Below are 102749 nucleotides of genomic sequence, written 5' to 3'. Positions count from 1 at the left end.
ACTTAAGAATTCAAAGCTCAGATATGCCTATCAGATCCAATGTCCTAACATGGGGGTGGTACTGAATTGTATTCACCCAGAACATTTCAGGTAGGGGCTGTTCCTCTATCTGTGTAGTGACATAGTGGACATATAACTTAAACCTTTCAATGAGTGCAGAGTGTCACTTTCTACACAGGAGGTTCTGGAAGGTGAACATTTCTTATAGGTGTAGGTGTAGTGGACCTCCCCACCCCCAGGCTGATATCCACAAACAGTAGCAATGTAACACCTGAGCACTAGTACCACGGTCAACTGGGTACCATTATAAGGGACACCAAGATATAACAGGAACATGACACAGGAAGACTGAAGCAACGCACCTACGTCACAGTAGTGTTCAACAGTTATATTCAGTACATCTTAGGTAAAACCTATAGGCCTTTCTCCGTATATCTGCAAATCTGCTTTCCACGTTTTCACAGCCTGCCTCATGATTCCACTTTGGGAGTGAGAATGAAGTGGAGGGTAAAATTCATCATATGGGGGATCATTTCCACCCAGATTCTTAGGCAGCATCTCACCTTCGATCCAGCAGATGTTACAGAAAACACAACAAGGTACTGTCATTGCAGGTCTTGAAGACATTCAATTGATAATTCAGAATCTATAATGTAAGAACTAAGAAACATATTCTGCTGACATCCTACAGGTGTAAAAATGAACTGAAATGTTATTGGGACAAATTTTTAAGGGCTGGGGTATGCCATCACAATAGGTACACTAAATGCCCCGTGATAACCATATGCTTCAGATATTTTTGAGGAATGGAGATTTAGTATGACCTTACTTTCTAAGTTTTGTTACACAAAACAATCAAGTGCCATATATAAATACACAGAGTTGGATCCAGATATAGTCATAGTAGATCTGTTAAAATCAATTAGTTTTCCTGAATTGCCAGCACCTTTACTGGGTTTTCCTCTATAAATATGGTAATCAGTCCACAGGGCATGTAAGGCCAGCTTATTGGTGTGCTGCATAATGGTATTTAAATAGCAAACATCTGGGTGTAGGTTTTCAAAAGTAAATGTTTAGACTCAGACATATACAATTTCAATTTTCTCTTGTATCTTGAAAACACACACACACACACACACACACACGAAAACCCAAAATCTTGAATCTACTGACACAATCATTTTCCCAATAAGCTCAGAATCATGAAATGCTGGATATTCAAGGCACTTTTGATATTAGTATACAGAAGCTGAGTTCCAATTATATTAATTATTTAAAAAGTACGAGCTCCTTTCTTGCCTAGTATCCTAAAGACAGATGTACTGTCTTGAACTTTGTACCCAGGTAGTTTAGTCCAAATAATTTCCAATGTAACATTTCAGTTTTACAAGAACAAAATAAATGCAGTTTCCGTTTAGAAAGACAAAGTTTAAACAATCTCTTTATTAACAAAGCAACAGTCAAGTGGAATACTGAAACCAATGCAAAAAACAAACAAAACTTTTCAGCTCCAAATAATGAAGATTTTAGGAAAACAATGGGTTGGATCCAGACTTTTGCTCAGCAGACTTACACTGGGTACGGAGGAAGGTGGTGGGGAAGTAACTTCCACCACTTTCTCCTTCCCACTGCACAGGGTCCCTGTGCACCCTGAAAAGCTAAGAGGGTTGGGAGACCCTCTGGAACAGTGATGCTGGGGGCTGCAGAGGGAAGGGAGTGTTGGCAAAAAAACAAAACACCTCTGCTGGATTCTAATTCCCTCTGTGGAGAGGCATGTCTAGATCCAATCCAATGTAAGTGCTGTACATAAGAAACGTGCTTTGTAAGGTATACATAAATGTTTTTCAGATTATTATCCACTGCACTAAGGAAACACAATGGCACACAACAGATGCAAGTTCTTGAATACATATAAATGAAAAATAATGAACTACAATGAAAATTTAAAGTGACAGAAAGGAAAACTCAAAACCATAGCTATCTAAGCAATTAAATGCGAAGTGCCCTTGATATCTATTTTAATACTTATACTTATTGTCAAATTATTTTGGCCATATGGATATAACATGTTCCACTATGCTTATTCTTCTACTGACCAAGTGTAATGGCATTCCTGATGATCACTAGCAAGGTAGATTAATTCACCATAATTGTATGGCTTGATATAATTTATAAGATCTTTTCTAACATTACAAGCAATAGGTGGTATGCAATCTCCCAGATTTTTTTTAAAGTTTATGCCAGATAGGAGCTGTATGGTAATTCTAAATGGAAGTCTTCATTTAAAATGCTTTACATTATCCTTATAGAATTTAAAATACACTTTACAGTGTACTTCTGATATATCACTTACTGGTTTGGATCCAACGAACCACACAAATAGTTCTGTATGCCCAAAAGAGGTGTGCACTTATGTGTTTTGAACAGCAAGCAATTATAAGATATACCAAATCTCTTCTGTAATTAAATGGAGTTTTATGCTATGCCACAGGAATCTGCCATTTAAACCAAGAAGAAGCAACAATTTCATTGGGCCTTGGGCACAGCTGAAGTAGATCTCTGGATTCTGGTCACTATTTTCATTGCAAAATAAAAGGTGTTTGGTGATCAACAACTCTCTATAGGTTTTTAGCAATGAATGCAGTGCATTTCCCTGGAAGGAAATTAAACCTTGTTTCAGAAAGCTCTGGAGGGTAAAGACAGGAACAAGAGACAATTCACGTTGATGCAGGTTTATTAAAAGCCAGTGTCCTTGTACTAGATTTACAGGGACTTCTTATCATGTTTTTCATTTGCACAGTCCTGTATAAGTAAGGAGACAGACACATGAGAAGAAAAGGAATAAAGTTACGTTGCACATGGTAACTTGCACCTCAGAATGACAATAGGTTTAGTATCTTTCACTCAGTCTACAAAAATACCCGGGTATAACACAGGGGTGGGCAACGTGGCCCTCCAGATGTTTTGGCCCACAACTCCCATCAGCTGTAGCCAGCATGGGTAAGGGATGATGAGAGCTGTAGGCCAAAACATCTGGAGGGCCACAAGTTGCCACCCCTGGTATAACAGAACAACAGTGGTACCACATCTTAGGGAAATCGTAAAGGTGTGAAAGAGGTCTTCCTCCAAAACTCCCTTTAGCCAAATCATGCAAGACCAGGGGCATTTGCACGGGAAACCCAAATCAAGCTCTACATTTGTTTTTTTACACTGGAGTACAGAATGGGACCTGCAACAACATGTAAAATGTATCTCCACCCCCTTAGGAGTGCCTCTGGTCAGGGCTCCAGGAAGCCTGGAAAAGGAGACTCGCAGTGCTCCTCAGGAGGAGGAGTAGAAAGGTTCAAGAAGGGGGAAGGGAAAGAGACATCTCTTCCCCCCATACCCCCAGCCTTCCCCTGCTGTGTTATATAGCACTAGTGGGCTCAACTACAGAGTTATCTAAATTGATAGATTTGCCAAATATCTCATTCCTTTAGACTTCCTTTTTTTATTCCCAGGACAGAAGTGAAAGCTGCCCATAGAAAACAATGGAAAATCTAGAATTTAAGCACTGCTATGATTGGACAGCAGTGTGTCTGCCAAAACAAAAGGGCACAAAAACAGGAGTTCCTGTTTTTGGCATTCAGCATGAACCCCCCAATGTTACTTCTGTAGACAGCACACTATTTAAAAAGGTAACACGCTGATCAGCCGACTGATGTTCTCAGGCTTTGAACTGAAAGGAAGGCTTGGCTATGAATTTGAACATCCTTTTGAACTCCCTTCTCACATGACACAGCACTCTACCAATAAAATAAAATAAAAATCCAGTCAGCTATTTTTTAAAATCTTCAGAAAGCAAAACCACAGAATCAAACTGTGGGGTTGGATAAATACAAAGGCCTAGAGGTAGCATTAGGTAGGATGAGGCACCGACCTGAGGGACCAATGTGGGGGTACCATTAAAGGACAGCAAGTTACCATTTATTTTTAGTACTGGGCAGAGCAAACCCAACCCTCACATTTGCTGGCTGGTGGGCATAGAGGCACCCGTCTGCTGGTGGGGCCATGTCTGCTCTGGTGGCCCTAGTTACATATGTAGAAAGCTCTGCAGGCATAAATCTACTGCTGGTGGCATTCCCACCAGTGATAGGCCCTGAAAAGGGCAAATCCAAGCGCCCCGCCCCCCCTATTCCAGCGAGGTTCCAGGATCGGGCCCCTCAACTACAGCAGCCTGGAGCTAGTGTAGGCAATTTGTCCCTATTGATTTCAATTCAGGGGAATTAAAAAAAAACTGGAAAACCCCAAGACAGAGTAGCCCCTCTCACCTCCTGCCCTGGTCAGTGTGAGTGTGAAGGGCTTTAGAAATGGCAGAGAATCCACCAAACACAATTACAATTACTCTCTTACTACATTTGTACTATTTTGATTTTGTGTCTCAGACACCAAAATGTCTTGAGCTGTGTCTGGTCATCAAGCTCAAGCAAGTGAGCCATACTCAGAGATGAAATTTCACTGTTGCTGCAATCTGACCTGCATATGATTCTTCCCAATTTCAGAGTGATTAGCTACCTACCAAGATTTACTTCCCCATGTCACAGTGCACCCAACTCAATCCTTTTATCTAAGTGTTTTAGAAGAAAGGAAACTCTAGAACTTTTTTAAGGAGGGGAAAGCCCTTTGAGTTTCCCCCTTCTCCTCCTTTGCAATATTATTCGAGGAACATCATGTTAATCAAATATTCTTGATGAAATTTTTCAGTTCTTTTTTAAAACAAAGTAGATTCCATTCCAGCAAAGGTTCTAGGAAAAATTAGGAGTTAAGTATTCTCATTATTCTGAAAGAATATGTCTAAACATACACAGAATTCAAGATTGTCTGAGAAATTATCTTTTGGAGTTAACACACACAAACACTGTTAGTCAAATTTCAGGGAATTCTGCCTGAGCAAATCAACTGCCCCTGCCACCTACCTGCAGCTTTTTGTGTTCTTTTGTAAGGTTATCATGTTCTTTCTTAAGATATTCATACTGCTTCTTAACTGCAGTAATTTCATCTGTTGTCTTGTTGAGAGCTGTAAGACACAGGAATAGTATTATTCTCTTTATTTTTTATTGCAAACAAGAAAAAAAAAGTTTTACAAGAGTAATAAGAAGAAATTAGTTTTTAACAGTATATAATCTAAGAGTTTTCAAAATTTGAAGAACATAATTTCTAACATTTTAAAAGAATAACAAAAAACAATATACCTAGATTGAAGCTATACTCCATTAAAAGATAAACCCAGAAAAAGTATTTTTTTTCTTAAACCATGTCCTCCCACCAGGTAATCATTAGATTCAGAACACAGAAAAAACACATTGTATTTTTGGAAGCGAGGAATTCTTTTTGCAATAACTAATAAATGGGGTCCAATTCATTATAAAATTGTCCTGTTGCGATCTCTTTTCTTTTCTTTTCATGTGTTAATTTAGCCATAAGAACAAAATTCCCACATTTTCCCATCCATTCACTCATTAATGAACTCCATTTTGAAGCATGTATAATTCTTGCTGCTGTGACCATATAAGAAACTGGATCTTTATGTTCTTGATAACCCAAACCATCCATATAATTTAAGAACAACAACAAAATTGGATTAAGTGGGATTTCATATCATAATTTCTGTCATTAAATTATTACTTTTTTCCCAGTACTTCTTTGTTAAATGACATTCCCATCGTATATGATAAAAATCTCCTCTCTTTTCCTGACAAGAAAAAAAAGGATAATTATTTAGGGTGCAATCCTATCTAGATAGGCGTCCGCCTCCGAACTTGGAGGCGACCACCTATCCAAAGCAAAGCAGGAGAAGCACAGGGGGATCGTTCCCTCTGCACCTCTCCTGCCCTGCTTTTTCTGCTAGACAGCCGAGCGGGAGAGGAGGCTGTTGTACAACACATAGGATGTGTTGTACTGGCAGATCCACTCTCCCCGCCCTGGAACGCCCCCAGCCACACCCCTTTCTGGCCACTGCGCTCCTCTTCTAAGCATGGAGGATGGGGTTCTCTGCGCGGCCTCGGAGGCAGTGTGGACGTGGGGGGAGCTCAGTTTTCCGGTAACTGACCTCGGAGTGCAGGCTCTGAGGTCAGTTCCTGGAAAACAGCATATCCCATTGTCGTCTAGCCACTGTCTAGTGGCCATTGGATTGCTCCTTTATTGTATTTATTACTGCTGGCATAATGTACCATCTTGCATTGTTTTATAACAATTCTATCTTACTGCCATGTTAAAAAAAGAAATCCTTGAGCCTTATCCCACAGATTTGCCCAGATTTTCATAGGGATATTTTTTCCTATCTTTTGTGCCCATTTGATCATTAAATCTTTAACTTGGTTCAGGCTCAGTATAATATTTTAGAAGTAAGCTATAATTTTTTGATAAAAAATGCTCCTTATTTTTTATAATTACTCTTTCAAAATCTGTTAGCTCTTAATTGTTGATTAAGATAGTTAGAGTGTGATCCTATGGCCCTATGGAGAGTGTTGCAGGGACCATAGGATATTTCGGATTCCCCTCCCCAAGGCCATAAACACTACTATGACCTTGGGAGGGGGAATCTGACATCATACCCCTCCCCATGCCCCCTCTCCCTTGCAACCGTTACAGAAATAACCATGGCAGGTGCTTTCCAAGGTCACAACAGTGGCCCCGAATGACCTTTTAGAGGTTGAAAATGGGGCATTCTTGTGGGTGGGAAAGACGAGAGACCAGACTCCACAAAATCCTATGGCCACTTCATTTCCTGTTCCCAGGGCCAGCATGTGAGCTAGAAGGGCCAGAGGCTCACTCCCTAGTTTGAGTTTTTTTTAGAGGAGGAACAAGAGGCAAAATCGCCTCCACTGCTCCTCCCTCCCTGCCAGCAGCAGTCTGCCAGAACATACGATTTTCAGAAGCCAAGACTGGAGGCTTCCTTATTTAATAGGGATCTAATACGGAAGTATTAAAAACATGGAGGGTTTATTCCCTATTCAGTACTTTTTTTGTCTCAAAATAGGTAATCATGTTATTCTGGTATATAAAACCTTTATAGCTAATGAAATTATTATCTTTCTAGATTTCATAACCATTGTTCATATTTATTTCTAAATCATCTACCACAGATTTTATTGAAGATAAATTTGGACTTAAGAATATGGGATCATTACAAAATGCTATTAATTAGATATTTCAAAATTGGTTTTACCCTGCTTAGTTCCATTACTACTATTTCCCCATAAAGTTGTGTGCAGCAGGGCTCATCACATCTTTCTCAAAACATATGGAAGAATTAGGACCTATTAACCAGGAATAGTATTATTCAACACATGAAAACCTGTATTTAGACAAAATTCCTGCACTAATCAAGTGATACAGTTTTTCAAAAATAAGATTGCAATTTTGGATAGCAGACTAAAAACTGACCAGTGCCTGTTACGTGCCTGAAAGTCCCTGCCAGCGGTTTGATGTAATTGTATGTTCAAAACATTCTGACTGCTCAGGAAGAAATAATAGAATGACAGCTTAGGTGAGGAAAGTGAAAGGTCAGTTTAGATTACCTTTCATAGGGCCTAGAAACAAGAAGACCTGTGTGTCGCTGGCAGGAAGAGAGCACACAGGCAAGATAGCTTCAGAGGCTGAGAGAAAGTGGCAGAGAGAGAAGATGGGCAGTGACACAAAAAACCCTCTCACTGTGAAGTTTTTAATTATTAAGTATTATATGTGCTAACTTCATATACATGAAACTGTATTATTTTAGAATACATTCTAAAATATGTAAAATATGTATGCCGATTTTTAGAGTAGTGTCACAAGGAGATACAAAGCTTGGAAACAATTCAGGATTTAAAAAAACAAGAAGATATTTATTCTATGGCATTTCTTTAGGCTAAAGAAGGTGCCATGATATTAGACTGCAGAGTCATCTTTTTGGTAACTTGATCCAACAGTAACTAACTACTGTCTGCTTTAAGGAGGACTGGCAAAGCATTTGGGTTGTAACTAAAAACAATCCTATCTCTAAACATAACCAAGATATCCAGAGATAGTTCTAGGTGAGCAAAGAAAAACATTCATTCTATTGTTACAATGTTTTGACCAAAATACACTTGTAACAGGATGGGTGAGGTCTTAGCTGCAGCAGAAGAATGTCAGGGTCCAGCATATGAAAAGCCTTGCTTAGTTTTGACTTGGAGCTGTAAGACGAGACTCTAAGGGAGTTAGTGGGAGTGGATGGGTAAGAAAGCACCCCAGCACTTACATATGCCACACAGATACAGTATTTCAAGGTGCTGGTGCCCAAAAAGACCAGCTTGTAGGCAATTACACACCTATTTCTACAGCACCCATCATGTTAGCCTCACTTCACCATTTGTCTTAACATTCCAATAAAACATAGCATGAAATGGTATTTAAAAATACAAAATGGTTGAATGTACAGACATCTAAATGTTAATTTTAAAATTGGCATTCCTTCCTCCCCAATTAAAACAAAATTACCATTGAGAACATGAAGGCACTATTTCAGATAGAATTTCCTATTTTCTTTTTTGTTGGAGAGAGGTAGCAAAAAGTTCCCATTACCTAAAATGTCTAGCTAGCTTTCAGGGGTTCATGTGAAGTTGCCAGAGGATTGAGGGTTTACTGTATTTTACTGCATTTGAGTGAGGTATCTGAACAGGTCTTTATATGCTGCTAAGAAGGCTGTGTGTCCCAAGCCCTTGGGACTGAACATGCTACAAATTTAGCCGAGTAAAACAAATCCACTTCAGTAGAATCTACATTTAGCAAAAGAGGAAAATCGGAAGTTTTCAGCACCAGTGCCTAAAGCATTGAATCAGCTGTGAGTTGTAAGCCCCTCTGGGACTTCAGCTTTGGAAGTGATACATTTTTGTTACCTCTGCCAGAATGTATACCACCAGATGCATGTCATGATAAAGATTTGCCAATGTAATTCAAAACACAAGCATGTATTACCAATAGATACAAGTTACACAAATAAATCAGTACTTAAGAATTTTGAAAGATTTTACTGAGGTGTAGAAATAGCCAACAAGTTTGCCACAGAAAAAGATATATCCTGAAGAGACAATATTAGCAAGTCAGTTGCAACGTATTGTAAGCATTATGATGGAGTCACTGGCAGACATACTAACACAGATCTTTAAATCCAGTGTGCCAGATTCTACAATATATGCTACAAGAGTCTGATTAGATATAAAGAATGAATGAATTTAGCATTTTACAGTTGCACACATTCTTCTACAATGAATCACATTTTAGAGCAACCTGGTGCCCTCCAGATATTTTGAACTCCAACTCCCATCAGCTCCAGCCAGCATGGCCAATGATCAGGGATTATGGGAGCTGAAGGCCAAAACATTCGGAAGGCACTTGTTACAGGGGAGCTCCAGGTGTGCTGGCTTTTTGATAAATCTCCACACAAAAAATGATCCAATCCTGGAACCTCTCCACCTCCCAGCCAGATCTAGCATGACCTGAACATCCTTACTGACACAGTCTGTTTTGAATATTGGCTATGCCACTCTATATAGGATGCTAGATGAAAAATTAATCAAGAGGCAAGGAACCTCCCTGCATCTTCTATGTAATGGCCTGAACCCAAGTACTATTTTCTTTGTTTTAACCCATCGTGGATCCAGCCTCTGAGCCATCAGGCTCTTTGTTCCTTATCCTATATCTGCCTTAGAGTTTGGGCAATCAGTGTTTACTCTTTCTGCTGGTGCATCCCTCGTGTTCTTCTGTCTCAGCTCTGAGAATAAACCCAGTTCCAATTGATTTTTGATATTGTTGCTTGTGACTCTTTCCTAGTATGATTCTCCACTCTATTCTGGTAGCTATCCCATGTTTCCAGGGTGAGTCCCACTCTCCTGCCTTGTATACCCAGAAAGCTTTACCTTCCACTAAGCACCCCATTGAGCCTAAAGCCAGGTTCCACATATAACCTAGCATACCAACTCTATACAACCATTATGATGCCTGGCAGGGGACTGAAACCTATACAAGAATTGTCAGTTCTGAGTCTCAAAGGGTGGAATAAGTCCAGCAGGAAGCACAGAGCACTGAGATACAGCTACCAAAAAGTCTTGAGCAGAGCGCTAAATTTCTCATTTTTAACTGAAAACTTTAAGAAGCCCCATTGGCAAGGATCTTCATCTAAATCTGTTCTTAACCAAAACGGTGGTCCCTAATAATGGCTTTGCCTCCACTTGGTCTCACCACTGTCGCTTTCCTTTGGATGTCTGGGGACAATGTGGTACAGCCTACTGTCAACAAGGCCAGAGCTGCTTAAGGCCATTGCCCCATGTTTGTAATTTGGAACTAATGCTGAGAAACCTGAGGCCCACAGCATTTTTCTGATTTTTGGCAACCAATCAGAAAGTGAAGTCCTTTGTAGTCCCCTTCCTCTGAAGTCAGGTAGTTATATCCACTCCTATTTCTTTTCCTTTTCTTTTAATCTACCAATTTTTGCCTGGCAGGCCACCATTTCCACCAGCACCTGAGGTTCCTTGGTCAAATAGCCTTCCAATCCCCTGTTCCAATATTTCCAAAGCACCACCTTCTCCTCATTTGGTAAACACCAATTTCCCTAGAGGTACTGGCTTAGAAGTTTGGAAGCAAAATAACTCAAGTTTTACGTGATACTCCATCATTGGCATAGTGAGACATCTCAGAAGACACTACAGCCCATATCTATCATATCCATGTCTCCATTCATAAAATAATAATGTTGGTCAATTTTTATAAAGAAGTTTAAAAGTCTTCACGTTTGCATGCCAGAGCCAAGTTGCAAACTTCAAATAACGCATCTGCCTAACTTCAGTCCTTTATTAAAATATTGGTTACAAAACTGAACACAATGAGGAACATTAATCTCCCCCCTCCTCATGTCTGTTTCCTTTTGAATTTTTCAAAACTGTTTCCAGGTTATAACCATAAAAATGATTTCACTGTTGCAATATTATAGGTTAAATTGTTGCATACTTATCTAAGGCAACAGAGAGAAACTGTATGGTAAAGAGTTCATCTAGAAGAACAATGTTCTTATTAGGTTTATTTTGTATACAAACCATGTCTGTTTATAAGAGCCGGCAAACATTGTGTAAACTTTACTTTTCCCTCCTCATTCCAAATGTCATCATCTTTTTGAGAACACCTTATGCACACCAAGGTATGTAATCAAAACTTGCATAAGTTTATCTAAAAATTGTATACTCTAGTATATGAAAATGAACAGAGGCATTAATAGTATTAACAAAAAACCTTTCAGTTTAATATGTTGTGTTAAGGGATTTCCATATTCACTCAAGCTGCAAAATGCCAGGAAATTACAGCTGTTAAGGGCCACTCCCTCAAAAGAAGGGTTATTTAGGCAATATGCATATGGTATGGTATCCTATGCCGTGGTTATTGTCTGTTCACTGGAATGGAGTCTATGCAACTGAAGCTACCATGCAACATTGCAAGTACCCAACTGGCAACCAGTACCATCCACATAAACAAGAGTTGGAAGGGACTCTGAAGGTCATTTAGTCCAACCTCCTGCTCAGTGCAGGATAAGCCACAGGTAAAGCATTCCTCCTTACTACTGCACATTTCTCGCACAGGCTTTTGGTTAGTTTTGTAATCCTGAAACAAAAATCCTGTATAGTAGGTTCCGAATCAGCCAAAAAGCTAAGAGTGTCTTACATTTAAATACTTTTTGAGTTTATGGCACAGGAAGGATTCAAACTTTGGATACCTGGATATCTTAGGTTACTGAGCTACGTCATATAACTATATGCAAACTTAGTCAAATGTAAGCCATATGTAAATACTGAGGTTAGGGCAGAGTAACTTGTCCATAACACTGAAGTGTTAGTTTGTGTCAAAGGCCACTTAGTAAAAAGGCTTGCCATTTATTTAAGTAATTAGGTAAGGCAATCTATATAAAGGACTGTAGACAAGTACACATACTTTATATAAGTAGTATTTCTCTTCCTAAACTCTAATTATAGTATCCATCTCTGTCATAACGTCACCCTCGGGAGCGGAGTGGGGGGGACACCACAAGGAAGAGGCCACATTGCTTGGAGAGCCACAAATTCCATGACAAGGTAGGAGAAATGAACCAGCTGTACATCCAAATTGGTTTTCTATTCTTAAATACAAGTCTGCTCTTAAAAAAAACCCAAAAACACATTAGGGGGCTCACAACCCTGCAAGGTTCTGATCTGAAAATTTACTCCACAAAGTATTCTGGTGACTAACTAACCTACCTCACAGGGTTGTTGTGAGGATAAAATGGAGAGGAGGAGGAAAGGGCTCCTTGGAGGAAAGGCAGGGTATAAATGTAAAAAATATATAATAAATTTAGGAGGGAATTCCATTCTGTTTATGTTCAAAGCTAAAATTAAATAAAATTATGGTTCACACGTTACAGAGCTGGGCCCTGGCACAAAAAATGATTGCTACAATGTTGTTCCAAATTTGGAGTGCAAAATGGTGCACAACATTGTGCTGCCTCCATGGATGACATTGTGCTGGCAACAGCACAACATTAGTTTTCATCACGTCCTATACGTATCTACTTAGAAGTAAGATCCATTAATTTAATGTGGTTTAATCCTGAGTAAGTGGGTACAGTATTGCAGCCTCAACAGCTAAAATGAAAGATGATTTAAAATGCTTTACCTGTGACAGGGAGTTGGACTAGATGACATTCAAGGTCCCTTCCAACTCTATCATTCTATGTGGATGGTACTGGTTGCCAGTTGGGTACTTCTAATGTGGAATGGTAGCTTCAGCTGCATAGACTCCAGGTGTCTATTCCAGAGAACAGATAAATCTGGGATTTAGATCCACCACTCTGCCACCGACAGTTATCCAGCTCCAAGGCAGTGGTGAAACTGGAACTAACCACAGCATAGAATACCACACCATCGTCATATTGCTTAAATAACACTTCTTTTAAGGGAGTGGCACTTAACAGCTGTAATTTACCGGCATTTTGGAGCTTGTGTGAACATGGAAATCCCTTAACACATGTTCAACTGAAAGGTTTTTTTTCTTAATTGAATTTGAAAACACTTTGAGAAGGCTATACCTACAATGCTAGATGCCTGGATTGTTTAGGATAATAGACATCAATCATATTTGCCTTCAAGAAGTCTATACTATTTGGAAGACAGCATTTTAAATTGATTCTGCCCAGTCACCAGACAGCAGTGGCTCTATTACCAACAGTCATACATACATATAAACTTTACTGTATATAGCCATAGGCCTTTACAATGTTTAAAAAATTCATAGAATCATAGAATAGTAGGGTTGGAAGGGGCCTGTAAGACCATCGAGTACAACCCCCTGCTCAATGCAGGAATCTAAGTCAAAGCATCCCTGACAGATGGCTGTCCAGCTTCATCCTGAATGCCTCGAGTGTGGGAGAGCCCATCACCTCCCTAGGTCATTGGTTCCATTGTCGCATTACTCTAACAGTCAGGAAATTTTTCCTGATGTTCAGTCAGAATCTGGCTTCCTGTAACTTGAGCCCATTATTCCGTGTCCTGCACTCTGCGATGGTTGAGAAGAGATCTTGGCCTTCCTCTCTGTGACAGCCTTTCAAGTACTTGAAGAGCGCTATCCTATCTCCCCTCAGTCTTCTCTTCTCAAGGCTAAACATGCCCAATTCTTTCAGTCTCTCCTCGTAGGGCTTTGTTTCCAGTCCCCTGATCATCTTTGTTGCCCTCCTCAGTCTGAAACCTCTCCAGTTTGTCTGCATCCTTCTTAAAGTGTGGTGCCCAAAACTGGACACAGTACACAAGATGAGGCCTAGCCAGTGCTGAGTAGAGGGGAACTAGTACTTCCCGGGATTTGGAAGCTATGCTTCTATTAATGCAGCCCAAAACAGCATTTGTCTTTTTTGCAGCAACATCACATTGTTGGCTCATATTCAGCTTGTGATCCACAACAATTCCAAGATCCTTCTCGCTTGTAGTATTTTTGAGGCAAGTATCCCCCATCTTGTAACTGGGCATTTGGTTTATTTATTTGAAAAAGAAACTTTCCCCAATACAAAACTTTGATTTAAATAAAAATTATTTAAAAACTCAGCAAAGCTATTAAGAACAAACCATGTTTACCATCCACTAAGACTGACCACTCACATCTAAAATGATAAGATTTATAGTATATCATAATTCTTAATGTGGCGAGACCGCAGCTTCTTGGCTGCCAAAGCAAACTGGGCTACCGAGTATTTGATAAATAACTAGTTATTGGCTAGGAATTCTATTACTATTTCCTGAGGTGTTCGATTCGAATACAGCTGGATAATAGATGACAAAATTTACCTCTAGGATCCATATGCAGTGGACAGAACAGCAAGTAATGAATTATATCTTCAGTCTGATTGCAACCAAATATACATTTCCATTCTGTGACTGGGATTCCTAGATATCTTCCATCGAGATAAGCAGAGGGCATCAACTGGAACCTAAATTCTGTAAAGGCCCTTCAAAGCTGTGCAAAGGTCAATACCTCAAAGTAATGACATCTTGCATGACTGATTTCAAGTAGAAAATTGTGCATTAACAATAACTGCCCTATCCTGATTGGCTTCATAGTAAAAAAAAATCCAGTTCCTAAGTGTGTGCGGACTGAGGCTTAAATATTTTTCCATAGAAAGTTTATAAAACTCTAGCTTGTTTTGGCACTCCTGGGCCCAGCCACCAGACCTTAATTGCTAAAACCAACAAAGCTTGGTAATGGAGTGATCTTCCATTCCATTTAGTCTGTGCCAATACCTAAGGTAAAATAAATCTATTCTTGCTGCTATGGATGGAAAACCTAACTCAGCTCTAAGGTGGAATGTTGGGGTCAATAACTAAGGCCTACAGTTACTTCTGAGTCCTGAACTGCACAGCTACTGATAAAAATAACCTACCTTTGTAGAACATATTACCTTTTTATTATTTCATTTAAATTGTTCATTCATTTGAATGTTTATTTTGCTTCCTCCCCCCTTTTCTCTTCCCTGTTAAATAAATCCTAGTTTTATAAGATGTTTATTGTTCTTTCCCCACCTGCTTTGAGGGAACAGGGTTCCTGGTGGGCTAGAGGAACTGTATGCTAGTTTATGGTCATCGTTCTCCCTCATCCACTACTATATGTATGAACCTAGCACTGAAGGGAAGCCCTTCACTTTACAGCACACCAGCCCCCCAAGTAAAAAAAAAAGTAAAACATAAAAAAAAACCTTTAAAAGAAAGAAAATAAAAATCAGGAGGGGCAGGGCGCCTGGCAAGTGCCAAGAGAGGTGTCCATGGGTACACTGGTGCCCATGGGCACCAGATTGGAGGTCCCAGCCTTGGGTGTCTTGCAGAACTCCGCCAAATTGTGCCTTCAATGTCCATGCAGAACTGAAGTTTAGAAATAGTTATTTTCCTCAGTTTCCTCCAAGCTGTAGACAACTAAATATAGTGTATTTTAACTATTTTACTCATTAAGGGCGCAATCCTATGGACTGTGCCCTTGCTGCTCAGAACACGGCAAACTTGGAGGCTTCCGAGATTCCTATACCCTGCTGGTCCAAAGCCAGCAGAGAAGGAGGAATGGTAGAGTCGATCTTCACCTCCCCATCCTTTGATCTCCTGCATTTTCAGCCCATCTAGCAAGGTAGCTTTGGAAGGGGAGGGAAGGAGGCTAGGAGACACTCGGAATAACTCATATCCTGGCAGCTCCAGTCTCTTCCCCTCCTCGCCAACTGGAACCCCCCTTTTCCCCCTCTCCAAGGTCGGGTTTCCAACCCTGGAGAGGCAAGCTGCTGAAGTTCTGTCTGCACCAGCTGTGAGGGGGCGACAGAGGGGGTCAGATCTTTGACTCCCAAGGTTGGAGCACTGTCTCCAACCTTGGGAGGGTTTTATGAGCAATTCTATGGCCCCTAGGACGCTCTCCCAGAGACCGTAGGATTGCTCTGTTAGACCATTATATTTAACACAAAATTGTAATTCTGACTATAACCTCCACAGAAGCTGCATGGTTTCATAACCCAGAAAAGTGAGATTTCTGGAGTAAGTCAGTCAAAATCACAACTTCTGATACTTGGGCTTTATGCAATTGCAGCTTTACATTTCATTTGGAAAAAATGTAGCTATATGATGGCAGCATATTTTGAAATACTCCAAAGCTTGGACAAAAGAACCCATGCTCAGTCAGAGGCTTACTACGGGACTAAGCAAGTTACTCTCTCTCTCACAGGGCTGCTTTATAGGATTGCTGGGAGGCTAAAATAGCACTTTAAACTTCTTGAATGAAGAACAGGATACAAACTTCCTTGAATTATTATTTCTAAGCTATCCCATGACTGTGAATGTTGGAGGTACTCATGCTAAGTGGCTGAAATACTGCATTGGCTTAAAGCTGTTCAGTGTAATGAGTCGTTATGACTAGGGAAGAAAGCTGTTTTATTTGGAGCTTTGAACCTTAAGATGAAGTAGTAAGTTTGCCTTCAAAATACACCATGGTTATGCAATGTTCTGTACATAACCAAAGAACTACATTTTAGTTTTCTGATCCTCACAAGGTCAGAAGTAACATTATCTAAGGCATTCATTTCAGCCTAGTAAATATTAAGAAATGCCACAAATCTTGCAAGATCCAGAACTAACACACACAATCAGGAAAAACTCTGCCTTTATCTCAGTGTTGTTTCATCAAGACAGCCTAAGTCAAACACAGAAGCTAACAAGGGGGATCTTGTTACATGGAAAAAGCCACCACCTTCAGTTAGGCTCTCTTTTGTTCCTATTAAAACTGATACTGTCAGTTCACAAAGAATTGCAAATATTTTCTTTTACCCCTGCATTGCACAACTGTGACCCATCATGCAGCACTTTACTGACAAGGAGCCCACGAACATCTAAACAGCTATGCACTTTTTGTTTTGAGGGAGAGTGTACAGTGCTAGTGAGGCAAAACTATATGGCTCTATCTACTTGATGAAAGCTTACAATCCTGCTTCAGCCCCAGCTACACATGCCACAGTTAAAGCAATAGAATGAGGATGTTAAGATACTTATTGTAATAAAGAGAGCAACATTGTTTTGCATCTGTGAGTCTATGCAAACTATATTTCCTTAAATAGTGTGAAATAGTAAAAACATACCATTTGAACTTTTCTTTAATTCTGCTTTCAGTTTTTCTACTTCTTGCTTTAGTTTTTTATTCATTATATCAGACACCTCTTCATTGTCACAACTTTTTTTCCTCTTGAGTGACTAAGGAAAAAAAATGCATCAATTCTTCATTTTGGTTCATATTTAGCACACCTAAGTACATATAAATGTACTTGCTCACATTAGTTATCCTTGCCTCTTCCATCCCTGTTTTCCTCCACTGTCAAACTTTAAATTATGAGCTCTTTTGAGCAAGGAATTTGTCTTTTTTTGCTTATGCTGTAAAATGTCACCATATGGAGAACCAAGTTCAAATCCCACTAGGTCATGAAGCTCACTGAGTGACGTCTGTGGCTTGATTCACACATAATGCTAAGCCATGGTATGGGTTGTTGAATTCCGGGTTGTCGTGGTGTGTGAACTTGGCCACGCTAATGAATCATGGTTTGTTAACCACAAATAATCCAGAAAGAGAGCCCATGGTTTGTTGTTGGGTTGTGAACTCCGAATTGTTAAAACCATGGGTTGTTACGTGCGAACCCAAAATTGTGGGTTGTTCATGGGTTGTTTCAGCAGGCTACAAAGGTGGTGGGCAAGAGCGGTTAAAAAACCCAGACTTCTACAGCACCACAAAGGCATTTAGGATACAGGGAGGGAGCGGGTGAAGGAGGTGGGAAACAAACAACCCAGGGATTGAGAAAACAAATCACAGCTTATTCAGTGTTCTGCCAGCAAACCCTGCTTTAAATTAAAAAAAAAATTAAAATTTTTTTATGGTAGAATTTTATTGTTTTAAATTGTTTTATGGTGTGTTATACATCGCCCAGAGTGGCTGGGTGACCAGCCAGATGGGCGATTAATAAATTTAATTAATAATAATAATAATAATAATAACAACAACAAACTATGGGTTACATAAACCATAGGTTAGCATTATGTGCAAACGAGGCCACTGTCTGTCTGCCAGCCTGCCAGCCTGCCTAACTATCTCACAGGGCTGTTGTGAGGATAGAATGGGGGAACCAGGCATCCTGCCTTGAACCTGAAGCAAAGGCAGAATATAAATGAAAAGAATATTAATAAATGCATTGATGTGCATGACATAAATAATAAACAACAACTTATCAGCATGGTGCATGCCTCCTCTATAAATGTTGCTTAATTCTTGTGAGCTCTTTCAAAAACTCTCCAAAGTTCCTTTTCAGATTATCTATGAATTAATCAAAGTTTATCAAGCTGCTATGCAAAAATATGCTAATAAAGTTCCAAACATGACTTGCAATATCTATACAGAAAGTTGATAAATGAATGTCAAAAGAGTAAAATCTCATTACTGTAATATTTGCTTTTTGGTTCTTGGACAAATTGATGCAGTCATCATACTTGTAAAAAAAAAAAGTGGACAGCAGAGAGAACTAATTCACACAACTATTTAAGATTAAAAGTTGGTATGAACATGCAAGCTTATTAGGACTGGGAGTCTGCTGTTCCAAGTCAGAAATCCCACTTGGAATGCCTGAGCCCTCAGATGCCCCTTGGATGCTCTTTGGATCCCAGCCATAGTGGTGAATGCACTTAAACAAACAACCCCATTTAGCTATGAAACATACTTGCTGCAGTTTTTCATTCTCTTCCAAGCATTTCCTGGCAACTTCACTGGTGTTTGATACCTCCATTTGCAGAGTTTCCTGGGTTCCCATCTCTTTTGCCAACAAAGTGATAAGGGAAACGGTACGTCTCAATACACTGTGGGAAGCAGAAAAGCCATAAATCCATTAGAACAATATAAGCCCAGTTATAATAGTTTTTCAAAGTCTTTACTATTTTTTTTTACTTTAAATACTAAAAAATCTGTCATTCTTTATCTGATTCTAAAGCTAAAAAGTACTTGACATGTAAAAGCTAACTGTTTTAGTTTTTTCTTTAGATGACCTTTCATTTTACAAGAGTGGGATCGTAGATTGTTCTGGTGTTTTTGAAGTTACTTTTATTGTTGCAGCTTAAACACCAAATATGAGCTCTGCTTGTATTGAAATGTATTTATCATTATTTAGAAAATAAAAATAGTTTCTGGCAAAGCTATCATTTACGGCCATGCTTTACCTCTGGTTTATTGCTTTACTACTGTAGAGTTCATACTTCACTAGTGGTAGTTCAGCATTAGATTAATAAAGCAATCCAACCAGAGATATGTTGATGCTACGCTGGTGGAAGAGCTTCTATATTTAATGTGTGCTCAACCTGGGAGGGGAAAAACACAGGAGTATACAAAAATGGCATGAAAATGACAAGATGTGGCAATGGGTTGAAGGGGTGAGGGACACAGCCTAGGGTGCGCATCCCCTGTATTGCCCACATCCACCCAAGACTCTACCCCAATTTCAGCCATTCCCAACAATGTGGGTTTTCAAAAAAAAATTGAATTTTTTTTCAGAAAACCTTCCAATGCAAATTAAGTTAATTTGCACAGCATCACTGGCATAGGAAAATTTTCAGTTTGCATCAGAACATTTTCCAATGAAAATTAAGTTCATTTGCACAGGGTCATTTGCAGTGGAAAATTTTCAGTTTGCATAGGAAAATGTCCCTAGAGAGATCTAATTTAGTATGTTTATTTTACTTATATTTAAAAAACAACAACGCTAAAAATAAGTACCCCATGTTAATTTTTGGCCCAATACACCACAAGTATTGACCTGAAATGTTTGACCTGAAATGTTTGAGGGGAAAAAATTAAAGCACACTTAATGTGATCTAAATGTAATATTATGTGGAAATTTTTTGTTTAAAAAAGGGTAAAAACAAAGATACTGAAAACTGTTGACACACTAATTTTAGCAATCCAAAGCACTCTGCAATATGCTGTAAACCACTCATCTGTTTCAACAGAGTTCAACTCTCTTCCATTAAGGTTTTTAGGGCACCTTCAAGTTTTGCTGTCATTACTTATTAGTTCCATTTCATTCTGAGACATATATATATTTTAATGATATATATGTATTCTCTCACATATGTGCTAGGGATAATCACCTGAAAAACATTAATTACAAATTTGAAACTGTCAGGTTTGCCTAATATTGTATTTGCAATTGGCATACATTCATTTTCACTAATGAATGTATGATATGGAAAATTTTCCAAGAAAATAATAAAGCACTAGAAAATTTTCCACCCCACATCAATGGCCATTCTGCCAGCATATCTTTGCTGACAGAATGGCTCTGCCGACAGAGTGCTGGTTCTATCACAGCAATGCATATTTGGTGCTCTGCAGGGCTTTCATGGAATTTTATAGCCCCTCAGCCAGCAAATGTTTTGTACAGAATTAGTCCCTAAAACCCTGCTCAAAAATTCCAGTCTCACAAGCCCCTTGTTGGACGGTACCATAGGAGGTACATATGAATTGTTTCCTTGTAAGCAGCCTGTCAGTCATCTTGCTTTAGGAAGCTTAATGGCAAGCCTTCCACGTGCAGAGAAATCCTGGTGTAGGAGAAATTGCTCTCAAACAAACAATTCCACCATGTGCCTTCTGCAGTTGTACAATCCTGTGAGAAGATTGTAATAATTCCAAAGACAGCTTTTTTGGATCTGGAGTTAAGAGTTACATTTCTCTTTCCCATTTTACCAATACACACAATTTCCATTAGCAACATCTATATTTCTCAAACATCTATAACCTTTCCCCTTCCATTTTAATCTCACTCTCCAATTTACATATTTAAGCTTCTATAAACTTTGAGCATGATCTATTCTTTTTTCATTCTGGACTGAATTTCTTACAAGGAGGCATAGAACAGATTTAAATAGCACATAACTATGCTTACAGCCAAAGAAAAAGGGAGAATCCTGAGATATAAAGATTTCGTTGTGATCTAAAAAGTTTCATTTGAATGTGATCAAATGCATTGGTGCTTGAATGTGTAGCTTTTTCACCTAACCGAACATGTGAATACTTCCTCACTTCTCTTACTGCATCTGCAAGTAAAAAACAATTAGTTGCACTTATTTTCTAATGCCGCCTTTTATTTACTAGTTCAGTATTATATGCAAAGTTTCCACCCCCAAAGCCATTTTGCGTGTTATTTTCCCAGCAAAAGTACTACCAACGTTTTATCAGAAAATATTGAAAATAATAACCAGTGAATGGTGTAGTAGTAGAAAGGGATAGAAGGATGGGATTTGGGGGCATTTGAAAATTAGGATTGTGGGAGAGCAGGTGCAAAAAAATAGGGAACTGGGTTACAAAATAGATTAAATTATATGCAAAATGATTAAAACCCCACCGTGGAACCATTTTTCAAAATTGATTTTAAAAAGCTGTTTACATTTTGATCATCAGACCTCAGAAACTATGTCTACATTTTGTGCACTATACATAATGGCCACTGAAATGACAAATAAACCTGCAAACACCTAATAATTTTATATTAGTTAAATTCCATTTATATTCAATTAAAAGGATGAATTTTCATAACAGATGTTAAGTAGACAGCACATAACCAATACAAGCTCTTACACCAGAAATGAAATGGATATGGCTAATATTATAATTATCAAGGAACAAATTCAACTCAGTATTTAGCAGTAAATTTAATATGCTATGGTATTTCCCCCTCCCAAAACAAAAACAAATCATACACAGCAGACAAGTCAGTGCAATTCCTCTAAAGTAGCCTTTCCTAAACTGGTGCCCTCCAGATGTTTTAGGCTGTAACTCCCATAATCCCTGACCATTGTCCATGCTGGCTGGGGCTAATGAGAGTTGTAGCCCAAAACATCTAGAGGGCACAAGATTGGGGAAAGTTGCTCTAAAGATACTCATGCTCAGAAACCGTGGTATACAGTTGATGGTACTAGACTAGTTCAAAAGTAACTAAAGAGAAATAGTGCCACCTGCTGATCCTTTTAAAATTGCCTCCTGTCAAAGGTGTTCATTGGGTCTCCCATGCCAAATCTTAATCTTGTTTTGTTACCTAATGAGAGAAAAACATAGCTTGCCTCCAGTTCAACTGATTACATAACAACATCTTTTTGGTTAGGAGAAGGCCAGGCTGGGAAGCTTGTGCCATCAGTTCCCGAAGGGACCATCAATGGCCTGAGAGGACTGTGAGGCAGCCCCTCCTGCACCTTCCCTGGAGCTACTTAATACCTGTGTGCCCTGAAGGAAGACAGAAGAGGAGAAGCCCAGGTTGAAGAGGTCATGCCATCAGTTCCTGACAGGACCATCAATTGGCCTGAAAGGACTATGGACAGTATCTAACACTGCCCACGTGCTAGCAGGACCTACTGCTAGTGCAATGGAAATCTAATGGCGGAAATGACCAGAAACACTTGTTTCCCGAATGGTGCAGGCCAGCGGAAGTCACAGAAAGGAGCTCCATCAACCTGACCAATTCTGGAAATGAGCATTTCTGCTTGTTTTTGAGGTCACTTTAGGAACTGCTAGTCCCTATTGCACTCACGGTGGGTCCCACGAGCACAAAAGAGCCAGCGGAGGCACAGCGGCAGTATCGGATACTGCCCTATATTCTGATGGGTGTGTTACCATTTGTTTGCTTGTTTCAGTATTTAAAAATTGCATGCCTTGCGAAAAAGACTTGAATAAAATAAATAAATTCTCTAGCTGTTTGCCGAGAACAGGTTTCCTACTCACCAAGAAATAAAACAATTAATAGAATTATAATAGCAAGGAATGCCTTGTTCCAACAGTTTGTTATTTTATTCCATATAGAGATCACAAAAATCTTCTGCCATCTGTAAAACAGAATTGCAGGATTTCAAAGAATTTTAATGTGTGAAAAGTCAACTTCGCATACATTTAATTTACATAACAAAATAAACTGCATTATTTTTCAGCAGCTCTTTAAACTGCATTAAAGCTTGATATCAAATGCAACTTCCTTGGCAGCTGTAAGGTGAATAAATGAAAACTCTGAAATACAGTACAAATAAGGTTACTAGGCTCAAACCCTGAGGGGTCTACTTTATCTTCAGGAGTTGCACAAAAGAGAGAATTTCATTACATGCAGCTTTGTCCATCACATTATTGCTACAGTGATAAGAAAAGGCACACCTTGTGGAATTCAGAGTTTGGACCTGCCAACCCTGCTTGTATCTAATAAGACTAGTCTTTAGCATCCAGGTTTAATGAGACTAATTTGCTGCTTTCAGATCATCTTAAAGCCTTATTCTGAAGTTGAAAATCCCTTGATGTGTGGATTTAAACCACACCAATTATCTTCTTGGTAAAACTATCTCATTAACATTGCATTTTTAAAGAATAATCCTTGTACGTGTGACATTAACTCAAGACTGTGTTCAAGTAGTTGTTTCACAAGTGCATCTAAGGATGCAATCCTATGCACATTTAATTTAGAGTAAGCCTGAATAAACTCATTAGGTTTTGCTTTTGAGTAAACATGCAGAGATGCACAGGTGCTATTGAGGACAGTCAATAAAAGTGAATGCTAACAAAGAAAGGGAAAGCAGTCATGGACTGCTTTTTCCTCTTGTCTTTTTTGGGGAAGAGATCCTCTGTAACTCTGTTTATTCAAACCTATCAGCAACTTTAAAACAGAAATTTCCCTTTTCATATACATAATAGGTTATATTGAACCAGTGATACCTAAAGAATTGCTGTACTAGGTCATGGATACTGCAAGTGACCTCACACGGAGGCTGGCTGGGGTGAGATTTGTTCCTCATTGGATGACCAGAATCAATAGATGGCAGGGTTGCTGTTCCTTTAAATAGCTGTGCAGAAAAATGGATTTTGGTAGGTGTTGCCTCTCACTGTGACATGACAAACTTTACCTGTTGAAGGCCCTTTTCTACACAAGTGTAATGGTACAGTAGCCCTAGCCTTTACTGCATGCAAGATACATCCTAGTTATCCTAGGTACAAGCAAGTCAGAGTATTTTACTTTTTCCTTAACTACTAGAGCATTTACTTTATCTTAAAATCTTTCAATCAATCGAGGAAGATGCTCAAATGTAATTAGATATCATTATGTAGATGTCTGATAGGCATTTTTTTAAAAGCAAGATGTTTTCCATCTAGCAGCTGCTTTAAGATATTTCCATCACTTAGTTTCTTCACAATTACTTATCTCAGTCAACTTTCGAGCCAGTTAATTTATAGTAAAACCAAATAATGTAAGATCTGACGAAAAATGTTTCTCATGCCTTTCTGTAGCAGAATATGCACTGTACTGTGTAGAATTGATTAGAATTTATCATATTTGGTAGACATGACTAGTTCCATGTTGTAAGATAACTACGAGTAATGACATGTATTCCTGGAATTGAAAGAAAGCTGCTACAAGTGAGTCAGTTAGGTACTGTCTGGAAGAAGCCAGCAGATTAGTTGAACATGAATACCTTTGTCTAGGTGTTACTAATATCAGTGGCAAGCCTGGTTACATTGGGAACCATGGGAATAGTGGTAAGAGTAAGACCAGGCCCGAAACGGAAAATGAGTTTATAGCAGATTGCCACAAAATCAAACCTATTTGCAACAGTAAAAAAGGCAGGTCTAAACTGGACTCCCAGCATAACAGCCAGAACTATGCTACATAGCATTATCTTCTTTTCCCATCAGAAGGCTGCCATTTCATATACCACATATTCTTACCTTAGAGGAGAAATAACTGGTACGCAGAGCAACAACAATATCGCGATTTCAGCGTACAGAAAGGCCGCAACGGCCGTCCACTGAAACGTCATCTTATCTTTGAGGGATCTGCAGAGAAGTGAAGCCCAATTAGCTCACCCTGGTTTCAAAACAGGCAGTTAGGAAGAAAAAGGCGGGGAAGCTTCTGCTTAAGCGACGGCAACAAACCCTTTCCAAAACAGGCTGGCAAGGGCTGGAAGTGTGACGGTTTAAACTGGGAAAACATCGGAAAGCGGATTAGCCGGGGGGGGGGGACCAACACTCCCCCCTGCAGCCCATTCTCAAGGCCGCTCTCCCCTTCCCTGGGTTGTCGGCTGGAGTGTGTGGGACACCTCGGGAGTAATCCGATTTTTTCTCATGCAATACCTGGTATTGCCACAGACCCAGTTCTAAGGGATTTCGCGAGCATCTCCCCCCCCCCATATCACCCCCCCCCCCATATCACCCAATTGGCTATTTTCGCACTTAAAACTTCTCCTCAGGGCTTCCTCCGCTCCGCACACGGAATTCTGGGGGAGCTTTTGCAGCAGTTTCAGTTTGGAGAAGGCGGAACCCGGAGGAACTTTCCCACCCCGCTGTCTCACACGCGCTCCTTCCGCCCTTGCCCTTCCCTCTTCATCCCCCGGGGAGCGAGACGCCCCCGCGGCTGGGCGCAGTTCGAAGCACAGCCGGGCCCGGCCCGGCCCGGCCTGGCCCGGCCCGGCCTGCGCAAGTTCTCCGGCTCCCCTCCAGCTACACGCTTCGGCTCGACGGCGGCGGAAGCGGCGCGGCGCAGCGCAGGGCGGCCGGGCCTTCCGAGGACGCAGAAGGGCGGGCGCCCAAGCGGCGCAGCCCCCAGCAAACGCGGGTGGGCGGGAGACGGCGCTAACGGCAACTGGCCGGGCTGGCTGCCCCAGGAGTTGCTCTTCCTTCCCTCACGAGAGCGACGATTAAGCCGCGAGCAGCGCAAGCCTCTGCTCAGAGGCAAGTCCGGTTGTGTTCAGTGGACCTTACTCGCAGGTAAGCACACAGGAGGGTTGTAGCCTAACAATACAAACCTATACGTGTCGACTCAGAACTCGCACTGAGTTCAGGGGTGTTTATTCCCAAATAAGATGGCATAAGATTGTAGGTAAACCCTCCCAGGAAGGAAGGGACAATTGGCTTGGAGATGCAAGGCGTTTGAGGTGGTCGGATGGACTGTCTCGCTTCAGGTGAACCAATCCATCCGTTTTTGATGCTGCCCTACATTAAAAACAACAGCAACCCAGCCATATAAGCGAACCAGCATAGGAAGGAGAAGGCTGGGATCAGCAGTGCGGTTAGGTCATTTTAGGGTGCTTCCATATGTGGCTTTTATTGCGCTATCATCCTACCTCATCCACAGACTCTTACCTGGGGTCCAGACCTAGTTGTTTTCAAATTGTGACCTGATTTGTAACAGTTTCCGGAGCAGTAGCCGTGTTCGTCTCTGCAGCAAAAACAACAACGTTGTGTGGCGCTGTAAAGATTTAACAAATTTATTCTGGCATAAGCTTTTCTGGACACTGACCAGTTCATCAGATGCAACTGATGAAAAAGACAGTGACCACAAAAGCTTATCCAGAATAAATGTATTAGGTGTCACAATAATACACTAAAGAGGAAAATATGGAAAAAAGCTGCATATTGCCTTTTGATTGGTAGCTCTACAATCCATCTGTCTGAAAGCACCCTTAGACTCAGGTCTTAAGAGATTCCCTCTCATTAGATGATAATTTACTTCAAAATGTGGCAAACCCTGCTAATAACTCATTCTTCTGAGTGGGACCCTAGACATCCCCCAAAGTCCTGCCTTGATGGGCTGGAACCATTTATTTATATACAATAGTTATTTTAAATAATACAGTACCCCTCTTTATCTAACAAGATTCCCAAGCAGTAAACAATAACATAAAGAAAAAAACACTCTAAAATACAGAATTAAAATATTTAAAGTCTGATTATATCAATAAAACTGTGGCTGGTTGATCAGGGAAGCCTTGTTTAAATAAAAATGTCTTCAACAGGTGCCAAAAACAACCAGCATCTGTTCCTGCCTGACATCAACTGGCAGGGAGTTCCACAGAGAGGGAGCCAATACACCGAAGGCTGTACTCGGAGTGGACCCTGAACAGACCACAGGTCCACATGGAACTACCTCATCTGATGACCTCAATGACAGGGCAGGCTGGTAAGGGAAGACACCATCTCTGGGAAAACCGTTCTCCCAGGCTTGCTAGGTTTTTACTTGCTGGTAATTTTACATAGTGAAAAGCATTCAGAAATGATGCCTTTACTTGCAGCCTGAATTAGCACATTCTATTCTACCATGACAGCATTCTGCCACTTCATATTGGAGGACATGTAGACAAGGCCTGAGTCTCTTTATGAAGCCTCCCTCTAAATTGGTGTCTTTGAACCTAGTTCACACATAACATCATTTAGGTATAGAGAGGTATTGTCAGATTTAGAGTCCACAGGCTGTTATTATATCACAGAGTTCTCCCATTTATAAAGAAAAACAAAACTCCTGCAGGTGTTTGGGTGCGTGCTCTCTCTCTCTCTCTCTTTGCCTAATCTGTACTGACAAGTCCTCAGAATTACTCAGTTTCCAAGGAGAGACTTACCTAGATTACCCTTTACACACTCAGGAGAAAAGCACATATACTTACCCAAAATGTCTTGGACAACTATTAGCTTGTCCTTACGTATGCCAATAATAAATGTGACAGGCAGAAATTCAACAGGTCAGCTTTCCCCATAGTGATGCAAGCATGCTGGAAAAGTTTTACCTGCTTAATTCCTTCCTTTCGTGCAGTTTGTTATGCTTTCATGCATAGGAACATTGTCAGAAAAAAGGTGGAACCCTATTAAAACATTTTAGAAAATCTAAGCACCAAATCACAGTCTATTCATTCTTTAACTCATGTCAAAAAACGGTGCATTGTACTACTTGACCATGTAGTAAAGTAAATGTATATGCTCTGCCATGCACCCAGATTGCATAGTAAGCAGATGTCATAAGAACAGCCATGTTGAATCAGACCAAAGGCATATCTAGTCCAGCATTCTGTTCACTGTCACCAACCAGTTGCCTGTTCAACATGTCATCACATGCTAAGTCTTTGCCATGCTTCCAGCTGGAATTCACACTGGTTTTGCCGTGCATTTAGAAATAATTTTTCCAATGAGCCCTTGAGGGCCGATCTCACACATATCAGATACTAGTCTATAATGGTTCTCAACCTATTAAGGTTGAGGCAAGTAACTTGAAATCAATATATAGCCAGTAACATTACTTTCTATGGACAGACACTAAAAGGTTAAGGAATTCAACATAACCAATTGAATCAGAATAACTGTAATTATACTTTTGTTGAAATTAAATATTACAACATTGTCAGAAGTATTATAGGTAGATAATAAGAAATATCTTTTGTTTATCCCACACTGTATGACGTAGTCCAAGGCACCTGGCAGTAGTTGTCCACCATTGTAGAAAGAAGCTCTGTTTTTAACTTTTACCCCAGCATGACCTGAATGTGTGGACACAGTAGTCATTATATAAATATCTGAACATTCTCATGTCATATTAACTATAAAAGGAAATACTATATGTATGGATTGTTGAGTTGTATCCTTTCCACTATAATGTTGCATATGCAGACAAGCTAGCATGCGGTAAAAATAGATATATCTCACAATAATACTTGATATTTACATAGATTTTTAATAATCCTTAGTTTTCAATAAACCTTACAATAACCATGTATAATAGGTCAGTATTATAATCTCCACATTTTTCAACAAAGTTAACAGAACTAGTAAGACCATTCAGTTGCTGTACTGTATCCTTTAGTTTGTCAATTTCAGCTATATCTAAAACCTTAAATTACTGTAATAGTTGGCATCTATACAACTTTCCAGTAGTGTACTAAAATAAGTTTTGCTGCAACCAACAAATTTTGCAATAATTTAATTACAGCTTGATAATCATAAATGTTTTTAAAGTTAACATTCCAAATTTAAACCCAAACTGTATTATTTAAAATACACATACATTTTAAAATATCAAAACTATTATTTTATACAATTTATTCTGCCTGGGTTGGGTTTTTAACTGCTAAAGCCAATAGAGATATATCTAGAGTCAGTTTTGTCCTATATTTATTCCAGGCTATCAACAACTGCTTTAATAATTCTTTCCCATTTCTTTTATCATTCTCTAGCAAAGAATCTAAATGACTTGGTACTAATAATTTTTCCAACCATAAACCAGGATCTGATTTATTTAAAGGCATCTATAATCCATGCCTTTGATTGGTGTTATCTCCTAATACTGCAATAGGCTAGGAACGGCATAATCTCCATGAGAAACAGGTCTCTGCATTGTGTGTACTTATTATCTGAGTCCATTTACCAGCCCAACCAAGCTGATTCAACATCTTATTCCAGTTTTTCACTTCTCAAATAGTCAACCAACAGCAGCTCTATTCCCAGTATATTTCTCTCCACACCATACCTTGACCACAGCTACTCCAGCTCTATCACCCTGAGCTACCCTTCTATTCTCTGCCCATTCTCCCTGGAACTCCCTCTCAGAACACTGAAATGGTAACATCTCTCTTACTGGATATTGAAATACAAGGGAGTGAGGCCCTCTTGTTCTCTACAGGATATTCAACTACAGTCCTGAGACCACTTACCCTGGAGTTGTCTGGCTGGCAAAGTTAATCATGGGTTGTTTGAAGACAGATCTTTAGAATGGGAATATGGACAGTAACAACTGTGTATGAGTAAACAAGTATGTCTAGATCGATGCAATTAAGACAGATGCTCTCCTACTCCTGTTTCTGGTGCACCCTTCTTAATTATATCTCTCCATGCAAAAGAGTACTCAGCCTTTAATCACCTGGAGTTTCACATTCACTGGTGGATTAGAATCTCATTGCACCCATAAACATTAGAAGGATGTGGGGAAAATCCACCATTTTACCTCTGGCCTTCAATTGTGAGTGCAATAGAATAGTTAAAGTGTTTGTAAGGGGTAAGGAATCTACATTAAGTGATCTTGGCCATGCACCCTTCATTGACTAGGAATACAGTTCTGTGCATGTTTACTTATTAGCAAGTCCCGTTGAGTTAAACTGGTCTTACAAGGGTGAATAGGATTGTAACCATATAGCATAAGCTATGTCTGCTTACTCAAGTTCCACGGTGTTCAATGGTTACTCAGTATTTATTTAGAAAAGTTTATTCAGAAGTCCTCCTAAATTCAGTGGGGCTTAATCCCAGGTAAGTGTTGCAGAATTGCAGCCTTTAGTTTCCTGCTTATCTATCCAAATCCATGAAAGTTCTTCCTTCCTAGTGCCTCTGGTTAGTCACCTCTGAGGCCATTCAAATGTTTTGTTTCCAGCTGCAGTATTTCTCATGAACATATGTAATTTTCATTAAAGTGTCAGAGGCACTGTCTCTAAGCTGGGGTGGTGGTGGCAGGAAGTGAACAGGAGCAATTCTTTAAAACACAGGTACTCAACCTATTTATGTGGATAATTTATTCCTTAGCTCATTTTAACTGCTTATCAAGCATTCTAATCTATTAGGCCCAGGCATAGCTGCATGATGGTACTTTAAGCCCACACATACTGCAGTGCCTAATTCCACACCCTTCTATTTGGTCAATGAGTGCAAGCATGGGACCATTACATAGGCATGTTACATACGTAACAGTGTGGGAATAACCAGGCTAATTTCCTACAATTTTGGTTGTGTTCTTTTCACCAAAGTGTGGGGCAGACATGGGGACAATGAACATTTCAGTACAAAATTAGGGGTAGCACTGGTCAATCCAAAATAAGATCTTGTGTATTCACCTTTATAAATCAAGAAACATTCTTTCCTCCAACACTTGAAGGTTTAGGACAGGCAGTGTAAGGAGCTCCCTCATTTGATTTTCCTTGCAGTCCTACAGTGCAGTGTTGCTGAGAGCATGTAGGATGCAGAAGAGACTGATAACAGCGGGAAAGCTGAAGTTCTAAACAATGCACTCTGGAAACAATAGCATTCCACATATATAGTGACACACAGATGAAAGCCCCTGTATCCAGTCCTACTGCTGATGCCCAAGGAACATAGGGCTATCTGGAACTAGATTCCTTCTTTAGCACTTTCTAAAATAGAACAAATCTAAATCTGTTAAACATGGGGGAGGAAAGAGAGGGAAGTGTTCACAAAGTAATACTGAATACTAAAGTAGTCAATACAAAAATTAGGTGGTGGAATTTGTAATCCATTGTACATGGATATTTAAAATAGTTTAAAAATAAATTTACCTACAATTTCATCTCCAGATTAAAATATTCCTTATTTTGATTCCATGATAATGGAATATTTAGAAAGTAGTTTAGTTACCATTAAGATTACTGCAGTTCCACTGAAATGGATGGAAGTGTTTCATTTTTCTGCCTTTCTTTTTCTAATTATAAACATGGATTATATATTTTTCCTAGAGTCTTCTTTTATATCTTACAGAATGGATTATAAATTCTGGTAATCTGAAAGTTAGTGACATTGCTTAAAGTTTGAAACAAGCCAACTTGAAACCATGATTCAAAGATCATTCATATCACACTAAATTGTTTAGTATGACAGCCATTGCCTTCCACAAGTTTTGTACAGCTTCACTATTAACATAGTGTTAACACTATAAATACACGTGTTCAAGATACTCTGAGTAGAAAAAAAAATCAGATTACATTTTTCATATATATATATATATATAAATAAAAATATTCTGAATTTATAAACCACCTTATAACAATAAACATGCAGCCATCACATGTTTAAAATATGCCAAAAGTTACTGCACACCATAGTTATCCCTAAGATAGTCTAAAACAGCAGACATACTTGATAAAACATTAAAAACTTTCTTTTCTTGCTTTGAAGTAATCCTTTCCAACATGTACATTAAATGGTGATGAAAGCATGTGAAAGGAGTCCCATGTTCAATAGCAATATCAATCCAGTGTTGGATGCAATGCAGGGGGGTTTCTTCATATCCTGCAAACATAGCTGGATTGGCTAAAAGTCCTCTAGCAACCATGACACCTATAAAACGGGAAAAGATAGAAATAAAAAATAAAACTAAACAGTTATTTTATTTATATTAAAGCATTAGGCAGAATCCAAAGGGGTGCTTATGCCCCACCAATTCCCATCCGCAAGCGGAGCCCACCACTTGTGGAATGAAGATTTAGCACTTCCATCTTCCAGGGCAACCAAAAATGAGCCAAAATATTCGTTTCTGGAACAGGGCTGGTTGGAGGAGCTCACATAATGGAGCTCCACCAACCTGTCCCAACTGAGAAACAAGTGCTTCTACTCATTTCTGGAAAGTGCTAAATCTGTGTTGTGCAAGCAGGAGTTTTCCACTCATTCAGCAGAACTGGCGGGACCCACCGCTTGCGCAACAGAATCTGCAGGGCACAAGAGAATCAGCAAGGGTGTAAAGCGCCCCATTGGATTCTGCCCTTTGTGCTGTACGTATAATTGTTGCCAAGTTAAAAGTTTCAGATAGCTGGAGACCCTACAAGCCTAACATGACAGTGGCACTTTTTTAGTGGGAGGGGGGCAAAGGAAGCAAGAATAAAGGAAATACAGAAAGGACTGCAAATTAGAAAAGAGAATGTACTTTGGCAGGAGGAGAAGCACTGAAATGGATGGTTAAAAGTGTGTGTATGGGGGTGGTATCTGCTGAAATGTAAAGACAATGGGTGGAATCCAACAAAGACACCTCAGCTGACAGTGAAAAATAAGGTGATAATCAGTACAGTAGGATCACTTTCCTCCCCTGCTGCCAGATGACCTTTCTATATGCTATAGTTGATATATACATATTTTTAATTTATCTACTGTAAGTAAAGATCACATTTGTTTTTTACCTCCTTGTATGTTATACTGTGTATTCACATATTTATTCTGCACTTAAATATTTGCCTTGCAGCCTGATCCTTATGTATGTTTACTCAGAAGTAAGTTCCATCGAGTGGAAAGGAGTTTACTCCCTAGTAAATATCTGTAGGATTGCACCCTTAGAGACTTTGGTTCATAGATGCTACGTGGGAAGTGTGGGAAGGTAAAGCAGAAAAGTCAGCTGATCAAGGTCATGTCTTGCAAACAATTCAGGTTTAATGCTAGAGATAAAATATGCATACACATTTCCTATTTATGTGAAAACATATTATGTGTTGGTGGAGGGGAGCCCAAATGAACCCAAGATGTGTTCTTACCATCTGTTCCTGTTATCTGATGCATGTCCTCCACATCTTTTAAAGATTTCATATCCCCATTGGCTATAACTGGTATAGACATACTTTGTTTAATTATTTTAATTGCATCATAGTGTACTGGCTGGTGTCTTTCCTCTACGTTTCTCCCATGGACAGTAATCCAGGATACTCCAGCTGCTTCTGCTTTTTGACAGAGATCTACAGTTCTCTTTAGGTCATCATGAATCCTAAAATTTCAAGTAACAGAAATATCATAATTCAAGCAAGAATATGAATTGCATGAAAATGTGGTGCAGAGTTAAGAACCAAGGTAGCAATAAAAAAATGGAGTATTTTAAAAGTGATCTTTCAGTGTATTCCTATCCCCCACAAAACGTTGTCTGTAATAATTACAAAATGTTGTACAGAATTGCATACTTTGACTGCAATGGGAAAGTTAGTTGCACTGGAGTTCTATCAATTTCATGGCACTTAAGTTAGTTGCATCTAACTTCATTAATTTCAGTACGACTTAAGTGCAACTAACGGCTCTGGGTCTAGGCCTTCATCACCCCATTCCTGCAATATCCAAGTAATTCATTTGCCAAAATTTGTGTCAAGTTGGAAAAAGATCTGATCCTAAAGGCTTTAGCACCAGCAAAACACACTTAGAATGAGGATACCAACTGCTATACTAGCACAATTTCAGAAACCAAGGCATAACACTGGCACATGTACCAGACAAAATATTTAGGAAAAGGATGTTAAACAGAGACAATTATATCGTACTATTATTCCTGAATAATCCCAAATTCCTGGTTTTTCAATGCATCTCATTGTGTGAAAGCAGGGAGACAAGGCTTAAATTAATCAATTACATTTTTTATTTTAAAATAATTTTATAAATAAAATACTTAATTTTAAATATTTAATTTTTTATGTCTACAATATCGGAACTTACCTTATCTTAACAGATACTGTAAACATGGGGTTTTCCACTTGATTTCTTACTAGTCTCACCATCTCTTGCACCAGTTCTGGTTTGTTTATTAAGCAAGCACCATAACCTTCTGCCATAGCCCATCTTGAATTAAAGAAAACAAAAATTCTGTATATTAGGGTGGTTCATTATTTTTTCCTATAAGAATTAGCTTGGCAAGGAAGCAAAAGACATAGTGATAAAAGTGAGTTTTTCAGGAAATCTAGATAAATTTTCTAACAAATTATCTTTGTTATTCCAGAGCATTCTATGGATTTGTCCATCCTGTGTTTGAACCTTACGTTAGCTTTCCCGAGCCTGTTGTAGTCCAAAACATCTAAAGGGCAACACCCATCAGCCCCAGCCAACATGGCCAATGGTCAGGAATGCTGGGAGTTACCATTCAAAACATCTGGATGGCACAAGTACCAATTCTTTTTGAATGTACATGTGGACGTACAGCATGCAACTCCTTTGCTGAGAGAACTGCACTGGCTGCCTATTCACTACTGGACCAAGTTTTAAGGTTTTGGTACTAGTGTACAAAGCCCTAAACAGCTTGGGACCAGGATAGCTGAGACAGCACCTTCTCCCTTACCAACCTGCCCAATCACTGAGGTCATCGGAGGACATGCTCCTGGTGGTTCCACATGGACTTATGGCCCGACTGGAGTCCACCTGGAGAAGGGCCTTCAGTGTGGTGGCCCCCTTCCTGTAGAACTCCCTGGCTCTGGAGGTCAGGCAGCGCCAATACTGGGTTGTTTTCAGCACCTCCTGAAAACAACTCTTTTCCAAGAAGCCTTCCTTGGTTAAGCAGCCTCAGTTGTATTGGCACTCTGTTCTTTAAACAATAATTTTAATACCATGTTCTATTCTTTTTATCTTTTGTTCATTTTATCTCTTGTTGTTCACCACTCTGGAATCTGTTTAGATGTGGAGTGATATACAAATGTTGTAAATAAATAAATATGCTGTATATTTCACTAAAAAAATAACGTATTTTATCAGACATTAATCCCTGATGTAAAGAAATCTCTGGTTCCTGTACAAATCACCTGTTTTCAAAATAGTAAGAAGTACAAGATAATGTAATCAGCATAATCAACATGATCCCACTTCAGAAATTAGTCTCCATGTGTTCAGCATTTGGAGGGGCTAGCTGAGTAGTGTGCACTGGCTCCACCACCAACATCCTCTTCCCCACAGGCTCCAGCCCCAGAACTTTGCATGTTGGGCTCCTGGTAGCATGGAGGAGCCTATGCACATTCAAGCTGAGCATTTGTAGGTTTCCTCTTCAGACCTTCTGCCCAATGTGTGAAGGTCTGGGGGCGGAGCCAGCAGTGTCAATGGATGTGGCTCCAGCACCTGAGGCCCCCTTCGCCTTCACACATACTTTGAAGGTGTGGAGGCTCATTGCTGGAGGGGGCGGGGGATGTCCACATATTCAATGAGTTTATAATCAGGCGCTCTTTTATTTATTTGTTAGCAATATTTATATACTGCTTCTCACCTGAATAACTCCTGAAATGGTTTACAAAAAGAAAACAAAAATACATGATGCTATGATAGCAGAAGTTGACTGGTTGAGGAAAATACAAAGTAAATAGATACATTTTCAACAATCGCCAAAAACGCACAAGTGTTGCAGCCTGGCATGCCTCAGAGTGGGGAAATCATTTTACAGGGTGGGTGCTACCACAGAGAAGGCTCATCTCCATGTCACGGCCAAACAGAAATCAGTAGGCTAGGCCACGGCACGGAAAACAAGGCCCCTCCTGAAGATCATAGTGGCCTGGAATATTGTATTATCAGTTGGAATTACTAGTTTCCCTCTAATATTTCATTTCATTTATTATATTTCTATTCTAACCCGTAGCCAAAGCTCTCTGGGTGGTTCAAAAAAATACTGAAGCAGAAATTCTCTTATTGAATAGCATTCTAATAAACAAATTATCTTAATTGTGGAAACATAACCTAGTGATATGAATGGGCTAGGATAAACTGTTTAGGGCCAGATTATTTGAAGGACTGCCTGTACCTATAGGAACCTGCCCACGCCTTAAGATTGACCTCGGGGGCTCAGCTTGCAGTCTTTTTAGACTGCTCTTTTAGTTTTTGTAATCGTAATGAGATGGTTTAAGTTGTATTTTATGTTTTTAATTGTTTGAGATCCTCCTTGAGATGGCTTTGCTCTGAAAGGCAGCATATACATTCTGGAAAAAGGTAAATAAATGTACACTCTGTTAATTATTTCTATATGCTTTCCCAAGCTCCTTAAAACTTTACCTCTGTGGACAGCCACAGTTTAGGTCTATGCCATCTGCAAAAGGACTGACGATATGAGCTGCATCTGCTAGAACCTGTGCTTCTTTAGCAGCAAACTGAACAATCAAAGGGTGATCACCTGACAAAATGAAGGGTTTTGTAAGAAATTGACAAATACACCATATATACACATAGAACAGATTGGCTTGGATCCTAAGATAAGGAAGTTCACAGAAGGAAGGTATTCTGTCCCTTCCCCCTGCAACCACTTGTGTCTCCCCACAAAGCCTATTCAGAGGGTCGATGGGGCGGTGAAGGGGCTTCTGAGCAATGTGGGATGGGGCTTGGGCATCTGCTGGAGAAGGGCCCTGCTCAACATTGGACAGCTCTCCCCTTCCCCCAGCAGCACCCCATCCCACATTGTTCAGGAGAGCCCTCCTGGGGAAGGGCTGTGGCTCAGTGGTAGAGCAGCTGCTTTCCATGCAGAAGGCCCCAGGTTCAATCCCCGGCATCTCCAGGTGTAGATGGAAAATTTCTGCCTGAAGACCTAGAGAGTCACTGCCAGTCAGTGTCGACAGTACTGAGCTAGATGGATCAGTGGTCCAACTCAGTATAAGGCAGCTTCCTACATTCCTGTGTGACTCTCTGGAGAGGATTTTGGCTGCGAGGAAGAGGAGGGGACAGGAAATTTCCTTCCGTGAACTGCCTTAAGTTAACTCATCTTAAGATACAAGCTGACAGATGTGAATAATTTCCTCAAGATAGTATGCTACATTTATAAATGCTTGCTCATAATGGAAACAATTTTTTACTTCAATAGCATTGACAAGTCTGTTGTCAAATGCTTTTCTGCAAAGCAGGATTATTTCCATTCCATAAAGAAACAAACTCCTTTATAATAAATAATAAACAATACCTAGCATTTATATAGCACTTCGTATACGTTATTTTGTCATCCTTGACACAACCTTAAAGGTTAGATCAGTATTATTATCCTCACATTGCAGATCGGTGGCTGAGACAGTGGCATGGTAACCTCCTGAACCTCCTGAGTTCATGGCAGATTTGAAACAGGGATGTCCTGAGCTCTAGCCCAGTCTCTTAGCCAGTATGCTACACCACTTCAAGATATGAAAGAACGGGGGTGGAGACTGTGCCAAAGCAACCCATTTATATCTTTGCTGAAGCAGTCAAGAGAAACCTGCAGGCATATATAGGGTACAGAGACTTCATGGCCAGCTGCCATAGAATACTGCTTCTGATTAAATTACTTGGCCTGGTGGGTCCTTTGTGACTATTGCATGGCAGCTAGGTAGTGTGGTATCTTGAATATAATTATGCCTGGAGTACGATGGCGCTGCAGCTGGGACATCAACTGTGCTGGTGATTCAGCAGAGATCAGTTTTAGGCCCTGACAATGCTATCCGATGTGTGTTTATACTCAGAAATAAGTTTCCTAGGTTAATGTGTGTATGACTGCAGCCTGTGTCTTCATGAAATAATAAAAAAAATATTTTAATAGGATCTTGGAATGTATTCAGTGCTCAGCTAAATGAGCATCAGAAAAGAGGGAGGAGGTCAGGCCCAAGCCTTGTATTTTATATCCTTCAATAATCTAGCAGAATGCAAAACACAATACCTTGGTTTGTTGTAAATTCACTGTGTCTAGCCTTCACAGATCTGACAAAATCAGCTGCAACTATCATTGGAGTATAGCATAAATCACAGTTGTATTTCCTGACTAAAGTTCTGAAAGACAATCTGAAAATACATGAACATTTGAGATAAACAAATAGCAATTTTTAAAACACTTTTTTTGATAAATAAAATGTTTTCTTCTAAACAACACTAAATGCAATAGGATCATTAACAGAAAAAGTGTAAAAATGGTTTCAAATTCTTTTTTCTCTTAAGTGGCCTAAAGGAAAAAAAGCTAACCGCTTTTAAAAAATAGTTTCATTGCATAATGTCATCTTCAAACTATCTATTGTGGATTAATCCACTGTGTTTATCTGTTCAATTCATTTAGCAGGCTAGAACACATTGAGTTTCATTGGGCTATTGAGCAAATGTTCTGAATATGTTCAGGCCAATCAAGTAGCTGTTACTGCATGAAGACAAGAACCAGGCACTCATTCATCATGCCTAGACTCAGCTCCAGCCAAGAACTATACTCCCTCCAGGCTGGCAACTGTCATCAACCAGCTCTATTTCTCTATAAGTTAACTTAAATCCCAATCATTTCAGTGGGTCTACTCTACATAGGACTAGCACTGGATCTGACCCACAGCCCCACCAAACTGTCAACACTGGTAATATCCTGCAGGCAACTACAAAATACTTAAAACATGTTTATTTGGCAGTCAAGTTCTATAGGAGCCTGCAAATCAGCCTCCATGTGTAAAGCCTCCAGGTGCCTATAGAAGCTGACGGTTTTGACTGTTGCTGCAGCCACTCTTAACAGGCCCATTCTAGCAATATCCATAATCCCCCTGCTGCTGCCACCATTGCTCACCTACTTGAAATAGAAGAGGAATAGGAAGCTGCAGAGAGGGCTGGCATAGGACTTTTCAGGGTCCAATAAAAAGTGACAGAACCAAGAGACTCGAGCTCTGGGTTGTTGGGGATAGACAGCCCAGAGTTTGAACCCATGCTTTGTTGTAAGGTTAGCATTCTGGGCTGTTTGTCCTTCGGCAGCCCAGGGTTCTGGGTTTGCATGTTGCATTGGGCAGCCCAGGGGCAGGGCATTCCTTGTTGATGAGGGCAGGTACAAAACAGAGGCAGTGAGCATGTGGGAGGCAGTACACTTGCTCACTCCAATGCAGCCGTGCCAATTCATGGATTAAACAATCCATGGATTGGCGTTACATATGAACCAGGTCAATATAACATAATGAGATGGGTGGGGAACTGTGGAGTTTAGAAGTGGGAGAAGTGTGAAGTACTGTGACTTGCTAATCCTACTAAACAGGCCTAACAGGCTGTATATGGAGGACTTCTGTTGCAAAGTTATTTTTTGTGAACCACCCAGAGAGCTTTAGCTATTGGGAGGTATAGAAATGTAATACATAAATAAAATAGCTGCTACAGCCAGCCACAGTGCTGGCCAGAGTACACACATGGGCTTGTTCAAAGGCTCTTGTGTAAACTACATCTCAGTCCAGTGGCTTTCATATCAAAGTAGATGTACAGAATTATGCTTGATAAAGTGCGACTCTCAAATGGAATGAAGTATTCACAACTAAGCTAATTTAATAATTACCTTGGCTGAAGTGGTTTATCAAAGGAGAATACATACATATCAATACGATGCAATCTGGAAATGGCACTTACTTTGAATATCTAACCATAGGAGCACATATTTTCACAATATTCCCAGAATGAAATAAATCAGTTGGATTTCTTAGTGGACGCTGCAGAATTTCTCTGGACTGATTAGCAATATATAAGTTGTCAGACCACATCTGCAAAATAAAAAACAAAACAGGAGGTAACTTAAAGAAAAACCCCACCCTCCTTATCTTTCTTTAGAACTTCTTTGAGAATGCACATACACCTTGGGACATTATCCAGTTCATTGCAAACATACATTTGTCTTTTTAAAGTATTCTGCTGTTCTATTAATAGCTTCTAATGCTGCTCCAAACGTCAAAGCTCAATAAAATATGCTAACCAGATGTAACAGCGGTGTCAAAATAATCAAAGCTAAATTGAGAAGCGATGCTGATCCTGTCAGGCCTGATCCTAGTCCTTAATTTTTTAAAGAATCAATTTATCCACAAATCTGAACTCTGCCCTCCTCTTAATTATACATAGGTACTAAAACTGACATCCCCAGTCAAAACAGAGCTGCATTTCTTTGTTTTAAGCTGTATTTCTTAGACTCGAGTCTAAGGGTACAATCTTATGCATGTTCAAAAAGAAAAAAGCCCTACAATTTGCAGCTGAGGCATGCTGGGAGTTATAGGTCCTTTTCCATCTAAACATGCATAGAATTGCACCCTAAATTGCGGAAGTTCTTTTGGATAGGCAGGAGCCTGAAATAGGATAAAATGTATGGGGGTACCCAGACATACAGTTGACAAGGGTAGGTGAAATTGGACAGAATGTCCAGCCCAGAATATAGCTAACGCCTTCTCAATAAAGGGTATTTATTTATATCCCACCCTTGCTTTAAAAGCTCAGGGTGTGAAGTAGGCCGAGAAACGGTGCCTGGCTCAAGGTCTCCGAAAAGCGCTTCAAGGCAGGGTGGGGATATGATCTCCCCAGCTCTACTCTAAGCCGCTGCCCCTCGCCGGGACGCTCCCTGGGAAGGGAATAAATGAATGGCGAAATGAGAGGAAGTCAGCGGTGGCAAGAAAACGTGAGAAGCCCCCATGGCAACTTACGTGATCCCCTAGCCTCATCATCCCACGCCCGGCTGGCTCTCCGTTCCTCGCCGCCGAGACGTAAGTAACATGCGTGAACGCTGTCTTGCTCCTCGTGAGCCTTCCGCGCTCCCATAGGTCCAGAGGGCGGCGCGGCTGAGCATGCCGCCGGCACGGGGAAAGAGAGTAGCGAGGCCCTTCGAGCAGAGCCGAGGACGGCCGTAGGGGCAGGAAACAGGGCAACGAGTAACCGAGCCTCAGTTTCTGGCAGAAATGAAAGCCTCATGGGCCATGAAGTGCTGTTCCTCCACCCCTTGGTATCTCTATAACGAAAATGTTACATATTTTGCACTAGAAACTATTGTGGAAGATCAAACGAATGTTAGGACGGAAGAACCGTGAAAGACGCGCTGTTTCTCTATTTTTTATATCTCTATGAGGGACTCCGATAGAAGCGCAACTTCCTCAACAGCTCAGCCGTAGACTTATAATTAGATTCACACGAACTTCTTGATTTCCGGGCTCCTTTTGACACCATGTTTGATCTTGCATGGCGCAGAAGTGAAAACTGCCCATGGAAAACAACGGGGGACTCCGAATTTGTTGCTTTATCTGTAATTTCACAGCAGCGAGTGCCACGCTGCAACAAAAGGTATCAAAAGACAGGAGGACAATGCTCTGTCAGAGTCAAATCTTCTATTGTGTGTGTGTGTGTTGTGGGGGATATACTAAAAATGTCACGAATATTTTTACTTTGGCTGTTTATAAGAAATGTTTCAATTTTTAAATATGCAACGCGGCTGCATGCGACTCCAATAGTCTGAGGTCTGAGGGTCGGAACTGAAATAGTTTTGGCTGGAAACCCAAAGCAGTCTCAGCCCCGCCTCTAACGCCCAACATTAACTGCGGACTACATTGCAGGGCTGCGCTACGCACTCAGCCCCCACCTCCTCAGCCTACAGTGTGGGGAAAGCAGACGGTATTAGACTCGCACGGCGCGACTTGCCCAGTTGCAGGGCGCGAGGGCAATTTCGTGTAAAGCTATACAACTTTTTTAAAAGTCACGTTTTCAGTATGAAAAGTTAGAAAGAGTACAAACTCCTATTTCTGATGCTACTTTTTTTTTTTAAAGGTGGCGGGGAGGAGGGGAGTCTGCGACCCAATCACAGCTACGCTAAAGCCTTGGATTCCTCCGTGGCTTTCCATTAGCGGCCTTCACTTCCTCCGAGAAAAACAGTCTCAAGGAGGCAGGAAGTGCCACCTCCAGAAATAGCCAGCACGAGTCTACCAGGAATGCGCTCTATGCTCTCCCCTTACCCGCTCCCTATCGCGCCCTTCCGCTCCCACCCATCCCGTAGCACGGGGCGACTTCCTGTCCCAGGGCTCCCTATGCCGAATCATGGACCACAATGGTGAGCGAGGGGTGCTGCGTTTCTGGGCCGCGGCGCTCCCCTTTCCCTCTTCCTGCGCCTCCGGCCGCCGCGAAACTTGAGCCGGAGGCCGGCGCGGGGACTCGAGCGCTGAGGCCTTGTGCGGCGGGCGGGCGGGCGAGTCACTGAGGCGCTTGCGGCCTAGCGCGGCCTGGGCCTGGGGAGTCCTAGGCGGCAAGCCCGTTCCCCTGTTACTTGGAGCGCGCCTCGCTGGACTCCGTGGAGCTTGTTTCTGAGGAGACTGGGGCAGGATGGGGCCGTGTACGGCAGTCAGTCAAGAGCGGGGGCGCAGGGAAGCCGACTCCCCCGGGCGCCGCGGCCGTCTTGCGCCTGCTCGCCTTTCTGCCTCGGGGGCTCGTCTCGGGTAGCAACAGCCCGGCCTTGTGCCCCTCGCCCTGGGGCTGCCCTGTGCGCGCCTGCCTTCGGCTTCTGTAGGGCCACGGGCGTCCCGAAGGGGAGCAGCCCTTCGCCGCGAGGCAGCAGGGTTACGGTTCTCCCGCCGCCCCCTCCCGCCCTCTCCCGCCCTCCGCTTCTCTTTCCTGCCAAGCCCCCGCTTCATCGAGCCCACCCAGATGTTTGGTCGGCCCTGTCCTTGCATCGCTTCAGCCTCCCCGCCTTCGGCGTCCGTATTGTCTTTAGGTGCTATAGTCAGTGGAGGGTTCCTGACAGCCGTTGCGGTTTCCGCCCCAACGAAGACTATCCCCTTTCGCTCTCTTTAACGAGGAAGTCACGCTCCGTGGAGCAATACCTCGTTTCAGCCCTGAGAGCTGTGAAAAGAGAAAAGAAAGGTGGCACTTCTGTGTGCTGCTTTGTGTTTTACTCGAGATCAGTGGTCCCATCGTTTTGGACCCATGTGCACATTTGGGAATTTGAGAAACTGCTGTGGGCACCACCACAAAATGCCTAATCAGTGGATCGCTGCTTTGGTGTCTACCTGTTGCATCTCTAGATCTTACGTTGCATCTAAATTCAGCAAACACTTTTGTGTCTATTGGGCACTGTATGTCTCTTTAATAAGGGATTGTCTACTTCAGCTAATTGTTGGCGGTGCAATACAGCTAATGCTTCTTTTAAACATATGTTCTGCTAGTGTCCAGTGGTTGCTTCTTTTGTGGGGGAGGTTATTACACAGATAAATTTTGTACTGGAACAGTCTTTAATATTCACTGATGTACATCCTCTTTTAAATTATCTCCTTGAGGACCGTGCAATGCTTTCAGTATTTTACCAGGTGGCATAAAGACGCCACCTTCAAATTGATTCTTATTTAGATATTGGTCTGCTTTTGTTGAAGCCTATGTATAATTGCTAGAAAGTTCTATGCACGTTATTCAACTCCATGTATGTATATTTTTAAAAATTGTGTGTGTGTGTTTTTAAAGATTTTTTTTTAAAAAAATCTGGTGCCTGCAGGCACCATGTTGGGGTTCTTCACAAGAACCATTGGAAGTGACCACTATAGATCATGATATTAGAGCTTACAAATGAATGCAGTGCCATTATTCTCCCCTCAGAGGGGCCAAATATGAACATTACAGATGAGCAGTTTTAGACCATTAGGCTAAGGGTTTTGTGGTATGGCTATTGTCTGAGGTTCCTCTCTGCATGCCCTGTCCTAGTGAGAGGTAGGCAAGTGACTAGCTGAGAAAAGCACCTAGTAGCACCCTACCCCACTCCGGGTGCCTGTTCTGATATATTTTTGGTGCCTGGCAAAGACCTTTTTATTTTCTACAAAGTTGTAGTTTTAGTAAATTGAACTTAATTCAGTTCAGCCCATTAATCATGAGTCTCTTAAGTCTCATTAATTTCAGTGGTTCTACTGTAATGATTAGGTCTGGATCCAACCCTTTGTTTTGTTTTTAATCTTATTTTTATGTTGTAAGCATCCAGAGAACTTTTGTTACAGGGTGGCATAAAAATAATGTAAGTAAATAAAATAAATTGACATTTTAGAATGCTACACTGGGACAAACACATTCAGTTCAGTTTCCCCACAGATGGTTAATAGAAGGAGGAATACTATAAATCTAGAGTTGATAGTACAAGAGGTTGAGTGACCATAGCTTGAGCAGTGCTTCTTATAGCATAAGTGTCCTGCCTCTTAATGGCTTGGTCTTTAAGATTTTTTATCTGATCGTTTTAGTCTTGATGTTGTAAGTTGCCTTGGATTTTTATTTTTTTTTAACAAAGGCAGGATATAAATGCTTTTAATAAAATGTTGATGGAAACTGATTTTGGCTGCTATGAGGTCAATCATGTAAACATGTATATCTCTTGGTAGGAGTGGGCAGCTTGTGGCCCTCCAGACAATTTGGCCCACAACTCCCGTCAGCCCTAGCCAATATAGCCAGTGGTGAGGAATGATGGGAGTTGTGACCCTCCAGTTGTTTTGGCTTACAAGTTGCCCACCCCGATCTACTGGGTTGTTCATGCCCTTTTGAAGTCTGTATCTTTCATAGTTCTATTTTTCTTGCTTGTCCTATTGGCATTTATTTAAAAGGATAAAGGCTTTTGCTAGTTACTTTTGACGCTCCAGCTAAAGTCTGTGTATACATCAGTGATTAAAGTTCTCCAGCGTTCCTAAGGTGTCTACAGCCTTCCTTTTCATCTTTATCAGTTGCATTTCTTATGATCTCCTCTATATTAATGTATCCGGTTGATCTAGCTTCTTTACCTATTAATTTCTTTATTACATTTCTATACTGCCCAATAGCCAAAGCTCTCTGGGTGGTATCTGCAATCCCTGTAGCTATCTGCAATCTCCGTAGCTATCTGCAATCCCTGTGATCACTAAATAGGTTTGCGGCATCTGGAAATTTCACAGACTCGGAGATCCTGTGACGCCAAGATCCTTCATAAATGGAGGCGCACACACGTGAAGTATTTACATTAAATTAAAGCCTGTAGTTGTGCTCATTGGCAGTTGATGTTTTGGCACACAAATATTTTTGCACACAAATAAAAACTCAATCCATAACAAAGTTATAGGATATATTTCTGAAATTGTCCATAGTATCTCAGCGTATTTGCTACCATTGTGTGTGAGACTGGGTGGTGTAATTTGTAGGCTGACATCAAAGGTGTAACAACGGGAAATGGAATGGGCACCATACATATTCTAAGCATGCTGACTAGGGAGCAAGCTCAGTTGCACTCAGTGGACTTACTTATGAGCAAGTATGTGTAGGTATGGGTTTTTGCAGAGCCTGCAAGATATTAGAATCACAACACGCCATTTTATTTTTTAGAAATAAAGAAACCTAAATACTCTTTCAAACATTTTGAAACCAAATCTTAGAAATCATATTTTTGTATATTTAGGATGGCAGATGCTAGAATAAGAAGATCACATAAGTTCACTATCCCCTACCAGTGTTTGTGCAGAAAAATTAGAAGTATGTTCATATTACAGAAATAGGAAAACTTAATTACAGATCTCAAATAGCCATCCCCAGGTGCCCCATGAATTGATCAGAATTGCAGCCTTACTTATGTTTATAGTGTGCCAGTTTCAGTTGTAGACTGGCCATGTAGAGTATTTGAGAGCCTGTATGGTGTAGTGGTAACAGTGTTGGACTAGGACTGGGGAGACCCAGATTAAAATCGCACACACTGGTGGATCTTGGCCAGTCATTCTTTTAGCTTTACCTACCACACAGGGCTGTTGTGTGGATATAATAAGGGAGGAAATAATCTTGTATGCTACCTGAGCTCCTTGGAGGAAGGATAGGATAAAGATGCAATAAACCAAATAATTTTTACTTGTCTATTCTGGAGTTAAACTGGGTCAATGCTCGTTTGAAGCATATGTACTTTGCACCTGACTTTGTCTGCATTGAAAAGTGGTGCTCTGGAAATAATGGTTGGTGAAGTTTACTACAGTGAAGTTGTGACAGATTTCTCCCTTTCAATTTAATTGCACTTCAGAAATAGTCTTGGGCTCAAATAGCTTGATTTAGGGAGCAATCCTGTCAGGATAGGTGGCTGTCTCTGAACTCGGAGGTGGACGCCTATCCAATGCTGGGCAGGCGGAATGTGGAGGGGATCTTCTCTGTGCTCTGGCCGCCCTGCATTCATGGCTAGACGGCTGATTTCAGCTGTCTAGCCCTGGGACTTCGGACCGGGGGAGGGGGAGGCCAGATGACACATAGGAAGCGTCATACCAGCACTTCCACACTCCCCACCCCCAGGAATGCCCCCTTTTGCTCCGCACTGCTCTTCCGAGACGATCTGCACTACCTACAAGGTGGTGGGGGAGGGGGGAGGGAGGTGGTTTTCCAGGAACCGACCTTGGAGCACAGGCTCCGAGGTTGGTTCCTGAAAATTGACCAATCCTACGGTCACCTAGCAGCCATAGGATTGTGCCCTTAAGAGTTCTTTGGGCAGGTGAAAGTTTATAAAATTGTAAAAACTCAAAGTTCAGCTTTTGTCAATCATGGTTCTTTACAGAGAAACATAAACCAAAAAAGACCAGTCCCTGCTCAAGGAGCTTCCAATCTAAATTTCTATAGTGTGAGATGCAACAAAAGGAGAGGACAGGTGGGAGAAGAGTCCAGAGTAACCAGGGATGAATGTGAGCAAATGCAGACGGTATACTTCAGCTTTGTCTCAGTGGGGATTAGGACTAAAGGATGAAGCCAGTGGGGATGTTCACACAACACGTTCACAGAACAGTGTGGCTTGTTGAACTGTGGGTTGGTGTGTTACATGAACCCAGTACATTTTCCACAGGGTGGCTTGTTAACCATGCAGTGTGGCTTGTTAAGCCATGGGTTCTCGAGGTGGCTTGTTTGAGAAAAATAAGCCACACTCCATGGTTAACAAGCCACCCTGCAGAAAATATCCTAGGTTCAGACAACATGGTAACCCACGGTTCAACAAATAGCCCATGGTTTAACAACAACCCACACTCAACCACGGAGCGTGGGTTAGCGTGTTGTGCAAACCGAGTCAAAGAAAAGGTGAGTTTTGAGGAGGTATTTCGTGGAGGAAGCCTAACCTAACAACTTTGTTCTGATAACATTTTTTGAAAGCAGTAGTATGCAAGTAACCTGAAAGAGGCAATGTTCTCCAGGAGACTACATACTATGGATACAGGACTTCTGTTTTTACTACTCTCCCTGCTATTGACATGTACTCTCCCACACCCTTCAAAATGTGTGTTCAGGATGTAAAATCTATGTGATATAAACTATAATTTTGTGAACTATGTATTGAGGTGATGGGTAGAGTCTTATAACAATTCTTGAAGTTTCTCATATTAGGTTTGGCATGACCAGTCAAATAATGTCAACTGACTGGTCAGCTGACCACCTATTATTTGACTATGGTCAAATATTATTTGGTGTTTCCCAAGGATATGATGTTGAGGATGCTTGAAGAATTGGCTGTTCACAGCATAACTACCTTTAAAACGTAGCTTTTCTTTTACTAGCTGCTGTTCCTTTACTTTATTTCTGTTTTAATTTTCTAACTGTAGGCTGGTCCTGGTATTTCAAGATTTTTTTAAAAAAACTTCCAAAGAGAACTGTTCATTGGATTGTTGACATACTATGGAAACTGTATCTAACATCATTAAAAGTTATACTTCATTACAGTTTTTAATAAAATTACTTCCATTGTTTCACAATGACTGTCAACTAATTTCTTTTTGTGACTAGCCTGATCATAGAATCATAGAATAGTAGGGTTGGAAGGGGCCTACAAGGCCATCGAGTCCAACCCCTTGCTCAGTGCAGGAATCCAAGTCAGAGCATCCCTGACAGATGGCTGTCCAGCCTCGTCTTGAATGCCTCCAGTGTGGGGGAGCCCACCACCTCCCAAGGTCATTGGTTCCATTGTCGTATTGCTCTAACAGTCAGGAAGTTTTTCCTGATGTTCAGTCGGAATCTGGCTTCCTGTAACTTGAGCCCATGATTCTGTGTCCTGCACTCTGGGATGATCAAGAAGAGATCCTGGCCTTCCTCTCTGCTCTCTGCCCAGTGCTCTTCAACATTTTTATTAATGACTTGGAGGAGGAGGTGCAGGGAATGCTGATCAAATTTGCAGATGACACAAAATTGGGTGGGATAGCTAATACTTTGGAAGACAGAAACAACATTCAAAGTGATCTGGATAGACTGGAGCACTGGGCAGAAAACAACAGAATGACATTTAATAGGGATAAATGCCAAGTTCTGCACCTAGGAAAAAGAAACCAAATGCACAGTTCCAAGATGGGGGATATGTGGCTCAACAACACTACAAGCGAGAAGGATCTTGGAATTGTTGTGGATCACAAGCTGAATATGAGCCAACAATGTGATGTGGCTGCAAAAAAGGCAAATGCTGTTTTGGGCTGCATGAATAGAAGCATAGCTTCCAAATCCCGGGAAGTACTAGTTCCCCTCTACTCAGCACTGGTTAGGCCTCATCTGGAGTACTGTGTCCAGTTCTGGGCACCACACTTGAAGAAGGATGCAGACAAACTGGAGAGGGTTCAGAGGAGGGCAACAAAAATGATCAGGGGACTGGCAACAAAGCCCTATGAAGAGAGACTGAAAGAACTGGGCATGTTTAGCCTTGAGAAGAGAAGTCTGAGGGGAGATATGATAGCACTCTTCAAGTCCTTGAAAGGTTGTCACAGAGAGGAAGGCCAGGATCTCTTCTTGATCATCCCAGAGTGCAGGACACGGAATAATGGGCTCAAGTTACAGGAAGCCAGATTCCGGCTGAACATCAGGAAAAACTTCCTGGCTGTTAGAGCAATACGACAGTGGAACCAATGACCTAGGGAGGTGGTGGGCTCTCCTACACTGGAGGCTTTCAGGATGAGGCTGGACAGCCATTTGTCAGGGATGCTCTGACTTGGATTCCTGCACTGAGCAGGGGGTTGGACTCGATGGCCTTGTAGGCCCCTTCCAACCCTACTATTCTATGATTCTATGATAAATGGAAACTAATATAGCTTTGTGTGTTTTTTACATAGACAATGATTTGCAAGGCACAAATAGTTCTGGATCATTGGGTGGCCTTGATGTTCGCCGACGTATCCCTATAAAGCTCATTTCCAAACAGACCAACAAAGCTAAACCTACACCACCTCGTCCTGCAAGAAGTATGAATAGGGTGCCATCAAAAGCTGGTGAAGAAGGTAAAGTGATCTGAGAAAGAGTATATTGTAATTCTCAAAGGTTTTAACAATTTCTGCCATTCATCTGACTTCTTCCAGAATTGGCAGTATGCAGAAAGCACAGACATGCAAAACAATGAGTCATTTTTTTTTAGTGTTTTAAGAAGCACTGCTTCCCCCCACCTGCAGCTTTTTTTTTTTAAACATACAGCTTTGGCATCGTGCTAGCTTGACTATACACATGCTCTCATGTAATGTCATCACATCAGGTCCTTTAGTTATTTAAGCTGCTTCTATACCACTTGACATCTGAGGATTTCCAAGCACTTTACATAAAAACACGTAAAATACAATATAAAAACCAATATAAAAATGGTATAAAACAATAAATGCCTTTAAAACATTACAACAAATGTAGTAAAACAGAGCACTGTCATGATCAGGGAAAACTTGAGTGACCAAATGTGTTTTCAAGAGGGGTTAGAGGGTTGCCACAGTTTCCATCTCTCGATCCACATGTAGGAGAGTGTTCCAGAAGGTGGGTGCCACTACCGAGAAGGCCTGCTTACATACAGTGTCTGACAACATGCTGGTGGCCATGGAATGACCGATAGGGCCTCCTCTGACGAACTCAGTGGTTGATTCAGGACTTTGAATGTTAACAACAAAACTTTGAACATGGCTCGGTAGCTAATAGGCAGCCAGTACAGTTCTTTTAACATAGGTGGACTTCCGGTCGCAGATGGCGGTGTTCTGGCAGCCTGATTAGTGAGCTCCTCTAGTTTTTAGTTTCTTCTTCCCTTTTTATTTAGAGGGCTCTTAAAACTACTTTGAAAGACTGTTTTAAGGTTTTATCTCCCAGACTGTTTGTGTAAACCAGCTGGGAGGAGTCTGGGGAAGCTCCAAGAAGTAACAAGGATCGTAAACTGTTTACTCATGGGCAGTAAAAAGCGATGCAGGACAAGCACTCTATCCTCGAAGGCTCTGAAACAACAAAGGATTGACCATCTCTCAGCCAGTGGCTCTACGGGTAATTTATTGCCCCCCCACATCTAAAAATAGGTATGCTGTCTTGAAGTCTGAGTTACTCTCTCCGCTGATCGATTTGACTCTCCCTCCCCACGAACCAGCTAAAACTTCATTTCTGGGCTCTGAAAATGTGCAAATTCCATCTCCTGGAAGTAGAACTCCAAATATTTTAAAGAACTTTTATTTCGAATATGTTGCTCAACGGTGTCTCTTAACTGCCCAAACTGCTATTGCAATATTTGATAGTCTCCAGGCAGTCTGCACTAAAGTTGATGCCCTTGGGGAGGCTGCTTCCAAGCTGGGAATATCTTACAGATCTCTAACACCAACTCCACAGACTCGGTTACTAAACCAGATCTGTTGGGACTGGGATTAAAAAAACCCTTGATGCAAAATGTAAATAAATCCATGTCTATAAATGTAAATAACAGTATCCCCAATGGATCTACCTCTGCCCAAGTTCTCCAAACTACACAGGAGCTCCTACAAATCACTCTAATCAGAGTTAATAGAGACAGATGGACCTTGCATAGAGCCATGATTTACTCCCTGAGCCAACTTTTACACTGCAACCTTCAGTATATCGACATTCTTTCTATAGATAGCTTCCAGCAAAACCAGGTCAGAAAAGACTGCTACTTACTTTTAGACAAGCTGTTATTCCTCTTATGCTTTTTAAAATGACAACTTTTTTGGCTAGATTCCACATTACTCCAATGAGAGCTTTTCACGATACAGCCATCCAGCCTCTTCTATTACGATACAGCCATCCAGCCTCTTCTATTACGTCATGTTCCACATCTAAAGCACTCTGCTGATAAGGAACCTACGGAAATGACCTTGGGCTATTCAACAGCTAATCTTGGGCTCTCTGCTAACCAACTTTCGGCAGTTTTGCCAAACTGCTGGAGTAATTTCCCTTGCTCTGATCCATTTGGGGTTCAGAACAGCCCTGACAAGGATTTATTATGTTTCACTGACCTTAACCCTAAATGGAAGGAATTAAAAGCCAGTTCAGCCTCCCTGTGTATTATTGCGGAACAGCTACGAGAGCACTTTCTACAACAGGACTTAGAAAATCTAAGCACTTATGTTGACGCACAAACTGTTTTTCAAACCAGGACTTCAGGTGGGGTAGCAACCTCACAGCCCCAGGCAGATTTTCAGCCAATAGATTTGGCCTCTTTCAACAATGTGACACCCTTGGATTACAAGTGTCCTGTAACACAGAAAGCACCAAGGGCCTCAGACTCATTGATACATCAAATGGAACAACTGTCACAATCACTATCATCCCCTGCAAGTGATGAAAACCTAATTCCATACAACTTTTTGGCTGCCTCTTTGTTGTCTACTCGCTTGGATGCCACCTTACTTAAACCAGCTAAACCATGCCTGCATAGTAGACCTCCTTCCAGAAGTGATTTATAAGGATCTAAGGATAGCCCTGGTCCTTCCTGTTCTCCAACCGATGATGACCGAAGACAACATACAGCTAAATCACGTGGAGGTGCTATCCCCTGTGATGCAGTCTCAGACTACAATTCCCTTGTATGTCCCGCAGAGCACTGGCTCAAAAGATTATCTCTTGGCTGAATATGACATTAAATAAATCATTACAGAATTCTCAGGGATGCTAATCCCCACTATGGAGTCTTCTCCAGAATGCTCAGATTGACTGCCAACCTCTCAACAAATTTTTTCTGTGCTTTCATGGAATATAGAAGGGTGGAAAAACAAGAGCAGAGATGATTCCTTTATAAATTACATCTCTAAATTTGACATTTTGATGTTACAAGAGGCCGGGGCTCTGGACGATATAGAACTAAATGGTTTCATTGGCTACCAACTTCACGCCTCCTCTAGTGATAAGAAGGGATGGCCTAGGGGTGGCCTAGGCATTTTTGTATCTACACGGCTTCGCATGTCAGTGACTAATCTTCCCTCTTTTAATCAGTTTGCAGTTGCAATAATAATTAAATTCAATCACTTCAATATGTTACTCCTGAACGTATATCTTCCTCCCCAACAACTCCGTTCACAGATCAACATGCTATGGCAAGATCTAGAATTATATTTTGGAAATCTGATATTAACCACCCAGATTACACAAGTACATATTGGGGGTGATTTCAATGCCAGGTTAGGACCAGAAGACACTGTCCTCTACACTCATCATCATTTCTTTCCTCCAGAAAGGCCAACTTTCTTTCCTACAAACTCCTGCCTTTCAAAAGATACTATCTGCAGTTATGCTGGACTATGCCTGGCCCAAATGGTATACCGTTTGGATTTATGTATTGTAAATTTAAGTGTTACCGGCGACATCCTGGGAGAATACACATTTTGGTCACATACTAGGATGAGTGCTATTGACTACCTGATTTCCTCATTGTTGTTGTTCAGTCGTTAAGTCGTGTCCGACTCTTCATGACCCCATGGACCATAGCACACCAGGCCTTCCTGTCCTCCGCTCTCTCCCGGAGCGTGCTCAAGTTCATATTCATTGCATCGGTGATGCTATCTAGCCATCTCATCCTCTGCCGTCCCCTTCTCCTTTTGTCGTCAATCTTTCCCAGCATCAGGGTCTTTTCCAGTGGGTTTTCTCTTCGCGTTAGGTGGCCAGATTTCCTCATGTAACCTTTTAAAACTTGTGGATCATTTGGTGAAAGACAATCAGCAGCAATCATCTTCCCTTGACCCTGGCCCTAAAGTCCTTGGAGTGCCATATGCACGTCGTTGCTGCTTTTCGGCCTGACATTGAGGCTGATATCATAACCACTAAGATCAAATGGATTGAGAAGTTGGTAAACGCTGTTCATTTCCACAAGATTCGTTCTTCCATTCTCACAACAGGCGCAAACTCTGGAATTTTAGATGTTTACGAGATTTTGATCAATGAATTAAAGGCTCATTTAACAGTTAAAAATCTGGGGAAGCATCAGACTACCCAGTTCAGATCTAAGAGCTGGTTTGACCAGGACTGCATTTGTGCTAAGAAAGGCCCGATTGCTAAATTCAGGGCCTACAAGGAAAATCCCTTAGCATTTTCATTGGCTGACTTAATATCACACAAAAAATGCTATAAAACCCTGCTTAAGGCCAAAAAGGAGTGTGCTCAAAAAGCAGGGTGGGAACAACTCATTCATGCTGTGAGGTCCAAAGATACAGCCTCCTTCTGGCACTTGACTACAGTGCTTCCTGCCTGTGGTCCAACACGTCTGGACTGTCATATTTCTTCTGAGATATGGGAGACACATTTTCGTGCACTATATGCAGAAGAGGAGGCACCTACTTTCCGGGTGGAGCATATCTCAGGACCCTTTATTGAATGGCCTCCTGTCTCAGTCTCTGAGATCATTGATCTGGTAAACCAACTAAAACCGGGCAAGGCCCCTGGCTGCAACTGTATACCTCCAGAAAAGAAATATTGATTGGTGGGCTCCTGTTCTAGCTACTCTCTTCATATATATAGATTGAACTGCCCATATTCCGCCAGACTGGGGCTAGCATCATCCCCATCTTTAAAAAGAGAAGGAAAGATGACCCAGTCAGTTACCACCCAATCAGCTTACTTACCATTATTAGCAAGCTATATGCCAGGCACCTCTATTGGAAATTTCAAACTTGGATGGAACGTGAAAACATTCTGGCTGATGAACAGGCTGGCTTTAGATCAGGCCGATCCACTATGGACCAAGCTTTAATCCTTCAACATCTTGTGGAGAAACACATCAATAAACTTCAAACTTCCCTGTTTGCGGCTTTTGTAGATCTTAAATCTGCCTTTGATTCCATCTCCAGAGATAAACTTTGGCATAAACTTGAGGCTAGTTCAGTGGATAGCCGCTTACTACTTCTTATGTATAAGTTACATGAAAGCACCACTTTAAAAATTAGATGCGACCCAGCAGGTCTGTTGTCTAGCCCTGTTTCAACATTCAGAGGTGTAAAGCAAAGTTGCATCTTGCTCCTCTATTGTTTAACTTTTACATAAACTCATTAGTTAAAGCTCTTGACCGTTTTGACATCCACCCTCCCAAGCTAGCTGATAGACACCTATTGGTGCTACTTTATGCTGATGATGCAGTAATCCTGTCTCAGTCACCTTTAGGCTTGAAGAGAGTCTTGCGGGCCCAATATTGTCATGATGAACATCTGCAAATGAATTATCAGAAGACAAAGGCCATGGTCTTTGCCAAAAGACCAAGGACATACAGTTGGAATGTTAATGGCCATAAGATTGAGCAGGCAAAGATCTTTAAATACCAGGGTGTTGTTTTCCAAGCCAATGGCATCTGGAAGGTGCATGCAGAATATGCCACCCAGACAGCTCTAAGAAGTGCCACTGCTATTTTAAATTTCTTCTGTACAAGAGGAGGTCACTATGTACCGGCAGCAGTAAAGCTGTTTGTGGCCACATCATTAGCCCAACTCTTGTACGGCGCACAACTTGGCCCCTATCCCAGTTTTGCCCCCGTGGAAGCAGTACAATCAAAATTTCTGAGGGCTGTCCTCCAGGTGCCCTGCTGTGTTGCCAGTGCTGCTTTGAGACTAGAAGTTGGTCTCCAGAAGGATGAAATTAAGGCTTGGCTTGCCATTTTTAACTTTTGGTTAAAGGTATGTTTTTTCGCAGCAGGCCTAGCTTCATTAATTTTTCAGGATGTATCTCAATCTTTCTGGACTAAAGTTTTATCTCAAAAGCTTTTGTTTTATGGACTCTCCCCTAGTTATTTGATTTCTCTGGGGTATGAGAAGGCCAGAGCAACACTCAGGCAACGCCTAGCAGATACTGAATATCAAGTTGACTTGAGTTTAACTTCAACTTCCATTTTAATTGATACTGCACTTCAACTTCACAAACCAGCAAATTACTTCTATTGACTTTCAGTCCAGAAGTACCGCAGAGCTTTTACACTGGCACATCTCAATTCCCTCCCCTCAGCTGTCTTAGAGGGCAGATTCTGTAAAACTCCCTATTACAAATGGAAGTGTCCTTGTAACTCAGGAGAGATTGAAACAGTTCTTCTGTACTGTCTTTTCTATTGTGAAATTTATAGAACTTTTATTGATCCCATTTCATCTAAACTGCCAGGACGTTTGGATGCATTTTATGTCCTTTTATTTCTCTCTGATAAAAAAGCATCCACTACTCTTATTACTGCCATTTTTTTTTGCAGCAGCAGCAAGCAAAATCCGTCAAGAATGTACTCAGTTCACTCAGAGTGTGAGTGTGTGTGTGTGTGTGTGTATATGTCTAGAACTTTTCTGAAATGTCTAGAACTTTTATAATTTTTTGGTTTTATACGTATATAGTCTTATTTCCTGTTATTGGTCAACGTGTTTTATGTTGGTTATTGTGCTACTTTGGTCATTCACCTGTAATAAAGAGTGATTGGCATAAGTGTAATATGTGTATATCTAGATGGTCCACTGAGCATCCTAGCTCCTGCCTTCTGTACTAGCTGCAGCTTCCAAAATACGTAGCTCCACAGAGTGCATTACAGCAGTCTAATGATGAGGTTACCATTGCATGAATCACCATAGCTAGGCTATCCTATAGATAGAGCTGTGCTTACTTGTCACTGTCCAATTTGTCTTGCACTTCCCAACATATGAAACAGTTACATCCTGTGTCATTGTGGGGGAAGTTGAACAGCTCACCCACAACCAAGGGTGACCTAAGCTATTCATGCAGGCATGATGGGAAATGTTTTGAAGAATTTAACGTATATCATGTTTGAAGATTCTGGATATTATTACTACTAGAGCTGAACCAGATCACATTGCTATACAGAATTAAGCAGCTATGAAAGATGGATGAAAATTTTTACCAGCCCAGAACACCCAGGTTAATGTTTTCTGACTGTAGTGAATGACATGCATTGCTGATTGTATATATTTTCCTATATCATGGATATCTTACTTTCAAGCACTTAAATTATAGAGTTGTGATGTTTTTGCAGACTAGAACTATACCTATTACAGTTTGAGAGCAGATACTAAGAATTTTGTTTGGGGTTTGTTCTTCCACAGAAGATTTTGACTACAATGAAGAAGAACGATATGAATGCAAGGGTGGTGACGTGTTTAGTAATCAAAGAAGGTTCCCTGGACATCTCTTCTGGGACTTTAAGGTGCACTAATTGACTCAGTAGTTCTGGTGATCACATTAAATACATGCTATTTAAAGACTATAAAAGAAAATCAAATTATTGTTATGAATAGGTTTTGGTATCTTGTTTTTGGAACAGAGACTATATAGTTATTTAGCATATTGTTGTAACTAAATATATGGAGAGTAGTAGTTTAGTATGGTTCACAAAAATTATGGTAAGATTAAGAAAAGAAGAAGGCAACCCCCCCCCCCCCCATGACTTCCAGAAAAATTCACCCAGGCTTTCTGTATATTTCCAGACATTAAGTATGCAAGTATGTGGTGATATATCAGCTGATGAAATATGATGATTATCATTTTGACAGATCAATTTACTTGGTGAAAAGGATGATACCCCAGTCCATTTCTGTGATAAGTGTGGGCTGCCTATCAAAATGTATGGACGCATGGTAAGTGGAACCATCTTGTTCAACCCAAAACAATCATACAGCTGTCTGATATGGATAGTTATGTCTTCTCATTATGATTCAGTGTAATATCTTGCTTCATGCAGAGACCTGTTAAATTAAATGGAATATTGTGTAGGTTGAAAAACAGCACACGTACAGTTTTTGGTGTTCTTTTTATGTACAGTGGGTTTAGTTATAGATAAAGCACTATTTCAGTTTGTTCTTGCTCTTTTACTTCCAATTTTGCAGATTTTGAATATTGTAGTTCCTTATTTATGATATGTACATAGTTCTCTCCTCAACCTTCCATTTTATCTTCACAACAACCCTGTAATTTGGTTTGGCTTAGCGTAGTAGAGTAGAGAATAATGACTTCATGGCTGAATTGGGATTTGAACCTGGGTGGTCTGAGGTTTTTGGACTGTAGTCTAGATGAGAACCATTATGTATGCCAAGTACATACCTAAATAAATGAAAGTTTGCCTTTGGTTTCAACAAAACTCAGATTTCTCTGAGAATTAGGTTGTTCAAATTAGTTGCACTGGATATCTGACTGTAGCATTCAGTGTGTATGCATTTTAAGTGAGAGACTTTAAGTGCAGAACCTTAGAGGCCAGTATCCAACAGGGTGCTTATGCCCCGCTTCCGTGTGATTCCGTTGCACAAGCAGCCCATACCACTTGCGCAATGGCAATGTGGTGTTTCCAGATGCAACCCGAAACAAGTGGAAACTCTCGTTTCTGGAAGGAAGCAAGTCATGGAGCTCACATAAGGAGGTTCCGCCAGCCAGCCTCCTTCCAGAAATGAATGTTTCTACTTGTTTCGGAGCGTCCTCTAGGAAGTGCTAAATCTCCCTTGCATAAGTGGTGGGTCCCGCTTGCACAACGGAAGCAGCAGGACACACTGCTTGTGGAAGGGAATCAGCAGGATGGAAAGGACTTGGTGGGGGCAGAAATGCTCCCCTTGGATACCCCCCAGAGTGTCCAGTAGAGAGAGAGGAAGGTCTGTATAACCAATCACAAAATACATATTTGGTGCTTTATTGTATGTATCCAATACAGCAGCTTCATGGACAACTTAAGTGTAACAGTTTTATTTTCAGAAAAATGATTTGGATTGTTATGGACATTATTACTATTTGTTTCTTTATTGCTTCTCAGTATACAGTGTGCCTTACTATCCTGGTAGATGCATAAGAATGTGCTCTAAACAATAATGTTCATAATATCCCATCCAGACTTAGTCTTAGAGTAGACCCACTGCAAATCATGGGACCAGTTAGTCATGACTATCTGAAGTCCCACTGATCTCAGTGGGTCAACCCTACAGAGGACTAAGTCTAGATCCAGCCCTAAAACTGCAGATTTTGCAAAGTGTTAGTTTGCATATGTTGTTTTCTTGAATGGAGTTCTTTGTGTGTTTTTTAGATACCCTGCAAGCATGTTTTCTGCTATGATTGTGCTATTTTACATGAGAAGAAAGGTGACAAAATGTGTCCAGGGTAAGCTTACTAATGTGTTGGGGGGGCAGATGGGGAAGAGGGAGGAGAGAGTCTGCTCCCTTTTTCTGGTTTTCAGTCAGCATGACTTGATTCTGTCTGTTTCCTCGTTGGGAGGGTAACATGTGAATCAGGCCCTTACTTTACTGGAGATGAGAAGAAGGAAGACACTTGTGAGTGGGTCAGGTTCTCTTTATGCTAGGATGACTCTCTGCTCATAAGAATTGGCTGGGGAGTTGGTTTTGGAAACAGCTGTCACTGATGAAAGTGTTGTACTATTCAGCAATTATATCAGATACATGACCAGAATACACAGTAGTCTATAATTGGGTCGGGCAGTATTAGACACCATGGGCATTATGAAATTGTGATCAAGTCTACACGATCCCCTTTGTTTATTCTCAGTATCTTCAACATTTATATTTGCACCCCAAACCCTTTAGGGACAGCTAGCAAAGCATAAATTAACTGCACAAAGAATTTATAGTTTATTTTGAATTGTTGATAATATATTGAGGGATTTGGATTAATTCTGCTTTATTAAAGTGTGAAAGGATTTTGGATAAGGGCTATATATTTTTTTCAATAAGTAGTCAAACTTGCTTGTATTCTGCTATTAAAATACTGGAACAAATGATATCTCTCTGTCACTTAGGATGAATTTCCACAGTCATTTTGGTTGGGGAAACCTATCCATAAGGTGATGTTTTGCCTGTCATTCTCCTATAGTAAAGGTTTCTACTGACTGCTTTTCCTATGGCCACATCCTGGACAATAAATCCATTTCAAAATCACATTCACCATGGTCAAATGACATGGGTGACACATCCTACAGTGTCATAGTGATTTGTGAAAATTTCACCTTTATATGATCTGTTATCAGGAAATACAATTATTTAAATGTGTTTACTGCTTGTGTGCTTTCTAATGTAAATGTAGAATATGAAGAAGGTTAAGGGATATTGGGCTAAACTTAAGTTCAGAAAATACAATGTGTGGGTCAGATTCTCATTGTGCTATGATGATTCTCTACATATAAGAGTGGGCGGCTTTCTTTATGTTTAAAGGGTGCTATCCTTATTGCAACATTTCCATTGATTTTAATGAAGAAAGAATGCAAAGCCAGAATGTTATCAAAGAGGAGAGACATAAAATATTACAATATGAAATAGTTTTTTACCTTTATAAAGCAGTAGCTTTTTATTAATTTGGAGGACTTGAAATAGAGTCTGTAAATAACGTTCTTATTTCTTTCCCTCCTAATGTAGCTGCAATGAGCCTGTGCAACGAATTGAGCAGTGTGTACGAGGGTCTCTCTTCATGTGTAGCATTGTGCAAGGGTGCAAAAGAACCTATTTATCCCAGAGAGACTTACAGGCTCACATCAACCACCGTCATATGAGAGCTGGCAAGCCAGTTGCACGCCCTCCACTGGAACCTGTTCATCCTCCTATTGCTCCTCCTCCTGCTGAAATCCCAGAGCGGTTCATAATGCCACCTGATAAGCATCATCTGAGTCACATTCCACCAAAGCAGCACATCATGATGCCACCTCCACCATTGCAGCACGTGCCACACGAGCATTATAACCAGCCACATGAAGATATTCGTGCGTCTCCGGCAGAGATGTCCATGGCTCCTCCTCCCCCTCGCTCAGTCAGTCAAGATACCTTTCGCATTTCCACAAGAAAACACAGCAATCTTATAACTGTCCCTATTCAGGATGATTCAAATTCTGGTACTCGAGAACCACCTCCACCTGCCCCAGCACCTGCTCACCATCATCCTGAATATCAGGGCCAACCAGTGGTATCCCACCCTCATCATATTATGCCACCACAGCAACATTATGCACCACCCCCTCCACCCCCTCCACCAATAAGTCATCCAATGCAACATCCTCCCCAGACAGCAGGTACTCCTCATCTGGTTTATAGTCAAGCTCCACCTCCTCCGATGACCTCTGCTCCTCCACCAATAACCCCTCCCCCCGGACATATTATTGCCCAACTGCCACCTTATATGAACCATCCTCCACCTGGACCACCACCTCCTCAACATGGTGGCCCACCTGTAAATGTAAATGCACCCCCTCCCCATCATTATAACCCTAATGCTTTGCCAAAGTTCAGTGAAGACCAAGGAACTCTCAGTCCTCCTTTCACTCAGCCGGGGGGAATGAGTCCAGGCATGTGGCCAGCTCCTAGGGGGCCACCGCCACCACCAAGAATGCAAGGTCCACCTTCACAAGCTCCACTTCCTGGACCACACCACCCTGACCAAGCAAGATACAGGCCATACTATCAATGATATTAATAGCAATTTGAACTGAAGTATGATATAGGAAGGATAAGATTCTAAACAGCAGCCTTTAAATGAATCTGACTGTTTGGGGGAGCTCTCTTGTTTTGCTTCGTTTATTTGAAAATTAAATATGTGACTGTAAAACTCTCTGGGGACTTAGATCTTAAGGTAAAATTTTAAAACCTTGATCATAGGACTCTTGACACCTGATATACTGTAGTGCTAAGTGGCTCTGTAGTTGACAGCTACATTTTAGCAGACGTTGTACCTGTAGTCTGGTTGAACTACCCCAGAGATGATCATTTGTAATATTTCCCAAACAACTGAACATTTCTTGTACCACTTTAAAGTATTTTTGTTAAATCTAATAGTTTCATTTGTGATACGTTTTCTTTTTTGTCAGCTCGTGTATAATTAAATTTAAAATACGGTCTAAAGATGTTTGCTTTTTTACATGAACTTACAATTTCTGTTTGGGGTGGACTGGGGAGTAAAGAGATAAACAATGGATTCAGTATTAGTATTTTTCAAACAGCCATGATGACATTTTTATTTGGGAGATTTTTGGTCTTTTCAGAGAATGTGAGAATCAGGAAAGTAACTCCTTTTATTGGATTAATGAGCAAATACCGGCTTTTGAATTCACACAGGTCTTTAAAAAATGCACTTAATCCTGCAATCCCATACACACTTAACTGGGAGTAAGTCCCATTAGATTCAATGGAACTTACTTCTAAGTAGACATGTATAGGATTCTACTGTTAAAAGTCTGAGACTTGTTAAAAGGGCTATGTCAAGCCTTCCCTGTATCTCCTTTAGTGTTTCAATTTTCAGGGGAAAACGGTAATACTTTCCTTACAGCAATACATTATAACAGCAGAAGGTTTTCTGTTTTATTCCAAACTAAAATATAATGCACTGTACCACTAATGGGCAATTCATGTTAATGTCAGAAGAACAACTGTTGTTCCCATATCCACATTGGTGGTAAAGAAATCATAAAGGTGGTTTTGCCTCATGAGTTTCTACAGAGAATATTCCTTACGAATGTAGTTAAAACTTTATTATGAGCCATGTCAGATACTGAGCTTTTAAAATGCACATACAAAACATTTGTGTGTGGTCATAAACATATTTGCTTCCATGTAATAGGTGAAGAAACAGCAGACTCACTTATGTGGGTAAGAGTTGGATGCAATTTTGCTGACATTAAGAATATCACATTGCAATAGACTGCAATCCTATATACACTAACTAGGGAGTAAGTCCCATTGGACACAGTTGGGGATACTTCTGAGTAAATATGCATAGGATTGTGCTGCATGGCTGCAATCGGATACACACCTGAAATTAAAAGCCCCATTGAACTCAATGGGATGGACTTCTGAATAGACATTGGGCCAGTTCACACAACATGACAGCCCATCATCAGTTAATTTACCTGCAAGGAGCTGCAGTGCATGGCAGCTGCCATAATGAATACGCAAGCCCCGGCCAGAGGTTGCTATGGCTTGTCAAGTCTGAATCTGTGCGGCGGGGGTTATTTGAGGGTTAAATAAACCTTGCATAAACCCCAAAACAGACCGTGGGTTATGCAAGGATTGGTTAACCCTCAAATAATCCTCCACTGCTCTGGTTCGGATGACACAAAAGCCATGGCAACCCCTGGCCAGGGCTTGCATATTCATAATGGCAGATGGCATGAGGATTAATTAACCCACAGTTGGCTGTTGTGTTGTCTGAACCAGCTGTCATTACATAGGATTGCACTGTAAAAAGTTTTATTTTCTGATCATTTCTTAAAGATTCTTGTTAACTTGATGTTTCACACTTCACACATGTTTACTTGGGGCATGTACATACATAAGTGGGGCAATCTCTTAATCACTTAAAAAATCAGGAACTCTCCCATCCCCCTCCAGCATGAATTTCCTCTGCCCACAACAATAGGCACCAACCTTAACTGATAAAGAGTAACCAGGATTTTAAACTGGGGTTTGAACTGGTTAGCAAGCCCTTGTCAGGAGAAAACTTTGTTAGCCTTTAACTGCAGTTGATGCCAATAGAACTCATAGCTATCAAAACAGGTGGGATTTGTGCTAGAGAGGGATGGGAAGAAGTGTATAGTCTACTCTTGATTTCTTAACTGTAATTAAGAGATTGTCCCTTTATGTTTGCACTGGCTTTTAATGACTTGTGAATTTGGTTGGCATATGCTTGGACTCTCGTTTCAATGATTTGCAGATTATGTTTTTGTTCAACTCTGTGAGGATCTGGAATTTGTGCTGCCATTCCAGTTTTGGTTCCGTTTTATAGCTTTAAATGTTCAGTACCTTGTATTTTTCATTAGCAATTCTAAGTGATTATTTGAAGGAACATACTTGATCAGGGTTGTTGTTTTTTTTGTAACCTTTGTTTTAATCGCTTTTCACAACCATTCATCCTGATCCAGCAATACTTGGGTGCAACATGGGATTGTGACAGTTTTCAGAGGGGTAGTTATGTTTTTTTCATCAAAAGCAAAGAAAGGCCTTCTGGCAGTCTTAACAAATGTATTGTGGTATAAGCTTTTGTGGACTATAAATTGACTGGTCAACAAAAGCTTGTGCTATAATAAATTGATTAGTCTTTACAGTGGATAAAAGTGATTTTTAAAAACCACAGATTTTTTATTTAAATAGGATGTTTAAATTTAAATTGATTTTTAAAAAAAATCACACATAAAATACTAAATTTCTTACTCAAAAACAAACATAGTCACAAATATCATAAACATGCAAAAACCCACACTTACAGTTTTATAAAAATGAAGTTACTTAATAATCAGGAATTCATTTTAGTTTTTCATCTTATCAAAATGGCTCTGTCTGGCCTGACTACCAGCTCTTGTTTCTTGAAAGTTCTGGGCTTTCAGTTTCTCTGGGCTTCATTACAGGGAACTTTCATCCTGCGATTGAGATTGCTCGATTGCTCGTTCATGGACGTTTGCGGGCTCTTTACATGATGCCATGACCCTCTTGCACTAAATGCCCTTTGTTCCGTTTTTAAATAGATCGCAGATAATGAGCTATCAAATTACCCCGTTGTGTTCTGCTTCAGATTCCTCCATGAAAAGAGTTAAAGCACAAGAAGAGAAGTGAGATCAAGGAAAGATAATGGAAGACTCAGATATGGGGAGAAGTGGGGGGGGGAGCGCATGTAAAGGGAGTCAGTGGTGATCCTGCATTTAAACGGAAGCAGAAAGCCCTGTTTTAAATGCAGGATTTTAGGCTGGCGTAGAAATGCCCTCTGACTAAAACATGTGCAAAGATACAGGCTAGATGGGATGATTGTTCTATGTTTATGTAGTGGTGGAGTTGGGCCAAGCAAGACAGACAAGTTAGTTAAGACCGAAGAAAGTCAGTGTAGCGAGGTGGATAAAAATGGATGCTTTTAAACATTTTAAAAATGGATGTTTTAACATTTAAATTAGATTTTTTCCTGCTCAGGAACTATCAAACCTTGCTTTGACCTATCAGTCATGGGCATTTTGTTCCCTTTTGCTACTTCGTTTATGTATGAGGGCAAGGCTGGGCCAAGATGGAATGAAGCAGAAAAGAGCAACACTGGAAAGAAAAAGCACACAAAATTGTCCATTGTGCATCTTCATGTATTTCCATACAAAGACTGCAGTCCTATGCCACTTACCTGGGAGCAAGCCTGTTGAACTCAATGGAACTTATTTCTAAGGTTGTGTGTGGCTTGTTACCCATGGCAACAAACCACCCTGGCCAGGTTCGCACAACACAAGCTGCGCCGTCGAGGGTAATTATACTAATTGCCCCGGTATGCAACCGGCATGCACATGGTGGTTAACAAATCACCATGGCTTATTAACCACCCTGCATTTGTGCGAACCAGGCCCTTATGATGCTGTGAGTGAGTCATGCCTATGGATGGGGATACATATCCTTATCAACAGATACACCTAGCACCTTCGGTGGTGCCCAGGTAATTAATACAATGCAAATCGATACCCAGATGCATATCTAACCGTGGGTGGAGTTCTTAACCCAGCTTCCATGTGGATCTCTGATGCGTAATCAAAGAGACTGAAACTTTTTTTTTTTTACATTTCTGCCTCTTATAGACTCAAAGTTGCTTTTCGATCAACAAGTGGGGTTCTATGACCCCTTATAAATGTTACTCAAGAGTGCTAAGATTCCCTCCCCCCCCCCACTCCCCACCATAGTATGGAGGTTGTATTAACTGCATGCAATACAAATGACTTGTGGCTTTCTGAGTTGTAAAACTTGCTCACAGCTGGAAGAGGAAGAAATAGGGCTGTTTATTGTGTGCTTAAGATCTTTATGGATGACTGTGATTCAGTAACTTAGGAAATGATTTTTCAAACTTCCAAGCAAATAATTTTCTATAGACGTTTGAACCTGAAGCAATAGATTGTTCATTTGGAAATCAGACATGTGAGCAGATTCACCATTTGTAGAATCAGTGTTTATGGGCATTAGAGGATTTCAAATAGTTTAAAGGTCTTCATATATGATCTATGATTAAATATGTAGGTCTATTTGGGCTTGGAACCAAAGAGCTATTCAATTAATTTCTCTGGGCTCAAGGGCTTGGGTTTGTGCTTCTTGAGCAGCTGCTCCCCATGTCAAACAGCAAACTGCCTTTTAAACTGAGGGGAATTTTAAATGCAGCTTGTAGTCTGGCACAGGAATATGTCATTTAAAGGGGGGAAATGCCAACATTTCCACTGGGTATGCCCAAGAGCTTGAGGAAGTAAGTATTTGGATCAGGCCATGATTCAAAAGCATGTACATATACAAAGTTGTATATTGAGCAATAGTTGGTTACTTTGAGGGTTGTATTTTTGAAGATTATATTCCGATTGGTTTCATCATCTATGTGGGCTTCTGTCCAAGGTGCCTTCAGTGTGATAAAGGCTCCCCAAAAGAGGAGGCAAGTATAATTAAGATGAAACACTATGCATGTTTACACAGGAAAAAAAGGCCTACAACTCCCAACATGCCCCAGCCAGCACAGTTGTTGGCCTTTTTTCTGTCTAAACATACATAGGATCGAGCGCCCTTAATTGTATTATAATTAAAGCTTGGGAAGCACATGTCTGCTTTCTAAACATACTCTGTGGGATTTACTGCCATGGCTGTTAGTTTAGATGGTTTTAAACGGTCACATTCGTGGAGGATAAGGCTATCAATGACTCCTTGGTAATATGACAATTTGGAGCCTGCAGGTTTAGAGGCAGAATACCTTTGAATCCCAGTTGCTGGAGAAGAACGGTGGGAGTGAGCTGTTGCCCTCGCGTCCTTCTTGTGAGCTGCAGAGAGGCATCTGGTTGACCACTGTGGGAAACAGGCTGCTGGACTAGATGAGCCTTGGGTCCAATTTGGCGGGGCTGCTCTTCCGATGTTTATTTTTAATCGTTAATTGGACAGATGCCCCCAGGGTGGTTCCTTTTAATTTTAAACGACCCTTTTAATTATTAGTGACAAATATCATTGTGTGTGTTCATGCATATCTAGGACAACATTATAGGTATACAACTATGTATTATTAGCGACTGATTATAAGAAAAAAAATCCATGTTGATCTTTATTTGAATTAAGATTACTTTGGTCACTGTGTGATAGGAGAGTATGTAGATCGTATAGCAGGGGTGGAAATGCCCAGGGGCCAAATCCAGCCCTCCTGGGGTCCCAATCTGGCCCTCAGGGGTCCTCCAGATGGCCACGTCCCTTTCCCCCAACCACTTATTGTTTGATGGTTTCCCAGCTTTGGTACAATTTTTTCCCTATTCCAAAAGGTGGAAATGTCTCTTAGTTTAGTTACTGGCAGTCAAAACTTTCAGCTAAAATATGCTGGTATTTTTGGCTCTGCCCACCACTGGAATGCAGCCCCCGAAAGCTTCTCCAAAATGGAATTTGGCCCTCCAGCTGAAAGAGGTCCTGCTCACCCGTTGTATAGTTTAGAGTTCTCTCACAGACTGAGAGAGAAAGGCATACCTCCTTTTTCCTTGAGGAATCTGGAGATGGCCACTCATTTACAGCACTTGTTTAAAAACCAAATCAGTTATACAAGTACAAACCTTGTATTGTCTTCTTCAGTTGCTAGAGGGCGGGGGAGAGATAATATTGAGGTCTTAGCCAAATATTTTCCTTACTTGGCTACCCATATATGGAACTACTCTGCACCTGTTTATTTGGGAGAAGCATGATTCCACACGGGGTTCCTAGTCACAGTGAGTATATGCGTGGGCAAAATGCTCCCCTTTACAGATGCCTCCCCCAATGTATGGACAGCATGGAGGGGCAGGGCCAGCACATATGGCCCCACCCTTGCCCTTCACACAGTTATAACCATGTGGGGGAGACTGCTTCAAAATAGGCTATGATCTGTCTCAATATTTTTTATGTGATTCCCTTTTAGATTCTCCTTTAACTTTTATACTGATGTATATGCCATTCTCTTTCATTGTTTTTATTGTTTATTACTCATATTGTAGACTACTTTGGAAAGAGTTAATACCTTGAAAGCTGGGGTCTAAATGACGTAAATAAATGATATCACATGGTGTGGCCCTTCCTGCACTATACTGCTTCAGACAACAGGTGGGTGGATCCTGAGAAGTTTTTAACCCTAGCCTTCTCTGTGATAATGGTTGTCTTCTATTAGCAGAATATTTTAAACACAAAGGAGCATTCAAATATAAGATCGCCACCTACAGCCTAAAGTAGAATAGTCTCAGAGCTTTTCTATACGAAGCATTTATTGTGTGCTCATCATTCCCTACTCACGGTTGTTTACGGGTTCTTTAGATGATGTCTTGATCTCTCAGTTGCGCTTCTGTTTTAAAGAGCACTTTCAACAAGTTTTTTTTAGAGCAGGGAAAATGCGGTGTTACTATTGAAAGCCAAAGAAAATGCTTTTTCAACTTGTGTATTTGTGCTACTCTGCTATATGACAGTATCACATAGAGGTTATGTAGTGGAAAATCAGAAAAGGAAATGCTCTTTGTGTAGTGCTCAGATCTCAGATCTACGATGAAACTGAAAGTAGATACAGCAGATTAACAGCATCGTGTAGAAAAGCTCTATATTATGTCCTTTCTCTGTATATTTGAATTGGCTCTGAATCCCATTGATTTAACTAAACTTGTTTCCCAGAATGAATTGTGTGCAGTTCTGGGCTGCAATTTCAGTGTTGTGTTATGTTTTCTTGTGTGAGTGACTGCATGCATTTCAGATGTGTCCTTGTTTGTACAGTCCCAGTGAAAAGCTGTGGCTCTGTATATGAAAAGTGTGTGCAGCAGCCTCTCCCAACTTGGTGGTGTCCAGACATTTTAGACTACAACTTGCAGAATTTCTGACCATTGGCCATGCTGGCTGAGTCTGATGGGAATTGAAGTCCAGAATAACTGGACAGCACCAGGTTGGAGAAGGCTGATCTAGAACGAAAGACAAAGAAAAACAAGCATTAAGAACAGCTGTCATGGTACAAATTATGGCCCTGCAAAATTATGGCAAAACAAATGCAAAGGCTTTTGTAAAATAAATATTTTTTAAAGGATCTTCTGCAGATGGCAAAAAGCACTTTCATATACCAAGCAGATGAAAATGCTAATTGCAACAAAATACTGGGCTAGGGATAGAAAGTGCTGAACAGTTTGAGACTAGAGTACCTGAAGGAACTTCTGCCTTCGCACCAGCCTGCACATTAATGGATCATCATTAGCAGCCCTTAACTAGGGGGGCATTTTCACCACAACAGAAGGAGAAGCACATCAGGGTATTCTCTGCATTTTCAGGAAATTGGCTTTGGTTCAGCAGGGACACATGAAGCCAGACAAGCAGAGTATACTATACCTAAACCCCGCTTTTCATGGGTCACACAGCGTTTGGAATCAACATACTTCCAGGTCAGGTGGGCAGAGTAAAACTAAATGTCATCAACACACAGCGGCTGCTCAACTAATGAGAGAGGCTTGTTTCCTGCCCCTGTCCAGGCTCCCCCCTGCTACTACATTATTATGAATGGAGAGTAACTAATTCACAATTCTGAAGGCTAGAAACAGCACTGTATGAATGACTAAAGGCAGGCTAGATACTCACTCCCCATGAGAGCACCCCACCAGTGCAAATAAGCCCCATTCCAGCAAACAGGGAGTTATAGCTCCAACCCCCTTTTCTCCTTCTCTGCCCACTTCTCCCTGCTCGCAATGACAGGCTTCTCTGCTCCTGTGATCCTGATACTGAGATAGATTGCCACTGTGAAAAGAGCCCTAATGCGCATTTATTTAATGCCAAAGGAAAGAGTATAAGCTCCCTGTTTGCTCACTTCTCCATGAAGAAGCCAAAATCCCAGGTTATCCAGTGCAGCATCTGAAGGCTGCCCATGAGAATGCCCCACCACCCCAATTTTGCCCCATTTCAGCAAACTGTCATGGAGTTATAGCTTCCAACCCATTTTTACTGCAAGAATCAGAGAAGCGCTGAAGTAAAGCAAATATCAGAGAAGTGAAGTAATGCAAATATCAAAGAAGCAAAGTAACTCAAACATCAGAGAAATGCATAATGATGGCTTTCTATGGGGAAATGGAAGCTAGTTACTCCCACTGGCAAAAAGAAAGTGCAGCATGATTCTGAAGGCTTGGAAGAGCACAATCGTGCTTTGATGAGTCAGAAAGGCAGGCTAGTTACTAGTTATTCTCCCTGGGGATAGTAGTGCCAATGGGGAAAATGAGTGCATGGGGAGAGGGCAGCCCCACCCCTTGACCATGTCACTGGCAGGTCACAAAGGCACACCCAGGAGTTAATGCGGAGGAATGCAGCACACTGCAGCGGAACTGTCTGGTAGCCACTTTAACTGAAAAAATGAAGTAAAACGACTTTCCAATAATGTGGCTTTTCAAGACAGAAGCTGCTGGTGGCAGTGCACTGGCCATGACCTCAAAATGCTCCCAGCCCACAGGAAATCCCCCATGAAGACAATCCCCAGGTGCCCACACCATCAAAAGTGAGCAGGTTGTGATTGGGGGGAGAGAGCCTTCTTAGTGATGGCATCCCATTTGTGGATGGAGCACATGAAGGGGTGGAGCTGGGGTGTGTGAAAATGGCCCCTGGACCTCCTGAAGTTGGCCACCCTAATTTACTTGAATAAAGCCTAAGTATGTGTAGTTAGAGTCTTACTAGGACCAGGAAGAGTTGGATTCAAGTGCCCGCTGAATCATTAAGTTCACTAGGTGACCTTGGGTCAATCCCAACTAAGGATGATATACTCTGTCTGTAAAAGGGAACAAAGGGGCCAGACTGACATTTTTGAGTGAGACACAGGGAAAGAGGAAGAACAAAGATTTAGGAACTGTTGCAACACTAACTGTGAGAATGATGTGTTATCACTTTCCCCTCTTTTGGAAACCTTAACTTAAGTAGCTGGATTTGTATCTGATAATCTACATTAGACTGCAGAATTTATGAAAATAAGTCCTTTCCAGTTAACTGCTCAAAACAACACTAGCATGGTCTGTAAAGTTCCGGCTATTTTCATGGCACTGTACAGATATGCACCATTGAAAACTTACTTGAAAAAGCAATAGGATATAGAAATAGGAGATCTGAAGGCCTTTAAAAAACTTTATGAAAGTAGCATATGCAAGATAAAATATAAGGCATTGTATAAAATGGAAAATATTTTGAAATATATAAACAATTTACACACTCATGACTGTTCCATTTACCTATAAACTGAATTATTTACAAATATACATATACATGAGTACAAATTAAATTCCTATTTTTGATGTTGCAGATTGATAATTTAGCATTGTATAAAATCAACTTGTATAATATTTATTATATAATTTTAATATCATGTATTAAATAATTTTAATATTATACATATATACATACACACACAAACACACCTATATTAGAAAGTGGTTTCCAAAACACTTCTATAATCTTCCAGCTGTTTTAGACACCACTGTTTTATTCTCCAATTTTCAATATGTGTAACAATTAGAATTTTGTTTCTGATGGTGCCTGTGGGACAGACAGAAGCAAATAAGCAAGTTACATATCTATCATTAGAGCATTTAAAGCATTTTATATAAGAAATATCTACTTCTAAGAATGGGGCAGTGGACCTATTCACACGTTCATGGGGGGGAGGGTGGTTAGGGTAGGGTAACAACAGGGGGGATAGCAAAACCACAACACGTGAGCCCACCAGACAACTGTGGAACCAGGCAGCACTGTGTGGTTCTGCTAACCAACCTCCTCCGTTGTTACCTACTATCTTTTCGATGTGTATCCTGTGTACACCATCACCCCCCGTGGAGCGAATGGGCTCCTGGTGGCCCAAATGGTCACGCAACCAGTAGCAGACACTCTAGCTGGCAGACTCTATGGTTGTGGCCTGGAAGTCTTCCAGAGCCCATTTAAACCACTGCGGAGCCTGCCAGACAACATGGTAAGCCCTCCCTTAACACTTTTGCAGGGAGTGGTTAGCAGGGGTGGCTTACTAATGTCAAATGATTTTTTTTTCTAACTAACCATGGGGAATGTGGTTCCCCCCCCCCCCAACATGACACGCTAAGCCACTGTGGTTAGCGAAAAACAAGTGCCTAACCATCATAGCTTAGTGTTACATGTGAACAGGGCAAGTGTCTGAAGGAGAACCATCATGTCTTACCTCACCAGACCTGTGAGGTCTACCAAAGGATTCATTCCAGTGAACTTCAGTTCCTACTACACAGACAGGTTAGGGAATTAATTGTGTCTTGTAAATGTGTGGGGCCATATCACAAGAAAATATTTCGCAGCAGATGAACATATACTGCTTAACTTATTCCTGCTGCAAGGCATGGCAATACTACTCAGGCTACTGAAAGAGCAGGGGAAAGAAGGCACTTGCATAGGCATACTCCATAATTAAGCTCTCAGTGACAAAAGGTGTCTCTGTTCTTCACTGCTGTTCCCTTCAAAATAAAGGAACTGTACCAAATACCCTTTAGGGGAGTTACTTCAGTCTCCAAAATGCTCTTAACTTTACTGATTATAAAATATTTTGGGTAGGAAAGTGTGCCTTACCATGAACTCCCGACTGCGTAGTCCTCCATTTGTATTGATTATGTAATGACCTTTCCTTTCCTTTTCCTGTGATGGAACAAATGTTCCAGGGTTAGGAAGGAATATTGCTTTCTCTTTCATTCAAAGCATCAGTTTATAATTTTGCTAAATTGACACCAATCACTCTTCCATCATTTTGAGATTATGCTGATTGCATTACGTTAACTAAATACATTTCCGGACTAAGTTATTTCAAGTTACTGGCATGCCGTCTGTGTATGGATGGATGCTCAGTAGTGCTAACAGTGGCACCATCTCCACCAAGGCCTATTTGCAAATGTACAGCATTGGTCTCCAGGGTAAAATGGAGAAAATTCACCTTCTGTCATGAAGATGCTACTGACTATGGTGAGCTAGTCCAAGTGAAGTACAGCATGTTCTTACCATAATGGGTTTGAACTTTGGTGAGCTGTCTGCAATATCCTTTTTAACCAATATATATAAAACTGCATCGTGAACAGTAAGGAAAAACATGGATGGCTTAATTTCATCATCAAAAAATCCACATATTTCCAGTTTATCAAGAAGGCCATCTGTGGGGGGAAGAAAGAAAACACATTTACAGGCCTAGAAAAGAGTTCAGGAAAACAACAACCCTTAAACGTTACATCTGAATTAATTTTAACATATTTTCTTCCCAGGGCCAGCCCTACCATTAGGCAGAGTGAGGCAGCTGACTCAGGCAGCAGATACTGGGGTGAGGGATGTGAAGTGTTGGAGGAGATTGCTATGTGTGCCATGCAGCCCAGCCTATGCCTCCTAAGCTAACCTGCTGTCCCAACACCAGTGTGGAAATAAGATTCAGATGCCAGTCTAGTTGGCTTCTGTACATGGAAGGGGCAGGTGCCATTTTGTCCTTTGCCTCAGAAGGCAAAATGTCATGGGCCAGCCCTGTTTCTTTCAGATTCAGTAATGTGGTTGCAAGTCTAATGTTTCAAAATCATAATTTTTTACTTTCATAAATGATGAAACAATACAGCATCTGAACGGACTTGCAGGACTCAAGCTGCCAGTAGATTTTTTAACTGGCAACCAGAATGTGACAGGCATATGTGTCACTACCTTACTCTGGCTAAAGGAGGGAGATCCAGGGAGATCAGCCTCCTCAGCAACCAAGTCTTTTTAATTGGCCAGAGCATGTCAGGTGGTATCCCTGATCTGTTGGTTTCTCAGACAGGCTTACTCACTAGTAGGATTAACTAGGACACTCTGCTCTCATTTCTCCTTGCTACCTGTGGATTGCCTTGCCATACCATGCTAGGCCATGCCACAAACCCTGCAGGAGCTGGGTGTCACATTATTTGGTACAAAACAAGAATGACCTTGAATGTTAAAATATAGATAGCCCCTTGGGAATTTTACATAAATATTCACATAGCCAATCACAGCAAAGGGCAGGGACGCAAATGGCGTCCCCTACTCTGGACGCCGCTTGTGGCCGCAGCCTGGCAGCAGATGGAAGTCCGGCTGCAGACAGCCCCGGCTGGAGGCTCCGTGGACTCGCCGCAGAGCAGAACCGGCTGGGGAGGATTCCGGGGGGATTCCGCCTTCCCCCCAGTGGACCCCGGAGCGGATTGGTAAGTGGGGTTCGTACACCCCTACTAACGACCACTCCCAGTGGCTTCATATAGGTGTTAAACAACATTGGGGACAAGATGGTACCCTGTGGAACCCCAATTGTCAAGGGACTGAGGAAAAGTCACCCGATGTTACTCTCCGAAATCAGCCCCGTAGGTAGGACTGGAACCACTGTAGCACAGTGCCTCCAATACCCATCCCACGGAGTCGATCCAGGAGGGTACCATGGTCGATTGTATCAAAAGCCGATGAGAGATCAAGCAGAATTAACAGGGTTGCACTCCCCCTGTCCCTGTCTCGATAACAGTCATCCATCAGGGCAACCAAGGCTGATTCAGTCCCATAACCAGATCGAAACCCAGACTGGAATGGGTCTAGATAATCAGTATCCTCCAAGAGTGCCTGCAGTTGCTCCACCACAACCCTCTTGAGTACCTTCCCTAAATAAAAGGGTATTTGCGACTGGGCAGTTGTTGTCCATCGGGTCCAGAGTGGGCTTCTTCAGGAGTGGTCACACTACTGCCTCCTTAAGGACAGGAGGGACCACCCCATAGGGAAGCATTTAACAGTCCCTGGATCCACCCAGTCATACCCCCTCAGCTAGCTTTTATTAGCCAGGAGGGGCAGGGATCGAAAAGGCATGTGGTCAGTCACATTGCTGCAAGCACTTCTCCACATAATCAGGCTGCAAGAACTGGAGCTGATCCCACAAAAATCAGGCAAATGGTGGCATCAGACACCTCAACTGGAACTGCACTAACAACAACATCAAGTTTGCTGTGGAAACCAGCTCTCTCCACTGGAAAATCCCCCAAAGCATTTAGAAACCCATTGGATTCATCTGAATAGGTCCCCCACCCCTACAGGAGGAGAGTAATACTGTAAGGTCGAATCTCATCAGGAAATGGTCTGACCATGACAGTGGGGTTACTTGGTCACACACACACCCCAATCTTCAGATTACCCATCTCACAACTTGGAGCAAAAACCAGGTCAAGGGTATGCCCTGCTTCATGTGTTGGGCCAATGAAATAATGAAACAGCCCCATGGTTGTCATGGAGGCCACGAAGTCCCGAGCTGGAACTCCAGAGACAGCCTCAGCATGGAAGCTGAAGTCACCCAGAAGCACTGTCCTGGGTTCTTCCAAGACCACACTTGTGACTGCCTCCACCAGCTCAGTCAGGGAGGATGCTGGGCAGCAGGATAGGTGGTACACCAGCAGCATCCCCAATCTGTCTCCATGGCCCAACACCAAATGCAACCACTCAAGGCCTGCTCCAAGGTGGAGTGGTTTCCTGGTGAGAGAGATGGAAATTACATGACCCATGGTGACTCCACCCCACACCCCCTCCTGGCCCTCCAACCTATGTTGGTGCTGCACCAAGTACCCAGCTGGGCAGAGCTGAGTCAGGTTTACCCCACCCAGCTCACCCACCCAAGTCTCAATAATACATGCCAGGTCAGCCCTCTCATCCATGATTCAATCATGAATGAGTGTGGTCTTATTGTTAACCAATCTGGCATTAAATAGCAGCACCAGAAGACAGGGGGGCTCAGTGGAAGAGCTACCAGGAAAAAGAGAGCTAGAGGAGGGGGGTAGAAGGGGAACAGTGATGTCCAAACCCCCTCCTCCTACTGTATCTCCTTCTACCCCAAGTCACTGGAATAATGGAACCCCCTCCATGGGTACCTGTGTTGGAGTTTCCTAGAAGAGTACCCACACGCTCTCAGCACCCACCCACTATTCAAATATACCTTCAACCATTCAACACATACACTCCATTCATCCAACAATCACTCCCAGCCAAACTAACACAATCACAATTTGTAGCTTGTGGTTATATCTAGGACATCTCGCTTGTCAACCAAAAGTAGAGAACAAGTGAAGTGCTTATTTCCTAGCCATTCAAGCTACTTCCATTGGTTCATGCTCATTCCATCTCTCACGTGGGGTGTGGCAAAAAACCTGCCCAGCTCTCAGTGGAAGCTCTGCTTCTAACTACCACAGGCCCCTGGGCAGAGACTAATGACCCTGGGCATCATATCATAGAGTTGGAAGGGGCCTATAAGACCATCAAGTCCAACCCCCTGCTCAGTGCAGGAAGCCTGATTCCCATGTACTAACCAGGGCTGACCCCGCTTAGCTTCCGAGATCAGACAAGATCAGGCACATCCAGCCCTGTGCATGTGAAGCCTCTGTGCTCCGTCTCTCACCCAGGAAGGGGAACAATGAGATATGAAAACAACTGTTGTCAGGGGATCCCTGCTCTCACTCAGAGACACCCCACTCACACAGCACAGATAATCAATAGACAAGCAGGAAGTAAACAAACCAAAGAGGCAAGAGAAAACAAGAGGCCCCCTCACCCTCCTGGCAAGCTGAAGCAGCAAACCAAGGGGACGCATCCCTTTGGTGTCGCCCCCTTTGGGGGCACGCCTGCTTTTAGCATGTTAGAGACAGACTAAGGTGTAAACTTTGAGTACGTTATTGCTGTTGTTTCAATATAAATGGAACTGGGTCAGCTTACCATGCGCTCCCACAATATATACATCCACATCAATCCTGACAAATTCTTTCAAAGTCTGTTAAGGAAGAAATGAGTGGCAGTTAGTGATGGGTCGACAGAAGTATACATAAACATTAAGGAAATGTTCAGCTTTCTAACCACAGAGTGATGGTCTCACACAAGATAAACTTTTGCACACTGAAGCTCTGCCATATAGGCAACTGTACGACTTGCATGATCAATTCGTTGTATGCAATGAAGGGAACATCTGGCAGGAAGCCTTTTGCCAACTGCAGCTTCATCATGCTGTAGATACATGTGACGAAATAGGCATGGTGCATTCATCATACATGGTAAAATACAGTTTCCCATGAGAAGTGGCCCTTAGAAGGGTGACTCAACAACGGCTAACACTTTCGTAGTTCCCTTGGCATCACTATGATGAGTAATAATGGCAGTGAATTTTGAGCTTCCCCTTCACCCCACTTGCAGATGCTGCTGTTAGTGAAGTTAGTGGCAATACATTTTTTCCCCACTTCGGACCAATCATAGCAGATCCAAATAGATGGTAGTTTCTAATGCAACTCTCCTTTTGTCAATAAGTCCTTTGCATTTAAATTTAATGTATTTGATGGTTAAACAATAACATAAATGAAAATAAAAATATCTGGGTATTAGTGGAAGAGATGTATTGGCACAATCCTGAGGAAGTTAGAAATGGGGTGGGGTGCTGCTGCTGAGGTTTCCCACTTGTCTGAACTCCTTGTCTGAGGTGTAAGAGCTGGAGGAGAGGCCATAGCTTAGTGCAGCCTGTGTTGGACTGTAACCAGCTGGGAATGATGGGAGTTGCTGTCCAATGCATCTGAAGGACACCTGACTGAGGAAGGCTGGTTTAGTGGCAGAGCACATGCTTGGCATCAGTGGGGCGGTGAATCCGCTCCGGGTTTCAGTCAGAACCAGTCAGGATTCTAAAGGAACTATCCAAGGCGCTGAGCCTATTTTGGGGGTTGGGTTCAGCACCTCGGATAGCTCCTTTAGAGTTCTGACTGAAACCCGGAGCAGATTCACTGCCCCACTGACATGGCAGCCACCAGCCTCCACTGCCACCATATAAAAAGAATGTGACGTGAATATTATCTTTATCCCAATGTGGTGTAGTAAACAGAGTGTTGGACTTGGAATGTCAGGCCTGGGAGAGCCAGGTTCAAATCCCCACTCAGCCATGAAACTCGCTGGGCTGGTGCCAGTCACCATTTCTCAGTCTAACCTACCTCACAGGGTTGTTGTGAGGATAACAGTGTGGTGGGGACAGAAAACTATGTACATTGCCTTCAGCCCCTTGGAAGGAAGGTGAGATATACATGTAATGGAAATAAATAAATAATGTTCTGCTTCTACACTCATGGGTTGGAAGTTGCACAGAAGGCAATTACCTCTCTGAGGACTCTCATAGCGGAAACATCAAGAAAAGATACTGCTGAGAAGTCGAGGATGATGCTGTGTATGTCAACTCTTGGAACCGTGATGTTGGGAGGAAGGTTGGAGTGCCAATCTATCTGAATTGGCAGACTTTTAGTATCTGGGGGCTGATCCAGTTCTCCAATTCTGTTATTATCCAGCTCTTCATCTGAATCAGTCATACCATTAACAGTGCAAACAAAACTTTTCTGTGTTAAAGAAAGAAAATGATCAGAATGCTAAATATTCATACAAAGGTGGCTCTGAACATTTGAGCATCAGTGCTGGTACTCAAGGTAAGCTGTTTACCTGTAACTTAAAAGAATGTAAGGAGAAACAGCAAGCATAGGACTCCAGGCAGTTTTATATGATTCCAGGCTCTAGATACTGTCTAAGGAAACATAATACGTCGCACTCATAGGGTTAGCTGAAGAAACTGTCAACTTGTTTTAATCTCAAATCCTTCCCCCCTCTCATACAAACTGAATTCCGGATGTGTTCCAATGCTAGTATCTGCCCCCACCACTACCCCATGATAACTAAGTCTTAATCCTTTTTTGAATGAAACTTGAGGGAATTTGAATTCTTATAGAAGGCACTGCTTTTCCCTACACTTACATATTCTTATATTGAGGAATTGAACCCTAAACTTTTTTTAGTGTTACACTTTGCTTAACCATGAGCATCAGCAAATCATTATTGGGCTCTTATCCTTTACTCTGTAAACGTTGTGTCCAAGAAAGGTTTGTTGAAAGGAATAGGACACTTGAAAATTAGGTGAGAGGTTTGTACCTGCCATTTAATTAATTCAGGATACTTACCGGTGTCACTTGAAGCTCTCCTTTTTTCAGCATCCTTTTGATTTTCCTCAGAGCTTTGTTGCGCTTGCGTAGCACCCTCAATGGTTTGAAACCAATCTGAAACATTGAATTTTTAATGGTTTAGCAGGAAGTAGTTTTTCAGTCATGATGCTGGTAAGTTCTAAATTACTTTTCAAGTGGAGAATATGGACTCTGGTTTAAAAAGATATAGTACAGATTTAACAGCAGCAGCAGCAGCAGCAGCAGAAGAAACACATTTCTTAAGTGAGCAAAATTATTTCCATACATTCTCAGAAATATTTGCAAGAACCCTGTGTAACAGGCTAGTAGAATTTACTCTGTAGTAGTATTATCTCTATATTAAGCAGAGTTATGCAGAAGACTTGCACTAGCATGCTCCATTTTTGCATCACCCTTTCCCTCCGCAATATGCCACAACTGAAGAGTTCCTGGGTTTAACAACTATAGTTTCCTATTAGGTCCAAACCAGAAAACTACAGTTACCAGGCTTGAAACAAACAAGGATCTGAAACCCTGGTTTAGAGTTGGTTTAAGATTCTGGTTTGTTCAATACCTGGTAACCATAATTTCCTGGTTTCGACGTGGTGCACCAAGAAGGAAGGAAGAGGTGGTTCACACATGTACAAGGATTCTTCATATCTCCAGGACCAGCACCAGACTTGGGTGGGCCCTTAGCATACTGCTGTCAATGGGCCTCCCCCACTACCGACTGCCCCCTGGATCCCCTGCTGCCACCTGGATGTTCCTGCCACTGCTGCCAGCCTCCTCCTCCTCCTCCTCTGGTCTGGCTGGTTGGATTACCTGGTAGTGGCAGCACTGCAATGGCTGAGTGGCAGCCAAGTGGCTGCTCACCTTTGGTTTGAGCTGGATGCTACCTTTTCTTATGCCCCACAATGCAATGCTTGATGCTGGCATAAAAATGGTGGTTGCTTGGCTCAGATTGGAGTCGAGTAGGCACTCAGATTGCTTTCAGCCAATTAAATGCTACTGCTGGGTGATCCAGGGATCCCGCCCAGGGAACTGGCTCCAAGTGGCAAGGGGGACCCAGGAGGCAAGGCATTCGTTCCAGCGTACCCTGACAGGGCACATGGGCCCAGGCAGTTGCCTAACCATGCTAGGTGCTGACACCAGGCCTTCGTATCCCAACTTAATAAGCTCTCATGTGTTATGTCCAACCCAAGTCAAAGATAGACATTGGTATGTCTTCATAAGTCTTCTTGGAAGCAACCATCAGTGTGGCTTTAATGCTGCTCTGGAAATGGTACAGCATTAAAGAATGTGTGTGTGTGTGTGGGGGTTCTCTTATATCAGAGGCAGACAAGTTGTGGCCCTCCAGATGTTTTGGTCTACAACTCCCATCAGCTCCAACCAGCATACCCAATGGTGAGGGATCATGGGAGTTGTAGGCCAAAATGTCTGGAGGGCCATAAGTTGCCCAGCCCTGTGTTATATGGAAGTTCTATTATATTCCAGGATCTCAGGCCTCTCTGACCCATATGCCACATACTTTCTCTGTCTTGACAGTCCCGTATCCACTGCTAACATAATTATTCTGTATATCGTACTAGGAAGACTGCTATTTACATTTCTTCTGCTAGTGGGAAGCAGTGATAGGAGAACAATAATTACAAATAAAGGTGGATTTCACAGTTTTATGGAATGTCCATAATGTTGTAATAGACCACTAAGCTCTCTCATGAATGTAGACATAATGGGCTGGATCCAGACTAAGTTAGTCATGCTTTAGCCCCATTGAACTAATAACTTAAGTTCCATTGATTTCAATAGGACTATAGTGTGACTAATATAATCTGTATTCAGTGTAATTAATATAATCCAACCCAATATTTTTCCACTGTTCCATACATGTTATTTTCTGCCCATTTTTATTACTGTCCACCACCTTGTCCTGAATTGTAAGGAGTTTTAAAGGAGTCCAATATAAGAAGTGGAACAGGCACACTTTGCTCCTAGAAGCATTCAGGACCTGCATTATTGTGAACTTAATTAATGTGAGGGTGTGGTTTGAAAGGGGCAGGGAGAGAGAGAGAGAGAGAGCACCATCTGTACTATGCTTGCCAGATGTTGCTGGACCAATTGACCCTGAAAAATAATTTGGGGCCATAACTTCACAATGAAAAGAATGTGTGGAAAAACCCTAAGCTTGTCATAAATTGCTGGATGAACACCAAGTTCTTACTAGCCTGTGCTACGTCTACTCTTTAGCTAAATATGTATATGTATATGTATATGTATATGTATATGTGTGTGTATGTATGTATGTATGTATAATTTTCTCATTAAAAAAACTTCTGTGAAAAGTTTGAAACTTTCCAAAGATTCAGGAAAGAGAAATTTAGGGTGCAATCCTATCAAGATAGGTGGCCGCCTTCGCACTCGGAGGCAACCACCTATCCAAAGCAACTCAGGAGAGGCACAGTGGGGATCATTCCCTCCGTGTCTCTCCTGCTCTCCTTTTTCTGCTAGACAGCTGTTTTTGGCTGTCTAGCCATCAGGGGGCTGACCAGGAGAGGAGGCTGCTGTATGACACATTGGATGTGTCGTACACGCAGCTCCGTTCTCCCTGCCCTGGAATGCCCCCTGGAAAGCCCCTTTTCAGCCACTCCATGCTCCTCTTCTGAGCGCTGAGAGGACGGGGCTTCTCTGCGCTGCCTCCAAGGCAGCATGGATGTGGGGGGAGGTCAATTTTCCCGGAACCGACCTCAGAATGCAGGCTGCAAGGTCGGTTCCTGGAAGACAGCATATCCTATGGCTGTCTAGACAGTGTCTAGTGGCCATAGGATTGGTCCCTTATTGTCTCATAGTTTGTTGTTTAAAATTACATTACATAAAAAATAATTTATGTTAAGGAATTATCACCACTAAATGCTTACTGCTGCAGTCAGTTTGTCCTTGAAGAATTCAATATTAGCAAAGAAGATTGGAGACGGGCACCTGAAGATCTTCACTCCCTCTGGCTCATATATCTAGGCCACAAAATATTACCTATTAGTTTAATGCATCCTACCTCAATCAACTTGCAAACATTAGCTAGTATAATTAGGATTCTTACATCTGTGTAATCCTTTCTGTTTCTGTAGATGTCACTTCTTCCAACATTAGCCAAAAGTGTGCATTTTGGACTGCAAAATAAATGGAAAAATCAAATGTGTTGACTAACTCAGAGTAAGAGGGATCATTCAACTGTCATTTTAAAAGAGGTGGCTCCTTGTGTATATCTACACTACTACCTTAGGATGCAAACCTATGCACACTTGGGAGCAATTCGTGTTGAACACAGGGGAGCTTTTTCTTAAAAAAACATGAATAGGATTGTGCTGTTCAGCTGGTGTAAAAGAAATTTCCTTATCCCAGGAAAGCCTAGTAATTGCAGTTTTGTAAGTGTTCTTTATCAGAGAGCTCTCCACATCCTCAGTGAATTACAGTTTGTATGGATTTGGGATGGGGGAAATATGATGGTTAATGCTGTCTGCAAACTAAGGAAGTTGCTGTCCAACACATCTAGAAGGTGCCAGATGTGTTTGTGTAGACTATACACAGCAGTCCAAGTAGAAATCTGGGAAATGTGACCACCTGTAATTAAAACAAGTTGATTGTCAACATAAGCTCAATAAATTAAATCATAAAATGATGAACAGCAAAAATATTATTCATTATCAGCAATATTTATTGTACTTAATAATTAAGTATTATTAACCATTATTGTAAGCAATTATTGCTGGTAATAGATCATCTTGCTGCTGCGCATCATTTTTATGATTTCATTATATTGCATTGAATTTGAGATGGATTTGTGTCTTGTAATTATTGAACTGCTTCAGCTGACAAGTAGAGTAGAAGTGGAATAAATATTTACTCACAACTGTGCACGGAATACAACGGTCAGGAGTTCAAATCCTAGTCCAGCTGCCAGTCCAAGATCCAGCCCCAGTAAAATAGAAGTTAGGAAGGTCACAATCCAGATAAGCTGACAAAAAAACCCAAACCACCATGAGTATACTCAGTGATGAGTAAAAGTGAAGAACCGGGAACACGACACTCCTGACCCTCAGCACCAATGGCACCGCCAGTGGGGTATGGTGGAAGACTGAGTTGAGGACTGAAGCCATGATAGAGTCAGTAGGAAGGGTTCATGGAATATATTTATAGCAAAGAAAGGCATTCAAGGAAATATATAACGTTTGGGTTGTAGACTTAAGGTGCTTCCAGATGAGGGCTTTGTTGCACCATTGCCTTTTCTTTATTCATGGAATTCTATGGAAGGTCCAGACATCGTTGTCTTCCACTTGCAGCCCTCCCTTGTTTCCCCACCACTTCTTCCATCTTTTTTCTTACCAGAGAATATCCGTTAAGGAAGAAAAGACAGAATAGCTGCACAATACCTTCTGATTGCTACCTCTAGGATCTTTCCATCTGGAAGCACCCTTAGCTAGCCTTTGGCTAGAGATGTAAAGGACTTAAGAACATGATAGTGAACATAGGCAGACTACTTCTCCTTCTATTCACTATTCTGTATTCTGATGAGCAGCGGTTCTCTGGGCTTTCAGGAAGGGGTCTTTCCTAACTGGAGATGTCAGTGAATGGATGGGCAGTTGTGGTATTGTGTTCAGTGTTGGACATCTCATTTTTGGAGGATTCCATCCCCTGTTATTAAGCAAATGTGCGTTTTCTGTGGTGGATCCAGCTTTGTATCCAGCTTCGTGGGTGTGGTTTGCAGAGCTGTCTCTGGAATGTGTGGACAAGTGTGTGTGGGGCGTTATTTGGCTTCCTCATAAATCAGGGGTACAGAACCTCAGGACGGGAGGCTGAATCCGGCCTTCCAGGCCTCCCCAAACACTAATCACATGGTTTTCTAACTTTTGTGCAGTTTTCCACATTCTAAAAAGTTGTGATGCCTCTCCTAAGGCTTCGTTACTGGCAGTAAGGGTGTTAAGCTCAAATATGCTGGCATTTCTGGCCCCACCTCTTTTGCCTTCAGCCTACCCGCCATGGGAATGCGGCCCCTGACAGCTTCTCAGAAATAGTATTCAGCCCTGGAGTGAAAGAAACTCTGCACTCCTGCCATAGACAGCCTTTTTAAAATTACTGTTGTAGTCTTAGAGGTACACTCAACAGTGTATGCATTCCAATTATAAGGAAAAAGTGTATTTGCATATGGTTATGTGGCAGATTTGCACAATATTTCCATGAAAAAGCGAACAGAAAAATGACATATACCACCCACTAAGAAGCAGTCAAAGACTGCAAATAGATCCCCCAGTACCAGGATTTCCTTTTTATGTGTATCACACAAAATTAACAAAGACATCGTGGAATCTGGATTGACCACGGCAGAACAACCATCTTTTACAATGGTTTATGAACAACCATCTTATACAATACCTTTAAATTGGTTTTAGACCAACCCCAAATGAAACCGCAACTGGGTTTGATACCAAGATTTGCTATTATTTACTTACACAGTCATACTTATCCTTTTTCCACAAAATTCCAATCTCTTTGAACTGCATCAGCATTCCCTTTAAATTACCAAGAACCAAAGCTGCAAGGACTGACTGTCAATGGAAAAAAAACAAAATACACCTTATGTCAGGCAGAACACAGAATACTTGATAAACAGAAATAGAGATGTATATCCCAGGGTAACACTGCTTCTCTCCTCATTCCTTCCTGCTATGGGCCACTAATGTGTCAGTCTTCTAACGTGCATATACTGTGGTATGAAGCATATTGACGGTGCAAAAAAAGGTCTTCTTTTCTATCCTCCAGCTCACTATGAGGAACTGGTGCTACATGCCACATATCTATTGAGCTGAAAATTCAGCATAACCCAGACGGGATTTTGTTATATAAGCAAGGGAGGCTCTTGACACAGAAATTATTCTATGAAAGGGCTGGAATTGTCTATCAAATTCTGTGCTGTGATTCAAGTATAAATACCAGTGGGGCCATCTGTACCATTAGCCAGGGTTCTTCTGCCTCAGTGGGGAGATCATGGGCACCATTAAAAGACAAAAAATGACAATTGTTTTATTATAATTGTCATTAATGATAACAAATCATTAAAACCAGAGGTGTGGCAGGAAGTATCAAGGAGCAGGGCCTACTTGGTGGTGATGCCTACCTGGTGGAATGCCCTTGTAGGTGAGATCCTTCAAGCCTGCTAGGTCTGGTATTCTCTTTCTTCAGACGTTTTGTTAAAACCTGTTTTCTGAAAGTTTCTGGTTGAATATTTCCTATTCCCTTTTGTTTTGTCTGTTATTATTACTGCTGTTCAGTTTTTTTATTGCTGCTCTATGAACTGCTGTTTTTGTTACTTATTGACTTCTAGGCTCATTATGTTAAGTGCTGGTTTTCCATGTTTACTATTTTACATACTGTTGATCCATATATTTTATATATTTGTTGGACATTTTATTGTTGTAAGTCACCTTGAGGTCATCTTTGAAATAGGTGGGGTCTTTTAAAATAAAAATTAATTGAATTAGCATTACTATTGGGAAGTAGGGCATCATTTTGATTTTCTGACTTAGCCACCAAAATGTCTTGGGCCATTTCTGAGCATCAAGCTTTGTTGTCTTGCTGTGAGGTAGTTCCTTCCATAGAAGAGGAGGTACCTATGGTCAGTTTTGAAGTTATATTCATAAGGGGGGTGTTGTCAATAGAGCCCAACAGCTCATCATCTGACTGCTTTGCATGTAGATGTGGCTAATCCTGACACTTATTTATACAATCTTCCTATTGCAGTTTATCGCTAGCGTTAGAATGGTGCTACAGGACAATGGAACATTCAGGTATTACAGGTTGCTATCAAGCCTGGTGAGGCAATCTTGGAGGTGAAGATCTGGAAGGGATTAAAGCAGCTTCTTGAACTGGAATGCTACAAGAAGCAGCATTGTTGTTAGATCCGGAGCCATTTTGTCAGTTTCTACAGGAACAAAATCCTGAATGGTTGTATCTGTACTAGTCCTCAGTCTTCCCTATCAATTTTGCAGAGGCAACAACCGCACACTACCCCTTTGCATGTAGATCTGGGGTATATGTGACAATAGTGGCATCAGTTTCCAGTGATAACAATTCAATTTCCCATCAGTCCTGTAGGAACGAATTACAAGCTTGTACAACAGGAGTGACTGTGATGCACTAAAGTCAGTACCTTCTGCAATGGTTCCAGGAGATAACCGATGGCCAGGATGGCAACTAAGACAACGACAGCTGAGAGGATTCCAGCAATCTGCATGAGAAAGGTCCATTGTAAATATGTGTGTCCTATAAAATGGCTTTCTGAATTCACTCCTTGCAGGACCTTGAATTGTCTGATACCTGTGTTTTGCCTCCTGTGCTCTCCTGTACACCAGATCTTGAGAGTGAAGTACTTGCAGCAAATCCTTTGAAGACACCACCAAAGATGTTGCTTACTCCAAAGGCAATTAATTCCTTTAAAAACAATTGGGATGATATTTTTATTTAATGGACAGAGAAAGCATCACTTACATGTGCTTTCATTGGCAATTTATTCAGTAAAACTGGCATTGGCATATGTTTTGATTGTTTACCTGGTTGGCATCTAGGGGGTAATCGTGCTTGATGGAATATACTTTAGCCACTGAAAAGGCTACAGCAAAGCCAACAATTGCAATGGAGAAACCATCACCCAAACAGCTTTGGAAAATACTTATATCTGGTGACACAGGAGCCTGAAACCTGAAAGTGAAAGTCAAGTCAGAGAAGGGCTTAAAAAAGGGACTATATGCAATTTTCTTAGCATGCTAAGAAATAGGCAATTTTCTGCTGAGATATGCATGGGTAGAGCACAAAATTGTGCATGGGTAGAGCACAAAATACAGCCCTTGCAGGCTGGCAGTGATATGATGTACAATATAGGACTGTAGAGACCAATTGTAAATGAAAAATTGGTCTCTACAGCCCTTTCTCTACTTGTGGAATTCTCTCCCAGGGATAACCTGCTGTGCCACATTTCTTTTTGTCTCTTAACAAAGACTAGCTGAGGCCTTCCTATCTGGAAAGACTTTTGATCTGCTGGAGCATTGTTGTTGGCTGTTGGTTTTTAGTTGTATGTGTGGTATACAAAGAGTTTTATCCAATGTTAGCCTAACTTCAGCAACCATCATTTCAATGGGTCTACTCTGTAGGACTAACATTGGATATAACCCCATGTGTTTGTTTGTTTGTTTTCTAAACATTTTAAATAGGCTGGGATTTTTAATGTCTTTTCCTGATGTTACTGATTTTATTGCATGTTGTGTGCTTTTTAAATTGTGACCTGCTGGTGCTGTTCCACAGGTACACGTCATGTTTTAAAGTTCGCACAGTGCCATAGAGTTTCTATAAGATGAGAGCCAATGCAGTGTAGTGGCAAGAGTGTTGGTCTGGGAGATCTGGGTTCTAGTCCCCACTCAGTCATGGAAGCTCACTGGGTGACTTGGGGCCAGTCATAGACTCTCAGCCCAGCCTGCTCCACAGGGTTGTTGTGAGGATAAAATGGAGAGGAAGAGGATAATGTAAGCCGCCTTGGGTTCCTTGCAAGAGGAAAAAAGGCGGGATATAAACGCAATAAATAAATAAATAAATACAGAAAACCATCTTGTTTCACTTTTCTAGTGGAATCCTCTAGAGGGAGATGTAAAACAACCATTCCATAAGCAGAAGGCCAGGGAGAAGGCACCTTCTGCAGCAGATGGAAGAGTTTATTTAGATCAAACCCAATATTTCACAAGATGTATTTTCAGCTGTGGGATTATACCTGTTTCCTCCACTATATTAAATTATAGAGCAGTATCCAGTACTGTCACTGTGCCTCCAACCATTCTGTTGCACCAGTGGGAACCACTTCCTAAAGCAACCCCCAAAACGATCTGAAACATTTATTTCTGGAGTGGGACAAATCAGCGGGGCTCTTTCTGCAAATTCCACTGACCTGCCCCATTCTGAAAACAAGCTTTTCAGCTCATTTCTGGTTGCTTTAGGAACCTCTAGCTTCCTGTTGTGCTAGAAGTGAGTCCCATTGGGACATGGGCAGTCTTGGATATTGCCCAACACTAGGCAGTATTTCCCCCTGCAAAATTGTGGCAAAACTTCCCCCTGCAATCTCACTTGTGATGAAAAACAATTTATCCTAAAAGGTGTGCTTTCCCATTAACATTTACAAATAGTGCGTACTTACCCACTATCTAGCTTTCCAACAATGTCTACCTTGTATTTTTCTTTGAAATTGAAGGCGTAGGATAGCGCAGCTGCTATGACCGTCTAGAAAGGAGCACAATACCCTACATAAGGTTTCAACAAAGTGTTTCTCTTGTAGCCTTCACTCCTGTGCTAGTAGTCATTTATGTCATCTATCGTCAGATTACTGAACATTTGTTATGATCCTTTCCTCTACATACTCAAATTCATCCTCAAATATTATTAGCTATTAATATTTGAGGTGCAGGAAATAAAGAACTCATAAAAATGACCAAACTACCCCAGTGTAATTTTATCTTGGGATAGCTGGGTAGTTATATTGACATGGGAAGAATGGCACTGCATTGCTGTCCAGTCTGAGACCCTTTTTTTTTTGCATGACCTTGTCAATAGCACAGATTCTGGAGCTTCCCTTGTCAACTCCATTGCGATTTAATTTTGGATGAGGAGGTCTCCCTCGCAAGACAGCTTGATACAAAACTCATGAGGAAGCATCCACTGTGGAGGATTACAGGAAACATTTTGGGCTTTTGGTGTGTGAAATGATCTTGTTTTGCTCAATCTAGATAAAACTGAAATGGTTTGCAACAGTACATAGAACAAATTACGATTTTAAAAAAATCTTGCTAATTTCTATGTCCACTGAAAAAAAGAAGTGGAACAATCATTACCACAATGAGTTCAATGGGGACAGGTACTGGTAGCTTGGTTTTATACTGGTCATTCATTTCTTTGACCACAGACACAATGACCAAGATGATCAGTGCGGTGATGAGGTCTGCAATGTTCGTGTCTGTAATCTTCTCAAATACACCTTTAAGTGTCTGTTATACAATGAAAAAAGAAATGGTGTTCTAAACATGACGATGTTTAGAGGATGACTATAACGTACTTAGCTTTCATATATCTCATTTCAAGTATTCAAGGCACTTCACACATATTATATTACAACAGCCTTGCAAGGTAGACTAGTAGTATTATCCACATAATAATCAGAGCCAGCTTGGTGTAGTCATTAGAGTGTCAGACTAGGACTGAAAAGGCCTGAATTCAAATCCCTACTCAGCCATGAAGTTCACCATGTGACCTTGAGCCAGTCACTCTCAGCCTAAGCTGAGGAACCATGGAGGAAACTAACCACTAACCATGGAGGAAAACAATGTAACAACAACAACAACATACTGGCCTTCATTCTCAAATCACAGGATGGTGCACAAAATTCATTAAAACAACAATTAAAGTAAAATGCAAAGATAAAAACCACCCAATGCACTGAGTTTTTCAGAGAAAAATTGAGATGTCATAAGTATTGTAGATTTGGGACTGGGCAGGCTGAGAGAATTGTGGCTTGTCATGGGCTGGAGACAAACAATAGTTCTTAAACTGGAAAAGGCACTTGTGTATTTAAGGGCATTTCTTGTGTTTACATTTTAAATACCTCATAATAACCAGAGAGAGAGAAGTGCTCTGAGGAATAATCACATGTGGGTTTCAAACACATACCCATATAATTCCCAATGGTATGTTATATCCAGGAACTGGTAGCTGAAAGATGAATTTCAACTGGGACACGAAAACATGGATAGCTGCAGCAGTAGTGAATCCACTTATTAATGACTGAGATAAATAAATAACTATGAAGCCAATCTGTAGGACACCCAACAGTAGCTGGAACAGAAAGAAACAAATGACATTTGTATGGGAATAGAGCAGAAAAGAAATGGTAAATTTGCTAGTCCCCTACTAATAATACTTAATATCTATTTACTAAAGCACTTCATACATTAGCTGAGGTTATTTCATTATGTCATGGGAATTTAGATGTTACCACAATCACCATAAGAGCATATTAGTTCAAAGTGCATCCCTGTGATGGGCTTCACATGGAAACTGTAATGTTTAAAATTCTCTTATTTATTTGTTTGTTTGTTACATTTATATCCCACCTTTTTTCTTCCTTAAGGAATCCAAGGCAGTGTACATCCTCCTCCTCCTCTCCGTGTTATCCTCATAACAGCCCTGTGAGGTATCCTCACAACAACAGCCCTGTGTTGGGCTGAGAGTCTGTGACTGGCCCAAAGTCACCCAGTGAGCTTCCATGGCCGAGTGGGGACCAGAACCCGGATCTCCCGGCTTCCAGTCCAACACTCTCGCCACTACACCACACTGGCTCTCCAATGTGTTGTTATCCAATGTGTTGCCCAACATGATGCAGCTAATGAATGCCAGTGACACTGCCACTGGGCATATGACAATACTGAGATACATAAGCTTCATGCAGTTGCGTGATGCTCACAGTGAGGAGAATTTAAATTACAGCTTCTGCAGGGAAGAAATATTTGGCCATGTTAGTTTAAGGGGAGGGGAGAGCTAATATTAAAACTGCCCATTAAGTAATATTTACAGCAATCTTATAAAGCAGACCAGTATTATTTATCCCATACTACCAATGAAGTGCTGCTGAGGCTGAGAGATGGCAGCTCTCTTAAGGCACCCAGTGCATTCATGGCTGAGGTGAAATTTGAACCAGGGATTTCCCGATTCATCGCAAATACCTTTAACTACACCACAACGTCTGCTCCTTCCCCAGCTTCCTCCACAATCTTGTCACAATCTTGTTAATCTTGCTTGATTAACTGTGACTCTGAACTGACTCAAGTAAGGTGCAGAGGGGCCATTTTGGCTGACTGATTATTTCTTTGGGATCCAAAGCTATAATGTAAGTGCATCAAATAGCAGAGGTTTGGCATATTGCTGAAGTTATCTGAGGACTACTTGTTCATCTGGCCCTTTTCTTCAATGCACTTGCTTTCTGCTTGCAGAATACTATGGAGTGGCTTTATGTAGTGACCTAATAGTCTGGTTGAAGGGTGTACCAGTGATCAATAAACAGATGAAGAGATGAATTATAGATATTGGGCAGTATCCAATTCAGCACTAGCACTAACATAAATTCCCCAGAAATCCCGTTGTGCCAGTAACTGCTACTGGTGTTGCACTAGATGTCATTTACACTCACACAACATAATTTATATTAGCACTAATGCCAAATTGGATACTGCCCATTGTTTGGAACTCAGTACCTACCTGAAATATGCCAGCAAGCACAGTCACAGATGCTGCCACCATTACTCTTTGCTGATCTATCAACGAATTGTTTGTTAATGTGGTGTTGTTACCAGTTGGATCTGGAACTATCCTTAAAACTGCTCCTCCTATCATCAAGCTCAGCACAGGAAAGGGACCTACGTGACATTAATGTTGGATGAGGAAATGTTATTGCTCAGTGTAAAAGATTTTGTCAATAAAAGAAACATGTACCGTACTCACTTTAAGTGTGAGAGCACCAAGTAGATAAAGATCATATTCCCACCCATTGGCCTTTCAACAAAATGTTCTTCAGGCATTCATGTCACACAATGTTCTTCATCCTGAGATTTGTTTTCTGGGCAACCTAACTGGGTTATTAGTAAGCGGTGAGCTCAGTTCTCCCATTGCTGGAGCCAATCTACATGGCCAATTTAATGCACAGGGAGAGCACATCAGGGTCGTTCATGGCAGATGATGCTGTCCCCAACCTGCAGCCACCCCACAGCTTCCCTCTGGAAAAGGTACATCTTTGGAAAGTCATTTTAGTGCATTGTTTTTCTTAAATGTGTCTCCTGAGAGGTTCTGCTGACATGTGCCCCATCCCCTGCATTGAATCCTGGGCATGCCTAATTTTGTGACATGGCTGTGACATGGCAGTGACCTGGTTAAGGGGTGGAGCCGCCCTCCCCCCCCCATTCCCTCTTTTTGGACACAGACTTCTTCCCACTTCCCATTCACAAGCATTCACCCACTGAGAATCTGTAGTGTCTTTTCCCCACTGAGAAAATTGGAGCTGCGCAGTTTCGCGTACTAGCTATCTAGCCTCTTTTTCCTACTTATATCAGCAGTTTCATTCGCAATACTGGAGTATGTAGTGCACAAGGAAGAATACACAGAGGGGAAGGAGAGGCAGTGGCCAGGAGCAGGAGCCCGTAGCCGTAGTATTTCATGGTATTGATACTACAATACAGTGAAAACTAACGGATGTGCCAAGCGGGAGGAGCAGAGGCGACCATCAGAGGCAGCAGCAGCTGCCCTGCCGAGTGCTAGCAGAGGGAGAAGAACCAGAGGGGATGGAATGGAGCATCCTAGAAGAAGAACAGCAGCACTCTGCACTTAATTTTGTTACAGGCCCACTTATTCACTCTATTTTACTTGCGGGCTGAAAACCGGTGCCTGGCAAAGAACCTTGGAATTCAGTGGCTTGCAAAGTATTTCTAGACAAGTAGAATTAAAGCCAATTCACAATGGCAGCCCCTGAGGTTTACATGTGGCTTGAACGGGGGAGAGCTTTAGGTTTATGTGTCCCTCACCCACCACACAGAGAATCTTTAGAAAACCAGGCCTGTGCTACTAGGTCTGCTCACACGCTCCATCCATCCGTCCATTTATGGCAGTGGTCAGATCACATGAGTGGGACCTACTTGCATAGGTGCCTGTGCATGTAAACTTGGGTTTACATTAAAGGTTCTGAGAGCATATGGTCCTGAGGCTCGGTCCTCCACTCTACCATATGTACATCCTATACATGGGGGACATGCGTCAGTAGTCCCTCGGTCAAATCAACCCTGACTAAGTGGTACATATATAGGGTCTCTATGTATGTACCACACAGAGCTCCATGAGAAAAAGGGCTGCCTCATTCACTTCAGTGTTAGGAAAGGCTTTGTATAAATATGCATGGAATATTTCCCAGCATGAAAGTAGAGGGAGCATCATCTACTCTTATGTTGCTCCATGTGTATGTACGATGATGCCCTTGGAGCTTTAAATTCTATTAATTTTTTAAAAATTTCTTCCACATCTTGTCCTGTGATATCCACAGAATACACCCTACTTCTATGTATTAATGTTGACATACGTGATTCCAGAAAAAATATCACTGTGATGGGGTGTAATATCTCATTTTATGGTGTTATATGGTATAGTTGTGGTATAGCTGTGTTGGGTCACTTCCTCAAGAACAATGTACAGGAGTAGCAGTTCTTAGAATTGGTCCATGAACACAGCATGTTTTATAGAAAAAGTTGATGAGAGGTTAATTAAGATCTTGGAGGAGATGGTATAGCACAAAGGTTCATTGGAATACAGTTGAACTTACCCACTGATATGTGTCTGGAAGTGCCAAAGAAAAAGTATATAATCACTGGGAAAAAGGCTGCATAGAGTCCATAGCCTGGAGGGACATTTACCAGCAAAGCAAATGCTAGACCTAAAATGACAGAGATGACAATGTAAATCACATTGGAGAATGTGGGTACTATCCAACACCGTGACGGTGCTAGCAAAAACAAATGCTAGTGCAACTAGGCACTACCACTTGCTTGCACAACTGGAAATTAGCCCAGAGTAGTGCTTCTAGAATGGGACAAGTCAGTGGAGCTCGTGGAAGGGAGATTCACTGATGTGTCCCATTCCAGAAGCACTAGTTTGGGTTAGTTTCTGAGGCTGGAAAGAAATCATTTACCAAATTTTTTAAAATTAAAAATGGTTACCTTGTAGGATAGCTACCAGCCCTGTGCTAATTCCTGAAACAATGTCATTGAGAATCCAGTCCTTCAAGCGGTAAGCAGGTAGCCAGGAGATGATAGGAAACAAATGAAGAGCAACTTTCTTTGCTTTTTGTGGAGTGCAACTGAAAAGACAATAGTTTAAACATGCAACATGTTAAGTGCTGATATTCCTAATGAAAGGATAAGGATTGTGTAACAAAGAAGTCTGACTAAAATTTATGTTACTGCTACTAAGACTACAAGTAATAATTTTTTATCAAGAAAGTCTAAGCAGAGGCAAAACAACCTGCAAGTATCAAACTCTGTTCTCACAGATAGTAATTTAGTCATGATTGATCTTGAGATTGTAGCTGATGAATGCAAGATTGTAGCCAAAACTGGGCTACTGAGAAATAGGGAGGTATCACCATGCTTGGGAATAGCTCAAGGTTTCCAGAAAAACATTTTTTTAAATGGGAACAAAAAACCCAAATCAACTCAATGAGGAATGAGCATGCTCAGTTGCAATGGAGTATTGGTTGGGGGAGAAAAATGGAAAAATGGTGGAAGGGTTGGAAAGCAATAGCCTAAAGGAGGACATTGCTGGCTGGCTGGAACTCCGAATTGCAGCACTCCATACTGCAATTTTTGTTGCAGGTCCCACATGTTAATTTATTATTTAAAACAATTACATACTGCCCTTCAGTCCAAAGATTTCTAAGGCAATTTAGAATAACTCATAAAACACAGCAATAAAACATCATTTTATACAGCTTTTTAAACACACCAAGTCCTTTCTCATGATGATTATTGAATCATCCTGACAGTACAGAGCTGACATCTGTTCTGGCAGGACTCCTAGAATCATAGACTCCTAGAATCATAGAATAGTAGGGTTGGAAGGGGCCTACAAGGCCATCGAGTCCAACCCCCTGCTCAATGCAGGAATCCAAGTCAGAGTATCCCTGACAGATAGCTGTCCAGCCTCGTCTTGAATGCCTCCAGTGTGGGAGAGCCCACCACCTCCCTAGGTAATTGGTTAAAATAATATTTGACTTTATTTATTTCATTCATTTATGCCCCACCTTTCTTCTTAAAGGAGGGTATGTGGGTTGCCTGAATAGTCTCCCATGCAAACAACAACCTGGCCCAGACCAGCTTAGCTTCAACCAAGTGGCTACCTCAAGTTCCTTCAGACCATGCTCTGGGATCCTGTAGCTTTAATATTCCTATAACCATCCAAACCTCAACAGGTGAAACTTTTCATATTAATATTATCTGCATACCTGGGAAAGCTTCACCTGTGCAAATTCTGCTTGTCATGCTGTTTACAGGGTACAGAAAGAGATGTCAGAACTGTACTCTCAGAACCGCTGTCTATTTTCTTTGAGAAATCATGGAGGATGGGTGAAGTGCCAGATGACTGGAGGAGGGCTAATGTGGTCCCTATCTTCAAAAAGGGTAAAAAGGAGGAACCTGGGAACTACAGACCACTCAGTCTGACATCAATCCCTGGGAAAATTCTGGAGCAGATTCTAAAGCAAGCCATCTGTAAGCACCTTGAAAACAATGCAGTGATTACTCGAAGCCAACATGGATTTGTCAAGAACAAATTCTGCCAGATGAATCTGATCTCATTTTTTTATCAAGTCACCTCATGGGCTCAAGTTACAGGAAGCCAGATTCTGGTTGAACATCAGGAGAAACGTCCTGACCAACATGACAATGGAACCAAACAATAACACTGATAACAATGTTTACCAAAAAAAAATGGCTCTTACCTAAAGCATACTCTGAGATGATCCACAAAGGTTTTATGGTATCTATGCACTTTCTGATGTTCTTCATCGAATGAAAGGTCTGAATACACTGGCCGGGCCACAACGTACTGGTTGCCTACAGGTTCAACCATTTCTCCATAAAACACTTCCCTATGGCAGCTTTTTGAATTCTCTTTATCATTAATCACTTAAAGTCATCTGAAAATAAATAACAGAGTGTGCTTTTAAAATAACTTAGTATCATGAAGCCCACAGATGAGTGAATTCCAAGTTGAGCATTACCACCTTTGAAGATCAAACAGAACAGGACTGTGACACTGAAACTTAGTTTTTCCATTGAGCTTCCTCCTCCTTCCTCTTCACACTCCAAAGTGGTGCATCTCTGGATATATATATATATATATATATATATGCAGAAAACTACCTATCTCTGAATCAATAATTTAAAAATAAAAATGATCAAATATTAAAAAAGCCATACCTGTTCCCTGCTCCTGGAAAATGAACATTGTTGGCTTCTGAAAAACCTAAGTGCTGAGTTAATTTGAGACTGCTATTTTGCCATTAATGATGGACCCAAGCCCAGAACTGAGATTTCATTTTCTTTACACTTCAGGAAATTCAGTGACCTGAATCCAGGCTTCCAGGTTTGAATCTATAGAGATCTACAGTAATAAGAACCAAAGGATCATTTCCTTTGAGTCGTTTCTGGAAACCAAGAAAAAACAGGGAAGAAGCTCATTTGTTTTACAGAGGTTCATCGTAATTGTTCCATCAATTTCTTATTAAAGACTGCTCTTATATTAAGTGAAATATTATATTTCCTTCTGAAATGTAAGAAACTGTTCTGCGAATCTCTGGCAGCCTCTACAAAGGAATGTGGTCAGATAATGTTGACACTTATTTTCCATTTCTAATTGTCATTAAAACCATTTTATTATACCACTACACAGGTTAGTAACCTGTGGGATGGGTGGATATGAAATTAACAGACTTAATACTATTATATTTTTTCATACTGGGTTCCTTTTCCTTTAATTATTACGTATCACACTTGTATCTCACATTTTCTCCTCCCTGAGACCCCATTCTTCAGTAGTATTAACTTAGATGTCAGCTGAAGGATGCTCATTTTTTATGTGCCCGTTCTTTTACTACAGCCAACATTTCTTCTGAAGATGTCTGCAGATGGTAAGATTTGGAAAAGGACTTGAAAGCTATTTTTTTCCTAGACGTGTGCATTCAGAACTGACTTTACCACATGAAAACCAAGGATGGAACTCACATTATCATGACTTTACCATACTAAAAATGAAAATGAGAATTGGGTCTTGGGTTTTAATGCCATGCACAATGACAACTTGCTACATTATTTCTGTATTTTACTGGGGAACCAGAAATAATCTACCTGTATTTCCCAGCTTTACAGTTAGAAATCGTAGTCTTTTTGCTGACCACATGGTATCAATGGAAAGAAGGGAAGAACTCTAATTCATATTTAAGTGGGGAAGGTGAAGAGGAATCCACTTCAGTGAGACTACCCCAATATGAAGAGTAATTGAAATGGCACTTTTGTCACATAATTATTGTTTTTTGTAAATATCTTTAGCAAAAACCTTTTGAAAAGCCATCCACATGGGGCTGTTGTTCTATGTGGTAAATCCTAGGTCTATTCTGTCTGTTTTGTTGATGCCTTCTATTTTTCTTTCTCCAGGCATGCGGCCTTTTAAAAACTTGTTTGTTGAGTACTCAGATTTGGGGAAGAACCAGTACTCAGCAAGAGCTTAATACTTGAATTCAGAAGGCATCAGATTCAATTCCCTGTGTCTACTGCTTAAAAAAAAGAAATAATTTTCAGCAGCTGGGCTGGGAAAGGCCTTGAAGAGTGGCTGCCAGTCTGAGCAGGCAAACTGGGATAGATGGTCTGACCCGGTACAAGGCAGTGTCATACATTCAAAGTTGTCCTCAAAACTGACAGGAGAAGGAGAACTTTTGGCCATTTCACTGGGGTAATATTTTGAACCAAACTACTGATCTATCTAAAGGCTTTCTTTTGACTTATAAAATTGTTTGCATTAACTATAGGGCTTTGGGAGGAGATAATCCTAGAGAAAAATTACAAAGACACAGTATCCAGTGAGAAAAAGGTCACATCCAGTGTCCTTAGGGTTCCTCAGCTGTGTACATGTTCAGCGCGCTGCCTCTGGACAAAAGCCCAAAGAAATGAATAATTTTGTGAGACAAATGATCATTTTATGAGACAAAGTATCATTGCGTCTTATTGAAATACATTGGGTTTTTCATGATTGTCATGTATGTAAAATAAGCCTTTGTGCACAGTATGGACTACTTGAAATTTGTCAAGAACCCTCAATGTGGGAAACAAAGATGAGCCAAAGGCACTGAAAACATGTTCCGAATTTGAGTCCTGCATTAAATGAAGCCTTGTAAATGTGTCCCTAACGTTTTCATCTACAAACTTTAGTTCTTTAATCTTCCTTTCTACGCAAAGTACTTTCTGCTCACACCCTTAGTTCCTCCCTGCCCTCAAAATGTTGTAACTGGAAACTATTTAGTGCTGTGTCCTTACACAACACTTCCGCTGAATTGCTCTGTTTGCATAGTTCCAGTTCATACTTGAAAAAGACCCCCCACCAACCTTCCTTATATTTTGTTAATTATTTTTAAACATAATTTCCTCACTTCTTTTTTATTTACTCTGTTTATTGCTCTAAAATATTTTTTGTTGCAAGGTAGTATTTAGATAGTGCTGGACCCCAAAGTCCTCTAGCTACAAAAGAGAAGATGGATTTGACAGCAGCCTTCTACTGTTCCCACTTGGCAAAGTGCTGGTACAAGTCCAACTTGATGGCAACAAGCCAATATATTTTGATGACAGTTTTTGCACTTTTCTCATTTAATACCAGCAGCTATCAGTTAGATAAGTTACATCATGTAAAGTTTCACACGACAAAGGTCACAACACCTGTACATTGACAATTTTCAGTCAGTACAGACAAGTGTGTGTTTTTAACTGAGACTCTTGAAGGAAAATGCACTTAAAAATGCACACAACATCTTACTATTTTCATCTAATACAGACTTATAAGACTGTATAAAAAAATAAGACATATTTTTTTCTAGTTACTGTTTGAAAAGGAATGTTGAGAAATACCCAGACATTCTAGTGCCTCTCTTCCTTTCAAGTCAAATCACAGTTGTTGGGCATCTCTATACCAGCCCCAAATCCTGCATTTAAAATGGGACTTTCTGCTTCTGTTTAAATGCAGGATCATAAGGAAAGGAAAGGTTCCTCCTGTGCAAGCACCGGGTCATTACTGACGCCTAGAGGGACACCGCTTGCGCTGGCGTTTTCATGGCAGACTATAGCGGGGTGGTTTGCCATTGCCTTCTCCAGTCATGACTACCTTTCCCCCAGCAAGCTGGGTGCTCATTTTACCGACCTCGGAAGGATGGAAGGCTGAGTTGACCTGAGCCGGCTACCTGAGACCTGGCTTCCTCTGGGATCGAACTCAGGTCGTGGGGAGAGTTTCGGTTGCAATACTGCCGCCTACCACTCTGCGCCACACGAGGCTCTGCAGGATCACAACAACTCCCTTTTTCACATGTTTCCTTCTCCCCCACCCCCTTCCCCCTCCTTCTCCCCATATCTGAGTCTTCCATTATCTTTCATGGGTCTCGCTCCTCTTCTTGCTGCTTTTACTATTTTCATAGAGGAAACTGAAGTGGAACACAACAGTTTGTTGTGTTGTTGATGTAATTTGATAGCTCATTATCGGCGATCTATTTAAAACCGGAACAAAGGGCATTTAGTGCAGGATATGCCTTGAACGATCACGGGGTCATGTAAAGAGACTGCACACTTCCGTGAAGGAGCACTCTCAATCACAGGACAAAAGCTCAGCGTGAAGGAGCCCGTTGTGTGTTGTTGACTGATGAATTGTAGAACCCCTAGACTTCATATTCCAATTGCTGTTCTTCCTTTCCTCCCATTTTAATATCTATGGCTGCAATGCAAACTGTTTCTTCAGGTGTGCCTGGGGGCTCCACATGCCTAGTGGGAACTGGTGGCAGCACCAGAAAAAATATTGTGAGGGGGCATAGAATGGGCAAAGTGCATTTCTGAAGAGGGGGTGTGAGCTTTGTCCCACATATTAGATTTCAGAAAGAAAAATAGTGATATATTTCACATGAATGCTCCCATTCTAAATATATTTTCTCTGAAGTAAGCCCTATTGAGTTGGATGGAGTTAACTTTCAAGTAAGCTTGCTTAGGATTGCAACTTTATTTTATTTTCCAGTTCATGGTTTAGTTTTAATCCATATGTGAATAGTGCCTTTCCTTCAAGTAACCACAGGGGTCCAGCAATGGGGTCCAGAAGTAAGTTCCACTGGGTTCGCTCCTAGGAAAGTGCATATAGGATTGCAGCCTAAATGATCACAAATTGATACATTCTCTCCATTATTTCCTTTGTAATATTTGTCCCTGCTGCCTGTCACCTAGCCAACAAGCTGCCAAACCTACCTTTGTTCATCTCCTCCAAGAGTGCAAGCTGTGGCGCTCTCTCCGAGTCATTGATATAGCTGAGGCTAGTGCCCCTGAAATGTTGGTAGCCCATGCATGTGCCTGGTTTGTGTGCTTGGGCCACCTCATGTTTGGGGAACACAAGCCCAAGTGGGGGGTGGGGTGGGGAATGCCTATGAGGAGCTCAAATTCCATTGCTTACACAGAGAAAATTGTGTGGGGTTTTGGACTGTGGCCCACTTCATTGTAAACCTAAAGTCTCATCATATCCATTTATCCAGACTTCCGATTATCTTAATGCTTTAGATATGCTGCCATACTGATACATGAAGCTGCTCCAAATGTAGTTCTAAAATATGTTCAAAAGTGTTTTTTTTTAATGCAAAGAACACATTATTTTTATCTGCTGCATAGCTAGACATTGCATACTATATAAATTAGATCTGCATCTTACCTGAGGGAGAGTTCAGTAGAGCTCTAATAGGAGATTACAGTGGGATTTTTCGCGGGAGAAAGGCCAAGGCAATTCAAAGAGTGACTCTGTTCATTTAAATGCCTCTCTTTATATAGCTGTGGAAAACACAATCATATGTAAAACTTTAATAGCTAACTTCCATTAACTTTTACGGGGTATGAAGATTTCATTGTGGCCTTGACCATTGAGCCTGTGATCAATAAGGATGATAAGAATGGTTTCCTGAAGTTCTCTTGGCGATTGCTTAACACAATTAGGCAAACTGCATTATTGGTTTGCATAGGTTAGTAGCAGACACGAGGTTAGGAACAGTAGCACAAGGCATGCTGGTGTATTCTAACCTAAGGCAGGTGAGAACAACAAAAAGGCAGAAAGCCTCCAAGGAACAACTATAAATGTTGTGAAAGAAGTGGTGCTATCTTCCTGGCAGGATAAAGGGATGATGAGGCTAAAGATACCAGCTTATGAATGAGGGTGTTATGTCTCCTATGTTATAATGAGGCACAGAGGAATTCAAAACGAAAGCATCTGCTTGGAGCAAATGCATTGCTTATATTTATACCCCAGATTTCTTCCAAGGAGCTCAAGGCAGCATACATGGTTCCCCACCACCACCTGTTTTGTTATCACAACAGCCCTGTGTGGTAGTTAGGCTGAGAGACAGGCCCTGACTCGAGGTCACCCAGTGAACTTCATGGCTGACCAAAGATTTGAACCTGGTTCTTCTCAGTCTTAGTTTGACACCCATTCATGCAGCATTAACCAAGCTGGTGCCTTCAAGATGTTTTGGACTTCAACTTCCATCAGCCCCAGCCAGCATGGCCAATGTCCAGGAATGCTGGGAGTTTTAGTCCAAAACATCTGAAGGGCACCAGGTAGGGGGAAGGCTGCTCTAATTACTAGGGCTGAATCTACACATAGCAGTTATACCGTTATCATACCGTTATCATAACTATTGGTACACATGACACCAATGGGCATCAATAGGTTATGATAACTGTATAACTGCTGTGTGTAGATTCAGCCTAGGCCTCACTGGCCCTACAAGATTCACTATTTGCTGTCTGCAGTGAAGTGTTGTTGGCTGAGAAAAACAAGCAGCTGCCACAAGCAACTTTCCTTGGTCCCTTCTGTTCCTGGAATCTAGCAATGGATGCAGCGATGGGGAAACATTTCTCCAGCCGAATCTCTCTCAATCATGCAACTGTGCAAGGCATAGAAAGGCTGACGAAAAACAGGAAAAGATGTATGACACTGCAACTGAGGACATGGCTACTGCTCTCCTCCTAATACTCAGTACTAACCTCATATAAAGAGTTTGCAAATGGCAAGCAACACTGCAACTCAGACCTTCCCCATATGCCATGGAGAGGAAACAACAGTAGCACTGGGCTGAGTCACTGTGATTCATAACTTCTAGAACTGGCCTGTAATTGGTCCAGTGTGCCAAATGCATCCTATGCAAAAGAGGATGCTCTTAACTCTATGGATGCTTTCATTTCTGTTCTTCAAGTGGTTGGCTAGCCCAACTTGGATTCACCCACTGCTGCAAGTGCTTTGAGGTGATGATCATGTGGGAGTCCATTAGCTGATTTTAGTCACATTTGCACATTTTTGGCACTCGGGTTCAATTTTCCATACTGCCCATTTGAAACAGTAAGCAGACTTTCAGAAACTGTGGCGAAGGTATATATACTGAAGCGGAGTTAGATTTTTAATACAATATCATCACTGTTAAGTTGGGCTTTGTTTTGTCTGTAGAGATTTGTGGAAAGAGATGTCATATTTAGGTACATAAAAAGCACTGGCAGTCATGTTGGTTCATAAGGTGGTGGTGGGAGGGTGGGAGGTGGAATAAAAAATCCACAGTTGGGTTTACTTAACTACCTTTATTAAAACCACCCAAAATGCCACAAAAGGGTTTGCACAGCCTTTTGTGACATTTTGGTTGGTCCAGATAAAGGCATTGCCCAACCATGCATATTTAGGTAGAAAGACTGGACTCGATGGCCTTATAAGCCCCTTCCAACCCTACTATTCTATGATTCTATGAAGATACCTAAACTGAACAGTGATTATATTTTCTGAAAAATCCCAGCATGAACCCAGCCAATTTTTCATACTGACATCTCTGCTGGGTCAGCCTCATCAGATCTTTACCAAATTAATTCTCTCATCCTTGAGAATTGCTATTGTCCCAGAGTAACCTTGGAATCACACCAAATCTGGACAGACAGCTTTAAACAGCTAGTGGGTTGTTCCCTGCTGACAACCAATATCATCTTTACTTATTTTTCTGTCTCCTTTCACTGAGATAATAATAGAATAATATAATATATGTCTCACTTCCCATTATTATATGATATGCATATGGTTTTCTCAAGTGTATGTGTTGTAAAGGAAAACAGCTCTAAATACCATGGTTGAGAACCAATTTTTAAGATTTTAAAGAATTGTATATGTAAGCTCCACTATACAACAAAAATATGTGTATTTTTATATGTTTTAAACAGATCAGATCAATTGCTCCTGAGGAAGAGACTTACTCTCGAAATGCATTGAGCATTTTAGAGCATTTTAGAGACCTGCACAATAAATACATTATTATTATTATAGTCTCCCTAGTCAGAGGCACTTTGGGATTTTTTTCCTTTTTGATGTTTTGAGAATTTACCATGGTCTAAATATTCTGACACTTGAAAAACAGCAGAAGCAAAAGCATCCATAGAGTTGAGATCATCCAAGTTTACTTGAATAGCTCTGACACAGATAAGTTTCTTCCTCTGCCACATTGGCAAGATCATCAACAGCTGTGCAATGACATAATCTTGGGGTCTCCAATGTGGGCACCAAAGCTCTCTGCCCCTCCTGATGTTCATTTTATGTTTTACGTTTTTTTAAACTTAAAAGAAAAATCACCTGGAAGGCTGGCATACTG

At 41.3% G+C, this 102749-nt stretch overlaps 4 protein-coding genes across 18 annotated transcripts; 1 reads left to right on the top strand and 3 right to left on the bottom strand.

The window, feature by feature from the left end:
* Positions 1-1413: 1413 nt before the first annotated feature.
* On the bottom strand, positions 1414-25600 carry BCAP29 (B cell receptor associated protein 29). Of its 6 annotated transcripts, none has more exons than XR_014784480.1 (9): positions 25431-25600; positions 24808-24915; positions 22828-22928; positions 20999-21149; positions 18785-18920; positions 17165-17276; positions 12694-12825; positions 4956-5056; positions 1414-2802 (listed from the first exon to the last, which is right to left on the bottom strand). XR_014784480.1 is itself a non-coding variant. In XM_084811046.1 (9 exons), exons 3-9 carry the CDS (start codon positions 23877-23879, stop codon positions 2764-2766), a joined length of 720 nt encoding a protein of 239 aa, XP_084667172.1. In that variant the 5' UTR covers positions 23880-23927; positions 24808-24915; positions 25312-25600; the 3' UTR covers positions 1414-2763. The 6 variants fall into 6 exon arrangements, 4 of the variants coding, with proteins under 4 accessions (XP_084667172.1, XP_084667171.1, XP_084667169.1 ...); XR_014784481.1 differs by having other exon boundaries at positions 25452-25600; XM_084811046.1 differs by lacking the exon at positions 12694-12825 and adding an exon at positions 23800-23927 and having other exon boundaries at positions 25312-25600.
* On the top strand, positions 25444-61174 carry CBLL1 (Cbl proto-oncogene like 1). 9 transcript variants are annotated; one of them, XM_084811034.1, is made up of 8 exons: positions 25567-25845; positions 26874-27037; positions 49125-49289; positions 56334-56434; positions 56781-56864; positions 58292-58365; positions 59018-59062; positions 59631-61168. In XM_084811034.1, exons 2-8 carry the CDS (start codon positions 26995-26997, stop codon positions 60670-60672), a joined length of 1554 nt encoding a protein of 517 aa, XP_084667160.1. In that variant the 5' UTR covers positions 25567-25845; positions 26874-26994; the 3' UTR covers positions 60673-61168. The 9 variants fall into 9 exon arrangements, with proteins under 9 accessions (XP_084667163.1, XP_084667160.1, XP_084667158.1 ...); XM_084811037.1 differs by lacking the exon at positions 59018-59062 and having other exon boundaries at positions 25444-25845; XM_084811032.1 differs by lacking the exons at positions 25567-25845; positions 26874-27037 and adding an exon at positions 40360-40808.
* On the bottom strand, positions 31357-41001 carry DUS4L (dihydrouridine synthase 4 like). 2 transcript variants are annotated; one of them, XM_084811042.1, is made up of 7 exons: positions 40749-41001; positions 39694-39824; positions 38000-38121; positions 36382-36499; positions 34078-34200; positions 33138-33364; positions 31357-31956 (listed from the first exon to the last, which is right to left on the bottom strand). In XM_084811042.1, exons 1-7 carry the CDS (start codon positions 40767-40769, stop codon positions 31706-31708), a joined length of 993 nt encoding a protein of 330 aa, XP_084667168.1. In that variant the 5' UTR covers positions 40770-41001; the 3' UTR covers positions 31357-31705. The 2 variants fall into 2 exon arrangements, with proteins under 2 accessions (XP_084667168.1, XP_084667167.1); XM_084811041.1 differs by lacking the exons at positions 38000-38121; positions 39694-39824; positions 40749-41001 and having other exon boundaries at positions 36382-37279.
* Positions 61175-70302: 9128 nt separating the features above from the next.
* Positions 70303-99872, bottom strand: SLC26A3 (solute carrier family 26 member 3). The gene is made up of 21 exons (XM_084811031.1): positions 99791-99872; positions 94791-94988; positions 93013-93152; positions 92619-92729; positions 90515-90672; positions 88931-89095; positions 88099-88251; positions 87408-87490; positions 85780-85927; positions 85547-85660; positions 85380-85457; positions 83683-83778; positions 82084-82190; positions 81276-81345; positions 81097-81189; positions 78182-78277; positions 77336-77569; positions 75924-75978; positions 72201-72349; positions 71778-71843; positions 70303-70727 (listed from the first exon to the last, which is right to left on the bottom strand). The coding sequence occupies exons 2-21, from the start codon at positions 94919-94921 to the stop codon at positions 70704-70706; spliced, it is 2271 nt and encodes a 756-aa protein (XP_084667157.1). The 5' UTR covers positions 94922-94988; positions 99791-99872; the 3' UTR covers positions 70303-70703.
* Between the last annotated feature and the right edge of the window lie 2877 nt (positions 99873-102749).

The sequence above is a fragment of the Heloderma suspectum genome, chromosome 7 (genome assembly GCF_057233095.1).
Source record: "Heloderma suspectum isolate Gila_16-S chromosome 7, 16-S_ref, whole genome shotgun sequence".
Lineage (NCBI taxonomy): Eukaryota > Metazoa > Chordata > Lepidosauria > Squamata > Helodermatidae > Heloderma > Heloderma suspectum.
Note: the sequence above shows the minus strand (reverse complement) of the source record. Positions and strands in the feature narration are given on the sequence as shown.

Bases quoted from the DNA above. Each gene is read 5' to 3' on its own strand.
- BCAP29 (XM_084811043.1), bottom strand. From the start codon at position 25,465: ATGAAGAGGGAAGGGCAAGGGCGGAAGGAGCGCGT. The intron at 22,929-24,807 runs GTAAGAATATGT...TCTGTTTTACAG, and splicing joins CCAGTTATTTCTCCTCTAAG to ATGGCAGAAGATTTTTGTGA. The intron at 18,921-20,998 runs GTAAGCATAGTT...TGCTTCCCACAG, and splicing joins TTCTCCCTTTTTCTTTGGCT to TGTATTGAGACGTACCGTTT.
- DUS4L (XM_084811041.1), bottom strand. From the start codon at position 36,872: ATGCCGGGGATTGAACCTGGGGCCTTCTGCATGGAAAGCAGCTGCTCT. The intron at 34,201-36,381 runs GTAAAGTTTTAA...CTTTAATTCAAG, and splicing joins AACTGTGGCTGTCCACAGAG to ATGGGCTATGGCAGAAGGTT. The intron at 31,957-33,137 runs GTAAGAACACAT...CCCGTTTTATAG, and splicing joins TCAGATAACAGGAACAGATG to GTGTCATGGTTGCTAGAGGA.
- CBLL1 (XM_084811032.1), top strand. From the start codon at position 40,682: ATGAATGGCGAAATGAGAGGAAGTCAGCGGTGGCAAGAAAACGTGAGA. The intron at 40,809-49,124 runs GTAAGTAACATG...TTTTTTACATAG, and splicing joins CCGTTCCTCGCCGCCGAGAC to ACAATGATTTGCAAGGCACA. The intron at 58,366-59,017 runs GTAAGCTTACTA...TCTGTCACTTAG, and splicing joins GGTGACAAAATGTGTCCAGG to GATGAATTTCCACAGTCATT.
- SLC26A3 (XM_084811031.1), bottom strand. From the start codon at position 94,921: ATGGTTGAACCTGTAGGCAACCAGTACGTTGTGGCCCGGCCAGTGTAT. The intron at 85,661-85,779 runs GTAAACAATCAA...TTGTTTTTAAAG, and splicing joins ACCCCCTAGATGCCAACCAG to GAATTAATTGCCTTTGGAGT. The intron at 85,458-85,546 runs GTATCAGACAAT...TTTCTCATGCAG, and splicing joins GCACAGGAGGCAAAACACAG to ATTGCTGGAATCCTCTCAGC.